The sequence below is a fragment of the Chelonia mydas genome, chromosome 10 (genome assembly GCF_015237465.2).
Source record: "Chelonia mydas isolate rCheMyd1 chromosome 10, rCheMyd1.pri.v2, whole genome shotgun sequence".
Taxonomy (NCBI): domain Eukaryota; kingdom Metazoa; phylum Chordata; order Testudines; family Cheloniidae; genus Chelonia; species Chelonia mydas.
Window position 1 is genome coordinate 43,581,411 of NC_051250.2, and position 130,245 is coordinate 43,711,655.

At 52.9% G+C, this 130,245-nt stretch overlaps 2 protein-coding genes across 7 annotated transcripts; both read left to right on the forward strand.

Moving 5' to 3' along the window:
• The first annotated feature begins 1,580 nt into the window (after positions 1-1,580).
• Positions 1,581-20,280, forward strand: LOC114018522. Its single transcript, XM_037911568.2, has 6 exons — positions 1,581-1,601; positions 2,696-2,713; positions 5,774-5,975; positions 9,312-9,520; positions 12,454-12,498; positions 20,026-20,280. Exons 1-6 carry the CDS (start codon positions 1,581-1,583, stop codon positions 20,131-20,133), a joined length of 603 nt encoding a protein of 200 aa, XP_037767496.2. The 3' UTR covers positions 20,134-20,280.
• A 16,849-nt stretch (positions 20,281-37,129) lies between these two features.
• Positions 37,130-101,079, forward strand: AP3B2 (adaptor related protein complex 3 subunit beta 2). 6 transcript variants are annotated; one of them, XM_037911204.2, is made up of 28 exons: positions 37,178-37,414; positions 62,094-62,169; positions 63,496-63,570; positions 64,212-64,307; positions 66,700-66,860; positions 71,927-71,993; positions 72,480-72,662; positions 73,511-73,687; positions 74,476-74,573; positions 75,037-75,091; positions 75,422-75,493; positions 75,882-75,944; positions 77,288-77,420; positions 77,911-78,020; positions 78,956-79,132; positions 79,824-80,010; positions 80,191-80,309; positions 80,595-80,651; positions 81,299-81,410; positions 82,254-82,431; positions 82,969-83,155; positions 84,463-84,538; positions 89,355-89,461; positions 90,313-90,544; positions 91,495-91,579; positions 92,533-92,630; positions 99,608-99,746; positions 100,429-101,079. In XM_037911204.2, exons 1-28 carry the CDS (start codon positions 37,302-37,304, stop codon positions 100,577-100,579), a joined length of 3,384 nt encoding a protein of 1,127 aa, XP_037767132.1. In that variant the 5' UTR covers positions 37,178-37,301; the 3' UTR covers positions 100,580-101,079. The 6 variants fall into 6 exon arrangements, with proteins under 6 accessions (XP_037767133.1, XP_037767132.1, XP_037767131.1 ...); XM_037911203.2 differs by lacking the exon at positions 37,178-37,414 and adding an exon at positions 49,663-50,374; XM_043523995.1 differs by lacking the exon at positions 37,178-37,414 and adding an exon at positions 55,729-55,824 and having other exon boundaries at positions 62,065-62,169.
• The last annotated feature ends 29,166 nt before the right edge of the window (positions 101,080-130,245 follow it).

Sequence of the window (130,245 nt, forward strand, 5' to 3'; positions counted from 1 at the left end):
TGTTGAAGAATGGCCACTTTTAAGTCTGTTATTGAGTGTCCAGGGAGATTGAAGTGCCCTCCTACTGGTTTTTGAATGTTACAATTCTTGATGTCTGGTTTGTGTCCATTTATTCTTTTGCGTAGCGAATGGCCAATGTACCTGGCAGAGGGGCATTGCTGGCACATGATGGCATATCACATTGGTACGTGTGCGGGTGAACGAGCCTCTGATGGTGTGGCTCATGTGGTTATGTCCTATGACGGTGTCTCTTGAATAGATATGCGGACAGAGTTGGCAATGGGGTTTGTTACAGGGATTGGTTAGTGTTTTTGTTGTGTGATGTGTAGTTGCAGGTGAGTATTTGCTTCAGGTTGGGGAGCTGTCTGTAAGCGAGGACTGGCCTGTCTCCCAAGGTCTGTGAGAGTGAGGGATTGTCCTTCAGATCCTTGATGATGAGCTGGAGAGGTTTTAGTTGGGGGCTGTAGGTGATGGCTAGTGGCATTCTGTTACTTTCTTTGTAGGGCCTGTCCTGTAGTAGGTGGCTTCTGGGTACCCTTCTGGCTCTGTCAATCTGTTTCTTCACTTCCTCAGTGGGTATTGTAGTTTTAAGAATGCTTGATAGAGATCCTGTAGGTGTTCGTCTCTGTCTGAGGGATTGGAGCAAATGCGGTTGTATCTTAGGACTTGGCTCTAGACAATGGATTGTGTGATGTGGTCTGGATGAAAACTGGAGGCATGTAGGTAACTATAGCGGTTGGTAGGTTTCCGGTACAGGGTGGTGTTAATGTGACCATCTCTTATTTGCACTGTAGTGTCCAGATAGTGGATCTCTTGTGTGGATTGGTCCAGGCTGAGGTTGATGATGGGGTGGAAATTGTTGAAATCCTGGTGGAATTCCTCAAGGGCCTCCTTCCCCTGGGTCCAGACGATGAAGATGTCATCAATGTAGCGCAAGTAGAGTAGGGGCGCTAGGGGACGAGAGCTGAGGAAGCGTTGTTCTAAGTCAGCTATAAAAATGTTGGCATATTATGGAGCCATGCGGGTACCCATAGCAGTGCTGCTGACTTGAAGGTATAAATCGTCCCCAAATCTGAAATGTGTCTTCACCCACTTGATAAGGCAACTCCCATCTTTTCATGTGCTTTATATTTATACCCACCTACTGATGAAGTGGGTTATACCCCACGAAAGCTTATGCCAAAATAAATTTGTTAGTCTTTAAGGTGCCACAAGGACTCCTACATGTTTTAGTTGTTAAAAGGTAAGTTTTATGGCAGCACTAGCTCACACGGGTTAAGTGATCCATTAATCTGTCAATTTGGGGTCTATTAGAAATCAAACTACAATTAGGATTCTCCTGCCCCTACTTGCATCCAGCTGATACAGTCATTCAAAGAAGAATTATTAAGTTGGTATGGGACAAGAAGTTCCTTAGAGTAAAGAAGAAAACTCTCCATAGACCCGCTGTGGGTTTATAAGGTATAAAAAAGGAATATTAAATTCTAGAGAGGATGTACAGGAATAGGGAAAAGAAATAAAAACACTAAGTATAATTTTCATTGAGGATTGATATTCGTTTTTCATTTTTGTCTTTACAGATGGGCAGCGGTTTATCTAAGGTAAGCAGAAGAGGATTCACTTGGCTTTCCTTCTGTCCATCTAAGCTGGTTAAGAGTGCCATCTACTAGCTTTTAAGAATATATAGAATGATTTGTAAGTTTGTAGGTTCTATAAAGTTGTTGATCTGCACGGCAAAAGGCTTTCTGAGTGCAGCACTTAACATGGGGTTAGTTGTAAGCAGTGTTGCCAATGCTTGTATTTTTATTGTGGTCGTTGGAGTTTTACTTAAACCCCCATCTTCTGGAAGCAAATGGTTATTTGGGAATTTCAGCTCTTTTTTATTTATTTATTTTTAAAGCAAGTTTCCAACTCTTGCAAGTCTGGAGAAAAGCATGAAAAGGTGACCTAAGTGCCCCAACAGCAAATAAAAAGAATCTAAAATCTATTATTGAAATCTCAGTCTCATGATTTTTTAATGCTTGGAGTTGGCAATACTGAAATACTTACTGCTGTAATTCTTTGTTGATCAGAGGCACTGAGTCATTTCAGCAACGGCTGGGAGCAACATTCCCCTCCTTGCTGAAATGCAAATGTATGGGGGTGGAGAGGTGAAAACTGGAGCTGCTTCAGGGTTGCATGGACAGACTAGAAGTGGCTGCCATTATCAGGTAAAGAAAGCGTGGCAACCAGAGTGGGCCCATTGCTTCCTGGCTTGTCAACCATTGACAGTCAGCAGAGGCAGAAAGGAAATTCTAACTAAAATCTTAGTCATTATAAAAATATGCTGCACCTAAAAGAAATGTAATATAAGAGAGATGTTAAATCTATCGCCCACTGTGCTGTGGTCCCTCTCCATCTCCCTGCCTCTAACTTTGAGATCTTTGGACTGTAAACTAATTTCTCAACAGAAGTGATAGGAATCCCATTGCCTGAATAATTTAAAACTAGACAGGTCAAAGCCCTGGAAAATACAGCATAAGGTAAGGAGAAATCCTGCACTAGCCTGGGGGGATGGAGGAGGGGTGATCTAGTAGGTATTTTCCACCTTTGTTTTCAGTAATTCGGCCACCTTGGATTCTTTACAGAGGAATAATACCAGGAAGTTTCATTGCCTTTCAAAACTGATGTTAGTTTTTCATTTTTGTCTTTACAGAACGGCAATTTGTCTGAGATAAGTGGAACTGTGTTCCCTGGACTTTCTGTCTGTCCATCTAATCTAGGGTTTCCATATGTCTAGGTTTTCCCAGACATTGCCTCTTTTTTTGATCCTCCACCCTCTATCCCGGCGGATTTTTTAAATAAGAGGAAATGGCCAGATTTTTTTCAGAGCAGCGGCTGCAGCTCAGAAAGAGCCCTGATTGGTCAATTCCTCTGAACCCAGAGCTGATTGGTTCATTAACCTATACCTACTAGATCCCGCCCTCCCAGGCCCCAGCTTCCAGCCCTGGGGAGGCACTAACTGACAAGCTGTCACTGCATCCTGGGCTTGTGCCGGCTGCCCTTCCACCGTGACGGGGGGCAGAGTGCTGCTCCCTATCTCCAGTGAGTACCCCCACCATCTCCCCAAACTTTCCCCCCTTTAGCTCTTCTCTCACTCCTCCCCCCCCCCCCCATCTCCTCTTTTTGGGAACCTGAAATATGGTAACCCTAACCTAATCTGGGCTGTTTAAAGAGAGGAGTCAAAGGGTTCCATGTAAATCAAGCTTATAACAGGGAAATGCCAGGCTAATTCTGCAAATAGAGTATCGGGGGTCCCAGCTAGCAGAGCATTCTGGGAGCTCAGCAGCAAAAGAACAGAGCCTGTGATTGTAAACGGTAGGTCTAATCCAAAGTAAAAGAGAAGAATATTCATTGCAGTGAGGAGGAGTAATCATAATGCAAATGGAAAGTCCCCCACCCCACCCCAACCCCAGTACCCAAACGATAATCACTGGTGATTATTTCATGAAAATACAAACACTGTAACATGACCACCATGATATGTCGCGTCAGAAGAGAACAGTGGAATATTCAATGGAGCTAGATCACTGCTAGGAACATAGGACCCACGAGACTGGATAACAACCAACCTCCATCTAGCCCAGTGTCCTGTCTCTGGCAGTGGCCAGCACCAAATGCTTTAGGGGCAGGAAAGAATCTTGGAGTAGCAGATGTGGGAAATACCCCCCCCCGACACCACCACCATTGATCTCTACTATTTAGAGATTGGCTTTAAGCCTTAAAGCAAAAAATTTAATGTCCCTTCCAAAAAATGTTTAGTATTAACTATGACTCTGTATAGCCTTGTTGTTAATAGAAATGTCCAGTCCCTTTTTGAATCTTGTTAAGTTCTTGGCCTTAGTAGCTTCCTATGGCAGTGAGTTCTACAGTTAAATTGCACACTGCATGATAAAGTATTTCCTTTTAGCTGTTATAAATTTGCCACCTTTTAATTTCATTGAATGCCCCCTAGTTCTTGTGTTAGGAGACAAGGAGAACAGAAGCTCCCGCTCTACCCTTCTCTAGACCAGTGAGTATTTTATAGACTTTTTTCATGTCCCTGCTTTTTCGTCTACTTTCTAAGGTAACAATCTCAGTCTTTTCAATCTCTTTTCATAGGAGCGCATTTCTAGGCCTCTGACCACTATCAGCCTTCTCTGAACCCCACTAGCTCTGCATTATCCTTCTGGAGATGGTGTGCCCTGTTGCACACAGTATCTAGATGATGCCAGACCATTTATATAAAGGCATTTGAATATTTACTGTGTTATTCTCCATCCTATTCCTTAAGCATCTTAACATTATGTTTGCTCTTTTGATGGCAGCTGCGCATTGCAAAGAGGTTTTCATTGAGCTGTCCACAGTGACGCCCAGAGCTCTTTCTTGGGTTGATACTGTTAACTCAGAACCCAGAAAGGTGTATGTGGAGAGAAAAATGTGAGCTACCCAATGTCCATTACTTTGCATCAATTAACACTGAATTTCATCTGCCATCGTGTCGCCCATTCACTTAACTGGGTTAGGTCTCTCTGAAATTCCTCACAGACTTCTATGGTCTTTACTAACCTTAATCAACTGTGTGTCTTCTGCAAATTTTGTCACCTCACTTCACATTCAATTTCCAGATCATTAGTAAATATAAAAATTTTATTAAAGCTAATGTTAAAATTATATAATACACAGGCAAAGAAAAGAGTGTCTGTACATCTGGGTATAGTGCTTAGATTATCCACAAATACAACGTTTGTTTTAAAAGTCATAAGAGACGACCTAGCCCAGAACTTTGAGGAGACTAGGAGCATCCTAGCCACACACCAAAGGAGGTAATTGTCTCACCATAAGAGCATGCTCCTCAGCCACCCCTCAATTTCCAAACCCAACTCAAAAGTATGATCTAACGTATGATCTCCAAGCAATAAGCCTACAGTAATCCCAGAAAAGAGAGAGAGGTAGATAGCTGCATCTCAATGAACTCCTACCATCCGACAGTGACTTCAGCTCTGCTTGTGGCTTGAGCACATGCACAGCCTGACTATAGATTGCCCCCTAGTGTGCAGTTTCTTCCATTGCTAATGCTTCATCTGGTATGTGCAGGCCCGATGCTGACTGGAGCTTGGCAAATGCTGCTGCAAATATTTACTGTATTTTTAAAAACAACTTCGATTTGCATTCTTGGCTCTTCACTTTTCATGAACTTTTGGGCAGGAACTTTACTGGCAGGAGTGATAGACTCAAGGAGTGCAAGCTATTTAGCTTAACAGAGAGAAAGTTAAGGGGTAATTTGATCAGTCTTTAAGTGCCTACGTAGGGAACAAATATTTGAAAATGGGCTCTTCAGTGTATCAGACAAAGGTAGAACAAGATCCAGTGGCTAGAAACTGAAGTCAGACAAATTCAGACTGAAAATAAAACATCTGTGAGGGTAATTTACATTGGAGCAGTTTACCAAGGTTGTGATAGATCTGTCACTGGGAATTTTAAAACCAAGATCGGATGTATTTCTAAAAGATCTGCTGTAGTTCAAACAAAATATTTTGGGGAAGTTCTCAGGCCTGTGTTATGCAGGAGACCAGAGTAGATGATCACAATGGTTCCTTCTGTCCTTGGAATTTATGAATCTGCTAATATTTGCTGCTTACAAGAATATTAATAAATATTTGAGGCAGGCAAAAAACACTGCCTGAAGATCCCCAGCTAATGGGGTATGAGCCTTTATTTTTTCTAATTTTCATTTCAATTTTTTCTATTTTAGAAAAGCCAGAGGGCGAGCACATCAATATCATTTACCCTGAAAGCTACATTTAATTATTCTGACTGCTTCTTTGAAACTGTGCCTAAAGAAAACATACAGCTGGGAGATATCATCTTATTTCGTATGGACACCTCCCTACAGTCTAGCAGCTGGAAGCACGCTGGTGTTTACTGTGGAAACAAGAAAGTTGTACACTTTGACGGTAAGTTGGTAGACTATTATTACTATCAGTTATTTCTTAGCACCCAAAAGTGTGCTAGATGTGTCAGGAAAAACATTTAGACAGATGGACCATGCCCCAGAAAGCTTACAGACTAAATTAAAATGTGACAAAACAAGTGAAGATGACAAACAAACTAAGGGGATGGTTAGGACAAATACAGAGTTAGTCAATTAAACTGCTTCTTAACACGACTGTTCCAGGGACTCCAAAGTCATCTTCAACCCTAACACTATGAAGTACTGTGTGCTGTAGAAAGCACTTGGAATGACAGTTAGATATGATAAATTGTGTTGTAGGTGGAAGATTCACTTCAGTTGTCAGCACAGTTCAGATACGTCCTTCCCTTTTGCTTGGTGAGTTCTGAGCTGGGTATGCCACTTCTGGTCTTCCAGATGATTTCTGGATTTGGGATTCCCCTGCAAATCTACTGGTTACTTTGGGTTTTTCATTAGCTGAACAGTTCATTTGGAAAGAGCCACCACAGGGATGAGTGTGTTATAAATACCTTAATAACAATTAGCACCAAATATGGTTTTTTTAAATATAACAAATGGAAAATGGGGATGATGATAGCAATGAGTACAAATTGGCAGTTAGGCAATGCAGACAATTGATAAGGGAAGCTGAAGGTATGAATGAAAAAAGTCTATGGCCAATAGGGTTAAGGACAAGAAGAAGGAATTATTTAAATGTATCAGGACCAAGTGAAATCCTAGTATAGGATTTTGGCATAGATCCGATTCTAGACAAAGCTGATAAAATTCCCAGTCATGATCCAGAAGAGGCAAAAGGATTCCCTAAATATTTCTGTTCTGTGTTTTGAAAAAAGCAGGATGATGTGTTCATATCTTAAAATAATAAGATGTACTTTCTATTCCATCAGTAACAAAGGAAGATGTTAAACAGCAACTACTAAAGTTTTATTTAAAAAATGCTAACTCAGCAAGACCCACTAATGTGAACTCAAGAGTATTAAAAGAAATTGGTTCAGGGGCTCTCTGAACCAGTCATGGTGATTTTTAACAAATTTTGGAACACTCGGGAAATTCCAGAGGACTGGAGGGAAAAAAGGCTAAGGTAAACAGGATGACTTGGGTAACTATAGGCTTGTTAGCCTGACATTGATCCTGGACAAAAGTCATGGAAAGGCCTGCACATGATGCGATCTGTAGAGAATTAAAGGATGGCAGCATAATTAAGCCAATCAAAAAAGTTTTATGGAAAATAGAACTTGTCAAGTAAACACGAGACAGTTTGTTTGTTTGTTTAATGAGACTACAAGTTTGGCTGATAAAAGTAACTGTGTAGACATAATATACTGTGACAAATTTGCTCCTCTGCCTTGGTGGGTCCTGCGCTTACTGGCGGATTTGCTCGCCTCAGAGATTCATGGCAGCCCTCAGTTTGGCCACTTTTGCTAGTGGCTCAAACCTGCCATTCACTCAGCTAACCTCATCACTGGCCAGCATGGGGAAAAGGAAGGAGAACAATCCCCGCAGTCTCTGCTGATCCACCTAGTGGGTTGGGGGACAGGCCAGGGACCTTCCCCTCTGGTGGGACCCACAGTCCAGGTCAACTCCTCCTGTATCCAATAGGGAGTTGGGGGGATGTGGGGAACCTGGGCCTGCCCTCTACTCCAGATTCCAGCCTAGGGCCCTGTGGAACATAGCTGTCTACAGTGTTTCGTGTAACACCTGTGTGGCAGCTACAACTCCCTGGGCTACTTCCCCATGGCCTCCTCCCAACACCTTCTTTATCCTCACCACAGGACCTTCCTCCTGATGCCAGATAGCATTTGTACTCCTCAGTCCTCCAGCAGCATGCCCTCTCACTCTCCGCTCCTTGCGTGCCCCTCACTGACTGGAGTGAGGTCCTTTTTAAACCAGGTGCCCTGATTAGCCTGCCTGTCTTAATGGATTCTAGCAGCTTCTTAATTGGCTCCAGGTGTCCTCCTCATTAGCCTGCCTGCCTTAATTGGTTCCAGCAAGTTCCTGATTTCCCCTGGGCAGTTCCAGAACAAGGGACCTGCTTAATCTGGGGCTAATATCTCTCTTCGATCACTCTCCTCTAGCTGTCTGGGCCGACCCTGTCACAATAATTAAACTTCTATAAGACATTTCATAGTGGTTAAGGCCAGAAGGGACCATGAGAGCATCCATTCTGACCTCTGGTATATCACAAGCCACTAATCACCACCTAGCCACTCCCATCCCAAGCTCAACAACCAGAATTAGAGCAAACTATTTTAGCCCTCTGGAGACTAGACTATGATATTCCCCAAGCAGAGAATAGGAGGGACCAAGATGCACCAATGCACAACAAATATTGGTGGAGTAATAAATAATGATGATCACTTGGTAAGATGGGCTCGTTTGAACATGTGTTTTTAATACAGCCAAATGCTAAGTCCGATATCTGGGAACAAAGAATGTAGTTCTCACAGACTAGTGGACAGTATCCTGGAAAGACATGACACTGAAAAGGACTAAGGGGTCAGGACAGAAAACCAACTGACCATGTTCTTCAAGTGTGATGCTGTAGCTAAGAGGGCAGATGGGCCTTAATCTCTAGTTTTGCTTGGCTTGATAGTGAGTCTTAAGCCCAAATTCCAAGGCTTCTTTGGTTTGATTGACGATCTTAATTTATTTTTCAAGAAAGATATTGAGACTAGCCAGATATATAATACAGGGTGAGAGTTTCAAAGCTGCCTTGGGCATCCAAATCCCCTAAGGTAATGGTATCTGGGCATCCAAATCCCTTAAGCAGCTTTGGAAATTTCAGCCATAATGCACGCTAGGTTTTATTTTAAGGAGGATCCCTATTGTCTAGACACAGTTTTGAACAGATAAAGGTGGGAGGATGGGGAAAGGCCAAGTGAGCAATCAGGATGGCTTTTCTCTAGGTTGGCATCATGTGACAACAATGGAAATAGGAGAGGTCCAGAGTTATGTAGTGTCCCACTTTGTCCTGCAGGCCATCTGCTGGGTTTTACTTACTGGATTTCATATGTTGTTTCAGAAGTGCGGTTTTGTTGTGCACATTGAGCGCCAATCCTGCCAGTGATCCTATCCCTCATATTAGAGTTACGAGATAGCAACTGTGAAAAAACGGGACAGGGGGCGGAGGGTAATAGGTGCCTATGTAAGAAAAACTCCCCAAAAAAAGGACTGTCCCTTTAAAAACAGGATGGATGGTCACCCTACCTCATATGATATTGGATCTGTACCTCTTAGGAAGGCAAATGCACACATTTCCATCTCTCTCACGTCACAGTGAATGTTAACAGGCCACTGAATGCTATTGGTTCTTTTAAAGGAATCGTCCACATACAAGGAATCGATGCTATGGAAAGAACCAGGGGGAAATGTCAGATTTTGAGACTTAAACGAGGAATCAATAAAGACGCTTTCCTGAAGAAGGTAGATGCCATGCTGAATGCTGAGACAACATACCACTGTGTCACAAACAACTGCATCCATTTTGCACTTTCCCTTTTGGATATGGAAAAGTTTTACCATGAAATAGTAAGTACGTAAATGGGGCAAACCAAGTGGAGTCGGAGGGGTTGTGAGCTTCATCCACTTTTCTGTTGAAGTGATGCTGGGAGCCTCTGCAGCCCAGAGAGCAGACTGACATTCAGAGGACACAAAGTGGTTTAAGACTGCCTTAGGACCCCATCTGCCTGGGCTGAGGGATCTGAGCTGCACCCCTTGTAGACACAGCACAGCAACCCCTCTCTAGCGTTTAGCCTCTCTCATAATATTTAGTCGTCCTGATGAATTCTCAGGCTCAAGCTTAGAAACAGCCTCCTGAAAACAGCCTCTGGTTGGTGTGGGGATGAGTGGGATTGAGTTTGTTCTCTTTGCTCTGTGTCTTACTAGCTAATGCTGATGGCACATGACTGTACCTCTGTGTGATTTCTTTTAGCGTCATAAGCACAGGCACTGACTCCATGGGTGCTCCGGGGCTGGAGCACCCACAGGGAAAAAATAGTAGGTGCTCAGCACCCACCAGCAGCCCTCCCATCAGCTCCTCCCCTCTCCCCAGGGCCTCCCACCCACTGCGGATCAGCTGTTCAGCATGCAGGAGGCACTGGAGGGTGGGGGAGAAGCGAGGGCAGGGCACACTTGGGGGAGTGGGTGGCAGTGGAACAGAGTGGGAAGACGCAGGGCGGAGGCAGAGCAGCAGCAGGAAGAGGCAGGGTGGGGATGGGGGCTTGAGGGAAGGGGTGGAGTGGGGACGGGGCCTGGGGCAGACTGGGGGTTGAGCACTCCCTGGCAACTCAAAGATGGCGCCTCTGGTCATAAGCACATTGTGAGGACCAACCTAAGATATTGCTTCCCAGCCCTACTAGCAGGGTGCCCAGCCAGCCATTGATGGGACTTCGCCCTGCCTAAGCGCAAGCTAAAAAGTGATGAGCAGGCCCAGGAGTGCAGGGGAACGCAATGCTGCACTAACGAGACACTGCGGCACAGCCAGAGGGAGGGCTAAGAGCATTGTGTAGCTAAGTGCCTCATAGGGATGGTGAGGGTCAGGATTAACTCTCTCCTCTCTCACGCCTGCATCCCTTTGCACCCTGCACACTTGTGAAGAAGGAACTGAACCTTACTACTGCTCAGTGAGGGTGACTATGCTAGCCCCCACTCCCACTGCTGAGCAGCAGCCATTTGCACTTTGGTGAGCACTACACAAGGACTTGCATGAACCAAGTCACCATCGCCGTGTGCGTTGTGGGCTGGCCGCTGTATACCTTCTTACTGGCAGCTGGTTCTGTCTCATTCTTTAACACTGGAGCTTGCCCAGCTTCCACTGCGGGAGTCAATCTCAGTGTGAGAAATCTATAAATACAACTAGAGCTGGTCAGTGTAATAGCACATCCTTACCAGAGCTGCCCTGTACAGGAGTTTGGCCAGGGCTCGTCCCTCTCTGGGGCGGTGGGGAACCACTCTGCCTCGGTACTTCCTTTCGGTTGTTGACAGGGAATTAGCCTGGCCGCAGGAGTCTCTCACCGCGGCAGCAGTAGAGGCAAACACAAACAGTTATTCACGCCCGGCCTGCGATCGGCAGGCAATAGTGAGTCACGAGCTCAGGACCTCAGGCAGGAGCTGAGCAACTATTATATAATTAGCAGGCCCCATCCCTGGGTCGGGGCAGAGCAACAGAGCGTCAGTGGCTCAGGGTCTCAGGCAGGGGCTGAGCAAAGGCAGGTAAACAGCAAGCCCAGGCCCTTGGCTCAGAGGGGCCTGGGAGAGGGGGAGACTAGCACCCACAAGTTGGGTGGCGGGGGGATGTAGGCCCACCCACTCCACTGCGTTCCAGCCCGGGGTCCTAGCAGCGGCAGAAGGCCTGCTGCTAAGTCAGTGGGGATCCTGGCCACAACACACTGACATAGGCTCTGGCAGTGCTGCAGCTAGACTAGGGTCGGCTGCCCCTGGGCTACTTCCTAACTCCCTCTCTAGAGGTACCTGGGTCCGGACGATGTCCTCCGGGGGGTCAAATACCATGGGCTCCTCAGGGTAACTGGCAAGGGTAGGCTTGACAGCTTCTCCGGGCTCTGGTCGGTGTCAGGCCAGTCTTTGGGTCCACCACCGGTTTTCGGGGTCTCCCAACCAGGAGCTAGGCCGCAGGCATCTGGCCTTTCCGGCGGCTGCTCTTCTAGTGAGCTCTGGGGTTAGGCTTTTATACTTCCTGTCCCGTGCCTTGACCTCTGGGGAGCAGGTGCAGGATTCGCTGGCTCCGCCCACTTTGGTATCGAGAGAGACTCGTCCCTCTCCAGGGCGGTGGGGAACCACACCAGCTCGCTAAACGCCCCCATGCAGCAATATGCAGTGTTTTATCTTGTTTGTCTGTTCGCAGTCTCCAGGACACAGTTATCAGAGAGTAATTTCATAATTTCACCTACAGAGTTGTTACAAACATTTCACAGTGAAATTAATGACCAGTGTGTTAGTAGATTTCAAACAATGTTACATGTCACCTTTTAAATAAGTATCTTGACACCAGTGCAGGGCTGCCCGGGGGGGGGGGGGGAAACAGGGCAATTTGCCCCAGGCCCCCAGGCCCCGTAGAGTACAATAGTATTGCAACTTTTTTTTATGGAAGGGGCCCCCAAAATTGCTTTGCCCCAGGCCCCCTGAATCCTCTGGGCAGCACTGCACCAGTGTGAGGTGTAGTGAGTATGTCAGGCCTGACAAGAGGAGTGACCTGCAAAAAATAGTCTCTGTGTCACACCCCACTGGTCTTAGTTCCTTGGGGGTCCTGGTTCACCTCCCCTATGGAATTACAGACAAACCCTGGCCCATGGTGGTACATAAATACAGTGAGACTTAACTTAATTCAATCAGGTTTGCCCAGGATATTTAGGAAATGGGCATCTGTCGCAACCAGCCCTAAACAAAATGCCAAAAAAGAAAGATTTCCCCATGGCACCCAGTTAACAAGCTTCTTTCTTTTGCAGTTTACTTTTGTAGAAGATGGCAATGGAAATGATGCAGGAGAACAGGTGAGTATTCCCCACTACTCTACATGCTACCAGCCTAGAAAGAGTTACCATTAAATACAACATCACCACCAGTTAAGGCTACCTACGTGACATAGATTCATAGATTTTAAGGTCAGAAGGACCATTATGATCATCTAGTCTGACCTCCTGCACAATGCAGGCCACAGAATCTTACCCCCCACTCCTGCAATAAATCTCTCACCTATGTCTGAGCTATTGAAGTCCTCAAATCATGGTTTAAAGACTTCAAGGTGCAGAGAATCCTCCAGCAAGTGACCCGTGCCCCATGCTACGGAGGAAGGCGAAAAACCCCCAGGGCCTCTTCCAATCTGCCTGGAGGAAAATTCCTTCCCGACCCCAAATATGGCGATCAGCTGAACTCTGAGCATGTGGGCAAGATTTACCAGCCAAATACCCAGGAAAGAATTCTCTGTAGTAACTCAGATCCCACCCCATCTAACATCCCATCACAGGCCATTGGGCCTATTTACCATGAATACTTAAAGATCAATTAATTGCCAAAATCATGTTATCCCATCATACCATCTCCTCCATAAACTTATTGAGTTTAATCTTGAAGCCAGATAGGTCTTTTGCCCCCACTGCTGCCCGTGGAAGGCTATTCCAGAACTTTACTCCTCTGATGGTTAGAAACCTTTGTCTAATTTCAAGTCTAAACTTCCCGATGGCCAGTTTATGTCCATTTGTTCTTGTGTCCACATTGGTACTGAGCTTAAATAATTCCTCTCCCTCTCCAGTATTTATCCCTCTGATATATTTATAGAGAGCAATCATATCTCCCCTCAACCTTCTTTTGGTTAGGCTAAACAAGCCAAGCTCCTTGAGTCTCCGTTCATAAGACAAGTTTTCCGTTCCTCGGATCATCCTAGTAGCCCTTCTCTGTACCTGTTCCAGTTTGAATTCATCCTTCTTAAACATGGGAGACCAGAACTGCAAACAGTATTCCAGATGAGATCTCACCAGTGCCTTGTATAACGGTACTAACACCTCCTTATCTCTACTGGAAATACCTTGCCTGATGCATCCCAAGACTGCATTAGCTTTTTTCACAGCCATATCACATTGGCAGCTCATAGTTATCCTGTGGTCAACCAATACTCCAAGGTCCTTCTCCTCCTCCGTTACTTCTAATTGATGCGTCCCCAGCTTATAACTAAAATTCTTGTTATTAATCCCTAAATGCATGACCTTACACTTCTCACTATTAAATTTCATCCTATTACTATTACTCCAGTTTACAAGGTCATCCAGATCCTCCTGTATGATATCCCGGTCCTTCTCTAAATTGGCAATACCTCCCAGCTTTGTGTCATCCACAAACTTTATTAGCACACTCCCACTTTTTGTGTCGAGGTCAGTAGTAAAAAGATTAAATAAGATTGGTCCCAAAACCAATCCCTGAGGAACTCCACTGGTAACCTCCCTCCAGCCTGACAGTTCATCTTTCAGTATGACCCGCTGTCGTCTCCCTTTTAACCAATTCCTTATCCACCTTTCAATTTTCATATTGATCCCCATCTTTTCCAATTTAACTAATAATTCCCCATGTGGCAACGTATCAAACGCCTTACTGAAATCTAGGTAAATTAGATCCACTGTGTTTCCTTTGTCTAAAAAATCTGTTACTTTCTCAAAGAAGGAGATCAGGTTGGTTTGGCACGATCTACCTTTTGTAAAACCATGTTGTATTTTGTCCCATTTACCATTGACCTCAATGTCCTTAACTACTTTCTCCTTCAAAATTTTTTCCAAGACCTTGCATACTACAGATGTCAAACTAACAGGCCTGTAGTTACCTGGATCGCTTTTTTTCCCCTTTCTAAAAAATAGGAACTGTGTTAGCAATTCTCCAGTCATATGGTACAACCCCTGAATTTACAGATTCATTAAAAATTCTTGCTAATGGGCTTGCAATTTCATGTGCCAATTCCTTTAATATTCTTGGACGAAGATTATGTGGGCCCCCCGATTTAGTCCCATTAAGCTGTCCGAGTTTCGCTTCTACCTCAGATATGGTAATATCTACTTCCATATCCTCGTTCCCATTTGTCATGCTACCATTATCCCTAAGATCCTCTTTAGCCTTATTAAAGACTGAGGCAAAGTATTTGTTTAGATATTGGGCCATGCCTAGATTATCCTGAACCTCCACTCCATCCTCAGTGTTTAGCGGTCTCACTTCTTCTTTCTTTGTTTTCTTCTTATTTATATGGCTATAGAACCTTTTACTATTGGTTTTAATTCCCTTTGCAAGGTCCAACTCTATTTGACTTTTAGCCTTTCTCACTTTATCCCTACATGTTCTGACCTCAGCAAGGTAGCTTTCCTTGCTGATCCGTACAAGTCCTTAAAAGCAGGCAAACAACCAGTGAAGGGAAACGTTGTTCACCTGTCATAAGAATCATCCTTGCACTAACCTCTCTCAGTGTTTGTCTACACTACGAAATTAGGTTGAATTTATAGAAGTCATTTTTTTAGAAATCGTTTTTATATAGTCGATTGTCTGTGTCCCCACACAAAATGCTCTAAGTGCATTAAGTGCATTAACTCGGCGGAGTGCTTCCACAGTACTGAGGCTAGCATCGACTTCCGGAGCGTTGCACTGTGGGTAGCTATCCCACAGTTCCCACAGTCTCCGCCGCCCATTGGAATTCTGGGTTGAGATCCCAATGCCTAATGGGGCAAAAACATTGTCACGGGTGGTTCTGAGTACATGTCGTCAGGCCCTCCCTCCATGAAAGCAATGGCAGACAATCATTTTGCGCCTGTTTTCCTGGGTTACCTGTGCAGACGCCATACCACGGCAAGCATGGAGCCAGCTCTGCTCACTGTCACCGTACCTCTCCTGGGTGCTGGCAGACGCGGTACTGCATTGCTACACAGCAGCAGCAACCCATTGCCTTGTGGCAGCAGACGGTGCAATAGGCCTGATAACTATTGTCATCATGTCCTAGGTGCTCTTGGCCACCTCAGTAAGGTCAGTCAGGAGCGCCTGGGCAGACATGGGCACAGGGACTGAAATAGGAGTGACTCGACCATGTCATTCTCTTTAGTCCTGCCGGCAGTCATATTGCACCGTCTTCTGCCGAGCAGCCAGGAGATGAGGATGGCTAGTAGTCCTATTGCACCGTCTTCTGCCGAGCAGCCAGGAGATGAGGATGGCTAGCAGTCCTACACATAAGAGACAATCACATATTCTGATGCTCAAGTCATTATATATTCAAATTACTGCAGTTGGCCTCAGGATTCTGTGTTAGGGTGTCAGTTACAGGAATGTTGTGTGTTTGTCTAAACTGGGAGTTTCCTGGTGGACAGCTGGAATCTGTCAGTGAGAGTGGTTAGTGCAGTGATGGATGCTATGGACAGTGAACAATTTTTTCCCTGGCTTTAAGGGCTTGCATTTGGGGAGGTGTCATTTAGGCAGCCTTAACTGATGGCTATGGATGTATTTTGGTGGTAATTTCCTTGGGTTTTGGCATGCGTGTGGCAGGGGGTGAGCGGGACTGTTCAGGGGATTTTGGAGAAGAGAGGTGGACTGGTTACACTTTTGTGGAAGGGGCTCACCTCACCAAGACAGATCCACAGCATCTGAGTGCCCGGGCTTGAAGGGAACAAAGTCCGACAGCGATAAAGAACTAGATCTTCATCGCTCAGAGGTGCCTCTGTTGGGGCATGGTAGCTCCACCTGCGCTAAACAGAAGGTGGGGAAGGTTCCTGCGGTTCCTAGGGTTTGGGAGGCACAGGGATCATCAGGTAGGTAAATTGCTAAATCCTGTAACTTGCAGCCACAGATAAATGCTGGCACCGATTATAGTGTCCTTTCAAACTTGGGCCCTAATTGTTGTAGTAGAAATTACTGAAACTGACTAGCTTTAGATCAGCAGTGTCCATAGAAAATGAAAACCAGATAGCCAGGGCACATTGCTTAATGGGGTTGGTGGGGGTGGGGAATCTCATAGGCAGGTCCCAGCCTGTGAATGGCAGCTGGTTTTTCATTAGGGCCAGTTGTCAGAGGAGTTGGGCTGGGCTGGGAATGCAGTTCCTGGGGTAGCCTGAGAGTCAAAGCTTTGAAGGCCAGAATGGACTCTTATGACCATGTACCTGGACGTCCTACATCAGAGGCCAGAGAACCTCTCCTAGAGAACTTCCTCCCTCTGGTTTCCTGTTACCTTGACAACAGGGCAGGCAGTGTCTCTGAAGGGGCCTGAGGAGTCCAGTTTTCAATGTAGCCCCTCATGGTGTGTCTACACCGCAATAAGACACCGGCAGCTGGCCTGTGCCAGTTGGGTTGGGCTAAGGAGCCATTTAACTGTAGTGTCGCCATTCTGGCTCAGATTGGAGCCACAGCTCTAGCAGCCTGCAAGGGGGGAGGGCATAAAAGCAAATACAGTACAGTGCTGTGTTAAACGTAAACTACTAAAAAAATAAAGGGAATGTTTAAAAAAAAAAAAAGATTTTACAAAGTAAGGAAACTCTGTGTTTGTTTCCTTTAAATTAAGATGGTTAAAAGCATCATTTTTCTTCTTCATAGTAAAGTCTCAACGCTGTATTAAGTCAACGTTCAGTTGTAAACTTTTGAAAGAACCATAATGTTTTGTTCAGAGTTACGAACATTCTCCATTCCCGAGGTGTCTGTAACTCTGAGGTGCTACTGGAGAGCATCCTGTGTCAGATGCACGACCAACAACTGTAATTGGGCTGCTCATGCTGGGTACAGCACAAGTGGCAGCAGTTAAAGCTGCAGCAGTGCTAGCAACCCCAAAGTGGGCTTGTTTCTAGCAGAACTGTGCACCTCACGGTTTTATACTGCTGTCCCTCACCACAGCATCTGATCACCTTCCATGGAAAATCAATAGAAATAATGAAGTTTCTGGTGGACTTCACAGAATCTCTCATACTTCTCCTTTTGGGGTGAAAAAATAAACCCCCAAAAAGGGTATTTTAATTTTTAAATCTTATTCTTTTCCCTCTCTGCATACCAGCAAGAGAGCAGTGAGCGGGGCACGGGCTTCATCTTTTCCAATGTGCAGAAAGGCCCTCTTCTCCCCCTAGCATGTCTGGAGTATTCTGCCTCCAGGCACCCCAACACGGGCAATTCACCGCCTTATCCCCTCTGATGTGCCGGTGTCCCTGAAGAAGCACTCTTGATGCCATAGTTTGTAAGGCACATGGGGAGCTTTCAATACGAAAACTCTATACACAGCGATATTTTGCAGTATGCTGTATTTAATGTATTTTACTTATTGCATCAGTACTGCATGATGGGTAGCGGTCTGCAGAGTGAAGCATCAGGCTTGGTTGGCCACTGCTTGTCCCTTGTGTAGAGGTTATATCTTTTATTGGACCAACTTTGGTTGGTGAGAGAGACAAGCTTTCGATCTACACAGAGCTCATCCTTATGTCTGGGAAACGTACTTAGAGCGTCGTAGCTAAATACAGGGTGGAACAGATTGTTTCGGATAAGTAGTTAATACATATTTCATGGGACCGTTCAAGGTGAAGTGGCCCATTAACAAGTGAAGTGGCTGGTGAAGTGGCCCCTCCAGTAATAGGGAGGAAAGTAAAGGGGAGGAAACGGATGGGGGGTTGTTAATGGGTTATAGGTTGTTGTAATAAGCCATGAATGGACCAGTGTCTGTGTTCAGTCCATGGTTTTTAGTGTCTAGCAGAGTTATGAATTTAAGCTCCCAGGCTCCTCTTTTGAAAGTGGTGTGCAGGTTTCCTTTGAAGATGAGGCATGATAGGACAGATATGGAGTTATCATTGTATGAAAAGTGTTCACCCACAGGTGATAGGGTGTTGTCTTTTATCATTTTCCTGTGTGAGTTCATTCGAGAGCTTAGTGATTGTCCGGTTTCACCCACATAGTTGTTGTTGGGGCATTTAATGCATTGGATGAGGTATGCTATATGTTGTGATAGGTAAGTGTAGGACCCATAGATCTTGAACGTTGCATTGTGGGGGGTGTTGAATGCTGTAGCAGTGGAGATATATTTGAAGGTTTTGCATCTGTTGTTCTGGCAGGTTTTGATGCTGCTTTGAGTTGATACGTCCTGGTCTGTGGGGAGCTTGCTTCTGCTGATGAGCTTGCAGAGGTTGTGAGGGGGTGTTTGAAGGCCAGAAGAGGGGGTTCAGGAAAAATTTATTTCAGGATGGGGTCCCCATTGAGGATGGGTTGTTGTTGTTTCATGATACCCTGTATGGGTTCCACTGTGGGGTGGTAGGTGACAACTAGGGGTATGCAGTCAGAGGGGGTTTTATTTCTGTATTGAAGCAGGTTCTCTTGAGGCATCTGAGTGGCCAGTACCATGTTGCAATCTACTTCTCTGGTGGTGTGTCCTTGTTTGGTGAAGGTGGTTTTGAGTTTAAGGTTTATATCCCAGACTTTCTCCTTGGCGCATAGTCAGAGGTATCTGAGTGGCTGGCTGAAGAAAACAGACTTCTTGGTGTGTTTGGGGTGATTACTGGATCTATGAAGGTTGGTGTGGTGATCCAGGGTTTCTTATATGTATATGGTTGTCTGTTTGGATTCCATTGTTGAAGCTGATCGTGGTATCCAGGAAGTTGATGCTGGTGTGGGAGTGTTCCAGAGAGAGTTTAATGGATGGGTAATGATTGTTGAAATTGTGGTGGAAATCTACAAGGGAGTTTAAGTCGTCTGTCCAGAGGATGAAAATGTCATCAATAAATTTCAGGTATTTCATTGGATTTGCGGTGCCTTTGTCAAGAAATTCTTCTTCAAGGTGGCCCACGAAGAGGTTGGTATATTGGGGAGCTATCCTATGCCTCTTGCATAGTCATTCAGACAAGTGCAAAGTGGACATAAAAACTAGCAGTCTGACTTGTCAACAATTTACATCCACTTTACACTCAAGGAAAATACAGTGGAAATTCAGGACCGTTATTCTGAGGTACAAGATGCTGGGAGAAGTCGGGTATCTGAAGACTGTTCTACACTTAAAAGCTAAGTCAATCTAAATTCACATCCTACAGTGCTGCAGTTAAGATGATCTAATCCCGAGTGTCGACATGGCTAGGTTGACAGAAGAATTCTATGCCCCTCAGAGAGGTGGATTACCTACAAAAGCAGAAAAACCCTTTCTTTTGCTGTAGGGAGTGTCTATACCATGGCACTACAGTTGTATAGCACAGACAGAGGCGATGCGTGTGTTGGGGCACATGGAATCATGTGTTTCCCCCAGATTTCTGCCCTGGGGAGAGGCAGGAGCAGCTGGGAGATGGAGGGAGAGGAGACTGAGGGCAAGGGAGGACATGACTTGAGCTGTTCTGGGGGGCAGCCAAACCTTTAAATTGTGTCCCCCCACTATCAGCAGGTACAGGTCACCTCTGAGCACAGACATGACTCTAGAGAAGATTTCTATTACAAAGCAGCCCAGAGAATGAAAGCAGGGGAGAGCCACGAGTCCACTGCATTAGTGCTTCCCCTACAGCCATGGGGTTTCTTCTTCATAAAGTTGTTTTTTTTTTTATTCTATTCTCTTCTAGGTGCCCCTGAACATGACAGGACAAGTGGATCAGAATGAGTACAACAGAGCCGGCCAATTTCAGAACAACATGCCACTGAGAGAAATTCCCTTACGCAATATTTCATAAGGACATAAAAAATAATGTTTGGTAGGATATAGATATTCAGGCTTATCTGTAAAGGCCTATACTTTAAGAATTTACGTATATGTTTATCATTTAGCTAGTTATAGAGGTATAATCTGAAGCCCTGTTCTTAGGCTAAGATCTCTGGCTAAGCAGCAGAGGCAGCCATAAGCTGGGAAGCAAACGGTCACATCCCCACATTCCAAACCAGTCATATTGAAATAAGGTGCTATTGGGCTGTTAGGCATTATCAGGACAGGATTGTATTCCTATCACCACCAGATAAAGAAAGTTTTTAAAAAAAACTTAATTTGATAGCATCCTGTCTGGCAAGAAATCGTTTCTCAATAGTTGAGGTTGTGAAACCCTCATTTCTGTATATTTTATCTTTATGGCCCCCACTTTTCTATTGTTAATTGTTTCTGTCTGCTGTATAATTAATTTTGCTAGGTGTAAGTTAATTAGGGTGGTGGGATATAATTGGTTAGAAAATTATGTTACAATATGATAGGATTGGTTAGGTAGATTTCAGTAAAATGATTGGTTGAGGTATAGCTGAGAATATTACTATATAAATTAGGGGCAAACAGGAAGTAAGTTGGGATTTGAAAATAAGGAAAAAGGAACTTGGATTTAAGCTTGCTGGAAGTTCATCCCAATAAACATCTAATTGTTTGCACCTTCGGACTTCGGGTATTGTTGCTCTCTGTTTACGTGAGAAGGGCCACGGAAGTGAGAGGGTGAAGGAATAAGCCCTCTAACAATGCTGTACAAAACAGTGTCTGAAGCAGAGGTTGCATGATAGGCTGCATGGTGTAATAGGCAAGGCACAGTATGCCTAGGCAGTGGTGAGCTGGTTCGCACCGGTTCGCTAGAACCGGTTGTTAAATTTAGAAGCCCTTTTAGAACCGGTTGTTCCACGGGGGACAACCGGTTCTAAAAGGGCTTCTAAATTTAACCGGCCAAAAGTGGCGCCTTAGGCGCCAACTCCATGGGTGCTCCAGGGCTGGAGCACCCGAGGGGAAAATTTGGTTGGTGCAGAGCACCCACCGGCAGCTCCCCGCCCCACCCCCGGCCCCAGCTCACCTCCGCTCTGCCTCCGCCTCCTCCCATGAACACGCCGCCCCGCTCTGCTTCTCCGCGCCCCCCCGAGGCTTCCCGCGAATCAGCTGTTCGCGCAGGAAGCCGGGGTGAGCTGAGAAGCAGGCGGTGGCTTCGCACTCAGGCCCAGGGAGGCGGAGGTGAGCTGGGGAGGGGGGTGAGGAGGGCTGCCCGCACCGCAGCAGGTAATCTGGAGGGGGAAGAGGGAGCACGCAGGGGAACTGCTCCTTGCCTCAGCTCACCTCCGCCACCCTCAGCCTGAGTGTGAAGCCGCCGCCTGCTTCTCAGCCCTCCCAGGCTTCCCGCCGAACAGCTGATTCACGGGAAGCTGGGGCGGGCAGAGAAGCAGAGTGGGACGGTGCGTTCAGGGGAGGAGGCGGAGCAGAGGTGAGTTGGGGCAGGGCATGGGGCGGGGAGCTGCCGGTGGGGGCTCTGCATCCACCAAATTTTCCCCGTGGGTGCTCCAGCCCCGGAGCACCCATGGAGTCGGTGCCTAAGACACCACTTTTGATGTGATCAGTGAGGGGAGCGGCCGTTCCCCTTGCTCCCCCACTAGCTACGCTCCCCCGCCCCAGGAGCTAGAGGGACCTGCCAGATGCTTCCTGGGAGCTGCCCCAGGTAAGCACCTCTAGGACTCCCCACCTTGCCCCCTGGCAGGAGCCTCTGGCTCTTAAAGGTGAGGTGGGGTGGGCACCCACTACGGTGGCCCACGAGACCCTCCTGTCCGGTTCTGGGGGCAGTCAGGGGACAGGGGAGGGGGGTGGATGGGGCAGGGGTCCTGGGGGCGGGGGTGTCAAGGAACACGGGGAGTTGGATGGGGCAGGAGTCCCTGGGGGCGGGGGTGGGCAGTGACCCCCTCGTGTGGTGAGGAGGGAACCAGTTGTTAAGATTTTGGCAGCTCATCACTGTGCCTTGATCTCTTCCCAACTCTGCCACTGAGCCTGTTTGGAGCCTCTAGGTGCTGCTTAACCCAATAAACAAACAAATAATAAATAACCTAGTGTTTCTCAGGAAACCTTGGCCTACGTGTGGTACTTTGGGGCATTCCAGGGATTTTGTGTTGTGCTTTGTTTACAGTAAGTTGGACGGTGCTGGCTTTTTGTGGATTTAAAAGCCATACATAAATATTTAAAATCCTAATAGCAAATTACATCTTGTAGCACCACCTACAATAAAAAAAAACAAAACTGTGTTACAGGTGTCAATTTTCTAAATATTTCACTATCCCTGCAACCTCTGTGCTCAAGACAGTTCTATAATAATCTTTCCATTTTAGTAGCTTGTGCATCCATTGTCCACACTAAGGTTGAATTTCTCCGTAGTAATTCCCGTAATGGTTCAATGACAGAAGCATAAGTGTGAATAAATTTTGCATACCAGGAGGTAAGAACCAAGAAGGAATGTAAGGTTTGCAAATCTGTTGGAGGAGGAGCATTTGAAATTGCCAGGATATGATCTGGATCAGGTTTTAATCCAGCCTGTGAAATTGTGTGCCCCAGAAAGGAGAGTTCAGTTTGTCTAAATTTGTATTTGGACCTATTGAGCTGGAGGCCCACTGTGCTGATACAGTTTAGTACAGACAGCAGGTTATTGTCATGCTCCTCAGAAGTATTTCCAAAAACGATAATATCATCCAGATAGCACTGTACTCCATGTTGATTCTTCAGAATCATTGAATCATCATTTTTTGAAAGGCACTTGGGGCAGATGCGAGACCGTATGGAACACACTTAAAACGAAATAGTCCCTCATGTGTAATAAATGCTATGAGGTCTCTGCTATCTTCATGCAACATAACCTGGTGGTATGCGCTCTACAGATCAAGAGTAGAAAACATCTTTGCTCCACGGAGTTCTGCAAATACTTCTTCTATGTGAGGAAGAGGATGGCAGTCAATCACAATAGCTTTATTTGGCTCCCTTAAGTCCACACAAAGGCAAATGCCTCCACCCTTCTTCTGCATCACTACTATATGTGAAACCCATTCCGAGGAGTCGATCTCTTCAATAATGTCCTTTTGAACAAGTTTTCTAAGTTTCTCTGAAACACCTTCCCTGACTGAAAATGGTAAGCGCTGTAACTTCCGTCGTATAGGCATCACATTATTCTGCATTTTAACTTTATGCAGAAATCCATAAGCACAGCCAAGTTTCTCCTCAACTTGGTGTTGGGTCCCAGCTGAAACTGGTGTGTGTACCGCAAGAGTGCTTTGCTGAGGAAGATCAATTCGTCCATTAACTACCCTGAGATTTAAAGCAGCCAATAAATCTCTGCCAAGGATAGGAGTGCCTTTGTGGACAATAAATCTCCCCACTGTATTTTCCACTGAATGCATCCGATGAAGTGAGCTGTAGCTCAAGAAAGCTTATGCTCAAATAAATTTTTTAGTCTCTAAGGTGCCACAGGTACTTCTTTTCTTTTCTTTTTGAGAATACAGACTAACACGGCTGCTACTCTGAAATTTGTGGACAATGTAGAACTCTGCAGTTACACAGCAATCACCAAAAGTAACTCTTACTGGTAGGTAGCCATGTACTGGAATATGGTTTTTCAAATAGCATACCAAGTGAAGTTTGGGTTCAGTAAGAGGCACATCTTTAAAGTAATGCAGATAGATGGAATCGGGTTGTAGAGATACTGCTGAGCCAGTGTCCAACATTAGCTGAATAGAGTGTGGTTTTGCCTGAGGGTATGGCGGAAACATTTACAGTGCACTTTATCTGTTCTAGAATATGTGCAGTAGTAATTTTGTCCATGCTCAGCACAGTAACATCTGGTATTGTAACTGCATGCACCTGTTGATTGAACTGGCTACTGCAACATACTTTAGCAAAATGTCCAATCTTTTTGTAATGATTGCACTGAGCTACTTTTGCTGGACATCCTGTGTAGCTTGCAAGGTGTTGTGGGGATCCACAGTGAAAACATGCTTTTACTGTATTTTGAATTTGCTGATTTGGTGGTTTTTCATTAGTTTTCCTCTTGCAATTGTGTGTCTGCAGTGGTAGTGAACTTTTCTGCAAAGGAGTCACAGCCTGGACTGTGCCTCCTGTATCCATGCTCATTTTGGCTTCAGCTGTAGCTGACTCAATCTGAGTAGCAATGGTTATTGCTTTTTCTAGTGTAAATTGTGGTTCTAGAAGTAAGCGTTCTCTTACATGAAGCATGGTTGTTTTCTCAATGAGCTGGTCTCTAATCATCTCATCTGCCATATTCCCAAAGTCACAAATTACAATCAGACTCCTCAGGGAAGCAATATACTGCATTATAGTTTCCCCTGGTTTCTGCTCATGCTGGCGAAATCTGTAGCGATTAGCTACTACATTCACTTTTGGCACAAAAAAATTCTTTAGTGCAGTCTCATATTTATCATCTGCAAGGGGAAAAATGTAAAATATACACTGCCCTTCTGCTCCAAGGCAGTGGATTAGCAGAGCATGCTTTCTTACTTCAGAAATCTCTGTAGCACTGATTGTGTTAGGGAAAAAGGTTTCCCCTCCCGTGTAGGGTTAGGAGGGTAGCCTTCCCTGGACTTCTGTATTAGCCAAACAAAACACAGAGTCTTGGCTCTTTGATAAAGTGAGGCACTTTAATGCTAGCAAGTACGACAGCTGAAGGGCTCACCAATTCCTTTACAGAGGAAAATGGCGAAGCCCCAAACAAAGAACAGAGATGGGCTTTTATAGCCTGGTTCAACATACAGTGTGATATCTCTTCCAGTTCAAGCCGGTTAACCCAGTCTGTTTGAAGTTCTGGGGTAGGTATGAACATGGAGGCTTATCTGTATAAGGAATTCTTTCCCCAAAACGGGGAGTACAGCTTACACACAGTTCACATTCCTTCTACCCATAACCTTAGAGAGAAGACAGATAAGCATAGAAAAAAGACAGAGGCCTAGCTTTACATGATTATAGGGTTGTTTTCTGGTTCTTTTCTTTATCAATTGCAAGCAGATAAATCTCACACACATGGATGCAGGTAGTAAAAGCAATTGGAGGCTCACCTGGGCTTTGCAGAAAGGGTGCAGGTGGGTTCAGAAGCAGAAGATCCATCCTTGTCGCCAAAATGTTGTATCAACCAGGCAAGGTACTAATAAGCTTCACCAGGACTTTATTTTCAAAGTGGAAACCTCTTTACCAAGCTGCTGCTGCACCCTCTGTAGCTCTCTCCCAGCTCTCAACTCCTCCCCACTCCTTCCTGTTTCCTGTCCTTTCAGACTCCCAACAGCGAGTGCTCCCAATTCTAATAATTACAAGCAAGATCTAAACACCACAGGGAGCTTGAAGAGGGCCTCTTCCCTCAGGGACATGGAAGAGAAAAATTGTTGGCAATTGTGTGGGCTGAAATGTCACAGGAATTTCAGGCCAAGCAGTAAAAATCCTCTCTGGTGCTTCTGGGGTGGGGAGTGAGGAGGGGAGGAATGGGGAGTGTGGGAGACAAATGGTGTGTGTGTGTGTGAGAGAGAGAGAGTGAGTGTACGGGGCAGTGTATGTGGTTAAAGGGTTTCTTTAAATTCTGTCTGTCTGGTTACTCATCTCCTCTAGCAGCTGTTCCAGCAGCAAGGAGTAGCCAGAGTACAACAGTGTTCCAGCCACACCTCCTTCTGCTGGGAACACCCCCCAGGAGTCATCTATGGTGGGGCAATTCCCAGGCCGCTATGTTCCCTTTGCTCCCCAGGGCATTCCAGAGGGGCCGTAGCAGATCCCATGATCTAACTTCTAGACAATAAAGGAAACAAGAAGGGGAAAAAAAGAATCTGCCCCATTCTATCCCCATCCCTCCATGAAAAAAAAATCTTGGAAAGAACAAAGGAAAGGCAGTCCTGCAGGGACCTGGGCCTGCTGAGACAGCCTCCAGTTGGTTCTCTGCGGCAGCAGGAACTGCATGGTGAGAGGGTCTTTTAACTGTGCTCTCTCAGGGTGTCTCTACACTGTTCTTAGATCAGGTTAGCTAACCTGTGTCAGCTACCTCAGGTTAAAAGAGCCAAAGACGTGGCAAGTCGTCTTTTGGGTTGGTAGCTTGAGTCAAAGCCTCTAGGGGAAGCTGGGATTGAATTTGAGTAGCTCTGGAGTTAAAAGCAAAGTTGCTGGATCTTCACTGCTATTTTAAGTGTTAAGAACGTAGCCTCATTTGTGTAAGCGGGGGAATGCTCCTGCTGTTGTGGGGACAGGTGGGCTGGAACAATTTTTATAGTGGGGGTGCTGAGAGCCATTTAACCAAGCTGTAAACCCTGTATATAATGGAAACCACCTCATAGAATCATAGAATATCAGGATTGGAAGGGACCTCAGGAGGTCATCTAGTCCAACCCCCTGCTCAAAGCAGGACCGATCCCCAATTAAATCATCCCAGCCAGGGCTTTGTCAAGCCTGACCTTAAAAACTTCTAAGGAAAGAGATTCCACCACCTCCCTAGGTAACGCATTCCAGTGTTTCACCACCCTCCTAGTGAAAAAGTTTTTCCTAATATCCAACCTAAATCTCCCCCACTGCAACTTGAGACCATTACTCCTTGTTCTGTCATCTGCTACCACTGAGAACCGTCTAGAGCCATCCTCTTTGGAACCCCCTTTCAGGTAGTTGAAAGCAGCTATCAAATCCTCCCTCATTCTTCTCTTCTGAAGACTAAACATCCCAGGTTCCCTCAGCCTCTCCTCATAAGTCATGTGTTCCAGTCCCCTAATCATTTTTGTTGCCCTCCACTGGACTCCCTCCAATTTTTCCACATCCTTCTTGTAGTGTGGGGCCCAAAACTGGACACAGTACTCCAGATGAGGCCTCACCAGTGTTGAATAGAGGGGAACGATAACATCCCTCGATCTGCTGGCAATGCCCCTACGTATACATCCCAAAATGCCATTGGCCTTCTTGGCAACAAGGGCACACTGTTGACTCATATCCAGCTTCTCGTCCACTGTAACCCCTAGGTCCTTTTCTGCAGAACTGCTGCCGAGCCATTCGGTCCCTAGTCTGTAGCGGTGCATTGGATTCTTCCGTCGTAAGTGCAGGACTCTGCACTTGTCCTTGTTGAACCTCATCAGATTTCTTTTGGCCCAATCCTCCAATTTGTCTAGGTCCCTCTGTATCCTATCCCTACCCTCCAGCATATCTACCTCTCCTCCCAGTTTAGAGTCATCTGCAAACTTGCTGAGGGTGCAATCCACACCATCCTCCAGATCATTTATGAAGATATTGAACAAAACCGGCCCCAGGACCGACCCTTGGGGCACTCCACTTGATACCGGCTGCCAGCTAGAAACTGAGCCATTGATCACTACCCGTTGAGCCCGACAATCTAGCCAGCTTTCTATCCACCTTATAGTCCATTCATCCAGCCCATACTTCTTTAAGTTGCTGGCAAGAATACTGTGGGAGACAGTGTCAAAAGCTTTGCTAAAGTCAAGGAACAACACGTCCACTGCTTTCCCTTCATCCACAGAGCCAGTTATCTCATCATAGAAGGCAATTAGATTAGTCAGGCATGACTTGCCCTTGGTGAATCCATGCTGACTGTTCCTGATCACTTTCCTCTCCTCTAAGTGCTTCAGAATTGATTCCTTGAGGACCTGCTCCATGATTTTTCCAGGGACTGAGGTCAGACTGACTGGCCTGTAGTTCCCAGGATCCTCCTTCTTCCCTTTTTTAAAGATGGGCACTACATTAGCCTTTTTCCAGTCATCTGGGACCTCCCCTGATCGCAATGAGTTTTCAAAGATAATGGCCAATGGCTCTGCAATCACATCCGCCAATTCCTTTAGCACTCTCGGATGCAACGCATCCGGCCCCATGGACTTGTGCACGTCCAGCTTTTCTAAATAGTCCCGAACCACTTCTTTCTCCACAGAGGGCTGGTCACCTTCTCCCCATGCTGTGCTGCCCAGTGCAGTAGTCTGGGAGCTGACCTTGTTCGTGAAGACAGAGGCAAAAAAAGCACTGAGTACATTAGCTTTTTCCACATCCTCTGTCATTAGGTTGCCTCCCTCATTCAGTAAGGGGCCCACACTATCCTTGACTTTCTTCTTGTTGCTAACATACCTGAAGAAACCCTTCTTGTTACTCTTAACATCTCTTGCTAGCTGCAACTACAGGTGTGATTTGTCCTTCCTGATTTCACTGCTGCAAGCCCGAGCAATATTTTTATACTCCTCCCTGGTCATTTGTCCAATCTTCCACTTCTTGTAAGCTTCTTTTTTGTATTTAAGATCAGCAAGGATTTCACTGTTAAGCCAAGCTGGTCGCCTGCCATATTTACTATTCTTTCTACACATTGGGATGGTTTGTCCCTGTAACCTCAATAAGGATTCTTTAAAATACAGCCAGCTCTCCTGGACTCCTTTCCCCCTCATGTTATTCTCCCAGGGGATCTTGCCCATCAGTTCCCTGAGGGAGTCAAAGTCTGCTTTTCTGAAGTCCTGGGTCCGTATTCTGCTGCTTTCCTTTCTTCCTTGTGTCAGGATCCTGAACTCTACCATCTCATGGTCACTGCCTCCCAGGTTCCCATCCACTTTAGCTTCCCCTACTAATTCTTCCTGGTTTGTGAGCAGCAGGTCAAGAAGAGCTCTGCCCCTAGTTGGTTCCTCCAGCACTTGCACCAGGAAATTGTCCCCTACATTTTCCAAAATCTTCCTAGATTGCCTGTGCACCGCTGTATTGCTCTCCCAGCAGATATCAGGGTGATTGAAGTCTCCCATGAGAACCAGGGCGTGCGATCTAGTAACTTCAGCGAGTTGCCGGAAAAAGCCTCGTCCACCTCATCCCCCTGGTCCGGTGGTCTATAATAGACTCCCACGACGACATCACCCTTGTTGCTCACACTTCTAAACTTAATCCAGAGACTCAGGTTTTTCTGCAGTTTCATACTTGAGCTCTGAGCAGTCATACTGATCTCTTACATACAGTGCAACTCCCCCACCTTTTCTGCCCTGCCTGCCCTTCCTGAACCGCTTATATCTATCCACGACAGTACTCCAGTCATGTGAGTTATCCCACCAAGTCTCTGTTATTCCAATGACATCATAATTCCTTGACTGTGCCAGGACTTCCAGTTCTCCCTGCTTGTTTCCCAGGCTTCGTGCATTTGTGTATAGGCACTTGAGATAACCTGCTGATCGCCCCTCTTTCTCAGTATGGGGCAGGAGCCCTCCCCTCTGATGCGCTCCTGCTCGTGCTTCCTGCCGGTATCCCACTTCCCCACTTACCTCAGGGCTTTGGTCTCCTTCCCCCGGTGAACCTAGTTTAAAGCCCTCCTCACTAGGTTAGCCAGCCTGCCTGCGAAGATGCTCTTCCCTCTCTTCGTTAGGTAGAGCCCGTCTCTGCCTAGCACTCCTCCTTCTTGGAACACCATCCCATGGTCAAAGAATCCAAAGCCTTCTCTCTGACACTACCTGCGTAGCCATTCGTTGACCTCAAGCCAGGGTGTGCAGCAACACCCCCAGCACCCTTAGTTCCAGCACCTATGTGTGGGGAACTTTCCTGGCTTCCGCACTACCCTGGAGAAATTGGCTAGCGACAGGATCTGAGTCCTCGCTCCCGCTCCCTTTTCCCAGAGACCTGCCTGGCCTGAAGGACTCCCCTTCCACTCTGCCATGAGGTGGGGTCCTCGTCACCCCCACAAGGCTGGGCCCAGGATTCCTGGGGGGCTGAACCCCCAGCCTTGCTGTGGTCACTTAGGACAGGGGCTGGGGTGTCCCCACGGCAGGGTGCTCTCTCACAGCAGCTGCTTCCCTGGCCCAAACAGCTAAGAAAAATTAGGACAAACATGGGAAAGATGAAAGGAACAGGGACCCTGCCCTGTGGGTACAAGGACACCACACACAGCTGGTTCCTCACCCGCCCCAGGCCCTGCCATGCTGCGGTGACACCACGGGTCAGACCCTGCTCTGGCCACATGCCCTAAGGAGCTAGGGGACAGGACGCTTCTCCCCATCACCTCCCCACCCTTCATCGGGGCCACAATCCCACTCTGAGTCCGGCCTGCAAAGCTCTTGTCTGGCGATGTGTCCCTGCACTGAGCTTCTGCCCAGGGCCCCCTTGCTCTCCCCAGCCACTCACCGCACTTGGCTGCAGAGTTGTGTATGGCACAGCCGGCGCCCGCTGTCACGGCTCTGGCCCCATAGCTCCCCGTTGCAGGACAGCCCTGGCTCCCTGTCAGAGCGGCTGGTCTGTGCTGCCCTGCCTCCAGAATGCTCCAGCTTCCCAGCTCTACCTCTGGGCTGCTCCTCAGGCCCCTCTGCTTGGGACTGCTGCTGCTCTCCCCTTAGCTCTGCCCAGCTCTGGCTCCCCTCACATGGAGGATGAGACCCCGGGCTCCTGACTCCCTTATTGGTCTGCCTGTCCTGTCAATTGGGCTGGCCTGCAGCGTTGGCTCCTCCTCATTGACCTCTGGGACAGTCTCAGGATCTTGACTTCTCTTCGGCCCTTCCCCTTTCTTTTGGTATTGGGAGAGGGCCAACCAAAAACTCAACTAAGTTTCAGTGAGGGGCCAACAGCCCTCTGGCATATGCAGTGTTGACATCCCTGGAAAATTTGAGCGGGGGCTTGTGGTTTGTTCCTGATGGAAATGGCCTCCAGCGAGTCTCATGCAGCAGCCAACACTTCAGATCTCTACAAGTGTTGTACATATACCTACACAGAAAAAAAGCTGGCTTGAGATTCAAAGAAATGCATCAGTGCAATTTACCAATGGCTGGAAGTTGAAGCTAGACAAAAATGTATGTTATTTCCAGTCTGAATTAACAATGCGGGGTAATTCAGCACTGGAACAATTTACCAAGGATCATGATAGATTTGCCATCAATGGAGATTTGTAAATCACAATTGGATGTTTTTCCGAAAAGATCTGCTCTGGGATCATCCCCCGTCCCCTTGTCTACTGTTGAAGCACTGCAGTGCTTCAGTGAGGATGCTAACTACGCCGACATGAGGGGTTCTCCCATTGGCACAGGTAATCCATCTCCCCAAGAGTCAGTAGCTTGGAGAATTCTCCCCCATTAACCTAGCACTCTCTGCACCAGGGTGAGGTTGGTGTAACTGTGTCACTCAGTTGTGTGGATTTTTCATACCCCTGAGCAATGTAGTTATACCAACCTAACTTCCTAGTGTAGACCAGGCCGTTATACATTCTGAGGGTGAAGGAAGGTGCGTGGGGATGGCAGGAAGGGATGAGTTAGCTGCCCTAGGAGAACAGGAAGTGGAGGGAAAGGGTGGGGGAAGAAAAGGTTACAGGAGCTCTCATCTCTAACAAGCTCATCTCTGTCAGTCTTAGGATCCTGCCTCCAAGTCCTGTTAAACTGTCCCCATTTTACAAACCAGCTCCCCAGTCCTCAACATATGGAAAATACATCAGTGGTGAGACACTGAAACCCTCCTCTGGCTGGGCTGACTCTTGCAGATGATACTTCTTTCTATCCCTGGCCTGGCTGGGGGTACCGAGGGTTCCTCAGTGATGTGCATGTGCGCACACACACACACACAGTGACGGCAGACTCATGGCGTGTCAAGGACAGGCTTACACTCAATGTGCATCAGACTCTTCATCCTTCTCTTAAGGGCCCCTGACAACTAAAAGTCAAGTCAGTTTTTAAAAAGTGAATTCAAAGTCATGTTGAGAGCTACACCCACCCGAGCCTCCCAGACAATCTTTGTGGTTCTCTTCCTATTTTTTAAATGGTTCTCTATCTATGTTCTTATCTGGCACCTGTCACTGCAGTATCAGAGACCCTTTGCGTGAAAGGCCCACACGAACGAGGGGGAATGGCGGACTAGCTGAACGCTAAAACTGACTGTGCAAAAAGTTTAGCACACTGAAAAGGAGAAAATTATTTCCTTCTCTCATCTCCTTCAGTTACACTCATCTAGGGCGTGTTTGGGACAACAGCAGGGACAACGTAACTCAGAAATGTGGCTTTGAAGGTGATGGAGCCTCTTGAAAATTGCAGATGATTTTGTCGAGGCAAAAGGTCAACTGAGATGAAACGTTGCATTGTCAATGAGGGCCTCAAGGCGGCAGCATCGTCTCACTTTGCAGGCAGCCTCTGGCGAGACAACACTGGCTGTCACTAACACAGGTTATTGCTCAGATGTGACATTCACAGCTCCCCTGTCCTGGCCACTAAACTCACATTGCTGCACAGCTCCTCCTTGGCACTCATACAAGCTGTGAAACTTGTAGTGCAGTGAAACAACAGTGACTGGCAGGTGACACGGATACAGAGGACTGAGCAACCCTTCCCCTCTCATCCTCTGACACTCACATACACTTGCTGGATTTCCAGGGTTTGCTAATGCTCAGGGACCTAGGCTCCCCAGAGCTGCCCTGAGGAGGGGGCTGTGCATAGATGGACACAGGATACACATTAGGTTGCATCCTGACTTCCACTGGAGCACCCACTGCCATGGAAATGGCGACTTCTGGCTTTCCCATGGGGCAAGAGCTATTCATAGCATTCCAGGCACTGCCTGTGTCCCAAAATCACCAGAAGAACCGCTGAAAGGAAGGACTCTGAGATGAGGCAGGGATGGGAGCATCTTTTTGTTCTGTTTGTGCAGCTCTTAGCACTGTTGGATCCTGGTCCCTGGCTCCAAGGTGCTACCACAATACAAATCATAAGCAATTCTGGAGGTGCTGATGGCAAGTCCAGGATTCAGGTGGTGTTAGAAGTTGTCAGTTTAACAAGAGCTTTAACCCTTTATTTTGTAAAAACCTGCTTAAAGTGGCAAAACAAAACAAAACCCCATAACCACCAAACACTCAAACTGTGAACTTAGAGCACTATTAGAAATTTTCGTGGTGTTTTGGTGAAAGCAGGGGTGATACAGAATAGGGATGTAAATATCATTTTTAAAAGTACCTGTTTAAACTATTAAAATTATATCAGTTAACCATTTAATCTTTAACAAGTTCACAATCTACCCCACCTGGCGGGGTCGGGGTCCAGGGTCTGGGGCTGCCACCTGGCCCCCACAGTGGGGTCAGGGTCCTGGGCTGCTGCCCGGCCCCACACAGTGGGGTCCAGGGTCAGGGTTGCTGCCAATCTTTTTTAAACATTAACTGCAATATATTATTGGTAAGACTAATACTTATCGGTTAACTGTTTGTTTAATATTTACATCCCTAATACAGAGAGAGCACTAAGGGTCCCAAATCACCCCTTTTTGAAGCCTCTCTCTAGATTGACTCACCTTTTCTCAGTCCCGTTTTGCAAGCGCTAGAAAAACACTTGCACTCCAGCACAAAACCATCACAGCAGCCTCAACACTGTTAAGTCAGACTAACTCCCCCAGTGCATGGACTGTGGGACAGGCAGATGTGCTGATCTGTTGATACAAGAGCACCTGGGGTCTCTGTCAAGGATTTGTGCTCCGGTGTGTGTCTGGTGAGGTTGGGGTAACATGTTGCTTTTCAGAATCTGCTGGAGGTAGAAGTGAAAGCCGTGTGGAGTGAATTATGGACCCATTTTGTGAAAGCATGTGAAAGCCATGTGAAAGCAGCAAGGAGTGTAGGACATTCCTCCTTTCATTTAGTTCCCTGCTTTGAAGATTTTGCATGGGTAGGTGTGTTCTGATGCAGCCCTCACTCTCACTGAATTTGTGTGTTTATCACAGGTAGAGTTAAGGGCGCTGTGTGTCACTAGAGGGCACACTTTCCCAGCGAAAAAGCTTCTGGATGCTCCTTACAGGGCCCAGATCTGGCAGTAGCTTTGTCACTGACCTCAGTGCATATGGGAACAAGCCCCAGGCTGGGTTATAACCTTCACTGCAGGGACTGGACTGCAGGGGAGCCCAGCTCCCTGTGGCTCATTACATGGAGAAATTGGGAAGCAGGTTTCCCAAAGAGCTGCGTGTTCCTGCCTGGACCATCCTGCAGATCTGAGCAGCGCTGCTGAGTTTCTCTGTATGGAGAGTCAGCTGGGAACTCCTGGCGCTGCTCCTGTTATGGGCATGGTTGTCTGTAGCTGGTGCAGGCTGAGCTGTGTTAGAGGTGACTGTGGAGGTGATCCTCACCAGCAGCAGTGCCCAGAGGCAGTCTCCTGTTCCCAGTGACCCTTTGGCAGAGTGGGGCACAAGCACCCATCATTGCAGCCAATAGTAAGCCCTAGAAGTCACCTCTTTTAAACATCGCAAGCAGTGGAGCCCTCACCCCACATGCTGGTGCTGTCAGGAAGGGGAAGCAGGTGCCGATGGGCAGGCCTCCAGGGGGTTGGACCAGCTCCCATTTGGCTGTCTCCATATCAGCAAAGCATCTGCTAGTCTGACAGACATGCTGGTGTCAGCACCTCTCTTGTGGTAGCCTATGGCCTGATGCTCTTCCCTGCAGGTGGGGAGCGCTGTGTCCAGCTGCCCCAGCGACCAGTGCAGGGACTTCAGCCTGCATAAGAAGTCCAATTAACATACAAACCCCAGGCCTCTCCGGTAACTGGGCTATGGAGATGGCTGGTGCTGTTTCAGCCCCATGACCAGGTGTCCTCAAAGCACCCTAGAGATTGGGAGTAGGTCTCACCCCTCTTATCCTGCTTCTGTGCTTGCCACCCTGCTTCTGGGGTTACAGATGTACTAATCGCCAGTGTCAATAAGTACGAGTGGCTGGCCGGCCAAGGAGGTATTGAGGAAGGTCCTCTGTGTTCTGGTACTAACGCTGGGGCCTTCCTGGGGTGTGAATCGGTGAGAAAGTCTCAGCCCTGGGTTCCTGCTGTACACTTTTTCAAACAAGGATTCAGGGCAGATTTCCTTGTCACTCCGGAGGCCTCGCTCAAGGGCAGCTGGGTTTGGCTGGGGTGGCTCTGGGCAAGTGTAATGACACCCCGGCTGGCTGAGCTGTGGGGATCCAAGCCTGAGTCTCCTCTCCCTTCTCCACTGGCCTCCCTGAGTGACTCCTGCCTCACATCCGTGTGAGTGTGAACACAGGCCCAGGGTCACTATTTACATGACCACATATTAACACGGTTTTGCCTACATCAGAAGGGCTGTTGGAGGGTGTGACGAAGTGGGACTGTTCTTAACGTTTCCTCTGAATAGTGTGGGGGTGCCTCAGTTTCCCCTATGCAGTTCTTAAGTATCTAGGTGGTGGGATAAGGGTGTATGATCCTTGCAGAGCTCTAGAGGGCAGGTGTGTGCAGGGGTCTGGCACAGAGAAAGGCCGACACCCTGTTTCCTGGCAACTGATGGCCGGGCCCTTCCCCCCTGCAAGGTGAGAGCTAAAGGGGTTGGAGAACAAAGGAATCAGGTGACCTCCTGGCCCGGGGGAAAGGAACAAAGCCCAGAGGAGGAGAGGCTGGAGGGAGTTTCAGTTTGATGCTGGCTGGGGACATGGAGTGAAGTGCAGACGGGGTTGTCTGGCTCACTGGCCCCCAAAATGGACCCAGCTGAGGGGTCCTGTTCTCTGCACCTACAAGCTATGTGTTAGACCATGTTCCTGTCATCTAATAAACCTTCTGTTTTACTGGCTGGCTGAGAGTCACGTCTGACTGTGGAGTTGGGGTGCAGGACCCTCTGGCTTCCCCAGGAGCCTGCCTGGGTGGACTCGCTGTGGGAAGTGCACGGAGGGGCAGAGGATGCTGAATGCTCCAAGGTCAGACCCAGGAAGGTGGAAGCTGTGTGAGCTGTGTCCTGCAAACAGTCTGCTCACAGAAAGAAGACTTCCCCAGAGTCCTGACTGGCTTCGTAGGGAGCAGTTCCAGAGCATCGGCCGGGGACGCCGTGTCAGAGGGGGCCCTGGAGTGTGTCCGATATATTAGTGTCTGTTACCATAATCTTACAGTATAGTGTGCCTGTAGTAACCCAGGATCAGATGCTGCCTAGCAAAAGGACGCCTCTAACACTGGTTGTCTTCTTCTGCTTTTGCTTTTTAGCTGTGTATCCACTAGACATCTCTCCCTCACCTCCTACCTCCTAGCTTGTTAATAAAGGACAAATAATACTTTGTCTTCGGATATGAAAACAAGGCTTCTGCCCCCAAAAGCTTAAATCTAAGAGTCCAATCATGCAGCTACCTACCCGCGTGATGGACAGGCGTCACTCATGTCAGGCGTCTCATTGGGGCCAGTTCTAAACTCACGTAAAGCAGGAGTGACTCCACTTAAATCACTGGAGTTACACTGCCATGAAACTGGCGAGAGGAGAGAATTGGACCCAGTTGGACTAACTCATGAGTAAAATTACTCGTGGGTAAGTGGTTGCAAGACTGGGCCCTAATTGGAGAAAGAGGCAGAGGTGGGAGGTTATAGAAACTGTGAACGGCCTCCTCTCCTGTTCTCCTCAACTATGTTCATGTGGTTTGATTTTTAGACATCTATTTGCCTTTGTAACCCTTGGCCATTTTTCTGGCCACTGTTTTATTTCCCATACTAGTGAACACACATTTCTGGCACTCAGGTTTTTACAGAGGGTGTGTTGGAAAATGATCTCTCTCCCTCCCCCCCCACAGAAAAGTTAGGTGTTTTGTCAAAAACCCTTCAACCCCAAAGGAGAAGTTTTCAGGTTTGGGGGGCCAAAAATCAAAACCTTCCTGTGGGAAATGGCTGAAAACGGAACTCCCTAGTTTGTCACCCAGGCAACAGACAGGGTGGGGCATGCACACACACCCTGGGGACTGTCAGATTGGGGCAAAAGCCCCATTTTTAACCGGGAAAAGAAACTTGGCTGGAAAACTTGTGCCCTGCCCACGTATTGGAGAAGGGCCTAGCCTGATCCTCTGATCTGCCCCCTTCCAAAGACAGGGGGTGAGGATGGCTCTGATTCTGCATCTCCCCCTGGAGCCTTTCTACAGCACCCTGCCTTGAGTCCCTTTGCCCCATCAGCCCTGCCCCGGCATCCTCCATCCTGTGCTGGACAGCAGCCCAGCGCCAGGCACCTCCTGCCTCTTTAAGAGGAGGCTCCCCCCTCCTACCCTGCCTCTCCCGGCCGGGTGGGGGTTGGGGTTTCCCAGCCTACGCAAGCTGCGGCCACATGATGCTGACATCAGCTGCAGCATCCAGCCCTGCTGCAACCCGCCCAGCGCATCCCTGATTTACAGGCGCGTGTGGCTTTAAGAGGCTCAGCATCGCCTTCCCCTGGTCGAATCCCCTGCTCCCAGCCATGTCGGCCAGCCCAGCCTACAGCGAGGAGAAAGGGGGCTCCTCCAGCCTGGGGGAGCCGGAGTATGGCCACGATCCGGCCAGCGGCGGCATCTTCTCCTCGGATTACAAACGGTAAGGGGCGGGGGGGGCGGCTGGGCTGGGCAGGGTCTGGGAGGGTGCCGGTGCCCAGGCTGCGGGGGCCTAGAAGGGCCAGCTGGGGCCATCCTCTGCCCTGATTCCCAGGGCATGAGCTATTGGATGCATTTTCCCTTGTCCCCCCCCCCCCCCGACACCACACACACCTCCCATTTGGGGCAGCATTTGTTGGCGCTGAGAAAAGCACCAGCCAGGAGGGGCCTGTGGGGGAGGCCATTGCAGTGGCAGGTGCCTGTAGCTTCCCTCGGAGGGGACTGGGGTAAAACGGGGACGCCTGGATTGTCTCTAGCCCCTGGGGTGGGATGGCTGATTTCAGGGAGGCTTTGGCTGAAGGCTAAGAGCAGGGTGAGAATTAAAAATAAATTTTAAAAGATTCCCAGCCACCCTCTGCTAAGCATGTGATCGCACCTGGGGTTTGTTTGTTCTCGGCTACCAGATGATGTTTGTCTGAGACGCTTTGTGGCTAAACCTACAGCAGAAGGGCTCCTGGGGGGACGTTGGGGGCAGGGAGACACTCGTGTTTCTGGCTCAGATTTCCCCTGTACCCTGTGCACTATAGACGTACAGCAACTCTATAGATCTAGCCCTGCAGACACGCAGCAGCAGCAAATCTTTGGGCTGGATGTGACATCCACACGCAGGTGGAAGCTGGATTCCTAGAGCCCTCTGAACAGATTGCTGTATTTCTCTTACAAAGGCCAAACATCCCATCTTTGCTGCCCTGGTTTTTGCGTGGCATATTTAAGCCCCAGGGAGCTGAATTCACTGGCCAAGTCTCAAATTACAGGAGAACCCTTCCAGCCATAAGCATATTTCATGGTTTTTCACCAACCCAAAGTGCACTTTGCAGTGTTTTGCAAGGACACAGTCAGGGCCCCCTGTGTGCTGCTGGGAGCATGATGAGATGATAAAATACACTGCTGGGCGTTGGTGGGAAGACACTCACCTTTAGAAATGAATTCTCTCTGCAAGCTGAGTTTTTTCTAGGAAATCCACAAAAGAACCATGCATATGGTACGCCTGCTTGTGTGTCGCCATAACTGGAGACCACCAATATCTCATGAGACGGAGAGAAATTGCAAGGCTTTATTGCAAATCTAGTTTATGTGACATGACTTTAAACTCCTAGGGGGAAATCTGGGCCACACAGAAGTCAAAGGCAAAACTGCCATTGACTGCAGTGGGGCCAGGATTTCACCCCAACTATGTTAGACGTTCCCGTGCAATCTATTCATTCCCATGAATGGGGACTCATGGGGCTGCCTATAGCTAGGGTTAGAAGGTAAGAACAATCTGTGCTAAGAAGCAAACTGGAAACACTACTCTGAACAAGGAATGAAATTAAAACCTTCAGGTGTCAGGATACCCTTACCTCCCCTTCTTGTGTCTAGTGATTGCAGCACATACAGGCCTTTATCTTAGTGCTTTGCAATGGCACATCCCTAGGAAAGCAACATTGGCAAGCAAAGGCTGTTTGTAGATTGCTGTCCATATCTGAGGCATCATCTCAAATCTAGAATTCCTATAGATAGGGTGTTATTGAGTATGTTATACTGTTAGTGGCTCCGGGGGCCATTTCCTGTGTACTGGTTCTGTATAGGGATCCAGTGAAACCGTTTGAAATGACCCCATGAGAAAAGACTAGAGGCCTGAGTCTCATCTCACTGTAAATCTGGATTAACTCCACTGGCTTCCTTGGAGGGATTGGATTTCTGCTGCTATGGCTAAGACAGGAATCTGGCTGCCTGCCTGGGGAAGAGGGGAAGGTGCCAATGGGACAAAGAAGGATTGTGATAGAAATCTGGCTTGCCAAAGCGTACTGCATCAAGGGCTGAATCAGCCAGAATTCCTACTGGGATTCCCACTGTACACTGGGCCTTAAAGCCATAGGCACCGACTTCCCCGTTTTCCCCTGGGTGCTTGACCCCCTGCCTCTGCTCCCAGCCCCGCCCCCATTCCACCCCTTCCACGTGGCCCTGCCTCTTCCCACTCTGCCCCGCCCCCATTCCAACCCCTTCCCCAAAGTCCCCACCCTAACTCCACCCCCTCCCTGCCCCTATTTCAACCCCTTCCCCAAATCCCCGCGCCGCCCCTGCCTCTTCCCTGCCTGCCTCCCCTGAGCGCACCATGTTCCCGCTCTTCCCCCTCCCTCCCAGCATGCCGCCAAACAGCTGTTTGGTGTCTGCCGGGGGGAAGCGCTGGGAGGAAGGCAAAGGAGTGGGGACGTGGCATGCTCAGGTGGGGAGGAGGAGGTGGGGCGGGGGATGAGTGGAGCTTGGCTGCACCCACTAATTTTTCCCCATGGATGCTCCAGCCCCAGAGCACCCACAGAGTCGTCACCTATGCTTAAAGCCACAGTATGACCTAGATGCAGATTGCAGAAAGCTGCAGAGGCCTCTAAGGTAACACCCGTTGGAGGGAAGATGATCACATGTGTGCAGAAATATAAGTTCTGAGGACCTGGGTCCTGCTGTGACTAGCAAACTGCAGGGAATGTGATCATGGATGTTTGGGCCCCTACCCTTCTCCCTTATATGTTGGTGTAAATTGGGAGGAGCTCCATTAAAGTCAGGGGCACATTTACACTGATGTCAAATTGGTGTGAGTGAGAGAGCAATAGGGCCCATACAGCGTCATGAAGTACTTTCTCTTGGAACGGGTGAGTGGATGTCTCGTCCCCAGCAGCCAAAGGATCCCTTTAGTTAAGGGGGTTTACAAATCCCAACACCAATGACTAGAGAAGCATGGTCAGAGACTTTCTAAACAGCTGTTTGCTTGTTTATTACTCAAACCTTCCCGGGCAGTGTTGGGAACTCAAACAGCACAGCCCGTGGCTAGGCGTTAGAACCAGGAAGTGAAATTAGCTCAGGCTGTAGTCCTGCCTTTGGATCCATCCGTGCAGACCCCTGCATGGCTACTGGGCTCTGAAAGGACACCAGGGTCTGCCCAGGCAGATCTGATTGTGCATGTTGTTGTAGGAACCACAGAATCACAGTTTTCCACTGAATGCATCCGATGAAGTGAGCTGTAGCTCACAAAAGCTTATGCTCAAATAAATTTGTTAGTCTCTAAGGTGCCACAAGTCCTCCTTTTCTTTTTGAGAGTCACAGCTGGGTCTCAACCAACCATGTTACTAAGTCTACACAGACATGCCCGGCCTAGCTACACACACCCTGCTGCTCTGACGGGTGCCTGTTGGCTTCTAAAACCTAGAACATGGAGCAGGCTACTAGAGGGCTCGCAAACTATTTAAAGGGATACTGCCTTATTCCTATGTACTACAGTAGGATTGGGACCTCTCAGTGAAACCCAGACATAACACGTGGAAGAAGTGACCGGAGGCAAACGAGATGTGAAAAATCCTTTGCCATTAATAATGTGTGGCAGCCTTGGAAAACACTGCAAATGTTTACTAGCCCAGGCACAAAATCAGTGCTCTCTTGGGTATTTGTATGGCCCCCATTCCTTAGGATCAGAGAACCTCACAGGCCTGGATGTAGTTAGTCTCACCACGTCCCTGTGGGGGAGGGAAGAGCTGTTATCCTGCGGCCCAGAGACACTAAGGCCCAAATGAACTTCAGTGGGAGTGAGGCTTCTAAATCCCTTTGAGGATCTGGGACTCGTCTTGGTCACACAGGAAGCCTGTGTGGAGCCGGGAATTGAATGTAGGTTCCAGGCTGGCACCATAACTACTGGGCCATCCTTCCTAGCTGTTCTTCACCATGAGTCGGGAGAATGAAAAGCTAAGGAGATTTTCCCTTCATCTCAAAAACGTTACCTCAGGCCAATGGTTAAAATGGTGCCAGGCTGATCTAAAGGATAGGTTTGTTGTTTTTTTTTTAACCGGAGTGAAATGTTGGTAGCAGCTGTTTGAGTGCAACCCACGGTGCTGTTAGTTGGCTTAGTAAAGATGGATTTCTCCCCTGTGCAGAGGAATAGAATCCTGGGCACTACTGGGCGCCTGCATGGGGCTGGATTTCACCCTACCCAAATTTGAAGATACAGCTGCTCACCTTAAAAACCCTCCAGGAATGAGAGCCACGGACTCTCAGCCGAACTCACCAGCACTAGCCCACTGCTAGCTCTGATCTTTCCAGTGCTGTTTTAACAAAGATCTTGATTTTATTTCCTTGTTTACTGGTAGCCCAGAGTGACAGACTAGCCCTTAAAAGCGTGTGCGTGTGTGTGTGTAAATGTTAATGAAAATAAAGTGCTGAGCCATCACATTTCCTGCAACACAAAGGTGCGGCAGGAGTTTTACCGTCCCTGATCGTGTTGTGTCAGATCTTGGAAGATGACTAGGGCTGTGCCAGGACAGGAGACCTGCGAGGGGACAATCTGGGTGCCAGCTACGGTCTTGCTGGTGACTCAGTAGGCAGCAATCTTCCTTATGAGTCAGTGCTGCAGTTAGGTGGCAGGGGTGCTGGAGGTGCCCCTTTTGAGATTAGCTGTTAAAGACAGGCCGGGAGCACCTCTGGTTTTTAAATTGTGGGTTCTAGGATGGGAGAGTTGATCCCTGGGTTCTGTCAGATTCCAGTGGAGGGGTTTACTTCTGCCTCCCTCAGTTCCCTCGGCAGGATCAGTTGGACAGGATGGTGCTCTTTGCTTACTGCCCTGAACTTTCCTGGGATGTTCAGCTTCTGTGTCCTGCTCCAGAGGTGGCTGCATTTCAGTGGTTAGTGATAGGATTTTGGGGTATATTCTCTAGGTTTAATACAGTGAGCTCCAATAGAGCTCACTGCCGTTAAGGGTGGGGCTGTGAGATGTCTGGGTTAGAATGAGGAGCCAGGACTGACACGACTGAATGCCCTTCTCAGGGAATTAAATATAAGCCCCGGGCTTTGGGGTGAAAGCATGGAACTCAGATGCACAGAGCCATCCTCAGTCTGCCACTGGCTGGAGGCAGGGGGGCTAGAGGGGTCTGCCTGTATGCAGGGCAGGAGGCGAGAGGCTGCCCGGGCACTGGAAGAAGACATGTCAATAGGAGGTGGTCTGTGTAGAATGCCAGGCAGCCTGTGCAGTGGGTGTGTGGTGCATACCCCAGTATGGAAGGGGAATGGGTGAATGCGGCTCACTGCTAATGCCGAAGGGGGATGTTTGTCTCAGGGCAGGGGATGGCAGTACTGGGGCGGAGTTAACTGGGAGAGGCCTTTTGTTTGGGAACGTGTCTGATTTGATACAGCCAGCACCGCTTGTAACTGAGAAGGTGGCTGTCTTGCCACCAGCTGTTCGTTTTCTCACTGGAGGGAGAGCAGTGCTTCTGCTGTTCATCTGGCTCCCTAGAATAAGTAATGGGAAATACCCAAGGGTCCATCTCTGTCCTTTCGGAGGCCAACAATCGCCATTAGTTACATGTCCCAGATCCTCAGGGTGGAGGCTGCTCCCTGCTCCTCTGCTCACCTTGCCTTAGCTCAGCTGGTCTGGCTGCTTCTAACGCTCGGTGGCTCGCTCCTGATAGCTTGGATGCCATCAGCACTGACTCAGCGTTAGCATCTGACAAACCTTCTCATCAGGCAGGCAGGCAGCTCACCATGGGCTGGGGGTATGTTGCCGTTTATAAGTGAGGTGCCATTGATTAGGGGCAGAGTGTGGATGGGAATCCCCATCGGAGAACCAGGTGTCAAGGTTCCACATGTTAAGATTCAGCAGGTGGGATTCTCTCCTTTCCATGGCAAACCCCATTTTTCTTCGCATTTTTCTTTTCCCTGCTTGCAATCCAGGTGGGTTCTTACACTATCTCGTCACCGTGGTACCTGAGCACCTTCCAGTCGAGCATTAAACAGCCGGACGCGTGGTTTGTACTTTCTCATCCTCTCCCCAGGGAGAGGGCTGTGTGTGCAGCTGAGTGGTTTGGTTTGGTAGGATTTTGGTTTTGTGTCCGTGCTGCTCAGTGTGGAGTTAGAGAAGGCAGAACTGTGTTTTGCCCTTGGAGTGCGAGTGGGATGTTTGGGATGGCCCTTGGTTCCTGGGGGAGGTCGGTCTGCGATCTGGGACTGGCCCCCCGAGAAGCTCTGTCTCTTGCACAGAGTTATTGGAGAGAGCTCCATGGTGCCAGAGATGTTGATCACAATCCTTGCCCTGGAGCATTAGAGGGTCTTTTAGACATGCTGGTTCCAGGCCATTGAGCGCTCTGAAGATCAGGATTGAGACCTGGAACTTGACTCTGTTCTCTATGGGAGACTGGTGTGGAGAGCAGAGGACAGGTTTGGTGTGTGCAGGGTAACCAGCCCAGGTTCCTTAGCATTGCTGGGGATTGTTACAGGCTGGCACCTGGCCTGAATGAACTCATGCGCCTCCCTCTGATTGCCCTGATCTCTGCAGTGGGAAGAGCGCTCTACTAGGATCGGCTTTCTCCCATCCCTGGGCATGGATCCATCTGTCCTCCCCAGCCCTGCTGGAGGGAACTGCTCCGGTACATTGGACAGCTCACTCCTGACCGCAGCCCCAGTGGTGTAGGCGCAGATTTGACTTCCTGACAGACGCCTGCTCAGATGGAAGCTGAGCTCCTGATACTGCTGCAGCCTGGTGCTGGGATGGGACTGCAAGGACTGCCCCATCTGCCCGATCCCTTCCTCTCTGAGGGGTGTAACCCCCTGCGGGGACGTTGCTGACCACCACTCGCCTGCCACTTGTCAGCAGCTGGCTGTCTGCCTGCCTGCCTGCAGCCAGCCGGTGTGAAATGGCTGGACAGCAGCACTCTGCCAGTGCCGGTTGGGACAGAGATGATGCTGAGGATTCAGCAGGAGGTGCTGTTTCCCCAGCAGCACAACGCTGATGCTAATAGCTGGAAGGCGCCTTGCTGCTGGAGGTGCCATCTCTTGGATGAGACATAAAACTGAGATCCTGCCCACTCATGTTCCTGTGCCACTCTTTGCTATGTCCTACAGCTGCTAACTCCCCCTACGGTCCCAGCTGTACGTAGTGGTGTTCTTCACTTCCGGTCCTAAACTGTTGTGCAGCGTAGCTGTGTGCTTTATAACAGCAGCTGCATTCTACCCCAAAGGTGGCTGCATTTCAGTGGTGGGTGAAACAATCTCTGTGTATAGCAGCTTATTGGAATCCCCTGGGATGAAAGGGGATAGAGAGGGTTGGAGAAGCAGGATCCTGGCTGCCTGCTAGTTATCATGCTCCCACCAGAGCTTCCTGCTACCTTTGCCTCCCGCATGTGCAGGGTTCTGCTGCGTTTGGGTTTTACATGCTGGCTGGCTGTTCTGCTGGAGAAGGTGGGTGTGGGGAGGACTCAGGGCTGGGGCTGCATCGCTCTGGCATTTGAATCACACAGCTGGGTCGTGTGTGTGTCCGGTGAGGGAAAGCATCCATGCCTTTCTCTCCCAGTTAGACCACTCCTACGCACTGTACGTAGGGCTGTCCTTGAAGGGTATCTGGCAGCTACATCTGGGGCAGGCTGCTGGGTCCCAGCCCCACTCAGCCCCGGTGCACTTCAAGGAGTCAGTTGCCATCATCTGAGCAGGCTGGGGATGGCTCCTTCCCCCACGTACCATGGAGCACAGCTGAGTTCTGCCCAGGCTTCTCCTCTGCCAGCTTTCCAGACTTGCAGGCAGGGACCAGACCAATGTCCAGGGCTCTATGCAAGGTTTTGGGGCTTCAGAAGGCTTTTGCCAGCTCCCATGGGAGTCTCAACGCAGGTGGAAGGGGTTAGAGGGACTGGCACTGGGGAGGCTGAAATGATGGATCCTCAGAGCCTGCACAGCTGGGCAGCGACTGGCGAGCTCCTGCCCACCGCACCCACCAATAGGCCTCGGTCTGAGCAAGGAGAGGGATAATCGGAGCCCCAGAGGCTGCCAAGCAGGGTATAGATTGGTGCCTCTTGTGGTCCCCAGGCCTGTTTCACATAGGTCCCACAGGGAACTGCTCTGGGCCTGTCCTGCTGGGCTCCCTGTGGTGGGCTTTGTGCCCCCACACTCTCACTGACTGTTCCACGCCCGCTGGGCATGCTCGCTTGGGCAGACTATTTTGAATGGCTCTGTGGGAGTCAGACACTCCCGGTGACAGTCCAGCCAGGCGAGGCCTGTGAACCCAAAACCGATGCCTGAGTCTTCTTGCTGTGGCCACAGGCCTGCAGCCATGGCAGGGGGTGGGAATAACGAGGCAACCCCAGCATGAGGGGCCTGGGACAGCCCCTCCGGGCTGACGCCACCAGGGTCTGTGCAGAGCTGCTGGGGCTGTAAATGATCCACGTTGCCAGGCTGCCCACAGCAGAGGGGTAGGTACAGTGGGGACTGTGCTCTGCCCCATGCCTGTCTGAGCCCAAGACTCCTATTGGAGGTATGATGCCCCCCTGCTCACTCATCTCCGCTGCCCATCAGATCTAGGGCTGAGTGCTCTCCAGCGCCCCCTGCACTGGGACTGTGGCAAGGCAACCCAGCCAGCATCACTTCCAGGTCTGGAGGGGAGATGATTGGTGGGCCTCTGTCACATGGATATTTTAGGCCCCAGGCCCACACCTCGGCCATCCACCATCACAGTTGAGCTGAGGCTCAGCTGGGAACGTGGGGCTCTCCCTGAAACAGTCACGGCCTCCCGCTCCCACTGAGTCTTATTCCCAAATCCTGCACGTCTTCTAACAGGTGCCCCAGCCCCAGGAGGACACCGGATCCCCAGTATCGTTGGGAAAGCAGGGAGTGGAGACTCTGCATGTTCCAGGCCCTTCTCCCAAATGGGAGCTTGCCCTGCCCAGGGCTCTGAGATAAACTTCAGGGTAAATGTAAGGGCTGGGAGCATGGGGAGAGCCTGGCACGGTGCAGGTAGGAGCTGGGCCAGCTCCCAGTCAGCTCTGCCAGTGCCCCTCAATCCTGACACGCAGCCCCCTGCTACTGCAGTCCTGCCCCCGTTCCCAAACAGCTCCACACAAGAATCCTGTCGCTTTCACACTGCTGCTGCACCAGGGGCTCGATCAGTAGGGCAGGGATGGGAGCTATTCATGAGGCAGGGGACCCCCGGAAGCTGTGGGGTAGGTGGAATGGCAGAGAGACCCCCTACACGCACCCTTTTAGGGGGGAGAATAGCAAAGATCCCAGTAACGCTCCAGAGGGGTATGGGAGGCTAAAGTGTCATCTGCCCATTAGCCTTACAGCAGGATAGCTGCAGCCACTTAGTGCAGGCCCAGGATTAACCTTTGTGCAGAGCAGTGCTGGGGATCTATGCAATTCCCCGCTGTCCAGCAATGCTATCGATCAGCCCGTTCTACAGGGGCTGGGCTACGGGGATCTGCGGGAATCCTCACTGCTCAGAGACGGGAGCCAAACTAGCCATGGGCTCAGGGTGAGCTTGTAAATGCTCCCAGCGTCACCCCTGCACTGACTCCAGTGGGGATTCCACTCACAGGGTCGGGCCCAGGAACTACCAGGGTGAGTATTCCCCGCACCAACCACCCCCATGATTGGCACCTGAGTCAAGGGGCTGCTTGCTGGCAGCCCTGATGGGGACCAAGGACTGGCCTGGCCGTGGAGACTGAGTGCCCATCTCTCCCCTACTAGCGGGCTCCCTACAGAACGGGGCGGGGGGGAGAAGGGGGGCAGTACATTCCCTGAGGATTTCCTTCTCCAACACTGTCAAGCTGACAGCTGTCACGAGAATTTGGCTCCTCTTTCCTCAGTTTCCCCTTCTGACGCCGTTTCTGAACTTTTCCTTCCCTGCTCTCTGTGAGTAACGTGAACCCGAAGGCAGGTTGGATTTCACTGGAGACGTTCTGATACCAGCCCAGAGGTACTGGGCGCGCCATCTATCCTGGTGTCAGGACAGCTTGGGTCCCCCGCACTCAATGGCCCGGTGGGCTAAGAAGGAGTCTGGATGAGTTGGCCTGGCCCTGGCTCAGCAGCACTTGCTGTGGTGCTGTGTGTACAGTGCAGACGTGGCAGCCTGGGAAGGAGCTCGACCGTCCATGGGGCTCCAGCTTCAGTGAAACACTTTGGGCCTGCTCTTCCTGTCGAGTGCCCTGGGTAAGCCAGGAGGAACTCCACGGAAGCCAGTGCTGCTGCCCCAGGGTAAACCTGGTGTGAGATCACAATCCGGTCTGAACAGCCATCCATGTTTGGAATTTAGCACCTTAGTGCAAAATTCTGGGCTGGGGGAAGGGAGGCACAGGAATTGCATGGCAGGGGGAGGGTGGGCTTCTGATTGAGTTGCTGTGCTGGGATTCGGGAGTTAGGTTCTGGGCCTGACTCTGGCATAGACTCCCAGTGTGACCGGGACAAATCCCTCAGCCCCCCATCCATAAAATAGGGCTAGTGATGCTTTCTGTGTCTTATTTATATTTTAAATATAGGGGCAGCCACTGCCTCTTAATACGTGTGTCTGTAACAAGCCCAGCACAATGGGGCACTACAGAAGCTACTGGAATGCAAACAGAGCCACAGACACAAACAAGGGGGTAAAGCCTGGCTGGGAGGGCGATCATGCACAGTGGCCACTGGAGGGTGCCGTTCCCCCCCCCAACAGAACCAACCCAACTGGCATCTAAGTGGGGCTCTTGCCCCTCTGTCCCTCCCCTCGGCTGGCGTCTGGGGCGCGGCTCCAGAGGCTGTGACATCTCCCCAGATGGGTGTGTCAAGGCAGTCTGGGTCCGGGGGCGTCAAACGCCCACACGTCAGCTCAGCTCCCCGTGTCTGTGCTGCAGCCCAGCGTGAAGCTGCATGATGCGCTAGCTGTCGCAGACCCCAGCCCTGGTGACTCATCTGCAGTGCTGGCTGCCGTGACGCCTGTGTGAACGGCTCTGTCCCTGTGTGGCGCTGGCAGGGATGCACCAGGGGAGCACTGCACGGGACAGGGCCATGGATCCGGGCTTGTCCTCTCTCAGGGGTGTCCTGGATGTGATTACACCTGCCAGAGGCCCCATGAGCCAGGCACTGTCCTCTCTCACTCCTTCACCCAGCCCCCTCTCACCTAGCAGCTTCCTGGGCTGCCTTTCCCTCTGGCCAGCACCTGGGAACCGCACCACAGTTGGCTCCTTCCCTGCCCTGCTTCCTCCTCCTGGAGCGGCTCCATGGCTCCCTTCTGTCCTAGTGCTGCGCCCACCTGCCTCGCGGCCCTTCTGTCTGGGGTGGCTGCCATGCGTCGGGCCCTCGTGCACAGCGTGGGGAGCAGGAATCACTCCCCGTGACCCCAGCCTGCCCCTGCTGAAATGAGTGGAAAATGAGAACAGTGAATTCCCTGCCTGCTCTCGGACGGCTTTGAGCCTGCAGCAAGGGGTTCCTGCTCTCGAAAACTCCTTTCGGGGGTGACTCTCTGTGGGCTTAATGCATGATGTTCAGCTCTCTGTGCAGGGGGATGTCGCTCTGGCCCACTCCACAGGCTCCCCCCTAGCTCTGGTGAGGTCGTGGCTGGGTCTTTAGCCAAGAACAGCATCCCTGGCACTGAAGGGTTAAAGGCCAATGGGTAGCTCAGGCCTCTTTGTCCTACAAAAGAGCTGACCAGGGCTGGAACAACTCTCTGGATGCCTGGAATGAGATCCTCTGGCAGCAGTGGGCATCCCTGTTAAATCCTCTGGGGGCTGCCTCAGTCCATGGCATAGGCACAGCGGCATCGCTAGGCTGGAGCAGAACCAAGGTCCGTCTAGCCCAGTGTCTCATCTCTGCCAGTGGCCAGAACCAGATGCCTTAGGGAAAGGTGTAGGAACCCTGCAGTGGCAGATGTGGGGTGATCAGCCCCCATGAATGTCTCCCCTGAGCCCCTAAGACAGAGTAGCTGAAGCTCTGAAGCATGAGGGTTTATCTCACTTCCATTCTCCTTGGTAGCATGACTCTAGATATCCTCGATATCCCTCTCTGTGAGTCCCTCCCTGCACCTAGCTGAGTGCTTGGCAGCCCTGTCCTGCCTGTGCCCTGTGGATGGGAGCTGGTAGCCTGCACGTGCCCACGGGTGGCAGGTACAGTCACCCTCTGGGCCTGATGCTTGGAGGTGCTGAGCACTGGCAGCTAGCATGGACTTAGCTGGGGTCTGCCCTATGTCCCTGCGGGGCAGGGGATGGGTGGCGATCCCCAGGGGCAGACGGGGGTGGTGGGGCTGGCTCACTCTGAGTGGTAGTTTGTGTGTGGCCAGCAGGAGGCGCTGCAAGCCAGGCGAGGAGCAAGGGCTCCTCTTCAGCTGCCTTCCAGCTGCTGCAGCATCAGATTTCAGCCCAGGGACAGGAGGGCGGGGGCTGTCAGGCGGAGGGGAGCTCGGAGAGGAGGGGAGCTGAGTCATAGAGCTGAGCCAGCTGACCTGCAAACGTGGCTGGGCTGTGCTGAGCGTCTGGCCGGGGGCAGGAGCTGGGGTGGTTGGGGCAGCGCAGTGTGGGCAGGAGGAGCCTCTCCAGCCTGCTGTGCCAGGGCCAGCCAAGCCCTCCGGGGAGCCCAGAAGCTGCTCCCCCATAGCCATGTGGGTGCTCCCCTCACAGGCAGCCAGCCCCAGCTCTTCGCTGCCTTCCCTCTTCATGCCTTGAATCGCACCCACCAGCTTGGGATCTGGGATCCAGGATCAGAGACAACAACCCTGGGGGGTCCAGAGGGGGTGCCAGTGAGAGAGGGGGCAGGAAGCCCCCCAGCTGTGCTGGAACCCCACTGGGGAGCTGGCCGGGGGGAGCTTGGCAGAGCCAGGTTAACCCTTTGAGGGCTGGCACACTGACTGCAGAAGAATCAGTGTCCCTGTTGCTGAGGGGCCATCACCTCTCTCTACCTGTCGGCGACCCTTGCTCCCCTCCGCAGCTGCGATGAATCCGATGCAGAAGCTGCTGCAGCTGCCGGCCAGCGCGGTGAACCTGGTGAGGTTCCAGCAGGGGATGGCAAGTGAAGAGGCCAAGAGCCCGGTGCTGACACCTGACGGAGGGCAGCAGGTCTGGTACAACGCTATGCAGGCTGACGAGCTCCGTCTGCTCAAGTCGCCAGAGCAGGTGGCTGCCCCAGAAAACAGCACCAGTGGCAGCCAGACACAGCCACTACGGTAGGGCCACTGGTGGGAAGGGGGGCTCTTGTGAGGTTGGGAGGCAGGGAAGGGATGGGAGTGCTTGGAGGACACAGAACCATTCTCCCCTTAGGAATAAAATGCTAGCAACCTGGTCCTCTTAAGATCTCAACTGGATGGTGGCAGTAGTGGGATGAGATGGGAGGAGCCTCTTCCCAGAGAGACTCTGTCCCTGGGCTCCCCATTGTCAAATTGGGAGTGGATTTCCTGGTCCTACAAGACCCTGATCCCCACTGAAAGGGAGGGAGAAGGGGAGTGGGTTCTCCACAACACTGCCCCATCACAAACCCCATCAGAGTGATGTTAGAAGAGCTCTAGCCCCTTGGCTTTCCCTTCAAACCTCCACCCTGCATAACTCTTCCACTCTCCCCAGCATGGCCCATGGGGGATCTGGCCCTACTGGACTGTAACAGGAGTTGCTGGGTCTGTGTCTGAGACAGTCTCTCTGGGACACAAGGGCCTGCATTTCAGTGAGTGTCAAGCATGCTTCAAGTGGTGCTTGCTGGGTGATGAGGGCATGGGGAGGAGGCACAAGGGGCTGCAGGGGGCCATATGGCTACCTATGAGGGGAGCTTGGGATGCTGGGGTAATAGACAAGGGTACAGCTTTAATGACAGCCAGTAAAGCACCTCTGAGCCTTGAGGGCCCAGTGCCACCCTGCTGTGTCCATGGAGCTGTCCAAAGGGCCCATCTCTTTGAAGGTGCGGTTGAAGCTGGCCCAGTGGAATCTGTTTTCTGTGTCCCTCTTCGTCCAGCCCTGACCCTGCATCCTCAGGGTCTCTCCGTGTCAGCTGAGTGGCAACCCTGCCGCACCTTGTCTGCCAGGTGTTCCTGAAGTGGTGCCATCATTCTGTGAGTCCTTCACTCACCCAGGCCTGGCTCTGGGGGCAGGGGAAGGAGAGGACACTGAGGATACTGTAGCAGTACCTCAATACATAGTGCCTTGCTTCATGCTGGAGCTGTGAATCTCCTGCTCTGGGGGCTCCATGTCCGCTGAGCTCCCTGCCCCATAGGAGCTGTGGAAGGGCTCTTGGCAGCACAAAATGGCGGTTTTGCTGTTCGTTGGAAGGGATTTAGCTCTGGCTTTCCCCAAATCTGCTCCCTTGGAGCCAGGATGAGTCCCTCCAAGTCCTGGAGCCCGGAACCTGTGACTGGGAATAGGGCGTTAGAAGGGAAAGCAGCCAGCTCAGCCTCACCTGCCGCCTGAGCATGGGGGTCCCCTAGGGATAGCCTCGCACTCTGTGACGCGGTCCCAGCTTCAATCGAAGTTTGGGGTCGCATCAGACGACCCCACAGCACAGGAGGTTTGGATGGAGGATTCCAGTTCGGCCTGCTCTAGAGACACTTGGGTCTGGACCAGTCTCCCTGTGCTCTGGGGGCTTGTCTCAGCCCCAACTGCAGATCTCATTGTTCCATTTCCGTCCTTAATACCTCTGTTCCTGGCCCTCTGGGAGGTGGGTGCTCCTCCCTCACTGATTACAGGGCAAGGGCTCCCATGTTGCTGCATGGGCCTTCCCTGTCCATGCTGTGGTGCTACGTTTTGGACAAGCTAGTATCTGTGGTGTGTTTATGGTTAATGGGGGGCCCCCCTCTCCATTTGAGGGGAGGTGCATCCTAGCTAGAAGGTGTGACTTCTTGTCCCCCCACTCCCAGTCCCAGTCCCAGCCCACCCTCCTCACACTTAGCTCTGACTCAGCCCAGTCCTGCTCTGCAAGTCTTGAGGCTCGAACCTCAGAACACACTGGGAGAGTTCACGCCTGCTCAGAGGCATCTGCCCTTGAATTGGAGATGTACTATTCCCTGGAAACTCTGGGGCTGCTGTTGGAAATGGTTTGGATTGTTTTGTCCCCATGTCACTTCTGTGCATTTAGAGGGCCTCAGGTGTGCCAACAAAGGGGCTGATCTCTTATAGGAAAGCCCCAGAAAATTGAATCGAGAGTTATATGCTACCTATAGCAGGGGTGGGCAAACTTTTTGGCCTGAGGGCCACATCAGGGAATAGAAATGTATGACAGGCTATGAATGCTCACAAAATTGGGGTTGGGGTGCGGGCTCTGGGGTGGGGCCGGGGATGAGGAGTTTGGGATGTAGGAGGGTGCTCCGGGCTGGGACTGAGGGGTTCGGAGCATGGGAGGGGGATCAAGGCTGGGGCAGGGTTCCAGCTAGGGGTGCGGGCTCTGGCATGGGACTGGGGATGAGGAGTTTGGGGGGCAGGAGGGTGTTCCGGGCTGGGACCGAAGGGTTTGGAGAGCGGGAGGGGGATCAGGGCTGGGACAGGGGGTGGGGGCGTGGGGAGAGGCTCAGGGGGTGCAGGCTCCAAGCGGTGCTTACTTCAAGCAGTTCCCGGAAGCAGTGGCATGTCCCTTCTCCGGCTTCTACATGGAGGTGCAGCCAGGTGGGTCTGCACGCTGCCCCATCTGCAGATACCGCCCCTGCAGCTCCCATTGGAGCACGTAGGAGCCGGAGTGGGGCCATGCCGCAGCTTCCGGAAGCTGCACCCCGGCCGCAGCACAGCTATGCTGCATGGTGCAGCCCCAACCCAGAGCCCCAGCCAGAGCACCGGAGCGGGGCCAAGCTGCGTGGTGCGGCCCCACCCAGCACCCCGGCCAGAGTGCCAGAGCAGGGCCGAGCCACGTGGTATGGCCCCGACCCAGCAACCCCGCTGGAGCGGAGCCGAGCTGCATGGTCTGGGCCCTGACCCAGTGCCCCAGCCGGACCGGGGCCAAGCCATGTAGTGCGGCTCATGGGCCGGCTTAAAACAGCTTGCGGGCAGTAGTTTGCCCACCCCTGATCTATAGGGTTTTGTTTAAAAGCACCCTATGGAACGGAATATAGAATTCTATCCCTGCTACAGAAGTCTATGGAAAGGATGCTATCAAAAGCTGTGACCGGATTCTCAGCTGGTGTTAATTATTCGATCCAGTGGAGCTCCACTGATTTACCCCAGCTGAGGCGCTGGCTGGTTTTTGTCCCTATTAAATGCCGTCCGACTGGGGACGTGCACGTGGAGCTTCCAGTGACTCACAGGGAGCCCCCTGTGTGATGAGCTCAGACCCCGGAGTGCCCCCTTGCCACCACCGCCATGCATTTGGGTCGCGTTTGGGAGTTTCTGCCCTCAGTGGCGGGGTGAAAGTGAGCCGGTACGGGCCGGTACGGCATACCAGTAAGAACCCGCACTGGCCTGTACCCAGTCCACATTAAAGCGCTGCTATGGCAGAGCTTTAATGTCCCTGCCCCTTTTGCCTCCCCTGTTGGCGGCCCTGCTGGTAGGGTCCGTACCAGCAGGGCCGCTGACGGGGCGTGGGGGGGAAGGGGCAGCAACGTTAAAGCGCTGCCGTGGCAAACGACCCTGCACCGTTTTAACGTCCCTGCCCCTTTTGTCCCCTCTCGGCTGCCGGGAGGGGAAGGGGGGGAGATTTAAAAGGGCTTGGGGCTCCAGACGCCGCTGCCACTACTCCAGCAGCGGCATCCGGAGCCCTGGGCCCTTTAAATTGCCCCGGGAGCCCCAGGTGGCACGGGCCAGGCGGCCTGGAAGGGTTGTTTGGGGGATGCTGACCCCCAAATCCCGCCCCTTCTGCCTGAGGCCCCGTCCCTTCCAGGGGCTGGAGCCGGCCCCCGCCCCATACCGGTAAGTGTCCTGAGTTAATTTTACCTCTGCTCAGGGGTCACATTGTGACTGGGAGTTTTGCCCCAGGTGAAACTGAAAAAGAGACGTAGGGACTGGGTCAGTTCCTATTGATCGCCAGGCCAGGGACAGCCCAGGGGGCTGCAGGCTGGGCAGCCCGTACGCTAACCGGTGCTGATATGTCCCAGCCCAGCTGAGGGTCGGGGGGGCTCTGCCTCTAATTGGCAAGAGTCTCCGTGGGGGCCTGAGTGTCCATTACAGAGAGCTCCTGCCCACTGTGCTCAGACCCCCAGTATCCAGGTGGGGGGCGACAGGCCTGGGGGCATCCAGCTGGGGGCAGGAGGGGGATGTTCAGAAGGGATTTCATGTAGCAGAAGCTGGGGGCCCAGCTGAGGTCCAGCAAACTCAGCCCATAAGGGACTCAGTGTCCTCCTGGCCCCAGAGGCTGCTGGGAGGAAGGCACCTTGCCCCCCCCCCCCCCGCCCGCCCCCCGTAACCGCCCCCACTGTGTGTGTAACCCCAGCTGCCCAGGGCCTGTGAATGGAATAGGCGTAAGAGAAGCCTGGCGTTGAGGTTGCCATGGTGCTGTCAGTGGATTCCTGACGGGATGAATATTTCACAGGTGGCTGCGGGTTGGGTTCCCTGGCCAAGGCAAGCAGCTCTGCAGCCTCCTGGGCCCTGCTCCTTGCAGAGTCTGCAAGGGGGGTAGATCTCCCTGTCCACCTCCTTCTGGGCCCCTCGGCCCCTGTGGCTCGTGCTAAGCTGCCCGCTGCCCAGCTGCGCCAGATTCTGCAGCGTGGTGGCGGGGGGAGGGTGTGAGGGGTCTGTCCCACTGTCGGATGCAGAGCTGGGGCTGGGGGCTACTGGGGTCAGTGAGAAGGGACAGGTTGGGGGGTGAGAGTGGGGGCTGGCCTTGTGTTTGGCACAGGCCTGGGCAGTTCTGACCCATTTCTGCCCCTTATTCACCGTGTAGCCTTGGACAGCGGCCCTCCCCCCATGCCTTAGCACACCCAGGTAGGGAACCTCACCATGGGCACCTCACCATGGGCAGCAAGACACTGCTGAGCTCCAGTAAGTGCCCCGAGCATCCCCCTGCCCTCCACAACCAAATGATCAACCAAGGCCTCCCCTCCCCCACCACAGCTGGGCCCTGTGCAGAGCCAGAGGTTACAACCAGGAGCCTCTCTGGTTTCCTGGGGTCTCCGGTTTCATTGCAGACTGAATTCATTAACAGAGCTGCGGGGCTGGCTTCCCCCTCCCCCCATTCCTCTCCCTGTGGGGTTGGCTCCTGGCCAGCCCCCTCCCCTGGCCTGGGCCCAGCTCTCTGGGAGCTGGGGGGCCGCGCACTGAAAGTCAGCCACCTCATTGATTCCCATGTGAGACTTGGCACTTGGGCCCTGAGTCCAGTGGTGAACTGCAGGGTTCAAAACTGAACCCCCGAGTGAAGTTCCTGGGGGACGAGGGATGCCAATCAAATCAAGACCCGGGGAATGGCTTTGCAGAGACGCTGTAAAACCAAGCAAACATGGTCTGTGCAGGAATAAGTTGCTCAGACATCTCTGGGAGTTTGTGCAATGTTTTATTTGCCTAGTTTAATCACACAACACCAGCCTGGTGTTTATTGCTGACAAGCGGGTAGGGGGGTGGGGGAGATGACTTGCTGCTATTTCCCTGGTGTGGCTGCTGTGCTGAATTATCTGAATGCCTCCTGATATCTACTCAAATGTGTCATAGGCCCCACTCTGCTAATAGCAAAGGAAGATTCTCCTGTAGCTCTGGCACTGGGCTTTTAAATCAACAGAAGGTAGGAGCCTAAATACCTTTGAGGATCTGGGCTTAGGAGCCTGTGCGTTTGGAGCAGGGGGCTCTAGGCTGTGTGACCAGGGACATAGTGGAAGTCCCATAGGATTGGAATCCATCTGTGGCTGTATGTCAGGTGGGTCCTTGTTGCACCTGATCTATAGCACCTGTTGCCCTGTGCCTAGAGGATAATAGGGTTATAAAGAATAGCCAGCATGGATTTGTCAAGAACAAATCATGCCAAAACAACCTAATTTCCTTCTTTAACAGGGTTACTGGTCTAGTGGATGGGGGAAGCAATGGATTTGATATATCTTGATTTTAGCAAGGGTTTTGATACGGTTCCGTATGACATTTTCATAAATAAATTAGAGAAAAGTGGTCTAGATGAACTTACTGTCAGGTGGGTTCAGAACTGGTTGAAAGACCTTATTCAACGACTGGTTATCAATGGTTCACTGTCAAACTTGGGGGATGTATCAGGTCTGTACTAGTCAATATTTTCATTAATGACTTGGATAATGGAGTCAGGTGTATGCTTATAAAACTTGCAGATGACACCAAGCTGGGAGGGGTTGCAAGCACTTTGGTGGGCAGGATTAGAATTCAAAATGACCTTGATAAATTGGAGGATTGGTCTGAAATCAACAAGATGAAATTCAATAAAGACAAGCGTAGAGTACTACACATAGGAAAGAAAAATCAAATGCACAGCCATAAAATGAGAAATAACTGACTAGGCAGCAGTACTGCTGGAGAGGATCCGGGGGTTATAGTGGATCACAAATTGAATATGAGTCAACAATGTGATGCAGTGGTGAAAAAAGGCTAATACTATTCTGTGGTGTACTAACAGGAATGTTGTATGTAAGACACAGGAGATAATTGTCCTGCTCTACTCAGCACTGGTGAGGCCTCAGCTGGAGTATTTTGTCCAGTTCTGGGCCCACATTTCAAGAAAGTTTTGGACGTCCAGAGAAGAGCAACCAAAATGATAACAAGTTTGGAAAACCTGACCTATGAGGAAAGGTTAAAAAACTGAGTATGTTTAGTCTTGAGAAAAAGACTGGGGGGGACTGATAACAGTCTTCCAATATGTTAAAGGCTGTTATAAGGAGGACGATGATCAATTGTTCTCCATGTCCACTGAATGTAGGCCAAGAAGTAATGGGCATAATTTGCAGAAGAGGAGATTTAGCTTAGATATTAGGAAAAGCTTTCTAACTTTAAGGATAGTTAAATACCAGAACAGGCTTCCAAGGAAGGTGTGGAATCCCCATCACGGAAGGATTTTAAGAATGGACAAATACCTATCAGGGATCATCTAGGTTTACCTGGTTTGGCCTCAGAGCAGGGTCTGGACTTGATGCCCTCTCGAGGTCACTTCCAGGCCCACATTTCTATGATTGTATGTTCTGAGCCGTGGGAACCTGCTGTATCCTGACTGAAGCAAGTGGTAGTTATGACTGAACTGGATTCTTTAGCCAAATTAACCTGCAAACTATAACCTGCTCTGTCGGCCTGTTGCTTTCCTGGTTCTGCCCCTCTGATCCCCTGATTGTTCCCAGACATGTATTGCATCTACTCACTGCTGCTCTGTTCACAGATTATAAGGCCAGAAGAAATCATTGTGATCATCTTATCTGACCCCCCTGTACAACACAGGCCATAAGGCTTCCCTGTATTACTCCTTGCTTCAAGTACAGTATCTGTGCTTGAACTAGAGCAGATCTTTTTTAGAAAGACATCCAGTCTTGATTTAAAAATTACCAGTGATGGAGTATCCACCATGGCCCTTGGTAAATTGTTCCAACAGTTAATTACCTCACTGTTAAAAATTCACGCCTTATTTCCCATCTGAATTTGTCTAGTTTCAACTTCCAGCCATTGGATCTTGTTATAACTTTGTCTGCTAGATCAAAGAGCCTGGTGTCAAATATTTGTTCCCTGTGTAGGGCAAAGAAAGAGAAATGATGCTTGAGAACTTACTAGAGTTTGATTTTTTTTTATGCCTATTTCCTTTGTCTATTTTGACATGTGACACTGACAATTTATGTTTTAAAGGTTATAAAGCTTTAACTTTCTGACTCTTGACCTCTACTGTCATTAAATAATTGTCTGGCCCCCTCTCCCCGGATAAGTTTCCACAAACCCGAACAATTAAATAGATAAAAATAGACAGATATGCTTAAAAATGAACATCGATTTTATCAGTTGAAATTATAAAAATACAAATTGAATTGCACTACTTTCAGACTGTGACCAACTCGGCCCTTCCCCTTCTCTTGCACAGCTCCTTGCGTCTCTCCCTGTGGGGCCTGTTCCATTAGCGCCTGTCTCCTGCAGAGAAGAACAGCGTGTGTAATTCCATCTCTCTTGCATTTTGAATCAGGTCCATTGTGAGCAGTCCCTGCTGCTGGGAAGTGGCTCTGAGGGGCACCTCTCTGTGACCTGGGGCAGCCTCCTTGCTGTGGCATTGGCAGTGGGGTTCCTGTTCTAGAAGGGAGGAGGAGAGCTTTGGGTGCTGGCCTCCTTAGGCCAGGTCCCAGGACTAACCCCCGTCAGGGCTCGGGGCAGCTGGAAGGATGGATGAAATCCCAGAGCTGGAGGGAAAGGAGTAGTGGAAACTGCTTACAGCTGTGAGCCTAAATACAGGAGAGGCAGGGGGATGGGAGATTTTCCCTCTCCTTCCTTCCCCCCCCAATAATCCCACCACAGACTCAGCATCCACAGCACATATAGCAGCTGCCATGCTTTGGGCTGGGCCAGGTCCCTGCTGTGACAGCCAGCGATCGGTATGTGGCATGGCCCTGCCCAGGATGAGCCAGGGTGCTGTGACCCACTGCTCTGAGCTGGCCCCCTTTCTTTGCACGGGCTGGTGCTGAGAGATAAAATGGCTGCTGTGTGCTGTACATGCTGCCTGTGCCTGGCCCCATGCCATAGGTGGGTGGAGTGCCAGCTGCGGGAAAGGTTTCCCTGGGCAGAGTTTATGGCTGCAGCGCTGAGCTCTCCAGCTCAGTTTAACTGCTCTGAGGGAGTCTGAACCCAGCCATGCTTTTGGGGTACAGCGTGTGATTGGAATGGGGGTCAGTACTGGCAGGCTTCCATGGATCCTGGATCCAAGAGCAGGGCTGGCCCAGCTCCTTACCCTGGACAAGTGACTCCCCCAGAGGATCTGGCCTGATCCTTCACCCCACCCAGGCTAAGGTTCGAAAGAGCTCCTGACCTTGCTGTCTGTTAATTCCCTGGCTTCCCCAGGACAGAGAGTGGAACCCCAGCTCCCCCATGGGCTAGAGCAGAACCCAGCAGGCTGGGCGCTCTCTCTTCAACCACAGAGTGCACAGAGCAGCCTGCTGCAGCCAGTGTCAGGGAAAGGAGTGAATTGGCCTGGCTAATGCACGTTGTTAGCTGATTCACCCCAGGCCTGAGCTCTCTGGGAGGTGGGGGGTGCTCATCCTACCAGCTGGCAAATGCAGTATTCCCACTTCAGCTGTCCAAAAGCCAGGAGTTTGGGCCCCAGAATCATGATATTTTAAAACCACTGCATTTGGGGCGGGGGGGTTGGGGGTTCTTCGCCTTCTGGGTTCTGAGCCTTTCAGTTATGCTTGGGTCATGTCCAGCTTTTCTGCACGCCCAGGAGGGCTGCTAACGTAACCCTTTCTCTAAATGAAAGCTGAGATTGTCCCGTACTCACAGGAATTAGGCGCTGGGGCTTTGAGTCAAATACCAAATATCCTGAGACTCACAATCAAACTGTGAGAGCTAGCAGCCAGCGAATGGCTCTTTGGTGCCCTGGATCAGGGGAACCAGCCAGCAGGCATCCCCAGAATCTCCCTCTGCTGAGCTTTCATGGTCTGGCAGTGGATCATATCCCCAGCTATCACTGGGGGGCCAGGACCTTGTGTCAGATATGGGGTGTTTCAGATATCCACCAGCTGCTGCCGGGATGTACCAGAAATGAGCCACCCAGAGCCAAGAGGATCCATCAAAGTATCCAGCCTCTGAGGGGCCCGCCAACTCCTGTCCCTGGACAGGAACACTTTCCAGTCTGCCTGTTGCTAGATCGTCCTTGCTATTCCACTGGCACTCAGTCAGTTGATGGGCCAGAGACCCATAAAGCTTTGGAAGGTGGCAGCATGTCAGATCTGTGGCATGTATACGTCCATGCTGTGGGATGGGGGGCAGAGGGTATGGCCTGTCAGCCTACAAGCAGGGCATGGTCTTCTCTCTGCGGCTGTGTGCATAAGAACATAAAAATGGCCATACTGGGTCAGACCAATGGTCCATCCAGCTCAGTATCCTGTCTTCTGACAGCGGCCAGGTGCTCCAGAGGGAATGAACAGAACAGGGCAATCATCAAGTGATCCATCCCTTGTCGTCCAGTCCCAGCAACTGGCTATCAGAAATTTAGGGACACCCAGAGCATGGGGTTGTATCCCTGACCATCTTGGCTAATAGCCGTTGAGGGATGTATCCCCCCATGAACTTATCTCATTCTTTTTTGAACCAGGTTATAGTTTTAGCCTTTTGTTTGTTTTAAACCTGCTGTCTATTAATTTCATCTGCATGACCCCAGGTTCTTGTGTTATGTGAAGGGGTAAATAACCTTTCCTTATTCACTTTCTCCAACCATTCATGATTTTATAGACCTCTATCATATCCCCCCTTAGTCATCTCTTTTCTAAACTGAACAGTTCCAGTCTTTCAAATATCTCCTCATATGGAAGATGTTCCAGACACCTAATAATTTTTGTTGTCCTTTTCTCAACCTTTTCCAATTCCAATATATCTTTTTTGAGATGGGGCCACCAGAACTGCACACAGTATTCAGGATATGGGCGTACCATGGATTTATATAGTGGCATTGTGATATTTTCTATTTTATCATCTATCCCTTTCCTAATGGTTTCTAACATTCTATTCGCTTTTTTGACGGCCACTGCACATGGAGCGGATGTTTTCAGAAAACTGTCCACAATGATCTTTCTTGAGTGGTAACAGTTAATTTAGACCACATCATTTTGTATGTCTAGTTGGGATTATGTTTTCCAATGGGCATTACTTTGCATTTATCAACACTGAATTTCATCTGATGTTTTGTTGCCCAGTCACCCAGTTTTGTGTGATCCCTTTGTAACTCTTCGCAGTCAGCTTTGGACTTAACTATCTTGAGTAATTTTGTAGCATCTCCAACCTTTGCCACTTCACTGTTTTATCCCTTTTTCCAGATCATTTATGAATATGTTGAACAGCACTGGTCCCAGTACAGACCCCTGGGGGACACCATTATTTACCTCTCTCCTTTCTGAAAACTGACCATTTATTCCTACCCTTTGTTTCCTGTCTTTTAACTAGTTACTGGTCCGTGAGAGGACCTTCCCTCTTATCCCATGACAACTTATTTTGCTTAAGAGCCTCAAAGGCTTTCTGAAAGTCCAAGGACACTATATCCACTGGATCCCCCTTGTCCATATATTTGTTGACCCCCCTCCAAGAATTCTAAGAGATTGGTGAGACACGATTTCCCTTTACAAAAGCTGCATTGGCTCTTCTCCATCAGATTTTGTTAGTCTATGTGTCAGAATTATCAGACACAGTCATGCATCCAGCATTGGGGCACTGGAGAGGGCTACACCTCTGGTGATGGGGACTTCGTAGGGGGTCATTAACAGCCTGGCTTTGCACAGTGATCACAGTGCCACTTGGAATCACGTGGGGCATTATCACACGCATCTGGAAAAAGAGACCGCTTTCTCCTGGCAGCGTGCTAGAACCCAGGAGTCCGGACTCCTATTGCCAGCTCTGGCCTGGGCTGAGTCACTGCCCTCTCTGCCTCTGTTTCCCCGTCTGTGAAAGGTGGGTGATGTAGACAATGAATTGTCAAGTGCTGCGAGCTCCTCCATTGGAAGGGGCCAGGCAGAGGGGTATCTGCTTCAGCTGCAGCACTGGGGGGAGGGGTTCCTGCTTTTCCAGGGTCCCCCAGAGAGCATGTGGCCTGAACTCCCTTGTGGGGCAGCGACTCAGCCTGAGTAGCACACGGCTATGGCTGCAGTTACTGCTCAGTGGCACCTGTGGTGGAGCCCTTGAGCGGTCAGCCTCATCAGCTACCCCCACCCCCACTGGCTGGGGCAGGACTGGGGCAGTGTCTGTGTCCATGCTGACTTGTGGGCTGGTGTATGTGGCATATGCCATGTCTGTGCATGGCTGAGAGCTGCTAAACCTCGTTGCATCTGTGCCTGCTCAGCTGGTGACAAGGATCCCTGTGACTTGCAGACACGATGACCTGAAGGAGATGCTGGACAGTAACAAGGACTCACTGAAGCTGGAGGCCATGAAGAGGATTGTGGCTGTGAGTGTCTCCCACAGGGCGGGGTGGGGGTGGGGCACTGAGACATGGCCTGAGTGCCAGGAGCTCCTGAGTCCCAGCCCCAGCAGTGATAGCGTCACTGTGCAACCTGAGTCAGTCGCTGCCCTGCTGTGCCTCAGTGTCCCCTCTGTGGAGTTTCCCTCCCCACTGTCTTTTGTTCCCAAAGCTCATGTTTCAGGGCTTCACACAGCCACCTGCAGGGGTCAGGAAGGGTCTCTCCCCCACACATTGTATTCTGGGTTTAGGAGGTTTTTTTGGTCTCCTTCCTCTGAAACATGAGGGACGGCCACAGCTGCAGAGGGAACTCTGGGCGGGGTGGGCCAGGCCATGAGGTGGCACTGAGCACTGTCTCTCTCGGGTGCTTGGCTGCCTGGTTCTTCTCACATGCTCAGGGTCTCACTGATCACCATATGAGGGGTCAGGAAGGAATTTCCCCCCAGATCCGATTGGCAGGGACCTTGGGAGTTTCACCTTCCTCTGCAGCATGGGGGTGCGGGCCACTTGCCAGGATTACCTGGGTGTATCTAATTAACCATTTCCCTGCCATTGAGGGGGCCTCGGGCACCGGTGTCCCTTGGTCGCTCCTGTTCTCTGCCTGTGGCACGTACTATCTAGGCGCCTGTGGACTGTGAATCCTTGTCAAATTTCAGAGGGTGGGTTTAGTGTGCGGGTGTGGGATGGTGTATGTGTGAGATGCAGGAGAGCAGACTGGAGGATCTGGTGGTCCCTTCTGGCCTTAAACCCTCGCCACGTATGAATCATCCTCCCCATTCCCAGATGGGGAGACTGAGGCACAGAGAGAAAAAACCTCCCTCAGATCACGCAGTGAGTCGATCTCAGAGCTAGGAATAGAACTTGATCCCTCCTGGCTCCCAGCCCTGGGCTCGTTTCCCCAGACTGCACTGTTCTGCTATCCCTCCTGCCATGTTAGTAACCCCCCACCCCTCCGATTTTCTAGAGCTGGACAGCAGCCAGCTCCTCTGGCTGTAGCCTGTTGGCTTTGCCCCATTGTTCTCTGCTAAAGGGACTCGGAGCGGATCAGGTGTCTGGGCGCTCATGTCCTCTAGTGGTAGGAGTCCTAGAAGGGGGCTCTGAGACCACATACTGCTGTTGTTATCATGTGTATTGTGATGGAGCCTCAGGGCCCCAATCATGGATCAGGGCCCCATTGTGCTAGGTGTTGTAAACACACACACACACACACCTCAAGCTAGTGGGGTTCTGCTTTCTAGCCCAGGTGCTGGGCACAGGGGCTGTGACGCCTGCAGATGTGTTGTCGGGTCACAGTCTTCTTTCTCACATCCCCAGATGATCGCCAGGGGGAAGAATGCGTCCGACCTCTTCCCAGCTGTCGTCAAAAATGTGGCTTGCAAGAACATTGAGGTGAGCCTCTCCTTCGGGGTCATAGCAACTTGCGAGCCAGCAGGGGACAGCGTTTGGGGGGGGGCGGTATCTGCCGTGGGGTTGCTTGCGGCTTGCATGGGTCTGATCTGCACACATATGCCAGGCAGGAAACTGCTCCCATATGGGGGCACCCGCTCCCTGTCCTAAGTGGCAAGCTGGCTTTGAGGGGCCCCCATAACAGCCAGTGGGATCCTGCTGCCTTCTGCGGCAGCAATGGCCAGGTGGGGTTGCCTGGAGGGCTATGGACTTGTTGCACCCTGAGACTTGGCAGCAGGGTGGCCATGTGGTGAGAGATGGACGTGGGACGGCATCCCAGCCCAGGATTGCAGGAGGCGCCAGAATCCGGCCCAGACCCTGCCGCAGCAAAGAGGATTCTGGGAGAAGCAGCTGTTGTGATGCACTCAGCTTGCTTTATGGAACTTCCCTGTGACATCCCTCATACCCAACCCCTCTGAGCTCACACCCTCCTGCCTCTGCCCCCCGCCCCGATACCCTGGGCCTCTAGATGGGGGGGCAATCGCCCCTCTTCGCTGGCACGGGTGGCAGTGGAGGAAGCCATGGGGGTGGGGGGATTTGGAGCCTGGCTGACAAGGTTCGGTCTCTGCCCGCGTGTCTGGCAGGTGAAGAAGCTGGTTTATGTCTACCTGGTCCGCTACGCGGAAGAACAGCAGGACCTGGCCCTGCTCTCCATCTCCACTTTCCAGCGTGGACTAAAGGTCAGGGGTCACGAACGGAGGCGGGGACTGGAGCGTGGGCACCTCAGGGGCTTACCATGGGCTGGGGGATGGTGCCCCCTGTTTTCCAGCATGGACAGAAGTAGATGGCTCTGCTGGTGCTCACTGCTGGGATTGGGGTGGTCTTGCTTGGACTTAGCTTACAGAGCCCAGGGGCAGGGAAACCCTGTGTCCATGGAGCAGGCCCTCTGCATGGAGGGGCTTTTGTACGCCCCCCACTTGCCTGCGCCCCCCACACGCCTGCACCCCCCCCCACCCAAGCCTAGACTGAAGGCAGTCGAGAAACAGACACCTCGGGCATCCTGCTGTGGCCCTGTAGCTATAAGCCCTCCCCAGCGCTGGGGGCCCTCCCCAGAGCAAGACTCGGACACGCTTCTCTGGCTCCTATCGTCCAGCTGACCTGAGAGTTGCCCTCTGGAGTTTCCCCGGCACAGCCCCCCCGAGAGACAGGCAGGCAGGGGGGAAGTGAGGAAGGGAGTGGGCTGGGAGGCCAAACGGGGCCTCTGCTGGAAAGTTAGCAATGCCCTAACTGAGCAGCAGCTGCTGCAGCCCTGACATTTGGGGTTACCCAGTGCCCCAGGGAGCAGCTCCAACTCTGTCCCTAATGAGACACCCCCACGGTGTTACAATCTGGACTCATCCATGCGCTCCACACATACAGGCCCAGGGGCTGTCAGCTCAACCTGCTACAGGTGAGGTAAGGCACAGGTCTCCCAGGGGGCAAATCCTGGCTCTGGCCCCACCTGCTGACATTGGACCACGACTCCTGATGCCCAAGCTGCACTCCAGCCTCTCCCAGTTGGACTGACAGAGAACGAGAGATGTAGTGGGGCGCTCTCTCTGAGGATCCTCCCTAGCCAGCACCCGCCCGTCCCATGCCCATGTGTTACCGTCCCAGTGCCACCCCAGTACAACCTGCTGCCCCTTCGCCCTTGGCACAGCCTGGCGCGGGCTCTGCATGTCACTACAGCACCACAGAGTGAGCCCGGGCAGTGCCTAATCCCTAAGTGCTTTGCTGAGGCTGGCCCCAGGGGATGGCTGGCTGTGCTGGGTTCTGGTGCACAGGCATGTTCGAAGCAATTCCTTGCCTTTCTCCCCTCCATACCAGGTGCCCTTTTGGTGCCCAGCTCCCAAGGGTGCTGCTGTGGAGGAGGAGAGAGCACTGCCCCCGCAGTACCTGTCCGCATCTCCGCTTCCTCTTGGAGGTGCAGATTGGTCAGAATGAAGCGATAGGCACAAGGGGAGGAACCAGATGGTCCCATGGTGAGGGGCTGTGGGTCTTTCAGGGTGTGTCTACACTGCAGTTAAAACCTGCTGCTGGCCTGTGCCAGCTGCCTCAAGCTCAGGCTGGAGCCCAGGCTCTAGGACCCTGCAAGGTGAGAGGGTCCCAGAACCCGAACACCTCCACCCCATAAACAGCCCTTAGCCCAAGCCCGAGTCAGCTGGCACAGGCCCTTAGAAGTCAGGTCCCTGAGAGCTGATGGTGGGTGCCAGCGCTGGTCCTGCTGTGGATGGTGTGTGCTTTTGCCATGTGGATCCGGGGCTCCAGTGCTACCCTGGGGACTAGTGGGTGAAAAACTCAAAGGGGCCCCTGGCAGAGAGGTCGCTGCACTCCAGCCGGGCCTTTCCAGGCAGTGGGCAGAGCTCGGCATGTGGGGTTATTGGGCTTTGGGACAGGTGTGAGGCTGTGATCTAGCCGGGGGAGGCAGGCTGGAGGCAGAGCCAAAGCAGTGGGTTGCATAGGTTGAATGCGCTCGCTCTCTCCCCCTCCCAGCTGCTCACACCTTCCCCAAAGGGTCCTGGTATAAAGCCCTATGTGGGTGGGGGCCCTACTGGAACCCCTGCCTCTGAGAAGCTATGGGGAAGGCCCAGCTTCTGGCACTGGGAGGCCTGGGGCTCCCATGGGATAGGGCAGGGGTTAGAGAATGGGGTGATGTCGAAAGAGCCAATGCCGGGTTTGTGTCCCTAGCAGATCTGCTATGGAACCCTTGTGCCCCACTGCTCAGACTGCTGCAGGGACCCCAGCCATTTACTTCTCCCCACCCCATGGGGCCACCATAATCCTGGGGGTCTGGTTCCTGGAGGTTCTGAGCAGCACCCACAACTCCAGCTAAATTCCCCAGCCCCCCCCAGGAGCCAGGCCGGGGATCCGAAGTGGGCACTGGCCAGAGGGATTGCAGATCTGTGTTAAGGAGCGAGAGCCTCGCCTCACAGAGAATCAACTTCCAAGTGCTCAGTGCAGTGCCAAGCGAGCCCCTGGATTCCCTCTGGCAGCCCTGGGTGCTGCTGGGCCCTCACCCTGCCCTAATTGTGTCAGGAAGAGCGATCTGCTGTGAAGCCTTCCTGGAGCTGCCTCCGTGTCCCCCCACTGCAGGATCCCAACCAGCTGATCCGGGCCAGCGCCCTGCGGGTTCTCTCCAGCATCCGGGTGCCCATCATAGTGCCCATCATGATGCTGGCCATCAAGGAGGCGGCGTCAGACATGTCTCCATACGTGCGCAAGACGGCTGCTCACGCCATCCCCAAACTGTACAGGTAACTGGGACAATGGGCTGTGTCCCCACCCTTCACACACGGCCCCCCCCTCCTGAAATAGCAAAGCTTTTGACACTGTCTCCCACAGTATTCTTGTCAGCAAGTTAAAGACGTATGGGCTGGATGAATGCACTATAAGGTGGGTACAAAATTGGCTAGATTGTCAGGCTCAACGGGTAGTGATCAATAGCTCCATGTCTAGTTGGCAGCCAGTATCAAGTGGAGTGCCCCAAGGGTCGGTCCTGGGGCTGGTTTTGTTCAATATCTTTATTAATGATCTGGAGGATGGTGTGGATTGCACCCTCAGCAAGTTTGCAGACGACACTAAACTGGGAGGAGGGTAGAGATAGGATACAGAGGGACCTAGACAAATTGGAGGATTGGGCCAAAAGAAATCTGATGAGGTTCAACAAGGACAAGTGCAGAGTCCTGCACTTACGACGGAAGAATCCAATGCACCGCTACAGACTAGGAACCGAATGGCTAGGCAGTAGTTCTGCAGAAAAGGACCTAGGGGTTACAGTGGACGAGAAGCTGGATATGAGTCAACAGTGTGCCCTTGTAGCCAAGAAGGCCAATGGCATTTTGGGATGTATAAGTAGGGGCATTGCCAGCAGATCGAGGGACGTGATCGTTCCCCTCTATTCGACATTGGTGAGGCCTCATCTGGAGTACTGTGTCCAGTTTTAGGCCCCACACTACAAGAAGGATGTGGAAAAATTGGAGAGAGTCCAGCGGAGGGCAACAAAAATGATTAGGGGACTGGAACACATGACTTACGAGGAGAGGCTGAGGGAACTGGGATTGTTTAGTCTACAGAAGAGAAGAATGAGGGGAGATTTGATAACTGCTTTCAACTACCTGAAAGGTGGTTCCAAAGAGGATGGATCTAGATTATTCTCAGTGGTAGCGGATGACAGGACAAGGAGTAATGGTCTCAAGTTGCAGTGGGGGAGATTTAGGTTGGATATTAGGAAAAACTTTTTCACTAGGAGGGTGGTGAAACACTGGAATGCGTTACCTAGGGAGGTGGTGGAATCTCCTTCCTTAGAAGTTTTTAAGGTCAGGCTTGACAAAGCCCTGGCTGGGATGATTTAATTGGGGATCGGTCCTGCTTTGAGCAGGGGGTTGGACTAGATGACCTCCTGAGGTCCCTTCCAATCCTGATATTTTACGATTCTAAATACATGCTGGCCTCACTTTGCCCACACATTGCACCTTGGGCCGTCATTTACACCGGTGCACAGCGGGGACTCACACCACCAAATCCCAGCCACACACTTTTTATGGAGGAAGGCATGGGACACAGGGTGATGGTGCCCTGGGGCCTCTTGTGATTTGGTCAGATTGCACGGGATCAGAATTCTGGAATGTGCATGGAGGAATGTGACGTTTTGGGGATCACCCAGACCAGTATGGGGTTCTGTCACCGCCTGCCTTGTGACTTTGGATGCCTTAATGCTGGGCTGCTATGACTCAGCATAAAGGTCTCACCCTGGCTTCCATCAGCCTAGTTACTCCTGGCAGGGTGACCCCAACAAGCCCTTCTGGTCCTGACTCCCCCCAGATCCATCTGCCTGATTTCTTAAGTGCCAGACACCGGGACTTTCCTCTCTGGCTCAGCACCCCTGCAGGGGTGAAACCTGCCCCACAGTTATCAGCTCACTTTGCCACAAACAGGGTGCCCACCAGAGACCTGCATGGGGCATAGATCAACAAGAAGTTTGTTTAATAGAAAAATCATAGATTCAAAGATGGAATAGTCAGGAAGCAAACAGCCGAGTTACACAGAAAATAAACATAAAGGCACGGCCCTGTCTGTACACTTCTCTAGGAGCTAACTTCCCTTCTCTAATACCACTACCTATTGCCTCTGAAGAGTCTCACCACATGCCCCCTGTCGGGGATCCTGTGTTCCGTGGACAACACCCCGCTTAGATGCTGGCCCTTCACTTCAACCCCCTTCCCTCTTAACAGGGTTTCCTTTCTCTCAGACTATGGTCATTCATGGTTACACAAAGAGGGGAAACTCTCCTGCCTTAGTGTTCCAAGACTTGGGTTTTCTTCTCAGTTTCAATGGCTTTCTATTCACTTTAAAGTTGTAAAGCCGTTGTCTTTCCCTCGGTCGTAGGATGCTACGTGCGTGCAGACACAGTGGGTGAGGCAATATCTGTTCTTGGACCAGCTGCTGTTGGGGAGAGAGACAAGTTTTTGAGCCACCCAGAACTCATCGTCAGAGCTGGTGTGGAGTTAGTTTTGTGTGAACAGCTAGCTTGGGAGGCGCGCCTCCCTGCCCTATTGCATCTCCACTCTGCTGTGAGGAGATGCTGCCCTAGCACCCTGGTTACAAGTACAGTGTTCTACACATACAGCCCTGCCTACATTCACAGCCAGACCCTGCATACAGGTCTCCTACTGAGCATTACCAGCTTTCAGAAAAGACCCTACTTGACATATATTAATACACAAGAACTTGGTATACAACCAGTAGATTCAATTGCCTATTCTTTGGGGGTCAGACTCCCTGTTCTCTCTTTGGGGACACAGACGTGCGAGCCCAGGAGCTCCTCTCCCCTGCTGCTCAATGCCAGTACAGAGATGCAGCAGGGCATCCTACTGACCCCCCACCCACACACACACACACAAAAACCCTCATGAACTGCTCCCCCTAGCACCACGGGCAGGAACCACGGGCACCAGGAGGGGCTGTGGGTGAGACGTTTCTCCCATCACACCAACAGCAACAAGGAAATGAACAGTAACTGGAAACGAGACCAGCAGCCAAATGCTTCTGTTTGCCAGGTCAAGCACTGACTGCCTAGATAATGCAGCTACAGTAACTGACAAGCCATCTGGATCCTACTGATACATGACTGGCGTGGAAAACGTCTGGAAGAGCCACTATTGGGCCACTGATGGCCAAGATGTAGGGCTTTGAGCGTGTAGGGATTTGTTTAAAGTTTTACAAACCCTCCTATTTAATAGGAATGTTTGGATGGATTTCTTAAAAAAAAATATTTTTCAAGGAGATCAGGTTTGTGCTATTTCTTGGTTTTTGGCTTGGATCTAAACCCTAAAGATACATTCTGATTCAACCACAGACTCTGGGCTTAGTGCAGGGTGAGATTCTCTGGCTCCTGTGATGCAGGAGCTTGGCCTAGCCAATCCTAATGCAGTCTGGCCTTCCAATCCATGGATCTAGAAGCACTCCCAGGACTGTTTTTGCAAACTTTGCTGCCTTGTGCTGGCATAAGCAAACCCATGGGGGTTAAACTAGCAAGAAACTGGCTACGGTCTGTTTTTGTTCCTCCAGCAGAGAGTAAAACAGCGGAAGCAAATAAACGGGCAGAATAAGAGTGAAAAGTCAATTTGAATTTTTTTTTTAATTCTGTTTGTTTTAGCCACTGAGACAGTGTGTGTGATATAGACCAGGAATCCTTGGGCTGAATTCTGGGTGTTTTTTCCCCCTTGTTCATGGTGTAACAGCCCAGAATTGGCTGTTGGATTTTGTTTACTGGACATTTCCTTGTCAAAGCCCAGCACTCAGGCCTGCCCCAGGCTATTGGCTCCTTCATAGTCCATAGAATGAATGGACCCAGAAAGCACATGTGGCCTCGCAGCATGGATCAATACAGGGCGTAATGAACCAGAGGTGGGCAGGACATGACTGTACAGTAGGATAGGCTGCTGCAGAAAGGTGACAGAGTGTCTGGTGCTGTCCTAAACTCCAGACAAGAAGGTGCATGTGGGTCAGAGGCAGAGAAATGGAAGGGATAAAGCAGGAGTGACCCAGAATGAACAGTGAATGCACATTCACTGAACCTGATGTGAAAATCACTGAGTGATTGTGTGCCTGCATCTCCCATGTTAAATATTTAACCTTTAGCTATTGTTAGAAGGAACCGAACCGCATTAGCTAAGAAAATAAGAATGGCCAAACAGGGTCAGACCAAAGGTCCATCTAGCCCAGTATCTTGTCTTCTGACAGTGGCCAATGCCACGTGCCCCAGAGGGAATGAACAGAACAGGTAATCATCAAGTGATCCATCCCGCCACTCATTCCCAGCTTCTGGCAAACAGAGGCTAGGGACACCATCCGTGCCCATCCTCGCTAATAGCCATTGATGGACCTATCCTCTGTGGATTTATCTAGTTCATTACTTCACCAAACGAAATTAATAGGCATCCCTGTTAGTGTCTTGGCCTTCACAACATCCTGATGCCTATTAATTTCGTTTAGTGACCCCTAGTTCTTGTGTTATGAGAAGGCATAAATAACACGTCCTTATTCACTTTCTCCACACCAGTCATGATTTTATAGACCTCTATCATGTCCCCATTAGTCGTCTCTTTTCCAAGCTGAAAAGTCTCAGTCTTATTAATCGCTCCTCATACAGAAGATGTTCCATATGCCTAAACATTTTTGTTGCCCTTTTCTGAACCTTTTCCAATTCCAATATATCTTTTTTGAGATGGGGCAACCACATCTGTACGTACCAAGATGTGGGCGTACCATGGATTTATATAGAGGCAATATGATATTTTCTGTCTTATTATCTATCCCTTGCTTATTGATTCCCAACATTCTCTCTGCTTTTTTGACTGCTGCTGCACACTGAGTGGATGTTTTCAGCTGATACCTAGAGGAGGGAAAAATGAGACCAGCAGCCAAACGCTTCATAGGGACCCCTCTCTAACTGGGATCAAGCTGTTTGCTCTGCAGGGAAGCTCAAAAGCCATCTATTTACTGCTTCTGTGAGAGGGGATGGAATTGGGACTGCTCAGCTATGGATCATTGGCCCAACACTGCTAACAACTGATGGAGATTCTCCTTAGCTCATAGGCTAGCAGCAGGGGGATCTGGGGCCTAGCTGCGCTGTTGCAGAGCTGCAAAGATCTGTGGGGGGCATCACAGCGGATCCTGCCTCATTCTCTTCCAATGCACCACAGTCCTGCCTGCTTCACTTGTCTCCTCTTTCGCTCAGTGGGGCGGGGGATAGGGCTCTCCCAGTACCTCTCCCCTATCCCTGCTGGTAGCATCACCCGTTTCTGACTCTCACTTGCAGCTTGGATTCAGATCAGAAGGACCAGCTGATCGAAGTGATTGAGAAGCTGCTGGCAGATAAGACCACAGTGAGTGGGGGTGGTGTTCCGGGGTAGCCACATTAACCCCATGGGGTGGGGGCAGCGGGGCACTGTATTATTAAAGGATCCCCTTCCCAAATTTCAGGCAAAGGCCCATCAAATGTACAACTCCAGGGCTCCCAGGAAGATAACCGGGGAGCTGGATTCTTAAAGGACCAGCGTCTTGCCACCCTGGGATAGGGGGTGCTATTAAACTGTAACCTCACTGACCCTGCTTTCCTGTTGGCTGATCCCAGTTTCCTACCCATGTGCCCTACTGGCAGTGCCTTCAGAGCAGAGTCCTGATAGAAACGCTGCCCTGGGGCTGTCCCTCCATGTCAGAGCTGAGATGGAGCCCTCCCCAGAGCTCCCTGGGGAGAGACCCAGAAACTGCTCCAGTCGATGGGAAGTGTGAGTAGCACCCCACGGTGCAAATCACATCACTCTCCCTCCTGCCCTGCCCACCTTGCTACTGCTCTCTCCCCTCTGTCCCAGCTGGTGGCGGGCAGCGTGGTGATGGCCTTCGAGGAGGTTTGCCCCGAGCGCATCGACCTGATCCACAAGAACTACCGGAAACTGTGCAACCTGCTGATCGACGTGGAGGAGTGGGGCCAAGTGGTGATCATCAACATGCTGACCCGCTACGCGCGCACCCAGTTCCTCAGCCCCAACCAGAACGTGAGTCAGACCAGGGCAGGGGACACATGACCCCAGCGAGGCAGGGAGGGGAGTTCATACCGGAACAGAGTGCTGAGAGGGAAAAGACTGACTCAGGGGCCTACAGCGTCTCTGTGCTAGTGCCAGGCCCCCCAGCCCTAACACACATGGCTGCACTGCCCCTCTCAGAGCCACGGGACCTGAAGCAGCGATGCTCAGTCTGAGATGACCGGGCAGCGTCTGGCTCAGGATGTCCACGAGCCCCTGCGGCTGTGGCTCCTTGGTGGTGCGCCATACGGTGCTGTCGTGTGGTGGCAACGCAGCATCCCCCCTTAGCTTGGACTAGAAACAAGGCACACGCTGGAGCACGTGAGCTAGGGAGGGGATCCTGCATCCCACGGAGACTGTACACGGAGACGGTGTTTTTCCAAAGCTCCGTTCTAGTTCAGCCACAAACTGTGCAGAATCCCTGGATGTGGGTCTCCAGACTGTGCTATGCAGGAGGTCAGCCTGGGTGATTACCACTCCCCTCTGGATCTGTGTCCCCTCTGGATCATGAAACAATCCCCATGAAGCTGTCCTGGGGCTCGCACAGGCTGGCCCTGATTTCCCCCCCCCAACCTTGTCCTCACCGATGCAGGGACCCCTCAGGGTCTTGTTGCTGCTCTGGGGTTGGCGGGGAGGCTAGTCCGAGTGGCTGCCAGTGGGGCCTGAGAGGAAAAGCCTGACTTGTAGCAGCTCCTAGTTAGTGTCTCTCTGGGGTGGGTTTACTGGACTTGGAGCTCTGACTGGCTGAGGGGGCTGCTGAGCAGGAGTTAGTGCTACATCCCCGCCCCCCTTCCTCCCCCCCGCCCAACTGTGCCTGGCAGGAGTCCCTGCTGGAGGAGAACCCAGAGAAGGCCTTCTACGGCTCCGACGAGGAGGACTCCAAGGACGACAAGCCGGACGCAGCCTCTCTGGTGAAGCGCAAGCCCTATGTGATGGACCCTGACCACCGGCTGCTGCTGCGCAACACAAAGCCCCTGCTGCAGAGCCGCAATGCCGCAGTGAGCTACATGGCCCCCTGCCTCGCCCTGCCCCCCCCCACCACAGAGCCGCAACCCCCCAGTGAGCTACATGCCTCCCCTCACCCTGCCCCCCACCACAGAGCTGCAACACCACAGTGAGCCCCTCGCTTCTCTCCTTCGCCCTGCCCCCCGAGCCACAATGCCGCAGTGAGCCCCTCTCCCTGCCTCCCACAGGAGCAGCAACGCCATGTGAGCCCTATGCCCCCCGCAGCCCTTCTCCTCCCACCCTGCCACAGAGCCACAACACCGTGGTGAGCCCCACGCCCTCTGCCACAGAGCTGCAATGACATGGTGAGCCCCTCCACTGCCCTGCGTCCAGGATCCCGTCGGTGTGACACTTCCCCTCGTGCCTGAGGAGTGACGGGCGGGTTTGCCGGCGCGTGGGGCTCCCCAAGGAAGGAGACACAATGCACTGTGTCCCTGCAGGAGCATGCGCCCGGTGACTCGCTCTGCATCTGAACGGGGACGCGTAGGCCCCAAGCTCAGCAAGCCCCTTGGCCTGACACCGCCAGAGCTCCAGCGCTCTGCCCAGCTGGCCATTGACAGGGGTCTCGCTGGGAGCGGCACTCTCCCACTGGCTGCCCTACACTGGCTGCTGCCCCAGGGAAACCCGACACGTGAAGGGGCAGTACACAGAAAACGGGATGCCTGTCTCTGCAGTCAGGTGCTTTCAACCCAGCCCTGGGCAGCACTCAGCCTGTAGTGGCTGGCCCATTGCTCGGCACCCTCCCATGACCTCCTGTCTCTCTCCTCCCGCTCCCACACAGGTGGTGATGGCCGTAGCTCAGCTGTACTTCCACCTGGCACCCAAGGCCGAGGTCGGGGTCATTGCCAAGGCACTGGTGCGTCTCCTGAGGAGCCACAGGTCTGCAACTGCTGCAGCTTCTCCTTCTGTCTTCTGCTCACCCCCCCTCCCCACACCCCCCTTTCTTTCTCTCAAGCAACCACCTGAACTTTCTTCCATGACTTGTTCCAAAGAGGCTGAAGTCTGTGTCACAGGCTGTCAGGGCTCGGGCCCTGCACAGAGCTGCACAGCTCTTCTGATGACTCACCCTGGCAGCCTGACCAGGTGGTTCCTATTGGCTCCATCTCGGGAGTATGAAAGTTTCTGAGATGGAACCAGTGAGGTCCTGGAGGGAGAAACCCCTGAAACATCTCGGGGCAGAATATGAAGCTGGGGCTTGTTATTTCAGTCCGGGGGGGGGGGGGGGAATTTGACCCAGACTGGGTCAAATGGAGGAATTCTGTAAGAGCAGCCTGTTGCATGGATTCTGCTTGCTGCCTCACTTCTCCGGGGCCAGCTGATGGATCTCTTTCTCTCCCGGTAGTGAGGTACAGTGGGTGGTGCTGCAGAACGTGGCCACGATGTCCATTAAGCGACGGGTGAGTCCCGGTTCCCTGTACTTGAGAAATCACCCTTCTTTCTAGAGGCTGGGGCGAGGCTGCAGCATGGGGCATTTGGGGCTGAGCTCCCCCAAGCCTGGGGCTTGGGTCTGACCCATTCCTGGGCCATATGCGGGGACTCTGGGATGTCAGATCAGTCCAGTCCCCCACCTCCTGCCATGGGGGACAGACCAGCAGCCTGTCTCCAATAGGGGCCAGTGCTAGATGCTGCAGAGAAATCCCCCATCATGCACTTGGCCCATTGCCCTGTCCCCAGCTGGCACCCAGCAGGGTAACTGGGCTGCTGCTAAAGCTGCTTTGTCCATGCAGGGGATGTTCGAGCCATATCTGAAGAGCTTCTACATCAGATCCACAGACCCCACCCAGATTAAGATCCTCAAGGTGAGTCAAATGCGCAGGACGGCCTGATGCATGTTCACAGCGCGGCGTCCCCTACATGCCTCCTGGACATAGCCTGGGCACCGAGCTACCCAAACTCCCCTGCCATAGGTGATCTGCCCCCACCATCCCTGGGAGCTTGTAGGCACTGCCTTCCTTTCTCAACACCGTCTGATCCTCTGGACCCCACGGGGAGCTCCATGCGGCCATGTGACACCTTCTCCCCGAGCCTGGACATGCACAGTCTGCTGCACCCGGAGTCTGGCTCCTCTCACTCTCCCCGCATGCAGGATCCTTGGAGGTACCTCTGTCTCTAGGCATGTGGGGGTAAATCTTTCCATCTCTCTCTCACGCGCACGCTCTTGTGCTGCTCTCTCTCCCGCTCCTTCAGCTGGAAGTTCTCACCAATCTCGCTAACGAAACCAACATCTCCACCATCCTACGGGAGTTCCAGGTACTCAGGGCAGGGGGCTGGCGGGAAGAGCCGGGTGGGGGCGGCGTGGGGCAGAGCTGGAAGCATTTCAGGGGTGATGCTGTCAGCATGGGGGTAAAAGAGAGGGGCTTTGGGTGCAGTGTGAGCTCACCTCAATTGCTACCCCCCTCAGCCGTGAGCAAGAAAAGAACCATTCACAGCCTGGGAGGAGCTACCTGCTGTGGCGACTGCCCACTATAGAGAGAGGGGAGACCAGGGCTTCTCCTGAGAGCTCAGGGCTTTCAATGCTGCTGCCCTGCAGACTCACTCTCACAATCTCATCTCCACCTGCCATTGGGAGCTGTCCCTGTTGCCAGAGCTGGGCAGAAAATGGGCTTTTGGGTGGGGGAAAGAAATGGAATGTTTCAATTTGGGAATGCTGCCGTGGTGCCTCATGGGAGTTGTAGTTCGGCTGTTCATGCTCCCATTCTTCTCCTCCATGGGCTGGTCTCCCTGGTGAGACTACATCTCCCAGGATGCACTCCAATGGTGGGCGTTCCTGCATGCATCATGGGAGATGGCTGGGGAGCCTGGCCTTACAGTTCCCAAGAGGCTCCATGACAGCTTAGTGCAATCCAAATACTTTGGTTTTCAGCTGTTTGGTTATTCAATGAAAAAATCTACATTTTTCATGAAAAGTAGAGACAGTTTTGATGGAAAATTTGTGGCCAGCCCTACGTGGTCCTGGAGTCGGCTGGCTCTGTTGGGCTTGGCGGTGGCTGTTTCATAGTTAAACACCAAGACTCTGGGTGTAGGTTTCTGGGGGCCCAAACCCTTCCCACTTTATTAGCAAAACCCCTTTTTGTTTTTACCCTGGCCTTGGCCCAGCCCCTGCTCCTCACTGGGTTTGGAGAATGGGCGTGGAACTGCAGCCCTGGAGGAAGAAGCCAAGTTGTTCTGCAATACATGTGGGGGAAAGCATGTGTATTGGGTCTCATGTAGACTCCTTGGGGCAGGGGCTGAGGTGTCTGTACATGCCCACACAGTGGGACCGATCCTCATTGGGGCCTCTACGTGCTAATGGAATATAAGTAAATGACTACTTCTGCTGGATGGATTTCCCTAAAATGGGGTGGAAATGAGAAACGTCCAGCCCTGCCAGGGCCTGTTCCCAAACAAGGGGACTAGGGGAGAACCGGGCATTACAGACAGCCTTGTGACCTTCGCTACAGCAGCTGCTAGGAACCCTGAGCAAGTGCAGCTGCTGGGAGCCACCCTGCATGTCGTCTGAGGCCACTCCATCAGCTCTCAGATGGGGCTGTTCCAGCATGGTGTCCTGACTCCCGGTGCATGCCGGGAAAGCTGCCACGCCTCTTGTCCCACAGACCTACATCCGGAGCATGGACAAGGACTTTGTAGCTGCCACCATCCAGGCCATCGGGCGCTGTGCCACAAACATCGGGAAGGTCCGAGACACCTGCCTGAACGGCCTTGTTCAGCTTCTCTCCAACAGGGATGGTGAGAGCCTGGGGGCAGAGAGGGGCTAGGGGGAGCTGTGCAGGGACTTCCTACGGGAGATAGTGCTTTTCAGAGCTTGCAGTGGAAGATCCAGCAATGAGTGATAGTCAGAACCATTCACAGCCTGGGAGGAGCTACCTGCTCCTCCTGTGTCCCGGACCTTCCCGTCACCAGCCCGGGACGATCCGACTGGGTGTGAGGAGGCCATGGGCTGGGGAGAGCTGGCGGAAGGGGCGCCCTGTGCTGGGACGTTCTTCTGGGAGTTAACTGTCTGATTGAGCAAATTTCCACAGCTGCATGTTGTCAGCATCCCAGTGTTCGGTAGCACGCCCCTGGCTGAGGCCCCTCACCCACTGACGTCCTGCACAGCCTCAGCAGGGTGGGGAGAGGAACCTCTCACCCCAGAGCTGGCCGTGGCTGAGTCCTGGCAGTGCGGGGGACGGAGACGTCTCTGCGCTCATTGGCGGGTGGGGATCTCTGTTGCCCGCAGAGCTGGTGGTGGCTGAGTCTGTGGTCGTCATTAAGAAGCTGCTGCAGATGCAGCCCTCTCAGCACAGCGAGATCATCAAGCACATGGCCAAGCTCACCGACAACATCCAGGTACGTCTGGGCTCGGGGCCCAGCTGTTCCCACCGTCAGAGGGGTTGGGGGCTCCAGCTGTATGGGAGCGAGTGTGGAGGGGGCTGTGCTCACAGGGAGGAGTAGGGGTTAGTTCAGGGGGGTCCTTGGTGTCCTAAGCTGCCCTCCCTGTGGAAGTGCTGCCGCCTGTTGCCCCCTTTCTCCCCAAGGGGTGCTGCACTCCGTGTCTGGATCCCCTGCTTCTGCAAGGCCCTGAGTTCGAATCCCCCCTGTGCCACCAGGGCTGGGACTCCTGTGCCAGCGCTTGCCCCGCGAGGCCTCCTGGAGTCTGGCCTCCCAACTGGAGGGACTGGCCGAGCTTTTCAAACTGCCAGCTCAGCCCCAGCAGGACCTGCTTGCTCCCTGGTGTGGCTGGTGCAGTGGGTGGGCATTGCCAGGCTCCCAGCTGTGTGTGTCCTGGAAGGGGCAGCACTGTGCAGGCCTGCCGCTGTGCTTCCCCAGATGGGCACGGGCAGCCACCCACCTAGGACGCAACCTCAGGGGGACATCTCTGGAATGGAGTGGGGCCATCTTGTCCTCTCAGACCTCTCTGCCCTGTCCCCATCCCCCCAGGGTCTCTGTGCTTGGGTCCCAGAATTCCCTGTGCTGGGTGCCCCAGTGCAAAGGATCCTGGATGTGCTAGGCAATGCAGCAGCTGGGCCCTGACTGGGAGAAGGAACTGGCTGGGTTGATGGGACTGGGGAGCAGTGGGGGCACTGGGCAGGACCAGCAAATCCTGGCCTAGGGACTCCAGAGCATAGTGGCTGCAGGGTGTGGGCAGGTCTCCCATGGACTGTACTGCACTTGCACCGGCTCTGGGTGACGCTCCTGGCCCCAGCCCGTCCCTCTGGAGCTTGCCCTGGCTGGGTGCAAGGGATTTCGGCAGAGCTGGGGCACTGCCATGTGCCTGTCTGCAGGTGCCCATGGCCCGGGCCAGCATCCTCTGGCTGATTGGCGAGTACTGCGAGCACGTGCCCAAGATCGCGCCTGACGTGCTCCGCAAGATGGCCAAGTCCTTCACCGGCGAGGAGGACATCGTCAAGCTGCAGGTCATGAACCTGGCAGCCAAGCTCTACCTGACCAACTCTAAGCAGGTAAGCACCATCTGGGTGGGCGGGACAGGGAGTGAGTGGCAGCATCGGCAGCTTCCCAGACTGGCTCCAAGACCCTGCTCTCACCACGCGGCTGGCTGTGCCCCGGCAGGGTCTGTGCAAAGCGGGCATTGCACATGCAGTTAGTGCAGGGCTGGCTGAGCCTGTGCCCCCTGCAGTGGCTTCCCCCAACCGCTGCAAGGAAACTGCAACCATCGCAGCTGTGCCTGACTCCACCCCACACTGCAGGGCCACCTAGCTGGCCAGTCCCTACGATGACAGTGCTGGGCGCTCTGGGATAGGGGCGCAGCTGTCTCCAAGTGTCTTGGCCCCTGCCAGACAGTGGGGTGCTGTGTGAGGACCGGGACACTTCCGTCTGAAACAGCCTGGCCGGCCAGCTGAGCCTGCAACCCGTGGGCCCAATCCTGCAAGTAGCTCTGTGCCAGCTGAAGCTGGGGGATGTGGAGGGCACTCAGCACCTTGCTGGATTGGGCCCACAGTCCCTGCACTTATGGTTGCCCTGCCCAGTGGGTGATGTTTGGGCTGGGCTCAGGGAATCAGCAGAGCTGGGGTGGGTGCCCTTGGGCAAGTCCCTTCCCCTCCCTGTGCCTCTGTTTCCCCATCTGTGGGGTGGGGAAAGGGTCTGCTCAGCACGGTAGCCCTGTAAAGTCCCAGCTGCCAAGTGTCGCCATAGAGCAAGCTGCTGACCCAGTACGTGCTGAACCTGGCCAAGTACGACCAGAACTACGACATCCGGGACCGGGCCCGCTTCATCCGCCAGCTCATCGTGCCCACCGAGAAGAGCGGGGCCCTTAACAAATACGCCAAGAAGCTCTTCCTGGCGCAGAAGCCCGCCCCCATCTTGGAGTCCTCCTTCAAAGGTATGGCAAAGTGCACTGGACCCTGGGGTCCCAGTCTGGCTATGAGAGGGGAGCCAGTTCCTCCCAGTAAGGGCTGGGTGATGTCGAACATGGGGCCTGCTGGGCTGTGAGGCTGGAAGCCCCTAGGGTGGGGAGTGGGGCCAGGAGGGCTGTGCTCTGAACTGTCCCTTTCTGCTGCAGATCGGGACCATTTCCAGCTTGGCTCGCTCTCACACCTCCTCAATGCCAAGGCAGTGGGCTACCAGGAGCTCCCCGACTGGCCGGACGAGGCCCCCGACCCATCCGTGCGCAATGTGGAGGTACGATGATAGCCGGGCTCTGGGAATGGGGCCTCGTGTTGTGCTCCATATGTGTGATCCCGGGGAATGGGTGCTCACTGCACTACTCGCAGCCTTGGTCTCAGGGGACCCTGGGCTCTGGTGCGAAGCTCCGGGCAGCTGCTGAAGCTCCCAGGTGTCCAGAGACATGGGTGGTTCCTGTCCTGATGCTTAGGGCAGGAGGAGTGGGGTACGGAGTGGAGGGGCTGGGGCTGACGCCCTGCAGCGTCGCTCTGCTCCTGTGACAGCAATCTCCCTCGTTTGCAGGAAGAAACCGCCTTCCCCATTGAAAGCCACATCGGGTTGCTGGGAGAGCTCAGAGAGGTGGCTCGTGTGTGTTTGTTATGGTGCCTTTCCCCTCTCTCTTGCTTTTAACCTCCAGCACTTGGGAATTGTGTGTGCGCGCATGTGTTGGCTTTTTTCTATAACACACAAAAAGGATCTGACATCTCAGCAGAGAGTAAAAGACAGACCCACATCCCCATCCTCTGCACAAACGTGTGTGTAGATTAAACTCCTTTTAATCTCTTAGGGCTAAACTTGAGCCAGGCTGAGCGTGCGTTGCACGTGCACAAGCACACACCTGTTCAGTAGTGTAGCCCCCAGCCAGAGCCCTGCCATGCCTGTCTCTGGATCTGCCCCCAGCGCTCGCTGCTGGGTGATCCACCTGTCAAGGCGAAGGCTGGCCAGCTTCATACCATGAGGGTGCTGAGAAGAGGGATGGGAGCATGGTCCGTGCATCACTGTGTGGTCTCCACGCCCCCTCCAGGACAGAGTCCCCATGGTACTGACCCTAGGGACATTTTCTTGGGAATCAGCCTGTCCATCACTGCAGAATCCCTTTGGAAGGGCCTGGCCTCTGCGATCACCTCTCCTTGGGTCAGCTCTCTGCTGTGGGAGGTTCACAGGGGATTGGCATGGTCCTCCCCACGGCTGGCACGTGCCTCACCTCCTTTTCTGCTCCCGCGCAGGTTCCGGAATGGACCAAGTGCACCAGCCGGGAGAAGAGGAAAGAGAAGGTGGAGAAGCCATTCTACTCGGATTCGGAGGGAGAGTCCGGGCCCACAGAATCAGCAGACAGCGGTGAGGGACCTGGCCGTCTCCGTGCCGGGCAGCAGGGTGGCACTGCCTGGCCCTGACAGTGTTCCCACGGCCAGAGGGCAGCATGCTCCTGCATTACCTACCTGTGCAGTGCTGAGCGCTGGCGCCTGCTGCATGGGGATGGCAGTGCAATCTGCTCCCATCTGCTAGTGTTGTGAGCTGTGGGCTCTGTCATATTCCTGATGGGGGAAGCATCTGCAGCACCCCTGGGTGGGGGTGGATAAGATGTGTCTGAAAGGCAAAGGGCCAGCCCTTCCAAAGCTTCTCCACTGTGCATCCCCCACCTTCCCTGCTGGCCCAGGCTGGGCTGCCAGCAGCCTGACTGGAAAGGGCTGTGAGCCCTTGGCCAGCACCCAGATGACAGGGGCTACAGAGCCCTTCTCACTCAATGCCTAGGAGCATTCAGGGTCCAAGAATTGGACTGACCCTTGCTCAGGAGCCCTTCCTCCCTGGGAAAGGCCCAGGACACAATGTGTTGTCTGAAGGGCCCATCCACCCCTGCCTCCTGGCTATTCGTGGGGAGCGGGCACAGCCAGCGTCGCCCACACGGGACAGGGCGCATCTCTGTGCATGTATGGGAATGACATGATGACTCCCTTCCTGCCCGCTCCCCAGCGCACCAGCTGGGGGAACCCTGGCCCAGCGACCATGGCAGTGTAAGGGCCCTGGAGGGAAGGATCAAGTGCATGGGATGGCAGTGTGGCATAGCAGCCAGCGGCGGGCTGGGCAGGGCAGTTGTTGGCATGGAGCCAGTGGGTGGGCCGGCCTTGCAGACGGTGCCATGGCAAGGGCTGTGAACCCTGAGATTTTCTCTCTCTCTCCCAGAACCGGAATCGATCAGCGAGTTGGAGAGTGAGAGCAGCAGCAGCAGCAGTGAGAGCGGCTCTGACTCGGGAAGCCGGGGCGAGGAGAGTGGAGACCAGTCGGAGGAGGAGGAGAAGAAGAAGAAGAAAAAGAAGGGAAAGGAAGGGCCCCGGAAAGCCTGCCTGGAGAGCGCCGGGAGGTATCACAGGCTGTGGAGGGGAGACGGGGCAGGAGGTGCCACCGGATAGGGACTGAGGAACACCCCCGGGGATATGGGGGGACTACAGCCCATCCCACCATGTCTGTTTCTCATGCCTTTAACACCCAGCACCTTTGCCCATGTGCCAGGCAGCGATCCCAGGCTGAAAGGCTGGGCCCAGCTACTCCAGTGCCAGCAGGGGGATATGCAGGAGTGTTGGTGGGGGGGATGTCAGTCACTCAACCAGCAGGGGAGTGCTGGGGGTGGGGTAGGTGGGGAGGGTGTCAGCCACCCAGGGTGTGTCACAGCTTGGGGTGACATCACCCCAACATTGGCACAATGTGGTAGTCCTGCCAGATAAATCTGCCGGAGAGAGTGAGCCTAGTTCAGACACGTGGTCCCCAGCCGTGGCTCTTATCCCATGATATCAAAGTATATAAATTAGCCACTGGTAGCAGGCACCCCCTGGCAGTCCTCCTGTTCGAGGGGCATGCGAGGTGTGGTGGTGCCCTGTGCCTGACCCTCTCCTTCCCGCAGCGACCCCAGCGAGGAGGAGGAGCAGGGGAAGAAGGGGAAGAAGAAGAAGCCGCAGCACGAAGGGAAAGGGGGTTCCGAGTCCTCTTGGGAGGAGGGCAGCGTCTCGGAGAGCAGCTCATCCGAGTCGGACTCCGGCTCCGAGGCAGAGGAATCCCAGTCAGAGCCGGAGAGCAAGAGGAGAACCAAGGTGAGGGGACGGGCTGGGCGTCCAGGGAGGGGCTTGCTGCCGCTGAGCCCTGGCACCACCCATCTGCCCTGCAGAGGTGGGCCGGGGCTCCCATGCACTGGGATGGGACTCAGCTCCTACCCCTCTCTGAGCATCCTGCACCAAGGCTCCCCGTGCTAGTGCTGAGCTGGGCCCAGTGATGAGCTGCCAAAATCTTAACAACGGGTTCCCTCCTCACCCCACGAGGGGGTTGTTGCCCACCTCCGCCCCCCAGGACTCCTGCCCCATCCACCCCTGTCCCCTGACTGCCCCCAGAACTGGGCAGGAGGGTCTCGTGGGCCACCGTAGTGGGTGCCCGCCCCACCCCTAAGAGCCAGAGGAACCTGCCAGGGGGCAGGATGGGGAGTCCCAGAGGTGCTTACCTGGTGCAGCTCCCAGGAAGCATCTGGCAGGTCCCTCTGGCTCCTAGGGGCAGGGGAGCGTAGCTAGTGGGGAGCAGGGGGAGCAGCTGCTCCCCCACTGATCACATCAAAAGTGGCGCCTTAGGCGCCGACTCCCTGGGTGCTCCGGGGCTGGAGCACCCACTGGGAAAATTTTGGTGGTGCAGAGCATGCACCGGCAGCTCCCCGCCCCAAGCCCGGCTCCAGATCACCTCACCTCTGCTGCGCCCCCCCCTCAGCTTCCCGCGAATCAGCTGTTCGGCGGGAAGCCTGGGAGGGCTGAGAAGCAGGCGGCGGCTTCCCGCTCAGGCTGAGGGTGGCGGAGGAGAGCTGGGGCAGGGAGCGGTTCCCCTGCGCGCCCCCCCCCAGGTTACCTGCTGCCACGCAGGCAGCCCTCCTCACCCCCCCTCCACCCCCCCGGCTCACCTCCACCTCCCTAGGCCTGAGCAGGAAGCCGCCGCTTGCTTCTCAGCCCGCCCCAGCTTCCCGCGCAAACAGCTGATTTGCGGGAAGCCTGGGGGCAGCGGCGAAGCAGAGCAGGGAGGAGGTGGAGGCGAGCTGGGGCCGGGGGTGGGGCAGGAAGCTGCCGGTGGGGGCGCACCCACCATATTTTCCCTTTGGGTGCTCCCAGGGCTGGAACACCCATGGAGTTGGTGCCTAAGGTGCCACTTTTGGCCGGTTAATTTAGAAGCCCTTTTAGAACTGGTTGTTGGACAACCGGTTCTAAAAGGGCTTCTAAATTTAACAACCGGTTCTAGCAAACCGGTGCAAACTGGCTCCAGCTCACCACTGGCTGGGCCTCTCAGGGCCCTGTGCTCCTTTCCCAGCCCTCTGCCCGCACCCCGCCTGCTGACAGTCATACTGCCCCGGCTCTGTCCTCTCTTGCAGCCTCCCAGCAGCAAACCAACTCCAAAGGACGCCAGGAAAGGGACGAAGGAGATCTCCTTGCTGGACCTGGATGACTGTGAGTGTCGCTGCCCCATGGCTCATCCCCACTGCACTATGGGCTGGAGGGCTGGAGCTGGGGAGAGTCAGGGAGACTTCTCTTGACACCTTCCGTCCATCTCCCCATCTCTCCTCTGCTTTGCTACCATTTCTCCTCCTCCCTGTTTGGAACTGTAGCTTCCCTGCCTGCCTGCTGCCTGGCTCTCGTGGGAGTCAGTGGTGGCATTTGTCCCATGGGGGCCTGTAACGATGCTGGTTCTGGTGGGACCCAACTGAGAGTGCCAGTTCAGGACAAACTGCTTAAAGCAGGGCAGTTACAGCCCAAGGCTGGGGTTTCTGTGCACTCCAAGGCAAACCAAACCAGCCAGACAGAGAGGACTTTGGTCTCACCCCACTGGCTAACCACAAGTCACACAAGCAATTCCCTTAGACACTCCAGTTTCCCAGTATCACCACCAGTGCCACTCATTATGGGGACAGATGGTTATGAAAACCAATACCCCAGGAAAAGAAAAGAGGTTCTCTCGATCCCAAAGGACCAAGCCCCAGACCCAGGTCAATATACAAATCAGATCTTACCCACAAATCACGCTGTTGCCAATCCTTTAGAATCTAAAATCTAAAGGTTTATTCATAAAAGGAAAAAGATACAGATGAGAGCTAGAATTGGATAAATGGAATCGATTACACACAGTCGTGGCAAAGTTCTTGGTTCAGGCTTGCAGCAGCGATAGAATAAACTGCAGGTTCAAATCAAGTCTCTAGAGTACGTCCACAGCTGGGATGGGTCTTTCAGTCCTTGGTTCAAGGCTTCAGTGTAGCAAAGTCCCTCCAGAGGTAAGAAGCAGGACTGAAGACAAGATGGAGGAGCTGCAGCAGCTTTTTATGTTCTCTTGCCAAGTGGTCTTTCTTTCTTTGTCCCAAAGAGAAGCCATCCATCACATGGCCTGGAAAAACCTCAGAGTTTGGTCCATAGGCATGTCCCTGCATACCTTGCTGAGTCCCAAGGCGTGTCTGCCTTCTCTCAATGGGTCAGCTGTATAGCTGATGGTCCTTAATGGGCCATCAAGCAGGCTAGGCAGAGCTGACACCAACTTGTCTGGGGTGTCACCCAGAAGCATAGCACAAGTTTGAACTACAGACAGTATAGAACCAATATTCATAACTACAAAAATGATACACACACGTAGACAGCATAATCATAACCAGTAAACCATAACCTTGTCTGAGACACCTTATTTGACCCCCTTTATACAAGATTTGGTGCCACTACAGGACGTTGGTTGCAACCATGTTCTATATGGTCCCAGTTCAAGTCAATAACTTGAGAGGGCTCCCTGAAAAGCTCAGTTTTGGGGGCCCTATCTGGGAGGAAGATGGGGACAGTGGGGGACACAGGAGGTAGCTCCCCCCAGAGCCTGTCCTATCCCCACCTCCTCCTGCCTGTGCCTGGCTCCTGCTCCCAGCTGGGGGCTCTGCTGTCCAGGAGGTCCTGCTACTCAGGTCTGGCTCCACCTCTGTGTCCTCCCTGTGCTCCCCTGCCTGCTCCTAGACTGTAGCATCCCTGCACTGACCCACCTCTGAGCACCCCTCACCGAGGCCTGGGACTGGCACGTGGCAACCTGGAGGATGCTCTGCAGGGGAGGGAAAGGGGCCACCTGGCACTGCAGGGGAGCACAGGGACCGGAGCCGCTGGCAAAGGCCTTCCATTTGGCCCACCAGGCATCAACTGTTCCTTCCTGCTCCCCATTGGGGTTTCTGCTGCTATGTGGCTCCAGCTGGCCCTAGGCAGAGTTGGAGCCAGGCAGCGGGGCCATCCTTACAGCGGACCCCCAGCAGGGAGCCAGGGGGAGCATCTGATGCCCAGTGAGCCAAATAGAAGGCCCTTGTGGGACAAATCTATCTTTCAGGGAGCCCTCTGGGACTGCAAAGGGGGAATGTGCCTCATGCCACCACTGCAGTGGGTTAGTCTGTTCTCACTCCCATGGTGGGGAGAGGGGTGTGCAGCAAAGACACAGGGACTCTCCTTGGGACAGACTTTGAGGACAGGGGCAGTGTCACACTCAATGTGTGCACAGGACCCCAGGTGTCCCTTATGGCCCAAGAACCCTTTAAGAGCAGATGTCCTGGGAAATGTGGCTTTTCGGGGAAGGAATGAGCAAAGGATGAGACAACCCCCTTCAGGAAAAGCCTGAGCTCCGTGTGGGGAAGTTGGAGGCTGAGACAAGACTCTGAGGGGTGCCCTAGAGGCTGTGGAGCAGCTTGGCTCTGTTGTGGGGTCCTGCGTTTGGTGACAGAGTGAGCCCCAGGGAAGGAGACCAGAAGAGGCTGGATGAGTATGACTAGATTTTGTAGCAGCATAGTCTAGTGGTTAGAGAGGGACAGGGAGCCAGGACTCCTGGGTTCCAATTTCTGCCTGTCCTTATGACTTAGAGTGCAACCAGTTGTTGTTGTTTGTTGTTGTTGTAGTAACCCTTCATCCTAATACAGCACTTTCCATCCCTAGATCTCAAAGGGCTTCACAGAGGAGGGCAGTATCATTATCCGCTTTTACAGATGGGGAAACTGAGGCACAGGTCAGGGAAGTGACTTCCCAAGGTTGCCCAGCAGGCCAGTGGCTGAGCTGGGAATAGACCTCTGCTCTTCTTAGTCCACTGCGAGATGTAACTAATGTCTCCTCGGCCCTGGCCTAATCATCATTGCCTGCAAAGCACTCTGGGACCTTTGCATGCTCTAAAGGGGTGGCGCCCATGTCATTGCACGGGGAGGGAGTGCTTATGCATATAGTTCTGATATCCCACCCATTGGGCTCACGAGCTGCCTGCTGATTGGTTCTTCATAGCTGTGTGATCTGTCCATGGTGCTGAGGGAGCCTTGACATTTCACGGCTACAGATGCTGGGAGCGTGTTCTTCTTCAGGTGCCTAGGCCTTGCCCAGCCCTCTGTACAGGGGAGGAATTTCACCTAGTGTCCCTAATTCCCACCCTCCTTTCTCTCAGTTTTTGAGTGGGCACCTGGGATCCAGGCAGGAGAGAAACTCCCCCATGGGAATTCACCCTCCAGGACCTTGGGAAACCGATCTCTAGTTAAGGAGAAAAGAGCCACATTCTAAGACGAGTGAGCCCATCCCACAAAAATAGCACAAGAGTCTACCCCGGCCCCATAATTGTGCTGTGTGGTGTTGGCCCACGTAGGTCAGGTTGGGTTTGTCCCTGGGTGTCCAGGATGATGGAGAGTGGCCTGTGGAAAGTCTGACTAATAAGCTAAAGACTCTGACATTGCAGCCCTGTGGGCCAGGGGCCAGCTTTTGGTTCTGTGTTTGTGCAGCACCTAGCACTCCCAGGCTACCGGAGTACAACTAAATGACTGTGATTCTGATCTATGAAAAATGTTGGCACAAATAATTTTTGGTTTGGATTTAATCTAAATTGACCAAAACCTGAACAATTTTTTTGTGTTTTGGTTGCTGAGAATTGAAATTTCTGTGTAAAAACAAAAAAAAATTGGTTGCCAGAAACTGACACATTAAGTTGTTTAGGGTTTGTGACAAAACCCTACAGTTTCTGATGGAAATGGATTTTTTGTGTGTGAAAATATCTGGTTCTGTCACCAAAGAAAAAGCTGTTTTCTGTCAAAAAAAATTATTTCAGTGGAAAGTTTTCAGCCAGTTCGAATTAACGATCCCCTGCTTCTCTCTGGCCAAGAATGTCAAAGCACGTTACAAATACTAATAAATCCTTCCCCAATCCCCCAGGGAGGCCTACAGGCAGCATTGCCTAGTGGCTAGGCCTGGGTTCTAGTCCTGGTTCTACACTGCTTTGCTGGGTGACCTTGGACAGTCTCTTCGCTCTGTGCCTCAGTTTTCCCATCTGTAAAATGGGGGTGATGCTACCGATCACCTTTGTTAAGTGCTTGGATGAAAAGTGCCCCATTGAACTGATGGGGAAACAGAGGCACTGAGGAAAACCTGATTTGCCCATGGTCACCAGCAGAGCTGGGAATAGAGCCCAGATCTCTTGCTTCCCCTGCTAGAGCTTCACCCACAGAGCCACCCTCACTCTCAAGGGGTGGTGAATTGGGTCTCCGCCCTCTCTGTGTTCCCGTCACAAAACCACTCTCCCAGCTGGCCTCGAACTCCATTGTCGGGCAAGGGAGCGGGGCTGAGGAGCGAGCGCTACCTGGAGACGGAGCTGCCCTCTCAGTCCTAGCGCCCCATCCAAGGCAGGGCTGGGTGGTTCAGCGGGCACTAGCCTTGCCACCTACTGTGCTGTGGCTGCTGGGCTGGGCCTGGCACCTTTCAGCACCACTGAGGTGGCTTAAAGCAAAACCAAAGGCTCTGGGAAGCAGCAGAGCGAGCAGTGCCCCTGGGGCTGGGCTTGGGCCTGGATGAGACCTGCCCGAGGGGGCACCACGCTCAGCCCTGCTCTGCAGCTGGTTGTTTCATAGTCTGTATTCAGGGCAGTGCCCCACCCCCATGCCCAGCGGTTCCCAGACTCCCTGCTACCTCCTGCAGTCTCATCAGGGGGCTGCCAGCCCAACCGGGCTGCTAACGGGGGCAGCAGAGGGCTCTGCTGGGCGTTCCTGGGTGTCCCGCTTTCCAAGCCACTGAGGGTGGGGTCGTGTCCCCCCCAGGCTCTGGGCCATACCTGCACAATCCCCTCCACCCCCAACACTGACGGGACGGGAGAACAAACCCCAGGCATCAGGAGACTCGTAACCCATGACACCCTTCCCAGCCCCACTTGTCTGGTCCTGCCAGGCTGGGCTGGGCTTTCGACAGTCCTGGCTACCACTGATTCTTAACCCTTTGTTCCCCACTTGTCTCTGCCTTGCAGTCAACCCCGCTCCACCGCAGCCAGCCTCCTCCCCTGCTATCGTCTCCAGCAGCCTGGTGACTGACCTGGAGGGACTCACGCTGACCGACACCTCGCTGGTTCCTACTGTGAGTGACCCTGGTTCTTCATGCTGGGACGGCGGCCCTGTCGCTGGATCCCTCCTTCCAGAGCGCCGCGTAAGGAGGCCTAGAAAGCCGCAGTGAGGTCTCCCCTGCACTGCACTATGCGGGGGGATTCCCCCGCTGCGCCCCCACTTGAGGGGGACTGGGAGTTAGTGATGGGGCAGCAGGTAGGCCCTGGGGTCCCTTCAGGAGAACTAGGCCACCCCAAGAGCATAGGCATGGGAAGTAGGAGTGTGGGGGTGGTTTCGCATTCGGCTTCCTGGCCACTGGCCCTGCTCCCCTGCTGCCCAGAGTCCTGGCTGCCTGCCCCGCTGCTGGCCCTCACTGCCACTCGGCTGCCAGTCCTGTGCCTGGGGGCTCTGCTGCCAGCCCAGGCTCCCGCTCGGCCCCTGCCCCCCAGGGCTCCACTGCTGGCTCCAGGGTCCCGGCCGCCAGCCCCGCACCTGCCCCTAGCTGTGGCCCTAGCCTCCACCACCTTAGCCCTGTCCGCGTCCCCCCCTCCCAGAGCCATGGCCCTGCTCCCAGCCCCAGCTCTAGGGGGCGGTGAGGGGCGTGGACAGGGGTAAGAGGGGTGCAGCTCAGCACCCCCACTCCAAAAACTGTTCCAGCGTCACGGCTCAAGAGGGGGAAGAACTTGCAAGCCCAGCCAGCCATCCAGAGTCCTGCTCCCCCAGCCCAGGGCCTCAGGCATCTGCAGGTAGCGATGGAGGTAGGACCGGCTCCTGAAGTGATTCCTTCACTTCCCCTGCCTCGGAGCATAGGGATCGGCTCATCGCTGCTCCCCAGCCTGCATCTCGCCCTTGGCATGTGCCAACGGCCTTTTTCCCTCCACCCAGATGCTCAGCCCCGCATTCAGCACTGTGAAGACCTACGAGCTGCTGCACCGCATGGCGGGCGAGGGGCTCTCGGTGGAGTACTACTTCAACCGGCAGCCCTTCCCCCCCGACCCCCACATGGTGGCCGTGCAGATCCAGTTCTCCAACAATACAGAGTCGGAGGTGAAGAACCTGCGGGTCAGCGAGCCCAAGCTGCTGTCCGGGATGCGAATCCAGGAGTTCCAGGAGATTGGTAAAGCCAGCTGGCCTTGGGCTGGGATGACGGGGCTCCCAAAGGCAGGCTCACTCTCTCAGGGCTGCAGCCAGGGGTGCTCATGCAGCGAGTCGGTGGCGAAGCCTGGCTCTGCCCACTGAGTGAGGCTCCCTGGCGTGGTGCACGTTCTGGGCTTTGCAGGACGCGGGCTTCACACTGACCAGCGGGAGCCCAGGTGGCCAGCCCCTCCCGCTGCCAGGGCCAGGCTGCAAGCCCCTCAGCTAGGCTGTTGCCACCAAATACTCTGTGTTGGGCATGGGGGGCCAGCTGCTCAGTTGTGGACCGAAATCAGGGGGGTAGGACAAAGAAGATGCCCCACGAAGCTGCCTGCCTGGGACACGATCCTGGGCCCCTCTGCCGACATGTGCTGCAGCTGCTGTCTCCTAGGAGCCATTTTGGGGAGGACTAGAATGGGGCCCTAATTGTCACCCAGGCACACTGTATAGGGGGGGGAGGGGTGGTCAGGGGTAGTGGTGTCTTTACCTGCACCCCAGTTTGTCATGGGATGGGGGATGGATCCTCACCCCACTGGCACTGGCCTCTCCCAGGCTGCCCACCTGGGAGGTCCCAGCTGGAAGCCCCCGGTCAGCCGTACTGGCCTGAGCACTTCTAGGTGGCTGAACCCTCCCCCAAAGTGAGCAGCGTTCCTCCCTCGGGGCCCTGTGGGCGGAGTCACAGGCTGGGGGCTGCACATGCACCCTCTGGACACCTCCCCACCGACCTCGTAGGCTTCCTGGAAGGACCTGGCCTGAGGTGTATGTGCAGCAGGGAGCTGGCTAAGGCCATTGCAGTTCATGCATCACAGACGGGGATTCCCCTTGGCTCCCTTCCGGAGTCTGAGGGGATTCCATGACTGTGTGCATTGCCAGCCTGGCCCAGCCCAGGTGGAGACCGCTATGTCTGCAGTCACGCACTGTCCCTGTGTTTAGAGTCCTTAGCGCCCGGCGACACCGCCAACGTAATCATGGGCATCGACTTCTGCGACTCCACCCAGGCAGCCAACTTCCAGCTGTGGTGAGTTCCCTTCCCTGCCCCCCATGGGCACAGGCAGGAGTTACCCCTCTTAGCATGGCTCCAGGACCCTCATCAGCGCTCGGCTGGGCTGGTGTCGGATTCTTGGCCACAGATCCGGCCCGCCAGACACATCACCTTCGGACCCCGGGGCAGGGCTGTCTGCAGTTGCTCTGCCCCATTCATCTCAGTGGGGTGGTGGCTGTAGAGCCTAGTGGAGCTGTAATGGCAGGCATTCAGGTGTTACCAGTGCAGGGTGGCTTTGATTCCCCACGTGAGTCCACAGCAGAGCCATTCCAGCCCAAGTGCAGCTGCTTTGATCAGAGAGGGGGCTCACAAATGGGCCCTACAGGAAGCAGAGAAGGGTTCTTGTTCCTGGCCCCATCAGTCAGTGACTCCCACACCACCGGGGATTTGCTCCCTGGCGCAGCTTGGGAGTCCTCCCCCCACACCTTAGAAGGGAACTAAGGCAGGGCCTACCTTCTCTTAGGCAGCAGTGGGCACATAGCCTGTCACATGGCACCGCCTGGTACTGAGCTGTTGGGCTGCCCCACTGCCTGACATGGGAGAGCATGTGCTTTGGAACAGGGTGTCTAGTCCCATTCCCCAACTCCCCGCTGGTGCTAGTGTCTGTCCGGGGCGGATGAGCTCCTTCCTCCCTGCTGTCCAGAGAGCATCAAGGGCTGGGTGGTAACAAGCTGCTGCATTGGCTGCTGAGCGCTGGTGGGGTCTCCTTCTGACCCTCCCTCTGTGCCTCAGTTTCCCCACCCCTATAGTGGGGCAGTGGCACCTTCCCCCTTTGCACAGGGCTTTGGAGCGCTCTCGGAGGAGTGGCTGCCGCTGTTGGTGAGCTGGGCCTGGCATGCAGGGCGGAGCATGGTGGGGATTGACAGTTGCCCTCAACTCCCCGGGTTCAACCAGGCTGGGTCCTTCTCACTGTGGTGTGTTTCCTCCAGCACCCACTCACGCCAGTTCTACGTCTCCATCCAGCCACCGGTGGGAGAGCTCATGGCCCCAGTGTTCATGAGTGAGAACGAGTTCAAGAAGGAGCAAGGTGAGTGCTGATCGAGCGTGTTGATTGCCTTTAGAGCATCTGCAAAGCTCACCCTGCCGTGGGCACCCAGAGCCCGCTGGACAGCTCTCCTAGCCTTCTTCCCTGCCCTGCCCTGCTCAAGCAGGGAAGTCTCCAGAGTCCAGTGTCCCTGGCACACGGAGCAGGGTGAAAGACCTTGTGACCCCTTCCCTCCCCACCTGGCCAATGACAGGTCCAGGCCTCACTGGCTCACCTGGCCTGATCCCACACCAGGAGGTGCTGACTGGCTGCAGCCATCTCCCATTCTGCCTAGACTGAAAAGGGGGTTTGGTGGCTGACAAGACTCCTGGCTCCTAGGCCAGTGCCCCAGGGCTGTGCACTGCGCATGGGCATCACTGCTTCCCCAGGAGAGCACAGCTGGGATCTCTGAGCCTGGGTGCGCTGGCTCCCTGCACCAGGGTGAGCCTGATCCAAGTCAATCTACTTCCATTGTTGCCCACTCCCTGGCTTTGATGAGCAGCGTTCCCCTGGGCACCACTTGACAGCCGTAGGCTCTGGATGCCGCAGATCTACCCCTGGTCAACGGGGGGAGCCAGATATGAGAGCCCAGACCAGCTGGGCGCATCCAAGAGGAGCGTTAGCTCAAGTCTCATTTTCTGCCATCACAACAGGGCCCCTATGGTAGCAGAGGCGGATTAAGGTTTCCTGGGGCCCTGGGCCAGAGCAAGTGGGGGGGCCTCTCCCTTCCCCTCCCCTTTCACTTCCTTTGCATGTGACCCTGCCTGTGGCCCCATCCCTTTCTGCCCTTTCCCCAAGGCCCTGCCCCTCTTCCACCCAGGGTACCCCCCCATTCTGCCCCCGCACTGCGGCCCCAAGACTAAAGAAGCTCTGTCCCCCAGCCACAGCCACAGTCTGCTGCAGAGAGTGAGAGTTCTCCTAGCCCCGGGGCCGCAGCGGGGAGTGAGAGCTCCTCCAGCCCCGGGGCCGCAGCGGGGGTCTTGGTGCTGGGGCTTCCCCTGCTGCCCCCCAGCTTCTGCTGGGGATGGGGTCAGGAGGGCACGGGGCGCTTACCTCGCCCCTGCACCCGCCCGGCGCTGCTGGGGAGCGGGGTCAGGGGTGCAGGGGGCTTCCCCCAGTGCGGACGCCAAGTAGTGGGCGCGGGCGGGAGTTTCCCTCAACCGGCCGTCTGTCGGGGAGCGGGGTCAAGAGGCACAGGGGTTTCCCCTACAGCCCCGCCTGCCCGACGCTGCTGCCCAGGAGCGGGGTCATGGCGCGGGGGCTTTCCCAACCTTTCCGGCGCTCCAGGGTCCCCCAACTGGCCAGGACCTCTGGGCACGGGCCCCGTAGGCCCCGTGGCTACTCCGCTGCTGCCTGGTAGCACCTCTCAGTTAATGCTTGTGTGACTTCTAGCCCCCGCCCCTGCAGCAACTTAGCACGGGGGGGCTCCCTGCACTGCACTTGGCGGGACTGTGCCAGTGGCTGATGTTAACACCAGTTTTATCCCCCTCTGCATCCTTGCTTTCCTTAGCACAGCTGTTAAGGACAGGTGCAGGTAAGTCGCAGCTCCAGGAGCTCCCAGAGGAGGAGCTGCTGCTGCCCCCTTACCTCCCCCACCAGCTGTAGCATTAGCTCTGCTGCCAGCCCCATAGTGAGTCCATGGCGGGGAGCTGCTCTCTAGATCAGCAAGCTAGCACTGTTTTAGCCCCCATCCCCAGCCTAGGGCCTGGCCTTGGAGATCGGGGCAGGACGGGGAGGAGGTGGCACAGCACTGCCAGAGGGCTCAGGAGGAGACCGGTTCCCAGGGCACCACGGAGCTCCCCCGGCAGTAAGGAGCATCAGGCAGAATCCAGAGGCCCACATCAACCAGGTCAAGGTGTGGGCCCGCCGTATTGGTGGTCACTTCCCCGGGGGGTTGGCTGGGATCAGGCAATACGATCCCAGCATCCAATGGGCCACCCTGCTATGAGCAGAGGGTGCCCAGAGCCAAGCAGAGCACTGTATGCTGGGCTGTGTCTCTGCGGGTGCAGGGCCCCTGTCGGCTCCGCAGGCTGCTCTGCCGCATTAGACAAGGGCAGCTGCAGCCTGCATTGCAGTATCCACGGTAAGCATGGCATTGCAGCTCCTCGGGGGGGCTACGGGTGGGTGCCCTCGGCCAGCTCCTGTCCCGCCCCCATCTCCCTCTGCTCAGTGCACATGCCAGGCTGCTCAGGTCACCTCCCCCCACCCTGCCGTTCTCACCATGCATCACCCTCCCACCCCCTTGCCTTACACTCACTGCCCCTTCTCCTCGAGGTGGAGCATCCAGCCACCGCTCTGCCTCCTCTCCTCCCTCCACAGGGCTTACATCTTCCTCCCGGCCTAGGATAACTCCCCGTTAATGTGAAGCCTGCCCCCACTCCCCACTGCGCCTGGTCTGGACCCTGGGCGCTGGCCCGTCTCTCGACCTCACTGTCCCTTGTGGCTCTGGACTCTCCTGGTGACTCCCCTGGGTCCATACGGGAGTGGCTGTGTGTGGTCACAGCTTGCCCTCTGGGCTGAGCCTAGTGGAGTCACGCCTCTAGGCCAGTGGTTCCCAAACTGGGGTTCGCAGAATGTTACAGGGGGTTCGCCAGAAACATTTCACTAATGGTGGCCAGAGGACTCCGGGCATTGGAGGCAGCAGGTGGGACCCGGTTGCAGGGCTGGCAGCCCGAGCCCCAGGAAGAGCGGGGCCGGGCAGTTGAGGCTGGCAGCCCGAGCCCCGGGGAGAGCGGGGCCAGGCAGTTGGGGCTGGCAGCCCGAGCCCCAGCAGTCAGCAGGACCTGCAGCCCGAGCTCAGTGGAGATCAGTTGACCAGGGCAGTCAACGGGATCCAGCAGCAGGAGGAATGCGGAGGAAATTTAAACTTAAGTCCCTGGAAATATTCATTTTTAGGAGGGGGTTCACGAGATTTCACAATTTAGTGAAAGGGGTTCGCGGGCTGTTAAACTTTGGGTACCACTGCTCTAGGCCAAGGCCTGACTCTTGGTGCTCAGGTGCCAGGTTCAGCCCCTGGCCCCGATATTGGTATGTAAATGGCTGGGAAAGCAGACATGCTCAGATACCACAGAGACGCTGCCCTGGTAGCATTCCCAATTCCCACCATCTCCCCCCTGAGCCTGCACTGGGGATGCTTCCAGCCACACTCTGCAGCCCCCCGAGGTTCAGAGGACCAGCCAGCATCCGGCACGAATGTTTGACCAGCTACCCTCCTGCATTGCAGCGTTTGGAGCTGTGCTCAGGAGCTGGGTCCCTGGTGTCCAAGTGGGGGCTTCCTGGCAGCACCTTTACCGTAAACATGAGCCCACAGTGCTGTGAGCTGGCCGCACTGGGCCGGAGCCTGCATTGACCCGTGACTGTGGCTTGCACGTGCTCCTGTTCTGAGTGCCGTAACACACCTCAGGCCCAACCATCCCCAGAGCCTGGCTCAGAGAGGGTGAGGAAGGTGGAGGAATTCTCCCCAGTGTGATCCCAAGGGCTACTCCTGTCTAATAGCTCACCTGGAAACAGGTTACAGATCAGCTCTGGGAACTCTCTGGGACGGGCCCAGGCTGGGGATGAGGGAAGCTCTGAGGTCAGATTTGAACCTCCTGAGGCTGCAGAATCTGCCTGGCAGTCCCAGGAGCTGGCCAGGACCCCCCAGCTCCTGCCTGACTGGTTGCATTACAGCAACCATGCTCAAGTCCCAGCCAGATCCTGAGAGCTGCAGGCAAGGAGAGCTCAGGTGCCTGTTCCACAATCCCCAGACTGGGGATGGGAAAGGTTTGATGGCAGAGGGATCTTCCCTCCTCTGCTGCACCCAGCTAGGCATCATGCTTTAGCAACAGAGAGTTCCCTGGGAGGCAGATACAGAGGAGCCCATGACACAAAAGGGTTAAATTCCAATAGATGTTTCTTGGCGCTCTCTGTTGGTGGCGGGTGGTAGAGCCACCACCTCTCATACCTGTGCTGCCATCATGGTGCGTCACTGCTCTGCACCATCAGTGCAATGTCAGGACCCTCAATCAACGTGAAGCTTTACACGCCCATGAGCTTGGGGTGCAAGATGCACCCAGGGCCCCCAGGGGGGTCTGACTGCAAATTGCAGGAGGGGCTTGGCCATCCCCCGCCAATCCCACCTGCCAAGGGGAGGGAGGAGCCCAGGGTCCCACGCTGTAAGCCAGCATCGCTCGGGTTCCCATACCAGCATGGCAATGGGGAGGCTGCTGGCATGTGCATTCCCAGGGCTCTTCCTGCTTGGTAAAGGAAGAGGCCCTTTGCTGAAGCATGGTCCCTCCAGCTGGATCATGGGGTGGGAGGTGCGATCCAAACTGGGCCATGGACAGAGCTCCAGAGCAGCTGGTGTTGGGGGTACAGGGGCGCAGAGAGAAGTGTGGGGAGCTAGAGGAGATTCATTTAATCGGTGCTGAGGTTCTGGGCAGGCAGCAACTCAGAGAGCCGTGGTGGGACATGGAGGAGTTTCCATCCTCCATGTATAGTTCTGCATCCGTGGGTATGTGTGCCCAGGCTCAGTGCAGCCTCTACCAGAGCTGAGTCTCATGGTTCCTGAGGCCATTGCTGGAGGCAGCTTTACAGCAATGCCCCCTAACAGTCAATCACCCACCAGCCTTGGAGCTGCACGCATCACCCCCTCAGGCCTGCCCCAGTCGAACAGGCTGGAGTTGGACTCCCCTGGGCTGTTTGGCGGCTCCTGTGTGGGGCTGGCTGCCTGCGCTGTTCCACTGGCCCACTGGGCTCGTTAGCCCCTCTCATTCCCACCCCCTCACTGGGAAGGGGTTTGCCTCTTTCTCCAAAAGCAGGACTTGCTGGGTGATGTCAGAATCCTGGTCGTATGCAATGGAAAAGGCCTGCTGCCCTGTCCAGTGCCTCTTCTGGGGCCAGTGCCAGATTGGTCCCTAGCATTAGTGTTGGACTAGGTGAAATGAGCAAGGGGGCTCCCGCCAGTTCCCCTAGGCTGCCCCATACGTCTCCCTAGGGCAAGTCCAGCCTCATGTCACCCCAATGTGCCAGCTAGGCCCCGCCTGTCCTGTCAGGAAGCCCCCCCCTCACCCCCCACCCCATAGCTGGCTGTAGCCGAGCTTGAGATATATAACGACTTTACTTTAACTACTTCTTTTTCTGCTCTGCTAGCTTTTTCTCCTGAACCAAATGGGTTTGTGGCCTATAGTGCCATGGCTGGCTCTGCTGCCAGCAGGCTAAGGTCAGACCTCCTGCAGCGGCAGGGGCTAAGCCGGGCACTGAGCAGCCAGGACAGAACTCCTGTCCTGCTGGACAACAGCGGGAGCTGGCTCGGTGTGTTGGGGGGTTGCCTTCCTTGTGAGGAGCTGCTGGTGGCTATTGCAGGAGGCTGGACAAGAAGGGCCCATGGTACAACGCTGCTCACTTGGAACGGGAGCGTTTCACAGCCACCCTGTGCTGGTTTAATGATGATTGTGTGACTTGGGCCTAGGGTAGAGAGTCCTGTTAGCACAGGGCGAAGGAGGGAATGCCCCCTTGCCCCCCCCCCCCCCATGGACAGTGCCTGCAGGACATGGCTGCACAAGATCCAGTAAAGCTAATGGCCTTTGAGCCATTTCTTGTGCAGTGTCAGAGCAATCTATGAGGAGCAGTTACAGTTCAGTGGGATCGGAGCCTGCGGCAAAGCTCCCCACTACAAACACTGCACTGTGGGGACTGGAACTCTGGACCCAGACCCGGCCTTGGGGGTCTGGGATTCAACCGTCCCAGAGATGAGCTCACGCGGGAGCCCCAGACAGGGTTCAACTCTCTGACTTCATTCAATAACAGGTTGTGGCCAGCCAGTGCAGGAGGCCCAGCCCAGTGTCAGAACCAACATGGGCAGGGCCTGGGGAGCTGGCCTGCCCTAGGGAGGGCATGACACCCCCAGCCAGTGCATGAAGTGCTCCTGGGCTCACTGCCACTCCTTCTCAGGCACTGCGGGGGTTTTCAGGCCTTTTAGGACCCCAGGGCTTGGGGTGAATTGGGAGGAGCCCCCAAGGGACTATCTCTCCCAGCCCCTGTGAACAGGGACTCTGTGGCCCTCCTGGTTCTCGTTCCATTGATGTAGTACATAGGTAGTATCCCTTTAAATAGTTTGTGGACCTTCTCGTGGCACTCACTGTGTTGTGTGTTTGAAATCAGCTGGAGCAGCAGGGTGTGCCCTTAGGCCTGGCGCAGGTATAGTTAGCACACACTAACAGGAATTTTTCACCCATCCTAGCCCATTATGAAACAATTCTTTAACCAATCAGACCCCACCGCATTCCTCAATTTACACCTTGCAAAATCAGTTGTGTATCAAACACAATCGAAGAACCAGACGGAGACCCTACAGATAAACAATAGCGAAGTAGAGACCATAAAGGCCAAACCATAGAAGTAGAGAGTTCACAGTCGGAACTGTTGAGAAGTGGCTCCTTGCCACCAGACAGTTTTCTTTAGCCACCTGAAGATCTGTTTCTCTGGCGATAGCGGGTGCTATTAGGATAGGAGCGCCTTCTGAACAATCCCCTGTTATGCTGGTGTGATGCACTGTAGATGGAACGTGAGGATGTGACTCTGTGTCAGCTCTGCTTACTGCAGGAAAAGGCCTCAGCCCTGGGAGCACAGGGAGGGACGGAGCCGTCCCACCCCGCTGGGGCAGTCTGCTGGAGCCCCATTGATCCCTCTGACACCAGGCGTCCCAGAGAGAGGGAGCTGGTGCCCTCTGCTGGACACACAAGAGTGCACGAAGTTGTCCTCTGCTCCCTGCGTGGTTTTCGTCCTTGTTGCCGAAGGCGCAGCCCTGCCTCCTCCAGCCGCTGCAGGGAGGGTCCTCGGGCAGCTCAGCCCTGCCATTCGAATCAGGGAAGGTGCCTGTCTCAGGGGGCTGGACGCAGCCCTGGCCACATCCATCCTTTAAACTGGATCAGCCACACAGACGGCTCCGCCCAGCCCTTTGCGGAGCTGCCCCAGGCTGACCCCCCCAATCCCCTTTCCAGGCAAGCTGACAGGAATGAGTGAGATCATGGAGAAGCTGACGCTGCCAGACAAATGCCAGAGCGACCACACGATTGTCCAGCGAGTGACGGCGGCCGCCAACGTCAGCCGTGTGCCCTGCGGAGCAGACAATGAGTACAGGTGGGGGGACCCCGATCTACACACACAAGTCCCAACTGCTGGAGCTGAAAGGAGCAGCCCTGGTAGCCCAGGCTGGAGCAGGTTCCCTCTCTGAGCCAGCCACCCCTAGGGGGAGACAGCACCACACCGAGGGGCTGTGGTTACAGAGGGGCTGTGGCCAGAGCCCCTGTTGCCCCATTGGGAAACAGGCAGGCACTGGCTGGGGCAGGTCCATGTTCTACTCATTCGCCCTCCCTGATCCTGCCGGTGCCACTCTGGGACCCGCCAGCTCCTGGTGCCTTTGGCTGCCGGTTCCTGGGCTAGATTAGTACCAGGGGACACTGTTGTAAAGTGGATGTGACGCTGGCATGCTGCTTGTGGCAGTCCCTTGTCCGGACAGGGGCTCCAGGCTGCGGCCCAGCTCCCCCGTGGTTTGCAAGGCAGCTCTGTGGTCAGCGGGTCTGGCCACACCAGGTGGGTGAACGGAGCAGCCGTCGGCGGGAAGTCTCTGCCCCCAGTGTGCCCCTTCCGGCGCTATGCAGGCGCAAGGGCTGGCTAAGGCCCAGTGCAGAGGCACAGGCTGTGGCTGCCTCAGGGCCGCCTCTTCCGGTACTGGGCTGCAGCCCCGGGGATGAGCGAGAGCGGCACAGCTGGGCGTTGCCCTAGGCCAGCGCTTTCACACCCGCTCCTTTCCCATGGGCAGGTTCGCTGCCAAGACGGTGACCAGCGGGAGCCTCGTCCTCATCACCTTGGAGCAGAAGGAAGGAGCCAGGGCCCACCTAACCGTCAACAGTGAGAAGATGGTGATTGGCACCATGCTGGTGCAGGACATTAGCCAAGCCTTGGCACAGTGACCAGGAGGCTGCTGCTCCTCCCCATCCCCCCGCAGCCTGTGAACAGCACCCTGCCCATTCCCACCGAGATCCCCCCTCCGCACTTTCCGTTGTCCACATCTCAGCCCCCCTCCACTGGCTGGCAGCAGTGACAGACAGACCTGCTCCTCCCACCCCTTTCTGCGGCCTGGGAACTGGGACGGGATGCTCCCGGCTGTCCGTAGCCCCCCTCTTCCCATCCCCCCCACCTCCCCACCCCTGGTGCACAGCCACTGCCCTGGAAGTTTTTGCTCCCCCCGAGACCTGGCTGCGTCCCTAAGGAGCAGGGGATGAGAGAGGGGAGCAGATGAAGGCTGCTGAGCTTGGGAGTGGGTACCGGAGCAGCAGCCAACGGAGGGCGAGCCCTGCTGGTGCCCTAGCAGTGTGGCCATGGTCCCTGTGCCGTGAAGTCACTCTGTGCCGGTCTCGCTGTAGCTCTATTTATTATGACCAGGAACCTCAATACAATCCCTTGGAAACTGCCCCGTTCCCCAGCTCTGCCTTGTGTGTGGAATCATTCCTCCAGCCCCCGGTGGGTCTGCCCAGGTGCCCATCCCACTCAGGCTCGGCAGCCTCTCCAGTCCCAGCTGGCTGGCAGCTGGCCCTGTAATGTAGGCCCCAGTCTAAGGGGGTGGCGAGGCTGTCACCTCTCGGCACAGCCTTGCTATGGGAGCAGGTGGGGGCCTTAGCGTCCTGATCTGCAAGATCCAGCGCCTGGGGCCCTGCTGGCAAACACCCTGGAGGAGAGATGCCATGGAAATACCATGCTGCTTGGAGTGAGCCTAGCACAGGAGGGGAGGGGAGGGGAGGTCCAGAGAGCCCCTCTGCCACCTCCCCTGGGCTTGCAGAGGGTAGGAAGGGGCAGCCGACCCTAGATCAGTGCTCCGCATGGGTGATGCCACTTTGCATCACTGCCAGGAGGAGATGGAAGAGTCCGCAGGCCTCTCTGCATCTAGGGAAGGGTTCTCTGCGCTTTCCGCTCTGAAGAGCCCTGCCCTGGCCTTGGCCCAGCCCCGCCCTCCAGCCAGTGCAGCCGTCAGGCCTGCAGAGGGGGTCCTGGGAGGGAGGGGCAGGAATGCAGTGGGGAAATGAGGCCTTGGCACTGCAGAGCTCAGGGCAGGGGGGTGGGGAGAGCCCCTGTGTTCGCTAGCCCCCCTCAGTGACATAGCCATTCAATACGCCAGCCATACACCAAGTGCACCTCCCCCAACACTGCAGCTGCCTCTGGGGAGCAGGCTAGTGGCCTGTAAGCACAACACGGTGACCCTACATGGCAGCTCCGCACAGGGAGAGGGGAATCCCCGTTAACAGCAAGCTGCAGCGAGGGCCCCACTCTTCACCAGGGAGCAGCCCCCCACTGCAGGGATCTCCATGGGGCCAAGTGAAGGGCCCAGCTCAACCAAACTCCAGCTCATCCTGCCCAGGCCCCGCTCAGCCAGCCTGGCCTCAGTCCCTCCTGGCACTCTGGGGCGGTTTGTGGGCCAGTCCCTCTGGAGGCCACTCAGTGGCGTGATTCCTGTTGCCCAGCTGCAGCCAAGAGGCGAGGCTAATCACCCTGCAGGTGGGGCAGGAGGACTGCCCCCTGGAGGGGGCAGATTTTTGGATCTGCTGCTACAGTCTTCTTCGGCGCCACGTACGGGAGTATGATGGTGCAGTGCAGGGAGAGGCTGGGCAGTCAGCACTCGTGGTGAGGTGCCACCCAACTTGGGCCCAGCCCAGCACCTCGACCCAACCCTGCCCCATGAAGCTGGGGGGAGCCTGGGCCCTTTCTTAGGGGTTCTCAAGGGTGGGCACCAGGTTGGCGTGGGGTTACAGTGCCCACACCATGTTCCCAGGAGGTTGGCAGTGGGACAGGGAATCTTTCACCCCAGGTCAGCGCTGAATGTCCGCATCACAGGCCTCCCCACTGCCTTAGGCCCTCCCTGGCTGGCTCAGGAGAAAGGCCAAGAACTGACGTCCTGGCACTGGGCTGAGGTGCACTGCAGGAAGAGATGCCCTGCTGGGCTGCAGCCAAGGGCATCCTTCTCCACAGCAGCTTCTGGCCACCTCCAGGATAGTACTGCCACCGCCCAGATGCAGAAATCGGCCACCCCCTGCCACCAACAAACACTGGCACAGACCAGTCAGGCTCCTGGCGCTGGCCCAGGCTCCCTGCCCATCTCACACCTGGGGACGGGCTGGCTGTGGGAGCAGTGCCCCTGGGAGAAATCTCCTGCTTCCCTCACAGCCTGCCAGGCCAGGTGGCCCCTTTGGCCTTTGGCCATGACACCAACCCTTGGGTTGGTCTTGGGCCCTGAGAGAGAAGCAAGGCCCAAGCCCATTAGCATCCAGACTAACACGTGCTGGGACCCTGAACTCAGCTACAGCCCTTGCTGTGTTATAACAACATCCGTGTTTGGCTCCTCCCACTGAGGGAACCCAAGCCCTTTACAAAGGTGGGGAAATTGAGGCACAGATGGGCTGGGACTCACCCATGGCCACAGAGCCCAGTTCCCTGCTCTAACCACTAGACCATATCCTATAGGTGCCCTTGCAGCAGCTTTCAACCAGACTCTAGCAAGGGACTGCATTCCCCAGAGCACCCAGGATCTCACCCATCCCAGGGCCTGGATGGCAGCTCCCTTCATCTGTTCCCTCTGCAGCAGACCCATTCTGCTACCCCCAAGCCAGCCTGGAAACACACTGCGCCTCCCCCCGGCCCCAGTACCTGCAGTTGTTCTCCGGGACGCTGTGTCTGGGGCTGATGCCCTTAGTTCTTCCGGGGGACGGTTCGGCTGAGCATAGGCAGGTTTCTTTGGTGCACCTTGCGGCATTTGGGTAACGCCTAGTGCGCCTGTTGCTCCTCTCCCCACCTCTTGTGGTTTCATGGCACAGCAGCTCCGCTGGGTGGGAGGACCGGCCTGGGCTGGGGGAACGTGGGGTGTAGTGTTCAGTCACCCTGGGGTGGTACTGTGAAACAGTCTGTTGGCTTGAAGGACCCGGAGGGTCTCCCAGCCCCAGCTGGTGTCTGTGCCAGGAACACGACCCACTGCAGCACAGCGACGTTCCTCCTCGTCAGACCGGGGTCTGCGCCACACGGCTCCCTGCCCCTCACAGGTGAAAACTGGCATCTGGACACTGCCCGGAGCTGTGGCTGCCAGAGCTGCGATGGCCAGCTCTGGCAAGCTGCCAGGGGACAGCGGAAGTCATTTGATTGCACACGTGGCCACAGTACCTCGGAGCCCCATCCTGGAGCAGGTTATTATTATTTGTATTACCGAAGTGGCCCCAACAGCTCAGGCGCCTCCTGTGTCAGGTGCTGCCCTGAAGGGCTCACGATCTAATATGGGTGCCAGGCACAGGGTGGGGGAGACCTGGAGAAGGGTAGAGGCAGCATGTCCCAGGCTGATGGGGCCCTTTCTGGTCCAGCTCCACCTGTATCTGGCTCAGCTCTCGGCCACAGCTGGGGACAGTTAGCACAGCCACATGACAGGGAGCTCCCACAGCTGAATCAGGCCCAGGCCGAGGGCTGAGCCAGAAATCTGCAGGGAGCCCAAGGCAGCGAAGGAGTATCCAGCTTGAAGGAGACCTGCCCGCCCCCCAGCCAGGCCAGGATGAAAGGGGATGCTCAAAGAAGCTGAGCGGTGGCTGCAGCCAGCTGGAATGATCAGCACAGACTCTGCAGGGCTGAGAGACTCTGGGTGCAGGCGGGGCCGCTTACCGGAGTCATCAGCCTCTCCCAGTCACGCTAAGGACTAAGCCGAGACGCTGTAAGAAACGAGAGCCCTCACAGCCAAATCTTGTCTAGCGTGCTCGGATCTGGGTGCCCAGCAGGGGAGGAGAGGGCAGTGCATCTGCAGGGCCATACTGTGCCCCCCAGGGGTGCGGGTCACACAGGGCCCACCCCTGCACGCAGGATCCAGCCCAGCCCAGCAGACCAGATGGCTTTCAGAGCCAGCTCCCTGGGCCGGCCAGCGTGGCCATGTGGCCTGCAACCAGGCCAGAGATTTGGTTTGAAACCCTTTATTTCAAGAACCTGGCTAGTTCCCTGGTGTACATGGCGCTCCTGACAAGGGGCTTAGCTCCCCCCAAGCCAGGGTGCCATGGAGCCAGCCTGCTTTGGGCTTTCACTGGCTCAAGGGAGCTGTTTATTCCCTATTAATGATCATGACTGTTGGTTTATATTCCAGTAACAGCGAGAGGCCCCTGCTGTGATCAGGGCCTTGTTGCAAACACCCAGGCAGAAGCTGTGCCTGCCCCAAGCAGCAATTCTTTAGACGAAGGAAGGATTATTAGCCCTGCTTCAAAGATGGGAAACTGAGGCACAGAGAGATTGTGACTTTCCCAAGCTCACACAGGCAGTAAATCTGAAGCAGAGCAGGGCAGTGATCCCAGGTGGCCCAAGCCCCAGGCGGGTGCCAAACCACCAGACACCACACAAGCCTTTTTCCCCAAGGAAGGGCTGTGGTAGGCACCCTGAGGAATGGAGTCATACTACAGGGGGATGAGCATGGCTATTTCCCAGAGGCACAGGGCTGGCCCCCAGTGGAGAGCACACAATTTCAGGTAGCTCAGTGCTGGCCAAGTGCACACACAGGACAGGTTTAATGCTGTTTCCTTGTAGAAACCTGGCAGCCTTCAGCACTTTTGTACACTAGTATCGCTTAGCTGCAGATCTAGGGGGCCTTGAATTCGTCAGCCACACCCCGTACATTCCTCTGCAAATTTGAAAGTTCCCTTCCTGTTTGCTCGGCGATGCGTGCAGTGGTCTCAGCGCATCTTTCCAGATGGCCATGCCTGCTCCATGCACCAGGCGATCCCCAGCTTGGAACAATGTTGAGCTGCTGGACCTCATCAGCATTTGGGGAGAGGAGGCTGTGCAGTCCCAGCTGCGCTTCAGCCATAGGTATTATGATACCTATGGACAGATTTCTAGATGCATGATAGAAAAGGGCCATGACCGGGACACGCTGCAGTGCAGGGTCAAAGTGAAGGAGCTGTCGTACGCCTACCACAAGGCACACGAGGCAAACCACCGCTCCGGTGCTGTACCCACGAGCTGCCGGGGAGGGACCATAGCTGCACACAGGCTAGCCGCATAGGGGCCAGGGCGGAAGCCACAGGCTTGGAGAAGACCCTCCCTTGATTCCCTGCTCACCTTCAGCAGCAAGGTATCTTCCAAAATGATCACCTCCTGCGGAAAGTGTGGGGACAGGAATGATTATCAGGCCCACCCTACAGTGCTGGCTCTCCCCAAGTGCCCAAGAGCCCTGTGCCCAGTGTACATCAGGGTCCGGGAACAGTGATTTACCCTGCCCCTGCGGCTACTCACCATTCTGGGGGTCTTGTGGTTCATGTGTGCTTGCCTGGGGTCAGCTAGTTAGTTAGTGACAGGTGTGTGAGTACTGGCTGTGTTTTAAAGCACTGAAACAGTGTTATCTGTGTTTCAAACAATACTGTTTCTGTAAAATGTTGCATTTTAACTTCACAGAGATGACCTTGGGAGCCCAGCCTCCCTTATTGGCAGCAGAATGGCTGTGCAGAATTAGAAAGCAGCCACAAAGAACTAAGGAGGACTTTATGCGTGAGGTTATGATGCCAGAGAAAAAAGAATAGGAGTGGCAGGACAGTGAGAAGAGGGACTGAAAGAAGAACGCGGCACACGAGAAAGAAGCCACGGAGCGGCTCTTAACAGTTATGGAGCGCCAAGCGGACATGCTCCAGGTGATACTAGCTCTTCAAACCGAGCAGCCCCACGCCCGCCCTCCCCTGCAGCCTCTGTCGCAAAACTCTTTCCCATGTGCCCGCCCCCCCCACACACCAACACACTGTTATCAACCTCCTGGCTCCACTCTCTACCTGCAGCATTCCACTCCTCCCTCCTCACAGTCCAGCACTGAGGACTCCCACCACCCACTGCACTCAACACCCATCCCTCTGCAGTTTGGCCCTGCTGAAGTCCAGCACGCGCTGCATCGTACTCCAGAGGAGAAGGCTGGTGTGATCCCTGGACATAAACAAATCTGTAGCCGTCCCGGGACCACTCCTCCTCTGGAGACCTTCCCTTCTTCCATCCCCCATCACCCTCCCTGTGGATGATTTTTTTCATTTGACTCTCTCCTCTTGTTGTTGTCTTTCAATAAAAGAATTGGGTTGGTTTGAAAGCAATCTTTATTCTGTTAAGTGAAAGCAAAAAGAGCCCTGCAAAGCAACATGCAATTATGTTAAGGTCCCTTCTTGCATCATATGCACCAATCACCTCCTAGCATTACGAGCATAGCAACAAATATTCGTGACTTTCAGCTTCAAATTGCTGCCTCAAAGCATCCATGATCCTTATGGCTCCGCGCTGCGCCCCTCTAATAGCCCTGGTCTCTGGCTGTTCAAACTCAGCCTCCAGGTGCTGAGCCTCTGCGGTGCAGCCCTGAGTGAAGCTTTCACCCTTCCCTTCACAAATATTATGGAGCGTACAGCACGCGGCTATAAGCACAGGAATATTGTCATCGGCCAGGTCCAGCTTCCCATACAGGCATTGCCAGCGGGCTTTTAAACGGCCAAATGCACACTCAACAGTCATTCTGCACTTGCTCAGCCTGTTGTTGAACCGCTCCTTGCTGCTGTCAAGTTGCCCCGTGTATGGCTTCATATGCCACGGCATTAAGAGGTAGGCGGGGTCTCCCAGGATCACAATGGGCATTTCGACTTCCCCTACTGTGATCTTCTGGTCAGGGAAGAAAGTCCCTGCTTGCAGCTTCTTGGATAGGCCATTGTTCCAAAAGATACATGTGTCATGCACCTTTCTGGACCAGCCTACGTTAATGTCTATGAAATGCCCATGGTGATACACAAGTGCCTGGAGAACCATTGAGAAATACCCCTTGTGATTAATGTATTCGGTGGCTAGGTGGTTTCATGCCAGAATTGGAATGTGCGTGCCATCGATCGCCCCTCTGCAGTTAGGGAAGCCCATTTGTGCAAAGCCATCCACAATCTCACACACGGTGCCCAGAGTCACGGCCTTTCAAAGCAGGATGCGATTAATGGCCCTGCACACTTCCATCAACATGAGTCCAACGGTTGACTTTCCCACTCCAAACTGGTTAGCGACCAATCGGTAGCAGTCTGGAGTAGCCAGCTTCCACAGTGCAATCGCCACATGCTTCTCCAACGGCGGGGCAGCTCTCATTCTCATGTCCTTGTGCCGCAGGGCTGGGGCGAGCTCATCACAGTCCCATGAATGTGGCTTTCCTCATGCGAAAGTTCTGTAGCCACTGCTCGTCATCCCAGGCGTGTATGATGATGTGATCCCACCACTCAGTGCTTGTTTCCCGAGCCCACAAGCAGCGTTCCACTGTGGGCAGCACCTCTGTGAATGCCACAAGCAATCTCATGTCATAGCTACTTCGCGTGGTGAGATCAATGTCGCACTCCTCTTGCCTTTGTAGTTTAAGGAATAACTCCACTGCCACTCGGGAGCAGCATACTGGTCAGCAGCTCGGGATCCATTCCTGCAGCCAGAAAGAGGAAGGGCAGGGCACTCAATACACAAACCGTTGAAAGATGGCGCCAAATGTGTAGGGAAGCACAGGGATTGCTGGGATGCAAAGCAATGCATCTTGGGACAGGACCCAGGATGCCCTGCAACCCCTTCCGCCTTCCCACAAGTCTTAGCAATAAAAGAGAAAGAGGTGCTCTGTGGGACAGCTGCCCAGAGTGCACTGCTCCGAATAGTGCCGCAAGTGTGAACATGCTATTGCACAGGCCGCTATCAGTGTGAACACACAACAGTGGTTTTCCTTCGGCACTCTCTGAGCGGCGCTGCAACTCCCGGCGCTGTAACATTGCAAGTGTAGACGTGCCCAGAGAAATCTCAAGCCACTCCCTGGTTTTGCTGGAGGGCATCCAGGGGCTGTGTCTTGGAGTCCTTTCACTCCTAAATGGAAAGTAAGGTGTGTTAACGCCTTAACAAAGAGACCCATTCTCCCCACATTGCCTAGGCATTGGTGTTAAATAGGCATTCAAGCTATTGCAAAGCGGGTGGACTACAATCCTCCTGATGGTGTGCAAGTGCCCAATGGCACCATTTCTTGTGTAACCCTGCACAATATGATACTATGGGGAGCTTATCGGGTGGAGGATGTGCTATGGGTGGGGGAAGCCTGAAAATGTGGTGGTCTTCTAAGGACTGGTCTGCCCACAAACATGTACCATAATAACAAAGTCTTGTTAACACCCTACCTTAATTAAACTGGTTTAGTTAAACCACTGCACACTCCGGTATGGCTGATCTGATTTAAGAGGGGCTAGTTTTGGTTTAGTTTACACCTGTTCTTAATCAGCTGAAGCTAATCCAAGAGAAATCTGGTTAAACTGAAATACAAGCATCCATACAACCTTTTGCACTGGTTTCATCTTAAAAGCCCACCTGACGTGAAACTAGGGCAGCTCTGTCTGTAGGCACATCCTCAGCCAGTTTTATGTCACACCTTTTGTTATTTGGGGGCAGGTCCCTGGGTGGACTGGGTACCTATTTTGGACTAAGAGTGGCCTATTTCAGTCGGTATATAAAAAAGAAAGATTAAAGTCAAACAGGACAGTCTTCATCCAAAATAAGCGTGTCCACACAGAGAGACTTTCACTGAAACAACAAAAGATGTGAAATAAAATGGATTTAGTTACTTCATTTCCAGTGGGGGTGTAGCCCAGCCCTAGTTATCTCCTTGCAAGTGTATGTGTAATCAGGCCCTAAGTGTGCCTGGCAATTAACCAGCAGGAGAGAAGAGACAGCCTCACTGTCTCTGTGGCCCGCCTCCCAACAGACTCAGGCCAGCAGAGAATACTGCATGCTAAAGCTAAAGGATGCAAAACACCCTCCATGCATGCGCCGAAGTACTTGATACAAAGCGTGGGTGGGCGGCTTAGCGCTGAGCTTGATATGCTTGAAAAAGCCAGCAATGGAAAATTCCTGGAGAAGAGAGAACAGAATGGCAACTCACTCTGTTACTCCAATAGGGAAAGGATGCTACTGAGAGGAGAGATCATAGAATCATAGAATATAGAATATCAGGGTTGGAAGGGACCCCAGAAGGTCATCTAGTCCAACCCCCTGCTCAAAGCAGGACCAAGTCCCAGTTAAATCATCCCAGCCAGGGCTTTGTCAAGCCTGACCTTAAAAACCTCTAAGGAAGGAGATTCTACCACCTCCCTAGGTAACGCATTCCAGTGTTTCACCACCCTCTTAGTGAAAAAGTTTTTCCTAATATCCAATCTAAACCTCCCCCATTGCAACTTGAGACCATTACTCCTCGTTCTGTCATCTGCTACCATTGAGAACAGTCTAGAGCCATCCTCTTTGGAACCCCCTTTCAGGTAGTTGAAAGCAGCTATCAAATCCCCCCTCATTCTTCTCTTCTGCAGACTAAACAATCCCAGCTCCCTCAGCCTCTCCTCATAACTCATGTGCTCTAGACCCCTAATCATTTTTGTTGCCCTTCGCTGGACTCTTTCCAATTTATCCACATCCTTCTTGTAGTGTGGGGCCCAAAACTGGACACAGTACTCCAGATGAGGCCTCACCAGTGTCGAATAGAGGGGAACGATCATCTCTTAAAGGAAGCTGGAGTGAAGACCCCTGGATCCTGGGGCCACAAGTGGGGCCATGGAATGGCTGGGAGGGATTGAGAGTGTATGAGCCCCACCAAGATCTTAGGCCAGTGCTGCAGGGAATTAATGGAGTTAAAGGGACTTTATTCCTGAGGGCACCCAACCTGCACTTCTTCGTCCTGCAGAACAAATACCAACAAAGCACAGTGCTTTGGAACATGCCCCTTTGCTCCGTGGCCTCAAACAGCAGAATTCAGGAGAGGCTTCTAATGAGCACAGGCCAACAGTCTGGTACCATTACATGCTCTGTGGGATAAACTAGTAACATGTGGGGTCTGCCTTTCAAGGAGCTCAGCACCCGGGTAGGCCCCCAAATAAGGGGCAGATCTCCCATGTGCTCAGCTCCCAATGTCACACTAATGGCCTGATTTTCAAAATTGTTCACCACACAAAGTGCTCTTTGAAAGGCCGGCCCCTTATTTTGGTGCTGAGATAGATGCTGAGCTTTCCTCTGTCACTGATTGTCTTGTCTAATCTCAGAGGACGTCTGACTTAATTCTGAGATAGCTGCTCCACATAGCTGTGTTTGCTTATCCGGGCTTGGTATTTATTACCCACTGGCTTTTGAGCAGGCTGGTCTAATACGCTTTGGATTGTCTGCTCTGTACCAACAATTGGTAGGTGTTAAGTCTAAGAGGCAGCCGGCTACAACCTGGCTAAGACAGTGGTAGAATTATGATGGAATAGAACGAGAAATTAAAGGGTTTGTTGTCCAAAAGAGAGAGAAATCCTAGCTTGGAATAATTCAGTAATGTCCCCAACTCCCCTGAAGAGTTATCTAGGAAAGAAAATGAAACAAACTAAAATGGACAAGATCTCTGACAACTGGTTTTTCTGAAAGCTGACAAAATGCTGGAATGCCTGCAGTTCAGGAAGAATAATCTTTCAAGCTGTTTGATGGCTTGTAATTTTTTTTAAAGGTTTAAAAAAAAAATTAAAAAGGAAAATGAGGGGTGAGAGTTGGAAGATGAGGATAATAACCATGTTTTCCATCCCTCTGGTCAATTCCACAGCGCACACAACACCACAGTTTAGGACAGGAAGTGAAGAAGAATCTCACATTCCAACTGAAACTGAAGAGGGAATTTTAGGAAAGAGGAATGTGAATTAGGCTAGAACATCGCTGTCTCCCAAGATCTATGACTACACCATAGTCTCAGGCTCACCTTTTTGTCAAATCCAAAGTTTAAGTTCTTTCCACGGCACAGTGCCCCCTAGCCTCACCCTGGGGCATTAGCCCAGTACTGACACAGAGAAAACAGTGCCACCTATTGAATCAGCAATTGCTAACAGAACCTGAGTTTTCTCACCCAAGAGCTGACCTATCCTGCTCTCGCTTCTCTTGCAAAATGCCCCGAGCTCTGAGCAGGCACAGCCCAGGGGAACACAGCTGCTGGCCCCATGCACATCCCCTTCTCTCACGTGACAGGGGTGGGACTCTGTGCTCTGCAGTGATTCATCAGCATCCTTTGGGTGATCCAGCAGGAGAGGTGGGAAAAGAGCAGGTTGGGCTCTGCCCAGCAAAGGATTAGCTCAGAGGAAAAGACTCCGCAATGAACCAGATACCAAAAGCTGCACTGTGACCATGGCCCCCACGGTTCTGTGATCAGCTCCTCTCCTGCGGAAGATGTAGCTGCCACATAGGCTGGCAGAAGCCCCTTTGCACTGTGACTGCCCCGTGTGTTTAAAAATGTGATTGTTGCCCCTTTGGCCCAAGCTCTTTGCCAGGATTTGGGGGCTGCAGGTTTGTCTCCGTTAGGAGGAGAAACTGATGCCACACATCAGGTCTATTCTTTGGTGCAAGCTTCGTAATAAGGACTGGCCACACAGTCCTGTTTACCTGAACGTGTAGGAACAAACAACTGCAGGCAGCATGCTGGCTCAGAATGCCCCGCGTCTGCCACTACAGCACGCCCTGTGCCCAAGAAGGCCTGGCCCCCTGCTTCCTCTCCAGCTTTGTCTTCACTGCAGACTTAACGGGGGCTCTGACCCAGGTTTTAGCGCAACCCCCTCCCATCCACACACAAACCCCCATTAACCTGGGTTCATGCGTGCTTTGAGCCTCAGCTGGCTTGCAGGTTAGATCCCAGGTTTCACTTTAGCTCCATGGTGTGGGTGCAACTGAAGCCTGGGTAATGGAGCTCAGGTTGTGACAGACCTCCAATGCATTCCCACAATTCCCCAGAGGCTGGGGGGGCGAGGGGGGGGCTGTATTTTCCAGTCCTTCTGCTACTCACTTCCCACTCACCTTCTATGCACTGGATGCCAATGTATATACACCCAGTTAGCGTTTAACGCCTCATTCCACATGACCTGCTTAATTTCTGCCCAGCTCAGTTCAGCCAGAGTGAGAAGATCCTGGAGTCACTTTCCCCAGCGTGCAGTATACTGTCCAGAGGAGCCCACCAGGGCTCTGCTTGCTGTCCAGTGTGAGTACAGCCAGGAGCATGCTTTGGGAAGTTGACCCCAAAACCACCATTTGGCCGAGAGCATCTCCAAGAGGCTGGAGGAGGAGGGGAACATGCAGAGAGCAGTTCAGTGCTGGAAAAGAACTACAAACCTCACGGGTTTCGGAGGGGTAGCCATGTTAGTCTGTATCAGCAAAAACAACGAGGAGTCCTTGTGGAACCTTAGAGACTAACAAATTTATTTGGGCATAAGCTTTTGTGGGCTAAAACCCACTTCATCAGATGAACAGAATGAAAAATACAATAGGGAGGTATAAATATACAGCACATGGAAAGATGGAAGTTGCCTTACCAAGTGAGGGGTCAGTGCTAACGAGGCCGTCAATTAGGGTGGATGTGGCCCATTCCCAACAGTTGACAAGAAGATGTGAGCATCAACAGAGGGAAAATTATTTTTTGTCGTGACCCAGCCACTCCTAGCACTCCTGTAGGTGCTCCGGGGCTGGAGCACCAATGGGGAAAAATTGGTGGGTGCTCTGCACCCACTGGCAGCCAAGCTTCCCGCCCCACCCCAAGTGCCCCAGCTCACCTCACCTCCACCTCTGCCTCCTCCCCTGAGCACGCCGCGTCCCCGCTTCTCCTTCCAGCGCTTGCCGCTGCAAAACAACTGTTTTGCGGCGTAACAAGCTGTGGGAGGAAGTGGGGAGGAGCAGGAACGCATGCGCTCAGGGGAGGAGGCGGGGCCGGGGAGGGGATTTGGGGAAGGAGTCCAATAGGGGCAGGGAGGGGTCAGAGTTGGGGCAGGGAATTTGGGGAAGGGGTTGGAATGGGGGCAGGGCGGGGGCGGGGGGGGTTGAGCGCTCTCCGGCGCCAGGAGAAGTTGGCGCCTATAACTCCCAGTCTTTATTCAGGCCTAATTTGATGGTGTCCAGTTTGCAAATTAATTCCAGTTCTGCAGTTTCTCTTTGAAGTCTGTTTTTGAAGTTTTTTTGTTGACGAATGGCCACTTTTAAGTCTGTTATTGAGTGTCCAGGGAGATTGAAGTGTTCTCTGACTGGTTTTTGAATATTGCAGTTCTTGATCTCTAATTTGTGTCCATTTATTCTTTTGCGTAGAGACTGTCTGGTTTGGCCAAGGTACATGGCAGAGGGGCATTGCTGGCACATGATGGCATATATCACATTGGTAGATGTGCAGGTGAACGAGCCCCTGATGGTGTGGCTGATGTGGTTAGGTCCTATGATGGTGTCCCTTGAATAGATATGCGGACAGAGTTGGCAATGGGGTTTGTTGCAGGGATTGGTATCTGGGTTAGTGTTTCTGTGTGGTTTGTAGTTGCTGATGAGTATTTGCTCACTTTCTTGTCAACTGTTGGGAATGGGCCACATCCCCCATGATTGAATTGGCCTCGTTAGCACTATAAAAAGTAACTTTCCCTTTGTTGATATTCACGCCTTCTTGTCAACTGTTGGGAATGGGCCACATCCACCCTAATTGACGGCCTCATTAGCACTGACCCCCCACTTGGTAAGGCAACTCCCATCTTTCCATGTGCTGTATATTTATACCTGCTTACTGTATTTTTCATTCCATGCATCTGATGAAGTGGGTTATAGCCCACGAAAGCTTATGCTCAAATAAATTTGTTAGTCTCTAAGGTGCCACAAGGGTTCCTCGTTGTTTTTACAACCCTCGCGGGTGCCTACCACAAGGGAAAAGGGGCCAGACATACATCCAGCAACACCCTGCTCACCTGTGCTTATTCTGAGGAGTTTGGCTGGGTGCTTGGCACCACCCCGACTACAGATTCCGGTGCTGGACGTGATGGGATTTTGAGGCAAACCGGTCTGGTTTTTAGACTGGGGGCAGCGGGGCATTGCCAAAGGATCCCTGAGAGCAGAGGAGTCGGGTCAGATCTCAGGCCTCGAACAGAGCTTGCTGCCAAAGCAACTGGCTGGAGTCCATGGCCCTATTTGGGGATGTGCCCCAGGAATGGGCAGGAGAAGAAGGGGCATCAGAGCCAGAGACTCAGCTGAGTAAGATGCAGCTGCCATCTTTGTTATGGTTATGAGCGAAATCGGAGCATAAGTGGGAGGGTCAAAAAGGAATTACTGTCCTGGAGGAGACAGCATGCTAAGGGGCACCCTTCGCATAAGCTGAGGGTGGAAACTGTGCCATTGCCCAGCCCGCTTCCTCCACCCCCCCCCCCCCAAGTTGGCCTCCAAAAGGGGGTGGGGTGGGATTTAAACGTGCAGCTAGTGAGTTATTCTAATTAGGATGCATCTGGTTGTACTAGGATGTAACTCAGTCAAATCTGGGACGACAGGCCTAGCAAACACAGATGCATAGCTAAATACACACACAGAGGCTGCACTCCATTTATAACACCGCCATGACTGTGATGACCCAGAGAGAACATCCGTCCCCCTGGCTGTATTAAGTGGCAAAGTCCCTTGGTGCCGGTGGTGCTTGGCCTTCTGGCATGGTGCACTGTGCGGGTGAGGGGGGTGAAAAGGCAGATCTGTGGTTCGCAAGCTTTGCATCCTAGTTCAGCATCCTGTTTACATTCCCCTGGGGTTTTTTTCCCGTAGTCCTGGCTGATGATGCTTGAGAAGTTTTCATACCAGAGAAACTCAAGTGATAGTGAGATTCCTGGGTAGGGCAAACTTCCCGTGCCCACCCCTGTGGTTTACAGGCCCTCTCCAGTCATTGCTTTGTTGATCAGTCACCGGGTGAGAGAACAGCTTCTTGCAGACAGTCTTCTTCCTCTTCCAATAGGGAATCTCCAGCGATTATCATCTTCCAATGCTGCTGCTGCCTGAAACAGAGTTAAGCCTATAACTGGTAACAGGCCCCTGGTCCAGTGGCTCTAACGGCCCCCTCATGCGGCTCACAGAGCCCTTCTCTGATTTTTGTTTTTAATAAATTAAATATGAAAACCCGCTGTAGTCTCTGTGGGCTGCTAACATGGGCTGCAGCTGCCCCTGACCAAGCAGATGGGTAGAAATGAAATAAAGGCATGCACCGAAGAGATGAAAGTATCCACCTGCGGCCTTGCCATGACAAAGAACGGAGAAGGGAAGATACTTTTCCTTCTTCTTCTCTCTCTTTGACCTCCTGCACCCTCCAGGGCATAGGGCCTCCCCCATTTCTGACAGTTAGTCCGGTCTTGTGCTGGTCTGTCCGGGGTTCTGAGGATCAAATTAGTGGATTTGGCTTCTTTATTGCTCTGCATAATCCTGATCAAGCTATAATACGAGCTGTCATTGTCTTGGCAGGACCTCCCACCTCTGCCAGGCTGACTCAGCCACCAGGGCTCTTGGGGAGAGGAGCCTGAATCAGCCGGGGCAAAGAAAAAGGATCAGGGACAACCAGCTGCAAGAAATGCGTAATGGCTTTAGATGGAGCTCAGCCAGGCACCTTGAATGCCAGACCGAACAGCTGGAGGGGTCAGGGAGAGGGAGGAAAATCTGGTCATGGACTTTCGTGAGGGGGCAGGACCGAGAGCAGCAAAGGAAGCTGTTTGTACAGGTTTATTCCCTGGCGGCAAGAAAGCTGCAGACCCCAGCATCAGTGGACTCTCCTCCACCCTGCTGCATCCTGCAGCCAATGCAGGCACTGGCCAGTTCCAGGGTGGGCTGAGCTATGAGTCAGTGAATACATGCCTGGCATGGCAGCGTGCCCAAGCAGACGTGCCCTGTTCATGCCACGCCACCCCTGTGCGGCCAGGAGGCAAGGAGGCCAGGGACGCTGCCAACGTGCAGCTCTGTTATCAGTGAGATCGCACCCATTGCCGTCACTGGTGGTTTTCACTGCACATAGCACCATCCAGTTTTGTTGTCATTTGCACACTGCGCTTGTTGGCTGTCGGGCTACCTGTATGGGTTCTTAGGAGGGGATTTATTGTTTGTTTTATTTTTTAAAATCATGTTTGGTTGTTGTACATTCCCTTGGTGTGTGAGTGCTTGGAAAACAAGGGAGAGGCAGGAAGTTTTATCCAAGGGTGTACACACACACACACACACACACACACACATTTTAATCGTGAAACTAACATGACACTTGCCACCACCCCATGGCATCAGGAGCACCCCATACTCCTGCTAATGCAACCCAAAAACCATTAGCCTTCTTGGCAACAAGGGCACATTGTTGGCTCATATCCAGCTTCTCATCCACTGTAACCCCTAGGCCCTTTTCTGCAGAACTGCCGCTTAGTCAGTTGGTTCAACAAGGACAAGTGCAGAGTCCTGCACTGAGGATGGAAAAATCCCATGCACTGCTACAGGCTGGGGCATTGCCAGCAGATCGAGGGAAGTGATTATTCCCCTCTATTTGGCACTGGTGAGGCCACATCTGGAATATTGCGTCCAGTTTTGGGGCTCCCACTACAGAAAGGATGTGGACAAACTGGAGAGAGTCCAGCAAAGGGCAACGAAAATAATCAGAGGGCTGGGGCACATGACTTATGAGGAGAGGCTGAGGGAACTGGGGTTATTTAGTCTGCAGAAGAGAGGAGTGAGGGGGGATTTGATAGTAGTCTTCAACTACCTAAAGGGGGGTTCCAAAGAGGATGGAATTAGGCTGTTCTCAGTGGTGGCAGATGATGACAGAACAAGGAGCAATGGTCTCAAGTTGCAGTGGGAGATGTCTAGGTTGGAAATTAGGAAAAACTATTTCACTAGGAGGGTGGTAAAGCATTGGAATGGGTTACCTAGGGAGATGGTGGAATCTCCATCCTCAGAGGTTTTTAAGGCCCGGCTTGACAAAACCCTGGCTGGGATGATTTAGTTGGGATTGCTCCTGCTTTCAGCATGGGTTTGGACTTGATGGTCCTGAGGTCTCTTCCAACCCTAATCTTCTATGATTCCCCAGCCTTCAGCAGTGCATGGGATTCTTCTGTCCTCAGTGCAGGAATCTGCACTTGTCCTTGCTGAACCTCATCAGCTTTCTTTTGGCCCAATCCTCCCATTTATCTAGGTCACTCTGGACCCTACCCTCCAGCGTATCTATTACACCCTACCCTCCGGCATGTCTGTCTCTCCCCCCAGCTTAGTGTCATCCGCAAACTTGCTGAGGGTGCAATCCATCCCATCATCCAGATCATTAATGAAGATGTTGAACAAAACCGGCCCCAGGACCGACCCCTGGGGCACTCCGCTTGCTACCAGCTGTCAACTAGACATCGAGTCGTCACTATCCATTGAGCCTGACGATCCAACCAGTTTTCTGTCAACCTTACTGTCCATTCATTCAATCCATACTTTTTTAACTTGTTGGAAAGAATACTGTGGGAAACTGTATCAAAAGCTTTGCTAAAGTCAAGATATATCGTGTCCACCACTTTTCCCATATCCACAGAACCAGTTACCTCATCATAGAAGGCAATCAGGTTGGTCAGGCATGACTTGCCCTTGGTGAATCCATGTTGACTGTTCCTGATCACCTTCCTCTCCTCCAAGTGCTTCAAAGTGGTTTCCTTGAGGACCTGCTCCATGATTTTTCCTGGGTCTGAGGTGAGGCTGACATGTCTGTAGTTCCCCAGGTTCTCCTTCTTCCCTTTTTTAAAGATGGACACTATATTTTCCTTTTTCCAGTCATCTGGGACCTCCCCCAGTTGCCACGAGTTTTCAAAGATAGTGGCCAAGGGCTCTGCAATCACATCCGCTAACTCCCTCAGCACCCTCGGATGCATTAGATTTGGACCCATGGACTTGTGCATGTCCAGCTTTTCTAAACAGTCCTTAACCTGTTCTTTCAGCACTGAGAGCTGCTCACCTCCTCCCCATACTGTGCTGCCCAGTGCAGCAGTCTGGGAGCTGACTTTGTGAAGACCGAGGCAAAAAAAGCATTGAGTACTTCAGCTTTTTCCACATCATCCGTCACTATGTTGCCTCCCCCATTCAGTAAAGTTCCCTCACTTTCCCTGACCTTTTTTCTTGTTGCTAATATACCTGTAGAAACCCTTCTTGTTACCCTTCACATCCCTTGCTAGCTGCAACTCCAATTGTGCTTTGGCCTTCCTGATTACACCCCTGCATGCTTGAGCAATATTTTTATACTCTTCCCTAGTCATCTGTCCAAGTTTCCACTTCTTGTAAGCTTCCTTTTTGTGTTTAAGCTCACCGAAGATTTCTTTGTTAAGCCAAGCTGGTCACCTGCCATATTTGCTATTCTTTCTGCACATCAGGATGGTTTGTTCCTGCGCCCTCAATAAGGCTTCTTTAAAATACAGTCAGCTCTCCTGGACTCCTTTCCCCCTCATATTAGCCTGCCATGGGATCCTGCCCATCAGTTCCCTAAGGGAGTCCAAGTCTGCTTTTCTGAAGTCCAGGGTCCATATTCTGCTACTCTCCTTTCTTCCTTTTGTCAGGATCCTGAACTCGACCATCTCATGGTCACTGCTACCCAGGTTGCCACCCACTTCTACTTCCCCTACCAATTCTTCCCTGTGTGTGAGCAGCAGGTCATGAGACGCACGGCCCCTAGTTGGTTCCTCCAGTACTTGCACCAGGAAGTTGTCCCCAACACTCTCCAAAAGCTTCCTGTCTTGTCTGTGCACTGCTGTATTGCTCTCCCAGCAGATGTCAGGGTGACTGAAGACCCCCATGAGAACCAGGGCCAACTTTCTACTCACACAAAACCAAACACCCTTGTCCCGCCCCTCCTCCAAAGCCACGTCCCCTCTCAGAGGCCCCGCCCCTGCTCACTCCATCCCTCCTCCCTCTGTCACTCACTCTCTCCACCCTCACTCACTCGCTCATTTTCCCCGGACTGGCTCAAGGGGTTGGGGTACAGGAGGGGGTGAGGGCTCCAGCTGGGGGTACAGGCTCTGGGGCGGGGCCAGAAATTTGGAGTTCAGGGTGCAGGAAGGGGTTCTGGGGTGAGGCAAAGGTGCCAACTCCGTGGGTGCTCCAGGGCTGGGGAAAAATTGGTGGATGCTCTACACCCACCGGCAGCTCGCTGCCCCAGCTCACGTCCGTATCCGCCTCCTCTCCTGAGCTCAACTTCCCCGCTTCTCCTCCCAGCGCTTGATGCCGCGAAACAGCTGTTTTGTGGTGTAACAAGCTGTGGGAGGGAGGGGGGAGGAGTGGGAATGCAGTGTGCTCAGAGGAGGAGGCGGGGAAGAGGCGGAGCCAGGGCAGGGATTTGTGGAAGGAGTCCAATAGGGGTGGGGGGGCAGAGTTGGGGCGGGGACTTTGGGGCAGGGATGGAGTGGGGGCGGGGCTGGGGGCAGGGGGGTGAGAGCACCCACCAGCGCCAGGAGAAGTTGGCGCCTATGGGCTGAGGCAGTGGGTTAGGATGCGAGAGTGGGTGAGGGCTCTGGCTGGGGGTGAGGGCTGTGGGGTGGGGCTGGGGATGAGGGCTTTGAGGTGCAGGAGGGGGCTCCAGGCTGGTGCAGAGGGGTTGGGGTGGATGGGGGGTGAGGGGTGTAGGCTCTGGGGTGGGGCTGGGGATGACAGGTTTGGGATGTAGGAGGGTGCTCCAGGCTGGGACCGCGGGGTTTGGAGGGCAGGAGGGGGATCAGGGCTGGGGCAGGGGGTTGGGGCACAGGGGGAGTGAGGGCTCTGGCTGGGAGTGCGGGCTCTGGGGTGGGGCTGGGGATGAGGAGTTTGAGGTGCAGGAGGAGGCTCTGCGCTGGGGCAGGGGGTTGGGGTGCAGGGGGGTGAGTGCTCCGGCTGGGGGTGGAGCCAAGGGGTTTGGAGTATGGGAGGGGGCTCTGGGCTGTGGCAAGGGGTTGGGATGTGGGAGGGGGTACCAGCTCTGGGCTGGGGGTGCAGGTTCTGGGGTGGGGCCAGAAATGAAGGGTTCAGGGTGCAGGAGGGGGCTCTGCGCTGCGGCAGGGGGTTGAGGTGCAGGGGGGTGAGGGCTCCGGCTGGGGGTGTAGGCTCTGGGGTGGGGCTGGGATGAGAGGCTTGGGGTGCAGGAGGGTGCTCCAGGCTGGGGATGAGGGGTTCGGAGGGTGGGAGGGGGATCAGGGTTGGAGCAGGGGGTTATGGCACAGGAGGGGGTCAGGGGTGCAGGCTCCAGATGGCATTTACCTCAGGCAGCTCCTGGAAGCAGCAGTATGTCCCCCCCTCCGGCTCCTATGCATAGGTGTGGCCAGGCGCATGCGCCAACAGAGGTGTGTTAAATCCCATTGAAGGACACCATCACCTTACAACAACCCAGCCAGAACTTCCTTGCGTCCCAACAGCTGCCGTCCCCGGCTGCTAGGGCCTGCCCGGAAGCAGCTGGCAGGTGACAGGTAGCTGCAGCAAGGGCTGGGACGTGGGGCGTACCTGACATGGAGCCCAGAGCTCTGTTAAAGAGCGGGTAGCTGCAACGAAGGAGGGTGGGGAGAGGGAACCAGGTCCCCTGCTTGGGAGTATCTTCAAACAGCTACTTGGGGGCTGGGAAGGTGGGAGTGAGCTCATGGGCCGAGGGAGGGGAGGAACTGTGCTGGAGAGGGAGTGAGCCACACATGAGGGGCAGCTGGCTCCATGGTGCTCAGTCAGTGCTATGTTCTCAGAACATGAGAGGCCCAGTGGCAAAGGATCCATGAGGGCTATGAACAGATGGACACTACAGCGGGGCAGCGAATCTCAGCCCTGGCACATGCCCCTCATGCCCAGGTTAGTTGTTTCCTATCCACCCTAACAGGAATTTATAAAACAGCCAGGATGGTCTTGGGACTAAATCACAGGCTTTGGATTCAGGAAACTGAGTTCTGTCTCCAGCTCCATCAGTTAGTCTCTTTGTGGCCTTGGACAAGTCCTTTTCTCTCTCTACTCCTCAGTTTCCCCATACATACAATGAGGATGACAATATCTCACATGGGGAGGAGATATGAGGTGAAGCTCAATGGCGCTTTGAGATCTTCAGACAGAATCATCATAGAATATCAGGGTTGGAAGGGACCCCAGAAGGTCATCTAGTCCAACCCCCTGCTCGAAGAAGGACCAATTCCCAGTTAAATCATCCCAGCCAGGGCTTTGTCAAGCCTGACCTTAAAAACCTCTAAGGAAGGAGATTCTACCACCTCCCTAGGTAACGCATTCCAGTGTTTCACCACCCTCTTAGTGAAAAAGTTTTTCCTAATATCCCATCTAAACCTCCCCCATTGCAACTTGAGACCATTACTCCTCGTTCTGTCATCTGCTACCATTGAGAACAGTCTAGAGCCATCCTCTTTGGAACCCCCTTTCAGGTAGTTGAAAGCAGCTATCAAATCCCCCCTCATTCTTCTCTTCTGCAGACTAAACAATCCCAGCTCCCTCAGCCTCTCCTCATAAGTCATGTGCTCTAGACCCCTAATCATTTTTGTTGCCCTTCGCTGGACTCTCTCCAATTTATCCACATCCTTCTTGTAGTGTGGGGCCCAAAACTGGACACAGTACTCCAGATGAGGCCTCACCAGTGTCGAATAGAGGGGAACGATCACGTCCCTCGATCTGCTCGCTATGCCCCTACTTATACATCCCAAAATGCCATTGGCCTTCTTGGCAACAAGGGCACACTGCTGACTCATATCCAGCTTCTCGTCCACTGTCACCCCTAGGTCCTTTTCCGCAGAACTGCTGCCTAGCCATTCGGTCCCTAGTCTGTAGCGGTGCATTGGATTCTTCCATCCTAAGTGCAGGACCCTGCACTTATCCTTATTGAACCTCATCAGATTTCTTTTGGCCCAATCCTCCAATTTGTCTAGGTCCTTCTGTATCCTATCCCTCCCCTCCAGTGTATCTACCACTCCTCCCAGTTTAGTATCATCCGCAAATTTGCTGAGAGTGCAATCCACACCATCCTCCAGATCATTTATGAAGATATTGAACAAAACCGGCCCCAGGACCAACCCCTGGGGCACTCCACTTGACACCGGCTGCCAACTAGACATGGAGCCATTGATCACTACCCGTTGAGCCCGACAATCTAGCCAGCTTTCTACCCACCGTATAGTGCATTCATCCAGCCCATACTTCCTTAACTTGCTGACAAGAATACTGTGGGAGACTGTGTCAAAAGCTTTGCTAAAGTCAAGAAACAATACATCCACTGCTTTCCCTTCATCCACAGAACCAGTAATCTCATCATAAAAGGCGATTAGATTAGTCAGGCATGACCTTCCCTTGGTGAATCCATGCTGACTGTTCCTGATCACTTTCCTCTCATGTAAGTGCTTCAGGATTGATTCTTTGAGGACCTGCTCCATGATTTTTCCAGGGACTGAGGTGAGGCTGACTGGCCTGTAGTTCCCAGGATCCTCCTTCTTCCCTTTTTTAAAGATTGGCACTACATTAGCCTTTTTCCAGTCATCCGGGACTTCCCCCGTTCGCCACGAATTTTCAAAGATAATGGCCAAGGGCTCTGCAATCACAGCCGCCAATTCCTTCAGCACTCTCGGATGCAACTCGTCCGGCCCCATGGACTTGTGCACGTCCAGCTTTTCTAAATAGTCCCTAACCACCTCTATCTCCACAGAGGGCTGGCTATCTCTTCCCCATTCTGTGATGCCCAGCGCAGCAGTCTGGGAGCTGACCTTGTTAGTGAAAACAGAGGCAAAAAAAGCATTGAGTACATTAGCTTTTTCCACATCCTCTGTCACTAGGTTGCCTCCCTCATTCAGTAAGGGGCCCACACTTTCCTTGGCTTTCTTCTTGTTGCCAACATACCTGAACAAACCCTTCTTGTTACTCTTGACATCTCTTGCTAGCTGCAGCTCCAGGTGCGATTTGGCCCTCCTGATATCTTTCCTACATGCCCGAGCAATATTTTTATACTCTTCCCTGGTCATATGTCCAACCTTCCACTTCTTGTAAGCTTCTTTTTTATGTTTAAGATCCGCTAGGATTTCACCATTAAGCCAAGCTGGTCGCCTGCCATATTTACTATTCTGTCGACTCATCGGGATGGTTTGTCCCTGCAACCTCAACAGGGATTCCTTGAAATACAGCCAGCTCTCCTGGACTCCCTTCCCCTTCATGTTAGTCCCCCAGGGGATCCTGGCCATCTGTTCCCTGAGGGAGTCGAAGTCTGCTTTCCTGAAGTCCAGGGTCCGTATCCTGCTGCTTACCTTTCTTCCCTGCGTCAGGATCCTGAACTCAACCAACTCATGGTCACTGCCTCCCAGATTCCCATCCACTTTTGCTTCCCCCACTAATTCTACCCGGTTTGTGAGCAGCAGGTCAAGAAAAGCGCCCCCCCTAGTTGGCTCCCCTAGCACTTGCGCCAGGAAATTGTCCCCTACGCTTTCCAAAAACTTCCTGGATTGTCTATGCACCGCTGTATTGCTCTCCCAGCAGATATCAGGAAAATTAAAGTCACCCATGAGAATCAGGGCATGCGATCTAGTAGCTTCCGTGAGTTGCCGGAAGAAAGCCTCATCCACCTCATCCCCCTGGTCCGGTGGTCTATAGCAGACTCCCACCACTACATCACTCTTGTTGCACACACTTCTAAACTTAATCCAGAGACACTCAGGTTTTTCCACAGTTTCGTACCGGAGCTCTGAGCAGTCATACGGCTCCCTTACATACAGTGCTACTCCCCCACCTTTTCTGCCCTGCCTGTCCTTCCTGAACAGTTTATAACCATCCATGACTGTACTCCAGTCATGTGAGTTATCCCACCAAGTCTCTGTTATCCCAATCACGTCATAGTTCCTTGACATCACCAGGACCTCCAGTTCTCCCTGCTTGTTTCCAAGGCTTTGTGCATTTGTATATAAGCACTTGAGATAATCTGTTGATCGCCCCTCATTCCCAGTATGAGGCAGGAGCCCTCCCCTCACAGACATTCCTGCCTGTGCTTCCTCCCGGTATCCCGCTTTCCCACTTACCTCAGGGCTTTGGTCTCCTTCCCCCGGTGAACCTAGTTTAAAGCCCTCCTCACTAGGTTAGCCAGCCTGCTGGCAAAGATGCTCTTCCCTCTCTTCGTAAGATGGAGCCCGTCTCTGCCCAGCACTCCTCCTTCATGGAACACCATCCCATGGTCAAAGAATCCAAAGCCTTCTCTCCGACACCACCTGCGTAGCCATTCGTTGACTTCCACGATTCGACAGTCCCTACCCAGGCCTTTTCCTTCCACGGGGAGGATGGACGAGAACACCACTTGCACCTCCAACTCCTTTATCCTTCTTCCCAGAGCCACGTAGTCCGCAGTGATCCGCTCAAGGTCATTCTTGGCAGTATCATTGGTGCCCACGTGGAGAAGCAGGAAGGGGTAGCGATCCAAGGGCTTGATGAGGCTCGGCAGTCTCTCCGTCACATCGCGAATCTTAGCCCCTGGCAAGCAGCAGACTTCTCGGTTTTCCCGGTCAGGGCGGCAGATAGATGACTCAGTCCCCTGGAGGAGAGAGTCCCCAACCACCACCACCCGCCTTCTCTTCTTGGGAGTGGTGGTCGTGGAACCCCCAACCTCAGGACATCGCATCTCATGCCTTCCAACCAGCGGAGTCTCCTTCTGCTTTCTCCCCCCAGACATATCATCTGGTCCACTCTCCGCAATGGTACCTGTGGAGAGAACATGAAAGCGGTTAGTTACCTGTGTCTGTGTTACTGGAACCCGGACATTCCGCTTACCTCTTCTGGAGGTCACATGTTGCCAAGCTTCTTCACTGGCCTCTTGGCTCCTCTGTGCAACCTGCTCTATATCTTTAGAGCTTTGTGCCCCTAGAAGCCTATCCTGAGTTTTGTCCAGAAAATCCTCAGTTTCTCGTATACAACGCAGGGTCGTTATCTGTTGCTCCAGACCTTCAATCTTCTCTTCCAATATGGAGACCAGCTTGCACTTTGTACAGACAAAGTTGCTTCTGTCCTGTGGAAGAAAGACAAACATGGCACATCCAGTGCAGGTCACAACAGCTGAACCCCCCCCCTTCCATATCACCTACCTACTATGAGCTTCCTCAGAGACGTTTGCAAGATGTAAGCCTCACTGGGCTCACTCCAGGCGAACTCCCAGGCAAACTCCTGCTGTGAGCTGCTCTGCTGTCCCCGCTGCTCAGCTGGTTCGCTGCCGCTCAGCTGGTTCGCGAGGCTCTGGCTATTTTTAAACAGCCAGGCTTCCCTGGTGCTATAGTTGGGCAAAGTATTATTATGATTAATTATTATTAAATGCCCAGCATAAAAATCTGCATATAAGTTTAAGAGTGTATGTGTGGACATGATAATATTAGAATCTTACATTCATACAACACTGTTCAACTGAAAGGTCTTCACAAACAGGTAAACTAGCCAAGGATCTCTTTGTCCACAGGTGACACGCTGCCTGAAGTACAGACCTGCTTACTGTTGCTCAGCAATGCCATGGGCAGGAAGCAGAGGAGAACGCTATCTCCCCCAGGGGGATGGAATTAGCAAGCTCAAATTTGTCCACAGCACCCAGACTCTTTTTGAAAGGGCTGGATACAATGTAATGAGCTCATATAGTCAGGACCTCAGTTTTATAGCTCACTCAATGCCCCCTGACACCAGGCTGGGGGCATTACTCCCTGCCCCCCCCCCAAATAAAATAAAATAAATAGTGTGCTCCCTCCTAAAACAGCAGCACCTTCCTGCAGCTACTAAAGTGTTCCCTCCAAGCACTGACCCAGTTTGATGTCACTGAGTTTATAAGATTTCAGTAGATCTCAGCACCAAGTGGCATGTACAAACAGAACACTGAGCATGAGGGATTACAGGGCAACGTTTTTAATCTGTGTTTTGATGCCATCAGTTCTTACATTGCACTGCATTTCATGAGCGGCTCTTTGGTACTGCTCTGGAGTAAGCTCTGGGGACACTCCTCTCCCCAGTGACTTCAGGGGGTTGGACCACGCTAGAGTGGCCTCGTTAGCATGAACTGTGGTGAGAATTCTCCTCTCTCTCCTCCTGGCAGCTGTTGACATGGCAGCAGACGGGCTCTGCCCCCAAAATGATGCTCTTTCGCTAATGCCAATGAATGCTGTGCTCCTTCCAGGTGCTCCTACGATGAGTTTCCTGAGGCAGAGCAGACAACTCTTCGCTAACTTAGAGGGACTTTCCCATCTGGACAACCTTGAAATTAGAAACCATTCAGACATACTGCCGCTGAGTTCCTGGTTTTCCCCTGCAGCCTCTGTGCTAGTAAAAGAGCCAGCCCCCCTCTCTCCCCAACTCAGCTTCTCCTTCTGCATCACTGCTTTGTGAAATCACAGGCCCTGTGTTCAGGACATCACAGTTTGCGGCCATGAAACTAGGCTACTGGCATTTCCAGTCCTTGCAGCTGCAGGATCAAGCAGGCTACGAAGATGGGCTGCTCCCTTCTTCACACAACTGCCTTGGAACATTAGCAAAAGCACGAAGGGAGTTATTAGATACAGGGAAAGTAAACAGCCCTTGGTTCTAAGAGATTGGGGAATTCTCTCCAGTGCCGCTTTGAGACCAAGTGCATCTTTCCACTTGGGGCCTTTTCCTGCTCCCATTGAAGTCAACGGCAAAGGATCAAGTTAAGTTTCTTTGGAGCTTTGCTTCATCAGCGCCCCCTAAGAGAGCTGCAGCCTACAGACCCCACTTGGTAATGTAGAGGGCTCAGATTTGTAGATTCCAAGGCCAGAAGGGATCACTGTGATCTTCTAAAAAAAGGAGTACTTGTGACACCTTAGAGACTAACAAATTTATTTGAGCATAAGCTTTTGTGAGCTACATCCAATGCATCCGATGAAGTGAGCTGTAGCTCATGAAAGCTTAAGCTCAAATAAATTTGTTAGTCTCTAAGGTGCCCCAAGTACTCCTTCTCTTTTTGCGGATACAGACTAACACGGCGGCTACTCTGAAACCTGTGATCTTCTAGTCTGATCTCCTGCATAACACAGGCCAGACACCTGCCCTGACATAATTCCTGTTTGAACTAGAGCAGATCTTTTAGACAAACACACAGTCCTGTTTTACAAATTGCCAGTGATGGAGAATGCACCACAATCTTTGGTAAGTTGTTCCAATGACTAATTACCCTCACTGGTAAACATTTACACATTAGGCTTGTTTCCAGACTAAATTTGTCCAGCTCCAACTTCCGGCCACTGGATTTTGTTATACCTTTGTCTGCTAGATTAAAAAGCCCATTAACAAATAGTTGTTTCCCACCTAGGTACTTATAAGAACATAAGAACAGCCATACTGGGTCCAAAGGTCCATCTAGCCCAGTATCCTGTCTTCCGACAGTGGCCAATGCCAGGTGTCCCAGAGGGAATGAACAGAACAGGTAATCATCAAGTGATCCATCCCCTGTTGCCCATTCCCAGCTTCTGGCAAACAGAGGCAAGGAACACCATCCCTGTCCATCCTGGCTAATAGCCATTGATGGACCTATCCTCCATAGATTTATCTAGTTCTTTTTTGAACCCTGTTATAGTCTTGGCCTTCACAACATCCTCTGGCAAGGAGTTCCACAGACTGACTGTGCGTTGTGTGAAGAAATACTTCCCTTTGTTTGTTTTAAACCTGCTATTTCGTTTCGTGACCCCTAGTTCTTGTGTTATGAGAAGGAGTAAATAACACTTCCTTATTTACTTTCTCCATACCAGTCATGATTTTATAGACCTCTATATCATCTTATCATTTTATAGACTCCTTAATCATCTCTTTTCCAAGCTGAAGAGTCCCAGTCTTATTAATCTCTCCTCATACAGAAGCCGTTCCATACCACTAATCATTTTTGTTGCCCTTTTCTGAACCTTTTCCAATTCCAATATATCTTTTTTGAGATGGGGCGACCACATCTGCATGCAGTATTCAAGATGTGGGAGTACCATGGATTTATATAGAGGCAATATGATATTTTCTGTCTTATTATCTATCCATTTCTTAATGATTCCCAACATTCTGTTTGCTTTTTTGGCTGCCACTGTACATTGAGTGGATGGTTTCAGAGAACTATTCACAATGACTCCAAGATCTCTTGAGTGGTAACAGCTAATTTAGCCCCCATCATTTTATATGTATAGTTGGGATTATGTTTTCCAATGTGCATTACTTTGCATTTATCAACATTGAATTTTAATTATAGACTGTGATCAAGTCACCCCTTTACCTTCTCTTTGCTATGCTAAATAGATTGAGCTCCTTGAGTTATCACTAAAAAGCACATTTTCTAATCCTTTAATCATTCTCCTGGCTCTTCTCTGAACCCTCTCCAATTATTCCACATCCTTCTTGAATTGTGGACATCAGAACTGGACACATTATTCCAGCAGCCACATCAGTGCCAAATATAGAAATAAAATAACCTCTCTGCTCCTACTCAAGATTCCCGTTTATGTACCAAGAATCACATTAGCCCTTTTGGCTGCAGTGTTGTACTGGGAGCTCATGTTCAGCTGATTGTCTTCAATGACCTCAAAATCTTTTTCAGTCACTGCTTCCCAGGATAGAGTCACCCATCTTGTAAGTATGGCCAACATTCTTTGTTCCTAGATATATGACTTACATCTGTCTGTATTAAATGCATATTGTTTGCTTGACTTACCTAGTGATCCAGATCTCTCTGCCTTCTTCATTATCTATCACTCCTGGACAGCAAATTTTATCAGGGATGATTTTATGTTTTCTTCCAGGTTATTAACAGAAATGTTAAATAGCGTAGGGCCAAGAACTGATCCTGCGGATCCCCACTACAAACACACTCACTCAGTGATGACTCCGTTTACAATTACACGTTGAGACCTGGCAGTTAGCCAGCTTTTAATCCATTTATATCTGCCATGTCAGTTTTGTATTGTTCTAGTTTTGTCATCAAAATGTCATGCAGTACAAAGACAAATGTCTTACAGAAATCTATTATAGCAACACTATACCTTTATCAACCAAATTTGTAATCTATGGGAAAAAATTGAGTTAAGTTGATGGGGTCTATTTCCATAAATCCATGTTGATTGGCATTAATCATATTATCCTCTTAATTCTTTATTAATCAAGTTCTGTATTAGCTGTTTCATTATCTTCCCCAGGATCTACAGGGCTGACAAGCCTAAAATTATCCATGTTGTTCCATTTACCCTTTTTAAATATTGGTATGACATTAGCTTTCTTCCAGTTTTTTGTAACTTCCCCAGTGTTCCAAGAGTTATTGAAAATCAACATTAATGGTATAGCTGCTGAGCCAGCTCTTTTAAAACTCTTCAATGCAAATTAGCCAGACCTCCCGATTTAAAAATGTCCAACACTGGTAGCTGCTGTTTAACATCCTTCTGAGTTACTACTGGAGTGGAAAGTGTTTCATCATCATCATCATCACCACCATAGGACATGACTATGTCATCTGTTTTTTCACCAAATACTGAGCAGAAATATTATTGAACACTTCAGCCTTTTCTGCATTATTATTGATAATTCCACCATTTCCAGCTAGTACCAGACCAATACCATTGTCAGGATTAGTTTATATAAATACATTTAAAAACTCTCTTACTGCCCTTAAATCTGCTGGCCATAAATTTCTCCTTTGAGCCAGTATGTGCTAGTGTGGCATACATGTTTGTGATGCCTTAAGTTCTTGCTTTCCAGAATCTAAGAAGTCTTCATTGCCCTCTGCCTAACCTCCCCAAATTCCCCCACATCTCTAGCTGATCAGGTTGCTGAGAGCCTTGAAAACCTGAACTAAGTG

Bases quoted from the DNA above. Each gene is read 5' to 3' on its own strand.
- LOC114018522 (XM_037911568.2), top strand. From the start codon at position 1,581: ATGGGCAGCGGTTTATCTAAG. The intron at 5,976-9,311 runs GTAAGTTGGTAG...GTTCTTTTAAAG, and splicing joins GAAAGTTGTACACTTTGACG to GAATCGTCCACATACAAGGA. The intron at 12,499-20,025 runs GTGAGTATTCCC...ATTCTCTTCTAG, and splicing joins GAAATGATGCAGGAGAACAG to GTGCCCCTGAACATGACAGG.
- AP3B2 (XM_037911203.2), top strand. From the start codon at position 50,145: ATGAATCCGATGCAGAAGCTGCTGCAGCTGCCGGCCAGCGCGGTGAAC. The intron at 75,945-77,287 runs GTACTCAGGGCA...CTTGTCCCACAG, and splicing joins CCATCCTACGGGAGTTCCAG to ACCTACATCCGGAGCATGGA. The intron at 77,421-77,910 runs GTGAGAGCCTGG...TGTTGCCCGCAG, and splicing joins GCTTCTCTCCAACAGGGATG to AGCTGGTGGTGGCTGAGTCT.